Source organism: Setaria italica, chromosome IV (assembly GCF_000263155.2).
Source record: "Setaria italica strain Yugu1 chromosome IV, Setaria_italica_v2.0, whole genome shotgun sequence".
Taxonomy (NCBI): domain Eukaryota; kingdom Viridiplantae; phylum Streptophyta; class Magnoliopsida; order Poales; family Poaceae; genus Setaria; species Setaria italica.
In genome coordinates this window covers 3,635,441-3,775,107 of record NC_028453.1, presented here as the reverse complement: position 1 = coordinate 3,775,107, position 139,667 = coordinate 3,635,441, and the positions used below count along the sequence as shown (strand labels likewise).

The following is a 139,667-nucleotide window of genomic DNA, read 5'->3' as shown; positions in this document are numbered from 1 at the left end:
CACCTGATCAAGGGGTACAGTCGCATTGCCTGGAACAACCCCGTAGAACGGAGAGTTCGTCGAGGTGAGCATGTCAGTAATGTCGAGGCCCATCTTCCTCAATGTCTTGGCGAAGAGTACGTTGAGGTCGCTACCGCCATCAATGAGTACTTTGGTGAGTCTGGAGCCAGTGACTATTGGGTCTAGGACGAGAGGATACTGTTCTAGTTCTGATAAACTAGTCCAATGGTCCTTCCTAGAGAAGGTGATTGGCACCTCGAACCATTTAAGGAACGTAGGTGTTGCTAGTTCAATGGACATGATCTCTCGGAGGGCTAGCTTCTGGGACCGCTTAGTAGCAGTATCCGGTGTGCTGCCAAAGATGATGTTGATGGTGTTGGAAGGATTCTGAAATTTGCTGTTGTCACCATCATCTTCGTCTTCCTTGGCCTTGCTCTTGTCCTTGTTTCCAGAAGGCTCCGGTAGGTCTTTCATGACTCTGTGTAGACTGTAGCAATTCATCGCAGAATGCTTATGGTACGGGTGTCATGGGCACTGCTTCTTCAGGAGCTCGCTTAACGCAGTCCTTTCTTGATTCCTACCGCCTTTCTTGGATGGCTGTGACATTGCCGTGACAGTATTGTCTGGCTTTCTCTTGTGATTTTGACCTCCTGAGTAGTTATTACGGTTGTCATTATTGAGGCGATCGTTACGGTTCTTATCATTGCGCTGGCCATTACTCTGATTGTTGTTGTTCTGACCCTTGTTGTGACTAGACTCAAACCTCTCGATCTCCTTATCTTCTACATCCGCCCACACCTGTATCATGATCTTAAGAGATTTGATATCTTTGGGGCGTCTCCTACCAAAATCTTGGAACATCCGACGGTCATAGAGATCGTTCTGGAAACAATCTATGGCGTCGCGCTCCGTGATGTCCACGATTGTGGCCTTCTTGTTGAAGAAACGACGTAGGTCACTGCGCAGGGTCTCGCCTTGTTGTTGTTTGACTTGAGAAAAGTCGATCTTGTTGCTAGGATGCTGCATTACCCCTGCGAAGTTGTTGGTAAATGCCACCTTGAGGTCCTTCCACGTGTCGATGGAGTTCTTATCTAATGACTCAAGCAACGTGAGTGGTGCTGCCTCCATGCAGATGGGGAAGTGGATGACCTTGGTGTCGTCGTTCCCTCCTGTTGCTTATACTGGCAGTGAGTAGCACCACAGCCATTGGACTGGGTCCTGCTTGCCATCGTACTTGGTGATACCTGGAGGTTTGAATTTCTCGGGTAGGACTGTCCTCCTTGCTTGTTTTGAGAAGGTGGGGAACCCGTCGGAATCCTCTCCTAGGTACTCGACTTCTTGCTCGCGCTCCCGGTGGCGTTTGTCAATGATTGTATGGGCGTCGCGGCCGGTGTTGATTAGGTGACGTAGATCCTTTTCAAGCTCTGGGTCGGGCTCACGGTGGCCACAACCTCCCGAGGGTCCCGCCTGACTACCCTCCGCTCCATCTTGGCTTGATCTAGTGCCTCCAATTTAACTTGTTTGGATTGAGTCCGCCTATGGCTACTGCCATGCTGGGATAGTGTGGAACTGAATGTATCGGGTTTTGCTGATCGAGTTGTTCGTACGCACGCTCCGCCAGTTCAGCCAGTTGCCTAGTGTACTTGTCCTGTGGCATTGCCCGGGTAATAAGATCAATGGACACGATAGTGGCAAGAGGAGTACGATGTTGATGTGATTGAACTGCTTCAAACACGTGGTTCAAGTTCATGATTGGTAGATTTGCTGCAAGGCGACAACGGCGCTCTGCTCTTGCAGCATTTCTGGCGTGCCGTCGAGTTCTTTGAGCTTCAATTTCTTCTCCGACAATGTTGGCCGTGAGCTCATCCTACGAGACATCATCCAGGTGACGTTCATGTCGCGGATTTCTCTCTAGTTGCTCTTCCTCTTCGCCTTCTTGTGCAGCAATGAGAGCGAAGAGTTCTCTTTCCGGAGAATAGCTTCCCAAACTTGACGTGATGACCTCTGTGGAGCTATCTTCTTTGTAGATGGGCGACAGAGGAGTTCCCTCCTGGTACGGGAGGGTATTGAGGTAGGCAATAAGGCGTGAGTTGTCATTCTTGGCAAGAGGAGGTGGCTTCATGTTGGGTCAGTAGACGAATCTACCTTGTGGAGTTGATGTGATTACCAGGCCTAGTTGTGGACCTGATAAAGGGGTCTCCTCACTCGGATCCGAGTAGTAATCGGGGTCCTCGATCATATCCGTGTTGGATTGTGATCTGGATAGCGTAGCTTGGTAAATAACACCCGTGTTTTGGAGTCCGAACTGTAATCGATTTGGGTCGTAGTCTAATTCGCATAATGGTTTAAGCGCCAGCTCGTGAGAACCAGTCTGTCTAGTGGGAAGAGTCAAGTTATACTCGGACTCATCTCCCCAGCCTCTGACTAGGTTAGAAATTGAAAATTCACCAAATTTCTCAACGAGATCTTCCAGAGCTTGACGCTGGAGCTTCATGGCGTGCTGCTTCTTCTCTGGGACCGGCGTAATGTGGCGGTAAAAATTTCCAGCGGCATCTACGACGCAAACTCAGGAGCCAAAGATGAACGTCGTGCCTACTTTGAATGTGAAGGTTGGCTTAATGATGATTTGGGCCATCGAGTTCGCCAGTGGATTTTTAGCGAGATCCTCTACCTAGCGCGCCAGCTGTCGGTGTTTAGACCCGGCAACCTACCGAGGGGGGTGCCAAGGTAGTGTTTAGTACGAGGGGCTCGCTGAGATCAGGAACTCAAAGGTGAACTCAATCACACTATTTAGACAGGTTCGAGCCGCTAGATTGCGTAATACCCTACATCCTATGTGTTGGTTGTATTGAATTGCTTTGGAGGAGGTCACTACCTCACCTTATATTGCCGGGGCAGGGTTACAGATCGGTTGTTTATAAGAATACTAGTCGGATCCGAATAGACAAGTCCTACTCTAATTGCTACAAGTAGTTTCCTAATCCTCGACTAGTTCCTGTCTTGCCACGTAGACCACGCCATCCTGCACCGTAGTCTCTATGCCTGACACGTCTCGGTGTCCAGCCCTATATCTAGGACTGTCCAAACCTTCTGGTGGGCCCATAGATGTATGTACAACAGGACGCAAGGTTTAGACAGGTTCGGACCTCTGGAGAGTAATACCCTATGACCTGTGTTCTGGTGGATTGTATTGCTGATCGCAGGTGCGAAGGGTTAACGTGTGTTCGGGGGACGCCCTTGGCTGCCTTATATAGGCTGATGACCTAGGGTTACAATCGGATAGGATCTAATCCTTAGTGTTCCATGGAAAGCAATGTGAGTCGGTTTACAACAAGTATCTCGTGATATCTGGGCAGAATCCGTTCGCCCGACCTGCAACCTTGTGCTCCACATATCTTCATACCTTAGCCCGCATGGCGTGGTCGGACGGGCCTACTTGTCAGGGCTGACCACTATCCTGGTCGGTGGGGACCCGTGGGTACCCTTATCCCTTAAGGGTGATGACGAGTTGATGACCATGGTAAATAACCGTGGGCTGGCCATAAAAAATCATAGCTCAATAGCATAATACGAGAATAACAAACACAATCAGAAGGAAAAAGAGAAGAGTAGTAGCTGGTAGTGCTAAGAAGGAATTTCAATCTGAAAAGCAATGTAGAGTGGTCAACTTGGAGAGTGCGGCGATAACCACCGTATAGGGTTCGGGGCATGATAATAATGACAACTCGGTTATACAACCATGCTAATGCCACAACGCGATCCCGTCTTCGTCGCTAGGTCATGACCTAACATCATAGCTGGCGTCGAGGCATGACGATCACCACCGATGATGATGATAAGCAGCGAGATGGTGATGTCCTGCTGTTTAACATTTTGATTAGTGGATGCATGGGAGCTGAAAATTTAGGAGAGTAGAACGACGATGCATGTGGTCAAGGAGTGACGATGTGATCTAAACAAAGCAACGTGAAGATGATGTTTGACATGCTCGCCCATCAATATCAACCTTCATGTAATGTTCGAAGAGATGGAACCACAAGCACCATCTCGGATGTGTCCTCGATGACTGCATTGTAGTGGGCACAACTTCTTGGGAGTAGAAGCAGGAGAGAAGGGGTGAATACAAAAGGAGTTTTCGGGTTGTACCTTATGTTTGCAACAATGAATTTGTTGACTCCGGCGGTCAGTTCGTTTCGAGGGAAATGTGCAACATCCATAAGACAAGGAGATCATGCATGCATGGCTGTAGCGAACGGAGATTGCATAACAAACAAAAGAATGGAGATTTAGATATGATTAAAACTAAAGAGGATGCATTGAACCATTTACGTAGAGCTTAATTTCAAAAATCTAAGGATGATGTATCACTAACTAAAACTCTTAAACAAAAATGCACATCGACAATCAAAATTAAAAATAATATACCTATTATATATATTTTTACTTTCAAGCAAAACAAGAATATATTTGTATATAAGATATTTCTTTTTTTTTCTAGAATTCATGATAAGAAAAATATCAAAGAAACATTCACAAAACTTTGGATAATGCCATTAGGACAAAACAACTACATGACTAAATAAAAATATTAACATACATTTATCTGAAATAAAAAATATAAATAAAAAACTAGCTACCCGTGCTATTAACACGGGCCATATTGCTAGTTAACACGTGCAATAAGGGTCTATTTAGCCACAATTTCTGGCCACAATAAAAAAGCTGCTAACTTAGTCAAACCTGACCATCCTTGGTCATGGCAGAGTGTTGTGAGGTTGGACTTCAAACCAAATACTCACTCCATTCTCTTTTAATAGTCCTATTCCATCTTGGCACAATGACAAGAAAAGATAATCCTGCTTATCATCCATTAACCATGTCATTAGTTATTCCTCGTAAACAAGCGATTTATTACAATTCAGACTTCTTGATAACCTCGTAGCCAATCTTGCGTGGAGGAACGAAGTTTCGCGCATCAAGCCCGAGGCAACTATTAAATTGATGGATAGTTGACAATCAAAAGATAACTTTTCGTAAAGATCCACCAACACGGAGTCCGCAATGGAATCTTACTATTTGTAGAAATACTAGAACTTTTTTTTACCTCTAAACCTCTCACCAGCAATTAAATAGCAAATATATACTTGTTCTGCTGTTCATATGCCTCCCACCGTGCGTATCTTCGTTCCTCCACGCGCGTAACATGACGTCCAAACTTTTTGCCGGCCGTTGCAGCTGCATGATATCTGAGGCAATGAGCTCCGATTTGAATTCACGGCTGAACTTTTCAAAAGGAATACAGATCGAGCAATGCAAATTAATAACGCAAGATTTCGATCACAGTTCACCCACTCATGCATATCTCTCCCACAGGGTTGCGCGGGCGGGTACGAAGATATCGAGATCGACCGGCCAGCCGGTCTCTGCAAAGCCCGTGCCGTACACCCATCGAACGAACAATCTATCGCCAATGCAGCAAGCAAGGGCGCGCGTTGTTGGTTGGTACGTGACACCTTTTTCCTTCCTGGGCCGGGGCGTTGATGAAAAGCCTGCCGGAAAGCCTCTTACAGTCTTGCACTATGCTACTGATGACCAGTAGTTAGCTTTGGGTTTAATGCATCTGCGCCGTGGATGATGAGTTGATGACTGGTGAGCGGGAAAGAGAGAATCTTAACAAGGGCACGGAACAAGAGCTAAAGGTTGGGGATAAAGCTAGGATGTCCTGTACGTTCCAATCAGTCTCTACACCTTTCAGTTCCAGTCAAAAAGGTCGATCAAATATTGTTGCCAGCGTGTAGCGTACAGTGTGGTTAGATCAGAATTCAGAACAGCATTGTATTTCACTTTAGGCAGAGTATGTACTAATGAGAGAGAGAGAGAGAGAGAGAGAGAGAGAGAGAGAGTACTACGTATATATACGCGCCTTCGACCGCTCGTCCGGGAAGGGTTAACACGAGGGTTGACTTATATGTTGAGCGATCTCAGACGTCAGACGTACGCGTCGCACCATTTGTGTTACGTTCTTATAGACCCAACGCGTTTGCACCGTGTACACACACACCCAGTGGCACCGTGGATCGTAGTCTCGTAGAGGACGCGACGCGTACGAGATCCTGAGGTACAGCGTGCGGCTACGCTTAACAGCTGCTGGCACGATACGACGATCACGATACTCAGGCCCCTACTTCGATGCACTACAGTGTGCCATCGATCTGTATACTACGTATCCCGCGCCCGGGGATATACGTACTACGACAGGGCCTGTACGTACTCTCTGCACTGATGCGCTCATCATTTGCAAGGGGGGCCCGGAGAGAGAGAGAGGTAGAGGAAGAGACTTTAACTCGGGGGCCCAGTGCTGTCAGGCGGCGGGCCTGCGATAAGAAGTGTACACTACGCTTGCAGGTCGCATTCATTGGCGTACACGCGCTCCCACTGCTGACGCCCACCCTCGTAGCAGGCGCGTACATTACATGCAATGCCATGCAATGCCATGTATCGCGGGCGGGGGTCGATCGTCATGGACGACAGATAGATACTCCCATTCCATTCGGATCGCGCATTCAGTACGCACGCCCCGTGCGTACGTGCCTGGGTGATGCGCGCGCGTATCCGATCGACGGGCCCCGGCCCGGCCCCCGACGACGTCCACGCAGTGACGCACATGCGCGCGCACGCATGAGCCCACTAGCCGGAGAGGGCTCCTCACGTGCGCGCGTACGCGTATATATGTACGTGTACTGAGGAAATATGTATAGGAGAGCTGGATACTCGCACGTACGCACGCACGCCCGTTCGAAACTGACACGGTAGTGCGCTAGCTATAGCTGTGGTTATTGCAATAACAGTAGGCAGAGAGTACAGTAGTAAGTTTATTATTGATGCCGCACATACTAATGATCTTTTTTTTTTTGCATTGCTGATTGCAATAAAAAGCTGGGCAGACAATATACAGCAATAATGCGATACAGCCGTCGGCGTACGTCTACACTAATCAAGCATACTGCACGCAGCGCATCCATAGCTTATTACTATATCTCTATTTGTATAGTAAACTGGTAGGGTAATAATACATTGTTAAGGGAAATATACGACATTGTTGCTACTGTAGTATCTCTTAACAACGACCTAACAACCCACGCGTGCACGTACCTGGCGATCGAGAGGGAGAGCGGAGCCCTAGGACGACGCACGTCGTCTCCGTACGTACGTGCACGCGCGAGAGGGTCTCTCCGAGTTTTTATTGGCGAGCAAGCGGCAACATCTCACATCATCGACGCGTACAGCGTACTACGTGCAAGTAATTCATAGCGGCCTGGCCTGCCCGCGTCGAGAGAGAGATACGCATGGATCCATCATCCGTCTCGGCCGGTCGGATCCCCAACAGTGAGTTCGCCAGGCCGTACGCGTGCGCGCCCCCGGCCCGCGCGCGTGCGACATCGACACCCGGTGCCCCCGGTGGTGGTCTGGTGGATCCGGCGATCGATCGTGACGGATGCGCGCTGTGCGCTGCTGCCGTACCAAGATCCAGGAGCGGCGGAGCGGATCCCCGGCCGGCAAGTACGCCGCCGTCGGCCACTGTTGGAGGATGGCTGGCTTCGCTTCGATCGATCCCGTCGTTGTTATATCATTACGGCCTGTTCAGGATCGGAGCAGCTTGCTTTAATTTCCCCTTCACGAGATTGGACCTAATCCCTGTTCTAGCTATCTTTCCCGGTTTTTATTTGAAAGCCCGAAGATCACCTTGATATGATTGATCGATCGGCATGGTGGCCCGTTGCCCCTAGGTGTGGGGCTTCTTCCACAGTTGCACTATACCCAGCTCCAAGGCTCCAGGAACAATGCGGGCCGGGATGCCGATAATCAAAGCTGTTACAGACAAAATCCACTTATTCTGTACCCCACGCTTTCTTGCTCCGAAGAATGAGCTAGATTAGGATACACTCTCTTTTTTAAAAAAAAGTGGATTAGGATATAAATACATTCTCATCTCACGTTCTGTTCCATATGTCCACTCTGTAAACTTTAGCCAGTTTAGAACTTTAGAAGCATATTTTCAGCTGGCTAAACTTTAACCATGGGTATTTAGATCCACTAGCTAAATGCTAGTTGTTACTATACTACCCTTCCTCCTATCTTATCTTCTCCCTATCCTCCTATTCTCCTCCCAAAAGAATCTGCTTGGCCTCCGTTGACCTTGCAGCACACCGGCGGGGGACGGCTGCTGGAGGGCGAGGGCGCCCCCCCACGTAGGAGCGGCGGCGGAGGCATTCCTAAGCTTCTCTCGAAATCCGTGCGGTGCGTCGCTATCTCGGAACCAGTCTTGAGGTTGGCAGTGGGCGCAGGCTGCTGCGGGGCGCCAACGGTGGAGGGAGCGTGCTTCACGATGCTCAAGCATGTACTCCCTCCGTCTCAAAAAACATGTCATCTTATGATTCAAAATTTATCCCACAAAACATGTCATCATACTTAATTTGGCACGTGTGCATGCGCATGTGGGTATGAAACAGTCAAATTAGCGCCAAATATGGCTAATAAATAGGAGCAATTGAGGTCATTTTACCTCCTTATTAATGTATCCTAAAATATTTAAAATGACTTGTTTTTTAGGACGGAGGGAGTAAGCAGCATGAGGAGGATTGAATCCGTGGATGGATTGCCGCAGGAGATCCCACGATGCAGGCTCCATCAACATCTCCCTCTCCGCCGCCGCGGCCGTCCTACCTAGCGTCGGGGATCCCCCCACACGCCAGTCCTGCACCACCGAGCCGCGCCACCGGCAAGCTCCACCTCCGGCCGCGTGGTGGCCGGCGTGTGGGCGAGCCATGATCCGGGGAGGGGCAGCCCGCGGGGTAGGGCCCTGGGGAAAGGGAGGGGATAGGCTGGCTGGTAAAGATTCTATTGTGAATGAATGAGGAGTATTTTGATTTTCGTTGGGGTGACAACCAGCTAAAGCAATTGAAATTTAGGGTGACAAGGGATCCAAACAGGATCTGTACCTAGTCTTCACAAAATACTAGACACATTTTTGCTCAGCCAAACGTGGTTGACGTACGCATATCCCCAACGTTATGCCACTTGCGTATAAGTACTACACTACTGTAGGAGATTAAATACGTAGAAGAAGCACAAGCAACATGGAGGCCCTACTGGAGATGCAAAGAATCCAAATCCAGGCAGCCCTACGCACCCGTCCTCGCGATTCCTCTTCCCCCAAACGTCGTCCGATCGCACGCGTATCGCCCCCATTAACTCCGCTAATGCCCCCCCATGGGATCCGTTTCATAAATGAGAGAGAGTAGGGGGCCGGGCCGGGGCCCGGCCGGGGAGCAATCTACGGCGGGCCACGATTAATTCCCCGGCGCGCCTACGATCCCCCGGCCGCCATGAATTCCGCTGCCGAGCTGAGCGAGCTTCGAATCAAATCAAGAACTAACTAATCAAGCTACTGTTTCGTGATTCGTCGTGAGCCATGGCGGCCGGCCGGGCGCCATGATAGCGGCGGCGACGGCGAGTTGCCGAGGGCGCGGCTGGCACAAGGCAGGCTGCCGCATGCAGGCCGGCCGGGTTCGTCAAGGCTCCCATCGAGATCGCCATTATTCGACCTGGCAGTAATGGGATCGTCGGGCCATTAGTAGCCGATCTCGAGATGAAATGGCGCCATTAACTCCGTGGAAAAGCTTTTCTACCCGGCCGCGCCGGGGGCCCCGGGGACCAGGCGCAGCGGCTGCTAGTCTGCTGCCGCCATGGGCAACATGACGGGGGGGCTCGCCCTGATCCTTGGACGCGCGGGTTAAGGCGACGGGCAGGCATCTCAGTTAATAATGATGAGGTTCAAGACGGTGTTTTTTGTACGGGTGCATGGATCGATCGGGACAGACACGGATCGTCGGAGATGCTGCCGACTTTGATTGCGGCCGGGCCGGGCGGCCGGCGCCTTGCGTATGATTTTCAAGTCGTCGTAGGAGCGAGGGAATTTTTGAACCCTGATCCAGTTTTAGAATGTTCCTGGTGTAGAACTAAATGGATCTTTTTTTAGGCTTTTGCAAAGAAAAGGTACACTGTAACGAATAATAAAACTACAATAGTTTTATTAGATTTTTTTAGGAAAATTTATGTATACACAAAACTGTTGTAAAAAAATTTTAGTTGAAGCAAACTATAAATAAAGTATACAACTCCAGTACTAATACTTCGACCATTCCATGTCGCCAAAAAGATGATGAACCATCATTGCCGATCCCAGATGTTCATTGTTGACTTGTCAGGAAAGTTATATCATACCATGATCAATTGTTGCATTGGTCGGAACACATCGCGGACTTCATTGCACTGTACAGTTTGTATGACAGCATGAGAGCACTGCCGTAAACTAGGAGTACACGTTTCAGAATTTTTTTTTTAAAGAACTTGCACTTTAATTTGAATAACGTTTTGGTATTACTCCACAGACACTACACTTTTGGTCATTGGCTACGCTAACCATTCAATGAACATTATTCTAGACTTCAAAATGACGCGAAATAATTCTCCTTGTGTCCCGGCTACGCACGACACGTCCAAACTTATCTGATAACTGTGAATATTTAAATAAGATAAGGGAGTCGATGAAGACAACCTAATCAGATCTAAGCCGTTTGATAACTTGAGTAACGTCGAAAACAAACAGAATATTGGACAAAACTTAGAAAGTTCTACATGCAATCTAAGATAACTCGATAATTAGCCACACAACAATATCACAATATGAGACTTAACTCAAAAAGTACTTGATAGAGGTCGTAATGATCGGGTGATGGTACTTACAAGCTCGCCCGAGATCGAAGCCAATGCAGCTTTGCGCGCTAGAAGGAACTCGCTGAATCTACTCTATTCCTACTCCTAGGGTTTTGGCGGCATGCGCCAAAAGGTTGTATTGATTGATTGATTCAAAGATATCTGTTACAATGGCTAGGGGTACATATTTATACCCTAAACTAATGACTCTTAGTTAGCTACGATAATGACTCATACAAAACTTGCCTAACAATAAATATTTAAACAAAAGGAAATATTAAGATACATGGACTAATTCCCTTACGTAGAATCCCTCTCGATGAAGCTTCTGTCCTGTATCGTCATCAGGTTCTTGTTTCCCTTTCCTTTCATACGTGAGCTATTAACACACAACCTTGCTTCCTCCGTATGAACCTGAACGTGCAGCACTTAGACTCTTTGGGAATTTCACAGGCTCGATATGTGTGTTTCCTTTCCTTTTAAGAAAAGAATATTTGTTTCCTTATTCCAAGCTTTACGAGATTTTATCAGCCAAAATCTGATATCAACACTACCATCATTGTCATCCCAGATGTTCATTACTGACTGATAAGGAAGTTATCATGCCATGATCAATTTTCTGGCCTGAAGCCTGAACACATCGCGGGCTTCATTTGTACTGTACTGCAGTTGTATGACCACTACAAACTAGGAGCACGCGTTTAAGCAAAAATTCTAGAGAACTTGCACTTTTAATTTGAATAATGTTTTTTTTTGTAGTACTCCACAAAACTACTCTACTTCTGATCATTGATTGACCACACTAAAGCAATCAATGAACATTATTCCAGTACGTAGACTTCAAAATGACGCGAATTTCTCCTTTGCATTGTGTGTCCCGGCTACGCACGACACGCCTAAACTTATCTCCAAGACTACATGGGGTGGTACAAAAATGTATAGATGTATGTCTCATCGCTCACGCGTTTTTTGTATGTCACCGTTCACCATCACTCCATCAGGACATACGTGCGTCATGTACACCAATTCAAATCGATCCCGGCCGATGGAGAGATCCTAGCTAGCTAGCGTGCGCATCAAAGGAGCCACCCGTGCCGTGCCGTGCCGCGCACTAGAATAGTTCTCGAGCTAGCCGCGTGCCCGTGTCCGTGCGTGCGCGACTACTCGCCAACAGCTTGCAGGTTCAAAAAAATAAAAAATAAAAAATAAAAAGAGCTTTCGGTACACGCGGGTGGAGCGCGTACGTACCAGCTGCGGCGCTATTACACCGTGCCGATCCGCTACCTGCAGCCCGGCTATGCTCATCAATCGATCATCTCTGCCAGGCCAGTCGTAGCAACGTAACTCGCCGGATTTTATTTGCCAGATCGGCGTAAGGCTGTGCCAAGATATGCTCATCTGCCGAGCCGTGTGTGTGTAGTATGTACACGCGCACGCGCCAGGGGCAGTCACGTCCTGATCCGGGATCGAACATTCATCTCTCACTGCACCTGCGCTATGCATGGGAGAGTCGGAGTAATGCCATCGCCCGAACGATCGAGGACGTAATCGCAAGCTTTTATCATACCTGATCTGCCATCTACTGCTTTTGATGATGCAGGGATTTGTACGGACACAGATGTGGCAAATTTTCATTTCCTTTTTTTTAAGAATTAATCTTCCATTTTCTTAATCTTCTGCTTATATTAGTATACGTTTGTGCTAGACGCTTTGCCGATTTTCTCACCATACATATCACATATGTGTTGGAAATAATTGGCAATTCAGGATCGTGACTGCATACATCCGAACCCCCATCGGATTAAGTGTAGTTGATTTTTTTTTTATAAATTGCGAAAATGTTTTTTTTTGAAAATAAGCATGCAAAAATGTTCCTTCGACATCTTTTTAATTTTCTTGGCTTTGCATGCATCAGAAGAACTCGCTTCGTCCCTCGTCCCCGTGATAAAGGCAAGAACAGCCAAAGCCTCGTCCCAACTGCCATTGGAACCTTGTGGAGCGCGGGCCCCACGAGCCCCCACCTCCTGGCCCCTGCCCCTCCCATCCTTGGCTCGTTGCATCCTTCCCATCACCACCACCACCAGGGCAGTGAGCAGCTGCCGTCGCCACGCCGTTCTGACCTCTATAAATCAGCCGCCCAGACATTCCTCGCCATCCCCATCCATCCCTCCGCCCTGCTTCCTCCTCCTACCCCCGCGAACCAACCGTCCTCAACCTTTGCCGCCGCCGCGCTTGTTGCTTCCCGTGCTGCGCCTGCGTGTGCGCGGCTTGCGTTGCGTGCGTTCTTGGCCACCTGGACGGTCGCTGTCGGCTGTCGTCCTCCCCACTCTGCTTTTGTTGCTGTCGTCGTTGTCGTCGTCGCTGCCTTTTGGCCTTCTCCCTTTTGCTTTCCCACCTCCTGCGGCCTGCGCTCTCGGCAGCAATCATGGAGGCGCTGTGGCCTCGTTCCTGATCTCTCTCTCCCTCTTCCTCCGCTCCCTTCCCCGGTCGACAAATCAACCTGCACTTTTCTTTTCTTTAGCAGTTTCAGGTGTAGTTTTGGCACTAGCTGTGGCTGGCTTTTGGGCTCTCGCTTTTCTCCTCTGCACCAGCCTCCTCGCGGTCGCGTCCCAGCACTCAGCTTGCTTGGGGGCGCTTTCACTTTCTTTCTTGGCGCGCCTCAGAATCAGGTGCTCTTGGTGTGTGCGGGTTGGGGAGACTTCGCCCTTCTTGTTCTTGGCTGCCATTAGCCTCTCGCGATTCGCTTCAATTTCGCCCAACCACGCGTCGGGTTCTCTCGCTTGGGACTGAGTCGATTGGGACGTTTTGGGGCCGGAAATTTTCGTTGCTACTGCACAGAGATTTGCTTCCTGTTTTGGGTTCGCGCGAATCCGGGATGCTTTTGGGCGCTGCGAGGATGGAGGAGAAGAAGGGGCTGATGATGGGGAGGGAGAGGGATCGGTTCCCCGTCGGCATGCGGGTGCTCGCGGTCGACGACGACCCCGTGTGCCTCAAGGTGCTCGAGACCCTCCTGCGGCGCTGCCACTACCACGGTGAGCGCTGGCTCCATCCACATTGCCTACTGTTATATCATTATCTTCAGCTAATCCTGCTCTCACTTACCATCTGTCAGTTTGTAGATATATAACACAAAAATGGTACAATCCTGCACGTTCAGCACACTGTTTTTGCTGCTACTTGCAATTTATCATGCACTATCACTTAAATGTTCTGTAGCAGCAATAGTTACCACTTACCCCATGCAGAGTAAATTTCTGCCTTCCATTATCTGACATGTCTGTCGCAGCCATACCGCTGATGAGATTCATTATCTTACTGATTACACCATTGTTAACTGATAAGAGTATCCTTTGCTTCTTTAACAGTGACAACAACCAACCAGGCCATTACTGCGCTGAAGCTGCTACGGGAGAACAGGGACATGTTTGATCTGGTTATCAGTGACGTACACATGCCCGACATGGATGGATTCAAGCTCCTTGAGCTTGTAGGGCTTGAAATGGACCTCCCTGTCATCAGTAAGTTTCAAACCTTCCTATTTTTAGCAAATAGTTCTTGGTAGTAAGAGGTGCTCTTTGAGTAATGGCACTGCCGCTACATTTTAAATGTGAATGTTTAACCAACTGCATTTCTGTGCAGTGTTATCAGTGAATGGAGAAACGAAATCCGTGATGAAGGGGATTACTCACGGAGCTTGTGACTATCTCCTAAAACCTGTTCGTATCGAGGAGCTTAGGAACATATGGCAGCATGTTGTCAGGAGGAAGTTCAGTAAGCGCGAGCGCAGTAATCTTGAAATCTACAAAGATTTCAATAAGCCACCAAGTGCAGATTCATGCCATGGGCACAGTCAGATTGTTGGTGGTGCTTCTGACCAAAGTGGGAGGATCTGCAAGAAGAGGAAGGAAATGCATAGCGACGAGGAAGATGACGGAGAGGAGAATGATTTGCAAGAAGGTGATGAACCCTCAGCTGCTAAGAAGCCAAGAGTTGTTTGGTCAGTTGAACTGCATCGAAAATTTGTTGCGGCTGTCAACCAGCTTGGAATTGATAGTAAGAATTCCCAACCTCCCTTTGCTTTATGTTATTGTCCTTACATATTGCAGCAACTCATTTATGTTGTGTCCTTTGTTTTGCTGTTGATGCAGAAGCTGTACCAAAAAGAATTCTTGAGCTTATGAATGTGGAGAAGCTCACCAGGGAAAACGTCGCGAGTCATCTACAGGTATGGCATGTACTCCTGGCATCAATTGTTTTATTGACTCCTCTGCCTTTTTTTGAGCTGAGATGCATATGAACCAAAACCCTGATGGAAGGTGGGTCACCATGGGTCGAATCATAAGTATTTGTTATTAAAAAAATAATCTTATACTTATCAATGAAACTAAGTGTGCTGACTATAGCTTTGTGTTCCGGCTGGTGCTGAAGTGTCATGAAAGATACTGATTTACCATAACATTAACATTTATGTCTTAAGGTAGGGTGTTCAGTTGGTTTGGAACAGTGTACATTAATTGATGCAAATCAGTGTTATTTAATTCCTCTGTAAACCTGTGTACGTAGAGATATTTCATAAAGTTGTGTACACACTACTATTACATTTCCAAATTGGTCGTACACATACTAGAAAGTACGGCTAGCTCATTTGCATAGGTTTCCCATTTTACACCCTCAATCAACCATTTAGTAAAACATTTGGACTAACTTGGAAAGCAGTTCACTTGCAATTGTACATCTCAATCATATACAAATTATGACTTCACTGATTACATACTTACATCCATGTCTAATCAGTTAGTGCCGTGTGATATGCAGAAATACAGGCTCTACCTCAAACGGTTAAGTGCTGTGGCATCACAGCAAGCTAGCATTGTTGCTGCTTTTGGAGGCAGAGACCCTTCTTTTCTTCACATGGGAGCATTCGAAGGGATTCAGAGTTATCAGCCTTTTGTGCCTTCTGCTGCTCTCTCATCTTTCAACCCACATGGCTTGCTAACTGGAGCCAGTGCAGCAACATTTGGGGTTCAAGAGCTTGCTCCTGCCATGACAGTTCAAACTGCTACCAACAATGGCATAATAAGTCACTGTGGTAGTGATGGGAGCAAATTCCAGTATGTCGGCTTGCAAGAAAACCAACACGCAAATCTGGCACAAGGATCGACCACATCACTTGGGCTGCCCCAACTTGAACAGAAGTGGATCCACCAAGAAAATAATGATTTGTCTACTGTCTTTTCTGGGAGCGCACTGGCTAACAGTCTGTCCGGTGCACTTCAGAGAGTTACAAGCAGTTCATTGCCACCGCAAGAACTTTTGGAGTGCACACAAGCCAAACTTAGCATCCAGACATCGATGCCAATGCCATCTATGAATTCAGAACTGGTTGAAAGGACTATTGGAATTTCATGTAATTTGCAGGATTCAAGTGTATCCCACCAGGGTGCCCTTCCAATAAACGAGGGATTTTCTGCTGACAAGTTACAGTTGCATGATCCATTCGATGGCACTAGTGGAACAAAATTTTCAGTAACCATGCCTGTTTGTCCTTCTGGTAGCCTTACAGCAACCAACAATACCAAGAGTGGTGCCAGTTCCTCTTGTGGCACAGTGCTGCTTGCTCCTGATACTGGGAGACATTCAAACTACATGCAGTTCGGAGGTGCATCGAACTCTAGACGTGAAATGGATGGAATGAAACAAGATCATCTACAGAACCAAGGATTGAGCATTGGAGGTTTCAGTCATGATTTTGGTGCCTGTATGACTCAGCAGACAAATGCTAGTATGTTACCTCTTACACCAGAAGTGAAGATTCACTCATTAACATCAGAGGATAAACTGAAGCAGAAGAATGTTTGTGATTTTGGGATTCCAAAGCTACATGGTGGTGTTAGCTCTACTAGCTGCAATTTTGATGGTCTTCTCAGTTCCATGATCAAAGCGGTAACGACTTTAGTTGTCATAGTTCTTATTTCCTGATTTTAGAAAATTCCCACAGCTTTTCTGCTTGAATATATATTTTCTATCATATGTTTCTGTATGGATATTTTGGCTAGTAGATTCAATGCTTTTCTGTAGTCTTTACTATTAATTTTGCAAGTTACAATTCCTTCCCTAACTGGAGCATACCTATCTGGCCCACAATGAGCACTTGAAATGTTGTACTCTTGTGAAAAAACTTTTGTAGGGCCAAACTGACCATAAAACAATATACACAATCCTTCAAATATGATTTACTGAAGCTTTAATTCTAATGCAGGAGAAGGATGATTTCTCATTCACGGATAATGACCTGGGGTGCGACTTCTTTCCACTTGGTGCCTGCATATGAGGGTTCTTAATACCCCTCTTGAAGATCAGTCCTCTACTGATGCGAGAAGGTTGTACAGTACATTATTTAGTAGCATTAGCCAGTTATGCTGCCTGATGCGTTAGTATGTCTAGTACTGTGCACACTAGATGATATACTAGGGATACAAGTAGCGAAGGATAATGGCTTGTAATCTGCACTTTCACCTTTTCGATGAGAAATGGAAGTGGTTATGGTTAGGTAAAAGGAGCAAATGTACTGCTCCAAATTCATTTTCATCATCTTACATTTTACTTAATTCATTTCCGTATGACATTGCGCAGATGACATTATAAGTTTATAACCTGATGTCTAGTACGCTGAAGCGTGTAAAACTGAAACTCAGTAAACCGAATATGATATACTTCTGGAAAATCAGAATGACATAAATATATTAGAAGTAAAATCCAGAAACACCTAAATTTTACGATAGAAGTTCCAAAAAATGAAAAAATAGAGTCTGCTAATGACATCATTGTTTATCTGCTAAAAGATACATGTTGCTGATGAACCCTAGCGTACCAAGACACTACAACCTCTAGCAATGACCAGATGGATGCTTGAACTGTGATCATCACCATCCTAGTCACCAAAATCACCGATTTCTTGAGCTCTTCATGCGACGCGGAAATGCATATTCCATCAATTCTCACGTTTGCAAACACGGCAAACAGCTTCCACTATCCTCTTCCGTTCTATTGGCTTTGTCAGGTGCAGATCCATCCCGGCATCGATAGCCTTCTGCAGATCCTCCTCCATCTCATGAGCAGTCAAAGCGATGATTGGCGTGTGAATCTTGTAGCGGTGTTCTTCCTCTCGGATGAGCTTTGTCGCTTCATAGCCATCCATATTGGGCATCTACGTTAAAAAAAAGGAAATATTAGCTATGTCAGACAGTCATCAGTTAGAGTTTCGTGTGTGCAGAGGCATAGTAACAAGTTTTGGTTGAACAAACCTGGCAATCCATGAAGATGACATTGTATGGCAAGGGCATTGCACCCTCTTCTGAAACACTGGCTTGCTCAAGAGCTTCTTTGAACAAGTTCACAGCCACGGCTCCATCTTGAGCTACTCTTACAGTTGCCCCCAGTTGGCTCAGCATTTTCCTTTGGATTGTTTGCAGCACCAAAGTGTCTTCAACCAGCAATACTTGCATCCCAGCCATGGGCTTCTCATCTTCAGGTTTCTGTTCCTGAGCCAAGGATGCAGTCTCAGTTGATGCCGCAGCTTCCTGTGGACCATGAAGAACAATCTCCGGCAAATCTTGCTGCTGACTGGTGCCAGCAATCTCAGGACCAACTTGAGAAGAATGTGCTGTTGCATCTGAATCTTGGAGGTCTCTCAGGGTCATGAGAAGCGTGAACAACCGAGACCCGTGCACGGGCTTTCGCAGGACGAGATCGCAGCCCAGCTCCTTGAACCTCCACAGGTCATCAGAAGGGGTCCTGATATCGTCCAGCAGAACAACTTTGCATGGAGCCTGGTGCTTGATCCTGACAAGTTTCTCCATTTCCAGGAAAACGTCCTCCGATTCACCACAGGAAACATCGATAACAACAAGGATGCCAGAAGGATTGCCCCCATGGCTGCCTCTCCTGGGGCCAGTGCTGTTCCTCAGCGCCGGCAGGACATGGCTGACCATCTCCTTGGAGCTGAAGCACCGGTCGTCCCCCTCATCGGTGGTAGGCGACGCCGATGCCCTTGCAGCAGGTGTCGTGCCATTGTGCAGCACATTCTCCATCGTCGAGGCGATGAACTCGGGGTGCAGGACAAGCCAAACTTTCACCCCGATGCTCTCCATCCATGTCTGCAGGATCCTCATGGTCTCACCACCGTGGACGTAGAGAATGCAATGAAATCCCTTGAAGCTGCTGGCCTCTTGGAACACCGAGGCTCTGAAATTGGAGCGGCTCAGCGGGTCCGACGGTGTTGATGTTCCTTCTTCTATGTCTTGGGGTTCTTGCCTCCCGCTCATCTTCAGAAGCACGTTGAACGCGAAGCATGTTCCTCTCTCACCGGGCTGTTTTTCCTTGATGCTGATCTCTCCTCCCATCAGACGAACCTGCGATCGACATGCGTCAGCTAAAGCGAAATCTTACAAAGAAAATGAACAAGAGTTACATATATGTATATGTTTAAAAACAAAATCTTACAAAGAATCTTTAACATATAAAACAGGAACTTACAAAGGATTGCACGATCCCGAGCCCCAAGCCGGTGCCGCCTTGCCCATTATTCACCTGGACATAGTTCTCAAACACAGACATCCTCTTCTCCCTGGGGATCCCTACGCCGGTATCAACCACCTCAAAGTAAAACTCAACCAAGTCATCAGGGTCATTCTCCACGTGATCCTGGTCGTCAGGATCCTCCCTTGCTCTGAACAAGAATCCGAAGAAGCCGCTGCCGACGCAGCACGTCGGGCACCCAAACCTCGAGGGAGGACTGGCGCTGCTCCCGGCGATCGGGCGGTTCGCCCATGCCCGGAGGACGACGTGCCCCTCGTCGGTGAACTTGAGGGCGTTGCCGAGCAGGTTGTCCAGGATCTGCTTGAGGCGCTTGCAGTCGCCGGTGACGGCCGCGCATCGCAGGACCGAGAAGTCGCAGGGGTCCCAGACCACCTCGAGCCCTCGCCGGACGCCCATCACGCTGGCCAGGTCCACAGACTCCTGCAGGACGTCGGCCATGCTGAACTCGGCTTCCTGCAGCTGCATCTTCCCCGACTCCACCTTGCTTGTGTCCAGAATCGAGTTCAGTATATCTGCAAAAATCAAATTCAAGAATTCTAGAAATAATGTCGTGAAATATAAAATTTGTAGACGATGATATGAACATGTTTGATGCGAATTGAGACGAGATAGAAGGAAGACTGACCGAAGAGCTTCTTGGTGCAGACGGCCATCTGGTCGAGGTTATCCATGATGCCGGGGAGCGCGTGGGCCTCCGGGCGGGACATCTCGACGAGGCCGGCGATGGCGGAGAGCGCGGAGCGGATGTCGTGGCTGGCGCTGGCGAAGGCGTTGCTCTTGTTCATGCTCTTGCGCTCCGCCTGCCGCAGCGCCTCCTTCTGCCGGACCAGGTCGGCGTTCAGCGACGCCTCCCGCGCCGCCGCGCGCCGCAGCGCGCGCACCGCGAGGACGCACGACGCCGCGGCCACAGCCACCGCGGCGCACACGAAGACGGCCACGGGGATGCACATCGACCGGAGCATGTCGTCCTCGGTCGGCCCGCGGAGCACCAGTCGGAACCCCTGCAGGTGCACGGCGTTAGGAGGAAAGCATGCGTAGAACATGTTAGCTCAGCCCAAAACCTGTCTTGGTTTCCTTTTTTGTGAATGGAAAAACACTAACATGAACGTGGTAATACTACGTACACGCGTATCGTATCAGCATTTAGGAAAGGAAAATACTCGATCCATGCAATTAAGGATCAAGTAATATCTGATGATTTGCAGGAAAGATTTCTGTGATACTTGCCACGTCCTTACGTTACCATAAAAAGGAGCATGCTGCATATACGTGTAGACTGTAGACTAGTAATACGTGCACACGTACCAGTTGTACTCCGGAGACGTTGAAGTTCGTGCACGCGACTTTGTACTTGTTGTACAACCCGTGTCCGACGGCGACGAGCTTGCCGAGCTTGGGCGCGTCGATGGTGGCGGCGGCGCACCTCGCCTTGGAGAACGCGCGCATCTTCTGTTCCTTGGTGTCGCCGTATCGGGGCTGCCGGCCGAGCAGAAGGGGCTTGTAGTCGGTGGCAGTCGCCGGCGCGTCGCTGACCGCGTAGTACACGTCGAGGTCCTCCTGGTGGCCGACGCGGTCGGCGGCGGCGTCGAGGAGGCCGTCGACGGCGACGGCGGCCGAGACGACGCCGGCGTCGCCGGCCGGGGCCGAGAAGAAGAGCATCCGGACGCCCGGGCGTGCCCACCCGGCGCCGACCGACGCGCGCGAGGCGTTCTCGCTGCCGAGTAGGGCCCACGTCGAGCTGGGCAGGCGGAGCCCCGCCGCGGCGGCGGCGGGCCTCCCGACCAGGCCGCCGGTCGCCGGATCCACGGGCTGGGTGCTCCACTTCCACCCGTTCTGCGCGTCCGTGAACAGCGCCCTCGCCCGGCCGCCCTCGCCGCGGTAGTAGGCGAACGCGGCGCCGTCGGCGCCGGCGTACGACACCTGCGCGAGCAGCGGCTGCATGGCGAAGGCCATGAACATCTTGGACCTCACCTGGCAGTTTCAACACAGGTCAGCCACAAAGCACGTGTCTTTGGTTACTTAACTTGTGTGTAGGATCGACACGGAATCGCGACGGAAATGGAAACGCAGAAGTGTACTTGTTCAGAGATAATGGAAGCTGATGAGTCGTTGTTGCTCGTCGGGTCCTGCTGCATGGCGGCGCCGGCGATGGCGACGGCGGCGCGGTTGGCTGCCAGGAGGGGCTGCATGCTGCCGGCGATGTGGGTGAACGCCACACCCATGGCGCTTACCTCGGTTCTGTTCATGACACGTGTCACGTCCCACGAGGAGACGTAAAACACCATAAGAAAGATCAACGCGACGCCTCCGACGGCAGCCTGCACGCAGATGTGTGAACGTAACGTATATGCTAGTGAGACACATGGGTGCGATAATAAATACTGAACATTTTTTATTAAATGTTACGATCATTTGAAACTTAACCTATACATACTTTTTTATAAAAAAATATTAATTTTTAATTCGATTTCACGTTTCTTTCCAAAAAAAAGAGACCTCGATTCGAGGCCTGTTACTGTGCGCAAGTGCAAGTTAATTTTAAATAAACACTACTCCACACGAAACACACACGAAGACACAATAAAAGAAGTCCGATGACCATTCCTTACCATGGGCAAAAGCACACGGAAGTATTGGAGAAAACACCTGCTTCTTCCTCTAACCTTTCCTACCCTCGCCATGGCCACTCGCAAGCTTTTCTTACCGCAACAGTCTCAAAGTCAAAGGCAAGAAAGCAGGCACGAGGATGGGAAGCGGTTGACTTGTGAGTGACCAGTGTCGGGTCTCCTCCTTTTATAGGCGCCCGGCCAGGAAACCAGGAGAGAACAGAGAATCCCTGCACGGTTTTCTTCAACGCGCCGCCTCCGGTTTCGATCCAAACCCACACGCGGTTTTTGACCCGACGTGCAACGGCGTATAAAAACGATACTGTACACGATCCGCCGTTAATTATACCATACACAACAACGATCCGCGTTTAGATATCGGCCAGAATCCACGAGTCAGCTATCGTCTGATCCTTTCATTATAACCGTCGAGATTCCACACGTGCTGATGACACGTGGCGCATTTAGCACGGGCCTTGCATCCGTGAGCGTCGGATATCCTATTTTGATTTCTTAAAACCTGTGTAGATCTGCACGATTTCGTCGATACTTTCCTTCAATTTATATGGAAGACCGGTTATTATTATTATTTTTAAGGTAAAAAATAGAATGCCTACAACACACGCGCACGACCACTCGCACCGCACGTTCACACATGCGGTGACTTTACACAGACCATGTAAAGATTAGACGGCTCTATACCGCGAGAAATGCACGGTACGACTGAATACGTATTTATGTGTGTACCCCATAGCTACGCATGCAAAATAAGCCTACTAACACTCGTGAGGCTCGAGAGTCGAACTTTCGAGCGGTTGCTTGCACAATCGCAATCCAACCATTATGCTCCTCGCACGGACTTAGTATTACACCCAAATAACTTGGATTTGAACTTAGAAACTTTATGTTTAAATTGCTATGGTGCACGATTGAGTAGCCATATTATATCTTCGCTAATTATTGAGATGCAAATAAACTAGCCTAAGCAAATAAAGCCCACCTTGGCCCGATGGCCCGTCAAGGCTAAGCCCAGCCCGTGGCTCTAATATGCTCAGGCTTGATGCTGATTTTGCCGGCACGAAATAAAAATGGGCGAGCTCAACCGATCTGATTATTTATTTTTAATTATTTTTACACGTAAAACTAGTGGCCGGCCGGGCCCGAAATAAAAATGGGCGGGCTGAGCCCGGCGCAATTATTTATTACAATTATTTTTACACGTAAAAATAGTGGCCGGCCCAACCCGAGCCTGGCCCAATAACAGCCCAAAAACTCCGGCAAGTTGCCTCTTGTGGGCGTGATTTTTTGGCCCGAAACAATCCAGGATTTTCCTCGGCATGGTTCGAGGTCGAGCCCTGCCCGGCACAACTTTTACCCAGGTCTAAAATAAACTATAAGTTGCTTTATACACGCCATCCCAATATTTTTTGGCAGCTTTAGCGAATGGTCAGTGATAAATATTGTCTTTCAAATCATTGCGTGGGTTAAGCTGTCCGACAATCCATAAGTAGCGTACGGTGTATTGACGTACATGCAAATTTGTGTAATGGTTGCAACGGTGAACACAATTTGATATCGATGTACTCTATTTGATCAACTCGGAAGTTAAGATATTATCGTACGTGTTTTCAGTTGAAATGCTAAAAGTACAAAATTGATTACTCGGTCCACGTAAAGAAGTTATTATGAACGTGCGCGTTATTAAATGATAAAGATGTCTGAAGAGTTAGGGTACGTTTGGTTCCCTTTGTTTATTTTTAACAAGTGTCACATCAAATGTTTAGATACTAATTAGGAGTATTAAACGTAGGCTATTTACAAAATCCATTACATAAGTGGAGGCTAAACGGCGAGATGAACCTATTAAGCCTAATTAATCCATCATTAGCAAATGTTTACTGTAGCAACACATTATCAAATCATGGACTAATTAGGTTTAATAAATTCGTCTCGCCGTTTAGCCTCCGCTTATGTAATGGATTTTGTAAATAGTCTACGTTTAATACTCCTAATTAGTATCTAAACATTCGATGTGACGGGTGCTTAAAAATAAGCAACCGAACCAAACCCGGCCTTAAACTACTTCGACTGTTTTGTACTAGATGAGAAGGATTGCTTCACAGGGCGCCACGTGGGGTTGCTACAAAAGTGGCTACCAACATCGTACTTTTCTTTCTTTTTTTTATCTTTTCTCTGATTTTGTACTTTTCGACGCCTTAGTAGCTCGCACTGTAACCTGTCATTCTCAGTATAAAAAATTTTTATGTGAACTTTTTGATCGTGGTCTAAGAAAGCTGCAACGTGAAGGATATCCTAAACACCGGAATTAAACAAGCCTTGAGCTTTAGCAAAGAAGGAGACATCCATGGCACATCGAAAAGAAAGATACCTTCGGCGTGCAAGTGCTACTATGGCACACAGCGGCACTGTCACGAACCTGGAGAGGATCAAGGTGTAGAAGAAGGGAAGAATTCCAGAGAGGGAGAGGGAATTTTCAAGGACGACCACGAGGATGATCTATCACAAGTCACAGCGCGTACGTCCCAGGCGTAGATCAAGAAGAACGCAACTGCAATCACTGTAAAAGGATACTGTGCACGATCCGCGATTAAATGCGCTATATACACACGATCCGCGTTTAGATATCAGCCAAAATTCATGAGTCAACTACTGATATCGTAACATTCTTTTATTATCCATGTGATATCGTAACATTCTTTTATTATCCATGTGTTGATCGAAACGTGACGTGTTTCGCTTAAAAAATATCAGATACGCTATATTTGATTTGTTGCATCTTTATAGATTTACGCGATCTCTTCCGATTTTGTAGATTCACGTACACAATCCACATGCACCGCCACTCGCTCCACATGCACGGGTGGACATGCACAAGTGTGCACACCTAGGCTATACACTCTCGGTACGTGAAAAATCGTGTGGTACCACTAAATGCGCATGCGTGTGTAAACCCACAACCACAACTAGCAAAGCACATATAGGACAAGTCTCCATGCACTCGGAGGGCTCAGGTGGCTGCTTGCACAACCGCAAGTAAACCATTACGCTACACGCACGGCTCGATATTACTCCAAATAACTTTGCATTTGAACTTAGAAATTTATGTTCAAACACGGATGCCATGATTATATATTCGCTAATTATCAAGATGCAATTTTTTGTTTAGAGTAAAGGGTCTGACCCGCTTTATTTCAAGAAACAAAGCGTACCACCATTCTACACGGTGTCGCCAGGGTTGGTGCCATCGTCACGTCTCTGCAGCCCCACTAGGACTGAACCCCACGATACCCTCTCGAACTTGAGGCTTGACGAGACGTAGAACTGATCCACGGGATCCTTGGTGGACCAGTCCTCTCTGTTCCAGTAGACTGATGCATTGTGCCATCTCCTCGTGTGTGTTCAGCTTTAGCAGCACGCACCATCTTCTCAGCATCTTGGCGATCGAGCACAGGATTTGCTCCCCTCCTCGCTGCGCCCTCCCTGAAAACACATGTTACGTTATTGCGCAATTTCCATAAGGACCATAATGTTGGAGCACAGGTACAGTTCAAAACTGTATTCCTATTGTTGCTAATCCACCACTTGCCAACTGACTCAAAGTCAGCTCCCAGTTGTTTCACAAAAATTTCTGAGATCACTGCTCATACAAAGGTGGCAACGCAGCATTCAAAAAATAAGTGATTAACAAATTCATCCTCTTTGCAAAATAAGCAAGATTTATCATCCAGGTCTCTCCTCTTACTAAGGTTATCTCGAGTTAGAATTTTATTATTATATAGTAGGCACACTCAAACCCCAGACCGCTAGTATAGAATGGGAGTGACACCTCTAAAGTTTAAAATAGAGTAGAGAGATTCATAAGTTATTGTGCCCAGCCCGCGGCTCTAAGGGTGCGTTTGGCTCCGAGGATGAGATGGGATGGGACGGGTCGATCCCATTTTTAGGGATGTTTGCTCCCCCGACGGGCGGCGGCGTGAGCTCCGACGGCCACGCGATGACGGTGACGCGGAGGAGGCCTCCATGGCTGGTGGGGTGAGCTCCGGGCACGGCAGCCAGCCTCCATGGACGACATGGACGACGCGGCAAGCTCCTACCCCCAACAGCCACGAGTGTGAGCGGCCAGCTGGCCAAGCAGCTCCATGAAGAAGATATGGATGGCAAAGAAAAAGAAAAATGTGCATAGGATGACATGTGAGGTCCACACAAAACTGTAGTTAACGGTGTCAACAATATCATCCATACCACCACCTCAACCCTATCCAACCAAACAGAAGACAGGACCATCCCATCCCACTTAAACCAAACGTTAAACGGGATCATCCCATCCCATAAAATTGGAACGGGATCATCCCATCCTACTTTGTCTCCGAACCAAACGCATGCTAATAGGGCGATCCACGATTAAATGGATATTGTGTACGATCCATGATTAAATGCACTATATACACACGATCCGCATTTAGATATCAGCCAAAATTCGTGAGTCAACTACTGATATCTCGTCGGTTCTTTTATTAGGGCTTGTTTGGAATGGAGGATTGGAAAATACAGGAAAGGGAAAAAAATACAGGAATATGAATGAGATGTGGTGGCAAAACAGAGGAATAGAAACACATAGGAATTTTGGATGAGTTGGTGTTTGGAACGTGGGAATAGAAACGGATAGGAAAACTTGGAAGTGAGCAATTTAAGATGAGTTGGTGTTTAGAAGGAACATGATTTTTGTTGTCATTTTCAAGTGGTAGTAATTACTAATAAGTAGGCTCACTTAGTCACTACACAAGAAATTTCCTATCCTAAGTCAGTAAGTCACTAACATCTGGACCCATTCAGCCAGCTACCCCACACATTAGTGATAGGCTTGGTACTGCGATCTTATCCCTTTCACGATGCATCCTCTCTTTTGACCCTTGGTCTTATCTCTTCTGCAAGCACCGAACTCCATGGCCTCTCGCTCATGCCACACGCAGGGTCGCAGGGGAAGCCGTTGCATCCAGGTCTCGACAACCAATTGCAGGCCTTCGACGTCTTTCGCATCGGGAAGGTCCGCACGGCCGCACCCCTCTCGACTCTCGAGTAGGCACTTGGTCGGAGAAGGCGAGAAGAGGCATGCTTGATGGTGAGGTGTTCCTGCAGCTGTGCAAATCTCGCTTCGACGCCGGCGGCTAAGTGGCTGAAATCTAATTACTTCTAGTTTCCCTCGTCTCTGCATTCTTTTGCGCGCTCTTTTTCTCTCGCACACACGCGTGCGCCTCCATCTTCCATGAAAACTTTGAGTCGGAGCGGATGTTTTGGTTCCTGCGTCTTGTGAAGAAAGCAAAGCCTTTCCAGAGGAAAGGCGAGGTCCATTCCTCCGTTCCAAACAACACGTGATATCAGCAAAACATAGGAAATGGATTCCTCCGAAATTCCTTCAATCCAGACAGGGCCTTAACCGTCGAGATTCCTCACGTGCTGATCGACACGTCACACGTGGTGCATTTCACTTCAAAAAATATAGGATGAATTTGATTTATTGCATCTTCGTAGATCTACGCGATTTCTTCGATTCTGTAAATTCTTACGAGCACAAACACGACGTCCGCAATCCACACACACCACCACTCGCACCAAATGCACGCACGCGGACACACACTTGTGCGTGCCTTGTACACACGTCTAGGCTCTGCACTCTCAGCACGCGAGAAACACGTGGTAGCACTAAATGTGTATGTGTGTGCGAATCCACAACCACAACTAGCAAGGTGTATATAGAACAAATCTACATGCGCTCGTAGGGCTCCGGAGTCAAACTGCCGAGTGTCTACTTGCACAACTGCAAGTCAACCACTACGCTATGTGCACGGACTCGATATTACTCCCAAATAACTTTGGATTTGAACTTCAAAAATTTATGGATGCCAAGATTATATATTCGCTAATTATCAAGTTATTGTATACGTGCAATCCTAATAACGTTTTGGTGGTTTAATTGAACACCGAGTGATAAGTATTGTCTTTCAAATCATAGCATGGATTAGACATGAGCAAATGAAGCTCGGCCCAGCCTAAGCCCGTCGGGTTAAGCCTAGCTCGTGGCTCTAATAGGGCTAGGCATGGCACTGATTTTGCCAGCCCAAAATGAAATGGGGCGGCCTTAGGCCAGCCGATTGTTTATTTCAAGCCCGAGCCTAGCCCGATAATGGCCCAAAAATTCCGGTCCGATGCCTCTCGTGGGCAGGCGTGGGCCTGATTTTTCACCCGGAAACAAATTGGGCTTTTCCTTGGCCCGACGTTTTGCTCAGGTCTAGCGTGGATTAAGTGTTGTCCGACTAATGTTTGCTTATGCTGCCAAATTGCCGTCCAAGTTCAATATGGAAATTCTTTCAGAGGACTTAAAAAATCTGTTAGGCAGACGGATTCGCATCTCGTCCACGGAGGGTGAGTCAGGGCCTAAGATCAGGCCGAATTTCGGCGTAGTCGATGGACTGTCCCTACAAACAATTCGCGCTAAAATTGATTATTGCAACTTTCCACGTCGATCCTTTTTTATTACATCTTGTTCCGTGCAAATTTGTGTAACGGTTGCGACGGTGAAAGCACTTTGGCATTAATGTACTCTATTGTGGATGGAATTGAACAACTTGGAATTTGAGATATTATTGTACGTGTTTTCACATGAAATGCTAAAAGTACGGAACTCATTACTCGGTACATTGTTAAACTACTTCCATGGTTTTGTATTTTGTAGATGAGAAGGATTGCTCCACTGGACACCACGTGGGGTTTGTCATCAGTTCCCACAAACGTGACCACCAAACGTCGTACTTTTCTTTTTTTACTTTTTCTTTGATTTTGTACTCTTCGGGGCTTTAGTAGCTTGCGTTGTAACGTGTCATTTTCAGTATAAAGATTTTTATGTGAACTTTATATAGGGTCTCAGGAAAGTTGCAAGGTGAAGCACATAGATCCTGAACGCCAGAATTAAACAAGCCTTGAGGTTTAGCAAAGAAAGAAATGCACCCATGGCACGTGTAAAAAGAAAGAGACCTTCAGCGTGCAAGTGCTACCATGGCACACAGCGGCACTGTCACGAACCTGGAGAGGATCAAGGTGTAGAAGAAGATAAGAATTCCAGGGAGGGGAGAGGGAATTTTCAGGGACGACCACGAGGATGATCCATCACAAGTCGCAACGCGTACGTCCGAGGAGCACAAGAATAAGAAGAACGCGACTACGTACAATCACCGCAAAACGAAACGGAAGACGGTCACTCTTCTTTACGCCTTCCGGTCCAAACAGTCGACGACGCGTCACGGCCTGTGCGCGCGTCCGCGGCAACCAGCAACGACGTGCCGCCTGTACGCCCGCGCGACGCCCACGGGCAACGACCACGCCTCGGTGCGCATAGCCACCAGGCCGCACGGGGCAACGTGCCAGGGTGCGGTGCACGCGTTCCGGCGGCAGGGGGTGCGGTTCGGGGGCCAAGCGTGTTGGCCGTGGCCCATGCTGACGAGCATACGGAAAGCGATTTTGCCTCGACGTGCAACTGCAACGGTAAATGGAAAAAGGATACTATATGCACGATCTGCCATTAAATGTACTATATACAAGATCCGCGTTTAGATATCAGCCAAAATATGCAAATCAACTACTGATATTGTCGATTCTTTTATTGATTCCTCACGTGCTGATGACACGTGGCGCTTTTAGCATAAAAAATTCGGAAACGCTATATTTGATTTTTTTTCCATCGTCCAAGATCCACGCGATTTATTGATTACACCAAAAAATATTTTCATTATTGTTTTCTTACAAGCATAAACACGACATACACAATCCATACACACCACCGCTCGCACCACATGCTTGCGCGCGCAAGCGCGTGCCTACCTTTTACAAACACGCATGCACTATACCCACAACCACAACTAACAAAGCACATCTAGAACAAATCTAGATTCACCTGTAATGCTCGGGAGTCGAACTCCCAAGTGGCGCCTACTTGCACAACCGCAAGTCAACCACTACACTATTTGCATTTGAATCTAGAAATTTTCTATTCAAAGGTCAAACACGGATGCTATTATTATATATTCACTAATTATCAAGATGCAAATGATTCAAAAGTAGTTATTGTATACTGTGAAATTTTGATAACTTTTTGGTGGTTTTATTGAACACCGATGATAAATATTGTCTTTCAAATCATAGGGAGGATTAAACCTGGGCAAATGAAGATCGGCCGGCCCACCCTGAGCCCATCAGATTAAGCACGACCCTGTGGCACTAATAGAGCCGGCCATGGCGCCGATTTTGTTGGCCCGAAATAAAAATGGGTGGCCTCTGGCCTGATTATTTATTTTTTTATTTTTACACGTAAAAATAGTGGGTGGTGCGGCCGAAGCCCAAGCCCAGCCCGACAATGTGCAGAAAATTCTAGCCTAATGCCTCTCGTGGGCGGGCGTAGGCGTGCTCTTCAAGCATATAAATTGGGCTTTTCCTTGGCCCAGCACAAAAGCTTTGCTCAACTCTAGTGTGGATTAAGTTGTCCGACTATCCATAAGTAACGTACACCATATTAATGTGCGTTCAAATTTGTGTAACGGTTGCAACTGTGAAAGCACTTTGATATTAATGTACACTATTGTAGATGGAATTGATCAACTCAAAATCCGGATATTATTAGAGATGGCAATGGGTACCCAAAACCAGAGTACCTGATGGGTTTTACGGAGGTGGGTATGGAAAGCTAACTCTACCCATGGGTATGCTAATGGGTAAAATCACACACCCATCGGGTAAGCGGGTGCGGGTACGTACTACCCATACCTGTATACCCGTGGGCTGTGGGTAAAATATACCTGACCATAATATGTGATAAACTCATAAACTTGAAAGTTGTTAGTGAAGGATGACTTAGTATTCGTAATGAACTAATAATTTCATGATCTATTAGACTATTAATTAGTTAAAAATTATCAATTGTCTTTTTTATTTGCTTAAATTTGTCGATGTGTGCTTTTTATCATGTGTTATGTTCATGATTATAGTAGTTTATAGCGGGTATACTAACGGGTATGGGTTACCTGACGGGTACAAATACCCGCACGGGTGCAGGCATGGGCAAGAACATGTACCTGCATGCGGGTATGGTAATTTTAGCGAGTAAAGCAAGAGTTGGTGGGTACAGGTATAGAATGGGACCTGTTGCCATCTCTAGATATTATCGTACCTGTTTTCATACTTGGTCTACATAAGAAGTTATCGTGAGCGTGTGCATTTTTTAAAAGATGCTTGGAAAGTTAAACTACGTCCCTTGTTTTGTAGATGAGAAGGATTGCTCCACTGGGCGCCACGTGGGGTTCCGACAAACGTGACCACCAACCGTCGTACTTTGTTTTTTTGTCTTTTTCTTCAATTTGTACTCATCGAGGCTTTACTAGCTTGCATTGTAACATGCCATTTTTAGCATAAAGAATTTTTGTGTGAACTGAGAAGGTGGTTGCTACCATGAATGGCTGATTTGATCTTGTAATTAGTGTGGCCAGAGCCCGAGCAGCCGCCTAGGATCGTCGGAACCTGAGATTGGGGGTGTTTGGATCCTTACTATGGATTAAAGTTATATCACATCGAATATTCGGATGCTAATTAAGAGGACTAAATATGAACTAATTATAAAACTAATTACACAGATGAAGGCTAATTTGTGAGATGAATTTATGAAACCTAATTAATTCATCATTAGCACATGTTTACTGTAGCATTACATTATCAAATCATGGATTAATTCGGCTTAATAGATTCATCTCGCAAATTAGTCTCCATTTATGCAATTGATTTTATAATTAATCTATGTTTAATACTCCTAATTAATATCTAAACGTTCGACAGGAACTAAAAACCAAACGGGACGTTAGGAAAGAAAGAAAGAATCCTTTTGGCTCGAAAGTGCTACCGTAGCACAAAGCAGCACTGTTACGAGCCTGGAGAGGATCAAGGTGTAGAAGAAGAGAAGAATTCCAGAGAGGGAGATGGAATTTTCGGGGACGATCTATCACAACGCGTCCTAACCTCCTAGGCGCACAAGAAGAACGCACCTAGCCGCAATCACCGCCAAACGAAACAGAAGACGCCCTCTCCTCCATACGCCAGCGCCGAGGGGCGACGGGTTCGGTTTCATCTTCCAATCCAAACAGTCGACGACGAGAGTTGGTTACGCGCGGGACTGTGGCCGTGGCAACCAGCAATAGCCTGGGACGCGCCGGCTACGGGACTGTGCCGCCGGCTCGATCGGTCTGTACGCGCGCGCGACGCCCCCGGGACGCGATGTCTGGGACAGTGGACGCGACCACGGCTCGGTGCGCAACTGCGCATGGCCGCCAGGCCGCACGGGGCAACGTGCCAGGGTATGGTGCTCTCGTTCCGGCAAGCAGGGGTGCTGTTCAGGGCCCAAGCTGGCCTGCTGACGAGCGCACGAAACGGCGCACACTTGTTTCCTAACCTTCACGCGTGGGTATGCATGGCTGGTTTTACATTACTTTTAGAGATGAAGATGCTACAAAATCATTAATCACTGTGGACCGGAGAGTACTCAACTGCATCTGCATATCGCGCCTCAGGTCCACCACAAATAATTTCAAGTAATTGGTTGGGTCTGAAAGATAGATTTGAGTGCCACTAAAGTGCAACTTCTTAGGTTGGTTGACCTTGCAGAATCATCTCTGGACCTCAAACAGATTGGCGCCACGTGGTTGACGATTTCGAGGTGAGGTTATCCACTTCATAGTATCCATCCCCATAAGAAGGATAGGTGTACCAAAAAGATGCTAACAGTGAGATTCGCCCTAACAGTTAGGGTCATAGCGAGACGATACACGAATGGTGCACATATTGTCGTTTTAAATTATTGCAATGATTATGTTATCCACCTATGCATATTAGTGAAATCAACTACACTATAACAGATATACGAGAAAAATTCCTCCTCTACCACTAGAAATTTGTAACGTTGTCTCGTATGCCATCTAAATTCTTCATTTTTCTTATCTGCCTGTCCCTTCCCTGCTGATATTGCCGTTACATCCGTCAAAACTTGACGCCTCGCGATGTCAAATTTTCACTTTAATGGCATTTCTGATTCTACCCCTCCATTGACCGATGAGAGGCGGAGAGACCACTAAATCGCCATCTGCAAGTGAGAGAGACGGAGAGATCACAGAGGAGCGGAGCGGAGACGGCTTGAACACGCTGGAGGCATCACGATCGCATGGGCGCTCGCGTGGCGCCTGTTCCGGGCCTGCGCTGGTGGACCTCAAATTCGAGCGCCAGTAGAAACAGAGCACCGGTGCACGAATTTGGCCGCAGCCCGCAGCGGACTTCGGAATCGAGAGCCGGCCGATAAACTTGGCGCCGAATCTGCGACGGCTGTCTGGCACGGACGCAAATTCACCGAAGAAACACACGACGCTGGCATGGACTTGGCGAGCAGAGTCTTGTACACCATCCAAGCGACGGTTCCCTTTCTTTCGGTTGTCATCTCGCCTCTCGCGTCCGCAGAAGAACGCGCGGGCCGTTGTCTGAGGTGCCATGAACGATGGCTCGGTTGACATTTGAACATGGCTCTTATTGATTTTGGACACTGGCATTGAAACTGAAAGTTTCTGAATTCAATCCAGGCAATTCCTGACAATCCGGTATCTGTTTCTAAATTCTGATATCGAACAGGTTCCGTAACTCCGTTTTTCCTTGTATAAATTAAATAATGAATACACCTCTGCTGATCATACGGTCCAACGGAACATGTCTTCTAGCCCTCAAACAAGTCTGATAGCCGCTGCTCCAGCTCCTCCGCGGTGCGCCCGACGGCCATCTCAACCTCCGGGTGGTCCTCCAGGTACCGGCGATACGCCGGTACGACGCTCGCCGACACAGTCTTCCGGAGTATGCCTCGGAGCACGGGGTTGGGCACCTTCCAGCACCTCTGAGCGTAGCAGGCGTTCTCCAGCGCCGTGTAGAACGCGCTCAGCCGGTTGGTCGTCCGGCGCCGGAGTGGCTTCGCGCCACCCGCGGCGTCGTCCAACCGCGACACGACGGGCGCCCAGGACGTGGCCATGTAGCCCTTGATGTAGCCTTCCATGCGCTCCTCGCGGGCGCGGATCCATCCCGGCGGCAGGAACAGCTTGAGATCGGAGCGCACGGCGCGGCGGAGGATGGCGAACGTGTTGTTGAGCATGAAAACCTGCCGCAGCCCCGGGAACGCGAGCGCCGCGGACTTCTCCTCGAGCACGGTTTCCAGGCACGAGATCAGGTCCGTCACCAGGCCGAAGCCGCCCTCGCCGGCGCCGGGCGCGAGAGGCGGCGCACCTTCGAAGTCGCCGTCGTCGTCGTCACTGCTGCCGAGGACGAAGCAGAGGGAGATGCGGTTGCGGAGCATGCATCGGAAGTATCCCATCCAGAATCCGACGCACGGGTGCACCTCGCCGCCCTGCGGCATCCGCCACGGGTAGTGCGAGCGGATGAACGTCCTGAGGTCGCGGCCGCAGTTCCGGGCCGCGTCCACCAGGGCGGCGAGCGTGTCCTCGGCGGCAGCCAAGACTGGGTGGGAGGGGCCCCAGGAGAACATCCTCCCCAGGACGGGGAACGCCTCGGAGACCGGGACGTACACGTCGAGCGCCGCGAGAAGCTTCGACGGTGAGCTCCCGAGCGCCGCGACGGCGGCGGCCAGTTTCAGCATCGCGCCGGCGCTTGCCGCCGCGAGCTCCCCAAGAGCCTCCACCTGCTTTACCGTGAGCTCCCGGTGCCGGAGGCGGAAGACGCGCTCCATGGTGCTCAGCGCCTGCGCCCACGCCCTGACCCTTCTCCCAACTTCCCGCCGTGGGAGGCTCTCGCCGCCCCTGCCAGAGTCCATGTCCAGCACCCAGCCGACGTCGAAACCGGCGAGCCAGCGAGACAAGGCGTCGGCGCGCGCACCGGCCCCGGCTGGAGTGGAGAAGGCGGGGAGGAGGGTGAGCATGCGTTGCTGGTGCCTGTCGATGTCGTCGAGCACGGTGGCGGAAGACTCCGAGACCGAGAGGAGGCTGGTGCGGTCGACCCCGTCGCGGACGGCGTAGGAGGTGGAGGAAGGTGAAGCAGATCCGCTCGGGTACGGGTCGGGGCAGAACTCGTCGGCGTTGTTGCTGCTGGAGCCGTCGCTCTCCGAGGAGCCGGAGCGGTAGGAGGCCGGGCTGCTGCCACCGCTGCTGCTGTTGTCGAAGCCACCGTCGTCGGCGCCGAACTGGGCATCCTCGATGGTGACGCGCAGGTACATCGCGGCGATGTCTCTCGCCGGCCCTCGGCCTGGAAGAACCGTGAGGTTAGCTCCCGCCGACGAGCTCGCATGCAGATGCAGTAACACGCGCTCAATCGCCGCAAAGGGAGTAGGACTAGGAGCTCAATCGCTCGAGTGATCCTTAGCTTTTTCCCGATGAAGAAACTTCGGAGGCGCCGTTCGTCGCGGTCGCTTGGCTTTTCTGCTGCGGCGCTCGCCGCGAGTAGGCGCAAGCGTGGTCGGGCCATTGACTGGTGCACGCGCTCGCCGCGAGTCGTATTCTTCCTCTGGTTCCACGCGGGTTCTGTCTGGATTGCCACCGAGAGCACTTCCACGAGCTCATCAAGAATGCGATTGGAGTAATGGAATAATCTGGACTAGTCAATCCAAGCCAACACACCGATTCCAAGGAGATGGTAATAGTAGCATATGTCAAATCATACAGACTTTTGCCGTTCATCATAGATTCCACCAAAAGAGTCCAAGAACTCGAATCTCCAAGACATTCAGTAACAGATTTGCTACTAATGTTTCTCATCAATCATCGTACTCCCTCCGAATGAAGATTCTGTACTCCAAAGTGTTGACATAGGAGGTATCCTGATCGTCCAGGTTAGCCCCGAGATCTGTGCGCCTGGACTACTGCTGGGTTTACGTCCCGTCGATACGTACGACCTGTCCCGTTCAATACAGTACTTTCTGTACCGATAAATATTCCATACGGCATCGTTGCTTCAAATCAAGACCGGGGTCCTGCGCGCCTAACCCACGTCGTCCGAATTCGCGGCCGTCCGATTACGTCGATCTGGCCGTCCATAAGCGGGCTGATATGCGTTTCAAAAAAGCTCACCAATTTTCCGTTAATTGATTCCAGTGAGGCTACTTATGAACAGTAAATAAGTTCGTTTTACTTGCGAAACACCCTCTAAATTCTAAAATATTTCAACATCAAAAAGAGAAAATTCTGAAATCATATCAATTTTGTAGAAAACCGCCCGCCCGTCGATTTTGTGAAACCCCCCAGCACCCGCCTCCTCCGACCAACCCCACCCCGCTGCTTCCTCCCATTCCTCCCCTCGTCTTCTCTCGTCTCCTCCTCCTCCCTGCCATCAGCTTCCGGTGCCGCGCCACACGTGCTGCCACTTCCCCCTCCTCCCTTCCTCTCTGTCCTCCTGCCCGGCGCTAGATCCCCTCGTCGCCGCTGCACCAGGGAGCGTCCCTCGCTGCCCATCACATACCGCCAGCAGGCCTCGCACCCTAACCCTAGCCTTTGGGGGAAGGGAAGCAGGCAGACAACGGATGTAGAGGCGACGCGAGACTTCGGTGGGGAGGAGTGCGACGGCAGGCATGAGGGATGAGCATGAACGCGCCGCGTAGATGCTGGCAGGATCGTCGAGCGTGGGGCGGAGGCACGGTCGGACACGAGGCATGGGTGATGCGGCTGCTGTGTGGGGCAGGGTGGGGCGTAGATGCGGGCAGTAGGGTGGAGAGGGCCGACAGCCCGGCCAGGCAGGAGCTGGCTGCGCGGGAGGAGGGTGGCGTCCCGCCCCGAGCCTCGCTCGCGAGCTCGTAGTAGTCGGTCGCTTCCTGCACCCGCCAGCCAACCCGCGCCGCCGCCGATGAAAGCCACCACCCACCAGGCGCAGGCTGTTCCCGACGACTCCTAGGAAGCGTGGTCAGCTTGTCTCGGCTGCGGCCCCGCCACCGGCACCCTGAGCAGTGGGGCGGGGTGGCGGCAACAGCCATGGTGGAGCAGTGGTGTCCGACCTTGGATGCCGCCAGCTTTGCTTTCTGTGAGTGAAGAGAGAAGAAGTGTGTGGCCGCAGATCCCCCACACCCCCGCCGTCGCAGTACAGGGATGGATGGACAACGCTTGCTGCAGAAGCTGCTCCACCCCGACCCTTCTTCCTTGGCAGCTCCCCAACACTACGGACGACGGCGCCGCCTGATCACCGTGGGAGTAAAATGTACTTTTCGACTCCCTCCTTTAAAGTTCAAAGGCACCTTTGGAATTTGGAACGTAAGATTTAAATATTTTAATTTTTAACTGATTGTTAGTTAATGTGTCGTACATTGTACCATGCATATTTGAAACTATTGGATTTGTATTATTCCAAAACATTTTCATGTGATGTCGATTTGAAAACACTTATTTGGTTGTCTAATTGTCACGTATGCGGTGACATTATTACGTTAATGACTTAGAGACACAACTTGTAATAGCAGCAGACTAATATGCATAAGCTGGATTCTTATAAAAAAGGAAAAAAAATCCAAACTTACCGTCCCTCCACCCAAGTTTAACCTGTGTGCGAAAAAATCTACTAGGAAATTTTGGTTCAATTTTCTTACAAAAGATAACCTTAGAGATACAAAATAGTACGAAAAATAAAGATGAAAAATCCGTGATGCACTTTTTTAACATAAGTTATGATGGCCGTTATCACCTCATAAATTTTAAGTTGAAACTCCATTCAAACTTAGTAGAGAAATAAAAACAAAAACTTATTAAATGGTATACTGGACCAACTAAAATGGTTAGGGGAGTACCTCGAATCAAAATTATGTTGAAGAGTTTGAACTCAAGGCAGTAATTGAGATTTTTTAAAAAAAAGAAAAACTAGCGCACGGAGGCAATTCATGGAAGAAACACTGCCGGGCGTGGACTTGCGGACGAGTCTTCTTCTTCTTTTTTAGAGCGGCACACAAAATATGCATAATCAATAGAAGAAAAAATATGAGAATATATCTCTGGAAGGCCATAACCAGGTAAAAAAAAGAGAAACTACGTAAAAGAGCAACTAAGCCAATCCTGACGGGTTGGATTGGGTCATCAACATACGCCAAACTCGAACTCGCCATAGAGAACACGGTTAGTCGAGAGGGGGTGGTGACACCACCAGAACACTCCACAACACCAGTGCTCGTGTACCAACAGCAACACCGTCACCTGGGCACAAAGCTGACAGAGGATAACCCATCGTCACCGCCAGCACCATCATTACCGACGATGTCCCACGTGCGAGCCAGCCACTGCTATGCAGGGTTAGCCACCGTGGTCTGTTGCAAGCCGTGTAGCTGTCGAGCCATCGAATCCGCTTGCATCTTCGAACGAAGTTGTCCTACACCAGACTAACACTTGCCAAGTGTTGACGGCTATTAGCACGCCAATTTGTGAACCGCAAGCGCACGGATCAGTTGTAGCTCTTCCCTCAGAGTACTCTCCCAAGGTTTATCAATCCGTGGAACTTATAGCACAAGATCTATTTTAACTTGCATTGTTAGTATGGACTTAGTGTTGATTGGTGATTCAGATCTAATCTACTAAATATGTACAGACAGATAACAAATAGAGCAAAGGTAACCAATCTAGAGCAACCTAGACTATACATATGTTGTAATTTTGAGCATGGATAGCAAAGCAACACAGATATGATCTTAGTAAAAGCATGTTTAAATCTACACCTCCGGTCTGGATCCCGAAATTTCTTATCTTACACAAGAAAGATCCCATCACGATCCCCCCTATCAGCATAGGTAGATTAAAAGCACGATCGAAAGAACATGTTATACTCATCAGTAGATCAGGCATGCAAATTCGGTCACCACGACCACAAGAACATCCTAAGCAATCTATCATCGATTAATAAATTGAAAAGTAAGCAACCCCGATAAAGCATAAAACCATCAAAGGAGATATCTAGATCGCTAAGAATATGAACACAGCAATTACTTCACCATGAATGATTGTACATCACAAGATCACTATCGGGATCCTACCTTGATCTTGATGACTCCTAGCTCCAGAACTCCAGCGTGATCTTTCTCGCAGGGTGATCACGTCGGCAGAGGTTCGCCTACGCTATCCCCTGACAACTGCACGGCCCTCGGCTCTCCGAAGTGGTATTCCTCAAGCTCCTTCTGCTTCTCTGCTGCTTCACGTCGAGTACGTCGTTCTGAATGATGGGGTTCGGTGGATTTTGGAGGTATTTATAGTCCAGAGGACGCATGGCAAAAATTGGAAGGCGAGGAGGCGAAGGAAACCCCCAGGCTGATCGGCCTGGGCCTTCCTTTTGGCCCCTCGCGTCCTATTTCGTCTCCAAGTCTCCCTCGATGCTCAGGAGTCTTTTTTTCACTTGCATGTGGGCCTGGCAGGTCGGTTGCTTTGGGATGAGATTGATCTTCAATGACTTTCCAAATCTCCGCTTGATCTTCTCTAATTCCTCTTTGATCCCGAAGTGATCCTTACCATATCTTCGCAAACTTAGCCTTTAAGTCATCTTGGAGGCCAAAGATGGGCTCCATAGGGCGCTAGAGGACCCTAGGCCGATTGGCCTAGGTTCCTCTAGGCCGATCAGCCTAAGCCCTTCCTGAGCCCGTTGGCCTTCGTCTTCGTCTGGTTCGTTGCTTGTTCAGTGCTTTATCCAAAAATATGCTTTTAGGTCCAATTTCCTGCAAAAACAGAATATCCTCCAAAATATGTTGCATATGTATATTAGGTGTGATTAATGGTTTAGGTATTAAATTCATGTCATTATTAAAGATAAACAGGGGTAAAAGTGTGTCAATAACGAGCGTCAACTATCCCCCCATGCCTAAACCTTGCTCGTCCTCGAGTAAGTCTTCAATAGAAATCAGCGTTGCCTTTCAGTGTTCAATCCTGCACTTGATCACACACAAGAAAACATAATTCTCTCATAGGATTTTTCAATTAATACTCAAGTTGTAACAAATCTTCTCTAGTATGGAGGGTAGATATCATTTAAGCATATTCCACAGTAAATTAATTCTTTTGCTCTCAATCCTAAACAAACTTCAGAAGATTTTCAATAAAACTTTTTCAAAAAGAAACTGAACCGAGATCAACAATTTAAACTTCATTGCAATTGCTCATCAATTCTCTCAAACCTATGCTAGAACTTCTTCAACTTGTCATCACTTATAAAATAGGTAAGGCTTTATCTGGATCTTTGGGAAGATTAGTCCTAGCAAAAATATTATAATCAGGATATTATCAAAGCAAGAAAGACTTTTGATGGATCTTACTAAGATTGTCAAAAGGACATGGAAAATAATTGCTTATGGAAAGGGAGAGAATGAACACACACATTAGATGGTGGACATATGCAAGGGCAAAGAGTGATCACGAGACACAAATGAAGTTCTCTTAATCGGATTGCAGATGGTTGGAAAATGAGTATGGAATAATCCTTAATCTTGAAAGCACTTGGGATCTTTATGAAGCTCAAAGAACTGAGGAGTACTTTATTTCTCTTTTTCTTTTTCTCATTTATTTTTTCTTTGTCTTTCTTTCATTTTCCTTTTTCTTTCTTTCTTTTTCCAAAGTTTTTTATTTTTGCTCCTTAGAACTTTTTGCAACATATTACTTACTCAGCAGTAGTCAAAGATAATGAGATGACTCTCCTCTCATGCTTAGACGATGCTCATCCTCAAGCATGAAAAGGAAGAAAGATAAACTGCTGATGTAAGTATCAAAATCTTCGATCTTTTGGAAAAAATTATTTTATTCCTCTGGAGGGACTTCCACGTCATATTTCAGAGGCAATAGAGGGAGGAACACAGGGCATCTGGCAGCCATCAGAGGATCACCTCCAGGCAGGTGTCTTTAGCGAAGCAAATCTGCTGACCACCTCCTACCACGTGCAACCTCATGCCAATTTTGTGGTCACAACTAGCGCACAGCTCCTCCCTACCGTCGCCCTCACACCAAGCAGAAGTCTTGCCCTCTAAACACCGCTCCAACATCCACTTCTTGCTGCCATCTGCCACCGTGGACATCTGCACCTCAAGTCGTCAACTAGGCCTCCACCCACTCCACCACAAGGCCCAAATCCACCATGGCCGGAGCTTAGCACCGACACGTCGCTGCTATGCGTGACCGATCGCCACCAAACAAACAGGGAAGCTATCAGCACGCTGTCGACCGCCGTTGGAACTTCAAAGATGATGCCTTCAAGAAGGACATGATGCTAGATGTGCCGTTGTTGCCCGCCCAAGAGAACTTAGGCAAGGTTTTCACCTAGAGTTTCTAGGATCGAAGGGAGGAGAGCGCCTTCACAACGTCCCCAACAGAAAATTGCGGCACCCAAGATGTCATCGTTGCCGGCCCGACACACAAAGTAGGGCTTTCGCCCGACACCTCCCACTGGCAGCCACCACAAACTTCCCCGTTCATCATGGCCACACTAACACAATCGCCTTCCTGCAACCGCCCCCATCACCAACCAGCCGCCTTAGCGCGCAACCAAGCCACCACCGCATCCTCCCTCGTGTGCAGGCATCGCCGCATAACTACCTCCCTATGCTGCTCGCCGATGTGGTACGGTCTCCTCCTCGCCCCGTGCACCACCAATATCGCATGGCCTCCCTTCTCGGGCACCCCGCTGGTGTCGCACGAATAAAGCCTTCTTCGTCGCCTCCGCGCTGCCGCACCACCCGCGTACCACATGAGCCCGACCATTGTCGCTCCACATGCGTAGCCGCCTCGTAGCACGCCATGGACACCATGTGGCCTCCTCCCAGCACTCAACACGCACGGCCGTTGCCAAGCCGCATCCTCGCTATTGTGTCGTCACCCGTAGCCGCCCTCCCATGGAATCTACACAAGCGCAGATCTGCTTGCGACGGTCGACCTCCGAAGAGAGGTGGCCCGATGCCGCTAGCCATGCCTCCATGGCACCATTGTCGCGCACTTGCATAAGCCGGCGCCAGCTAAACCACCATGGCGCCACTGTCGAGGCCCACGCAAACCACCCCTAACCATGCCACCACGACACCACCAAGACTGTGCAGATCTGCGCCCGTGCCACCTCGTGGAAGGCTAGACCTTGCCACATAGTAGGGGCAGTGCGCCATCGCCGCCGCCGAACCTTGTGCTGCCGACGCCGAACCTTGTGCCACGCAGCAGCCTCTTGGCCTCCTTCCCACCGCTGGACGCGTTCGCATGCCGGAACGGGGCGGGAATTGCAGATCTAGGCACGGGAGCGCTGAATCCGCTCACGGCGGGGTCGGATTCACGCCGTCCCGAGCTCGACGAGCCGCCCAGCCATGTCCTCTTCGCGCCGTCCAGCACCGACGTGTGAGGGTAGCTCCGCCCGAGGAGCCCTACCGTCAGCTTCCTCGTCAGGCCGCCGAGCTTCGAGTTGCCTGCTCGGGCGACGGCGAGGCGGAGGAGGAAGAGGGTGGGGCTTGGATGCGGCGGCGCAAGGGAGCCCCCGGTCGCCTTGCAGGAGCGAGGGGGGATCTTAACATTACTCACTTTGTCTTGAAATATAAGGTCACCGCCTGTTATCCTACCCCATTCCCTTTTGGTCATCAGCCATTCTCGGCTCCTCTCCCACCGTCGCCGGTCACCGCGTGATTGCTAACTTGGTGGGGTTGCTATAGTCGCTAGTGCGCCAAGCCAGCCGCCCGTTTTCTTCTGGTGGCAGCGAACGAAAACACAGTAAAAGTGTGTCTGTGTGTGATCTGTGATGTACAGACACTCTGCGAGCAAGCAACGACACACGCGTACATCAGGGTCAGGGCACCTGTGCGTCAGCTTCTGGATGGGCTACTTTCGCTGCATGATGAGCAACCACATCTCTATCTACTCTTCGTCCTCAGCAATGAAGACGGCGAGGAGTCGCCGCTCACGCCATGCGCTGAGGGTGGACTAGGCTTGCTGGTGGACCTGATGTCGTGCGTATGTGTCTGGTCACCTGGAAGCCGGCCGTGCTTGAAGATAAATCCTCCGGGATCGCGTTCCCATGACTCTGGCAGGTGTTCATGCTCAACATGTTCGCCGTTGTCCGCTGCGCTGTGTTCTGACCTCAAGCTGTGTTCCTAACAAAGGAGTGGTTCCGCGTCCGTGAAAAGCACGTGGAATGCTACATCAAGGGCTACATGGCCACGTCCTGGGCGCCTGTCATGTCGTGGTAGACAACGCGGGTGGCATGGAGCCGTCTGCCGTGCTCGGGCGCTGGACCAGCCGGCTGAGCACATTCTACACGACGCAGGAGAACGCCTATAGCACCTAGAGGTGCTGGAAGGTGCCAAATCCTGTGCTCCGTGGCATACTCTGGAAAACTGTGTTGGTGAATGAACATCGTGCTGGGTGCCGGCGTATCGCTGGTACTTGGAGAACCATTCGGATATTGAAGTGGGCGTCTGGCGAGCCGCGAAGGAGCTGGAGCAGCAACTGTTTGGCTTGTTTGAAGGCTAGAAGACGTGTTCCATTTTAGTATAGGATCAACAGAGTTGTATCCATTCACTGAGGAAATGGAGTTACCAAACTTTGTTTGATACTTGCTGTGTCAGAAAATAGAACTCAGAAAACAGAGACTAGATTGTGCAGGGTTGGCTTGTTTTTCTGTGAGTTGAGTTTAAAAACTTTCAGTGTCCAAACTCCAAACTCGATATGAGCCATGGTTCATCCTTTGTTGCGCATACTAACAGGCGCAGAAATACTTGTCTTGGTCGGATGCATAATCTCTTCTCTTTCTTCAAGAAAGGAAGAAGATCCGTTCTCATGATGGCCTGCATCGGCTGGTCTTCCCTCCCCGCCGAGCTTCTGAAAAAGGACGCTGGCCGGCTATCCTCCGATGCCAACCACCTCCACATCCACCAGGTCTGCACCCACTGGCGAGCTTCCACCTCTCCTCTCACCGCGTTCTGCCCATGGGTCCTCGCCGGCTCCGAGTGGTGGTGCAAATTTGTACCGATCTGGGACTACTCCCTCCGCCTCCCGCGCCGCGGCGCGCGAAGGTTGGACGTCGGCGATCCTCCGGCGGGCCTACCCGTTCTGCTACGGCGCATCCCTTGGCTGGCTCGCCCTGATGGATGACCAGAGGTCCCCGACACGACTCGTGCTGTGGGAGCCACTCTCCAACACCGAAATCTTCCTCCTGTGCTTGAGCTTCCTTAGCCGGGTCTTCCTCTCACTGCTGGAGAAATCGCTTCTAGTACCCCTCTAGTACCGGTTGTGCAACCGGTACTAGAGGGAGTCCTTTAGTACCAGTTGAAATAATCGGTACAAAAGGGTATCCTTTAGTACGGTTGGGGATACCAACCGGTACTAAAGAGCCTGCCACACCGATTTGTTTTTTCTTTCTTTTCTTATTTTCTATTTCTTTATTCTATATTCATATTTCGTATTTGTTTCCTTTACGTATACTAGTTCTAATATGCTAATATATATAAAGCTCTATTTATCATTAATATAACATTTGAAATACTATTATATAGATACAAATTGTGCATACACATATATGAATAATATTACACATATATATAGACATATTGTACATACACATATCATTTCTACTATTCTGAACCCGACTCCTGACGGTGCACTAGATTTGATCCATCATTATGAAACTCCCCCGCAGGATTTGTGACCTCGTCCAGAAAAAATCCACTTAGTTGTTCTTATATTGCCCTGAAAATTTCCGCCTTGAGGAGTTTATCCTTCCTACACATCATCTGTGTCATTGGCAAAGATTATTAGTTTTTGAAGTATAAGCAAATGAATTGAAATATTTAATATAATTTTTCTAAGTATATATACATGAATTGGTTTTTGAAGTATAAGCATATGAATTGAAATACTTAATCTAATGTTTCTAAGTATATGCACATGAATTGGTTTTTGAAGTATAAGCATATGAATTGAAATACTTAATCTAATTTTTCTAAGTATATACACATGAATTGGTTTTTGAAGTATAAACATATGAATTGATTTTTGAAGTATATACACATGAACTAATTTATTGTTGAGAATTTTGTATACGTACGGTTAATTGGTGGTCGGTGATACGGGTTGGATGCATAAAGGCGTGGATGCAGTCATAAACGTAGTATTTGCATAAATTAGTACCCTCCGGCTATCTCAAACACTATATATATGAAAAAAAATTATGAAATATTTTTTGTGTTAAAGGAAGTATCACGAGATGTGAAAATTCAACACATACCGGGAATTCTATCTTCCAAATAAGTTTCTCCTTCAATTGACCTGTGTGAGTTTGCCGGAATCGAGCCCAGCTCTTGTTCATAGCATCTATGATGTCAGCGTATTCTTCTTTCTTTTCCTCAAAGAGTCGAAGATATACACGACTCTCATATCGGGCACAATAACAAGGAGTATCCAATGGAAATTGTACAGCCAAATTAAAGCTAGTTAGTCTTATGTTAAACTGTTAGTTCGGAAAAGAAAGAGATGGGAAACACGCTCACTTGAAGTTGTACGGTAGTAATATGTACTTCTTGTAATATTGCTTGTCGAGGAACTTAAATACATTCTTCAAGGTCCAATTTAGTTTATCCCTTAGATTTGCCTAGTGTATAACTTGGGGGTCCATGAAGCCTATGTCATAGTATCCGTTCCTGCAATAAGTTTGAATCTCCATCCTGCATGATACAAAATCGAATAGGAGTTAAGACATCGCAAACTGACTAGAGCGAGGATTTTGAAGTTAGAGGAATATATTAAAGACTTATAGGATCCAACAACTGATCAGTGACTTGTCTAATGCATCTTGATTGAATAGGAAGTACAGTTCCTCCAGCGGCACATTTATGATGTCATCCCCACGGAAATAATGTTCATCACCGATCCGAACTTTGATCACAGCCAAACCCTGTGTTGTAGCCTCCATGTACCATTTGTGCAACTTGTACATCTTCATTGGGAGACGTTTCACCAACTGCAGCCACACAAGCGGTTTACCATACTCATATTTCCATTTTGCAGGGACAGGGTGCGTTGGGATGTCATCCTCCCCTCGAAGTTGAGCTGCGGTCAGATTTGTATCTTTAGCGAATTCAAAGAGGTTCTTGTCAAACTCAGAAAGCACCACAAGCAGGGCAACCAATTGGTTGGATTGGGTTCCGAGTTGAGGAATAGTTGGCCCACTTTTCTTCCTTTTCTTAGCTGCCTGCTTTGTTATCTGTCTATCGTAATCAGATAGCGGTGGTTTCTCTAGCTATTTCCTTTGCTCTACCTCTCTGGTTCTTATGAAAGACCGAAGTTTACGCTTATCAAGTGGTGGCTCCTGATTCTGTTTCTGCCTCCATGCTTCTTTTTGAGCCTCCCTTCATACTTCTTTCTCAGCATCCACTGCTTTCTTCAGTTCCTCATCTATCATATCATATGGTAATTTCTTAGCTGGTTGCTTCTTCTTCCGCTTCTTCTCCTTCTTCTTAGGAGGTGGAGGTGGAACTGAACGCTTCTTCATAGGAGGTGGAGGTGGACTCATACTTGGATCCCTTTCTGGTACTAGACTCATGCTAGGATCCCTGTCTGGTAGTAGAGAGGGTGCCCTGGCAGATGGTATAGGTGATCTTACCCTTGAGCCTTGAAGAGATGATCCAGAGGTTGGGGGATTCGGCTGCGTAATCCTTATGTAGTACTTGGGCCACATAATCCAACCATGGATAGCTTCTCCTAGATTCTTTTCCCCGTCACCTCCAGGGATCTCCAGTTCCAGGTCATCCCAACCGTTGGCCACTCGGTCCAGCCCAACTTTGGCGTAACTGCGAGTTGGAATCTCCATGCCATGTAGCTTTTGTCCTTGCGTCGGTTGCTCAGCCACACGATAAGCCACCACGATGAGCTTATTTTTCACGGGAGTAACAAGCTCACAAGGGGTTATCCCAGTGATGTCATCCACGGGGTGGTGTTCCTCAAGTAACTTAGAGGATCCTCCAGTTGGGGCTTCCGTGGAAGCGACACTGCTTCGACACTGAGTCGGGCTTACGTCGACATGTGGCCTTGATGCTGCAGTAGTTGTTTGTTCACTGGCTTGTTTGCTCAGAGATAGCACCACACACTGGTCGATTATTTCCTCCATTCTTGCCTCTGATGCTGCTACTTGTTCTTGCAGCTCTCGCAACTGTCGTGCTTGGTCGGCCTTACTTCTTTGGCGACTTCTATATGATTCAATGTGCTCACGAAAGGCAAACTTCCACGTAATGACTCCTTTGCCTCGGCATCGTCCAGGTGTTCGGCATTTCCAAGTGCCATTGTCAGCTCGTCCCTCTCTCGATCAGGCACGAAGGACCATCGGCCGTTTTCTTTACTAAGTCATCAAGTCTCGTAGCCGCTTCTCTTATTTCATTGCCGAACACAATTGATCCATCTTCGGGATTGAGCCTGCCGTCATGAGCATAAAACCAATTTTTTGCTCGCTCAGGCCATTTGAGAGTATATGGTACTATTCCCCTGGTAATTAGGTCATCTTCCATCCTTTGCCATTTCATGACCCCCGACTTGTAACCTCCTGTCCCAAGACGATGGAAGTATTACTTTTTGTGGGCATTATCGGTGTTGGTCTGAGTTGCTGACTGGCTTTTTTCCGACTGCTTGAACTGTACAAAGGAATCCCGGTGAATATACACAAGTATAAGCATATGAATTGAAATACTTAATCTAATTTTTCTAAGTATATACACATAAATTGGTTTTTGAAGTATAAGCATATGAATTGAAATACTTAATCTAATTTTTCTAAGTATATACACATGAAGTGCCTTTTCAAAAGTATAAACATATGAATTGATTTTTGAAGTACATACACATGAACTAACTTATTGTTGAGAATTTTCTCCATTGTACCTTATTCTAAAAATTACAAATTACTCTAGCTCTAAAGCATAAAATTTAGTATACTATCCATGTATCAAGGGAGGATGAAGTTTCTAACCTTTAGAACACTTGAATGAGTGAAATCCCCAAGAAATGGTCACAAATCCAGCAGCACCTCCCCTATGGCACCATGGATAGGGTGAAGCTCGAGCTGTAGTTAATTATTTTTCAATTTCTGCAATATATGAATTAGTTGGAAATTATAATAAAAATGTTGAATTAGCTAAAGAATATAGAAAAATTCTTGAATTAGGGAGAAATGAACATTGTTTCCTACAATTTAATAACCTAATTGCTGAAATAACCGATACGAGTACCATTAAACCCAAATGTTACTGAAAGTTTATATAAAAATACACAAATTATCTCTATGTACCACAATTTATCTCGCTCACATTTGCCATAATTTATTTACCTCATATTTGAAAAGTACTAACTATGAAATTATTCCTCTAACCTCATATCAATTTCTTTGATTAGTACGAATATAGCATCCAAAAATTTGTAGCTTATTCTACAAATCACAAATATGAGCTCTAAATAACACATTCATATAAATGAAAATTTTCCCCATTGTACCTTATTCTAAAAATCACAAATTACTCTAACTCTAAAGCATAAAACTTAGTATACTAACCATGTATCAAGGGAGGATAAAGTTTCAAACCTTTAGAACACTTGAATGAGTGAAATCCCCAAGAAATGGTCACAAATCCGGCAAAACCTCCCCCTATTTCGCCATGGATAGGGTGAAACTCGAGCTGGAGGAAATGGCTCGGACTGGCGGAAGAAAGAGGGTACTTATAGAAGGAAAATTAGTACCAGTTAGGGACAACAACCGGTAGTAAAAGGGTGCCCATCAGTACCAGTTGGTGCCCCAACCCGATACTAAAGGGGGATGCCACATTAGTACCAGGTTGGGGCAGCAACCGGTACTAATGAATACCGCTTTAGTACTGGTTGTTGCCACCAACCGGTACTAGAGGGGGGCGCTCCAGGGATTATCCGTTAGACCCAGTACCGAGTCTAAAGTTGACCGGTATAAGGCTCGGGACGAGAGGTCTTTTTTTAGTAGTGTCTCCGGCGACCCGCTCACGTCGCCGTCGAACTGGATCGCCATTGTTACCAGCTCAAGGGTTTGATGGGGCAGACGGCGGTCGTCTGGCGCCTTGGAGACGCCGGTTGGACCAATGTACGAGTACGGCACGTACGAGATCGGAGCCATGACATTCTTCCATGGAGGGAAAGCGTACTACATCGACTGCGAGAAGAACATCATCATCTGTGACCTCGACACCGCCGCAACTGATGATGATGATGATCTTCCTCCGAAGTGCACTCGGATCTTCCATGTTCAGTCCGTCGTGAACAGGCTCTGCAAGTGTGACAAGCTTCACCCAGTGCACAGTGTCCATCTGGTTGCCTGCGACGGCGACCTGTTGCTTGTGGTGCTGCGCACGCGGAGCCACGGTCACCCGTCGTGGGCGGAAGTCTACAAGCCGGAGTGGGCGTCTGAGCCTTACCAGCGCGTTGAGCTCCGGGAGAGGGTGATGGACCTTGGCGACTACTCCCTGTTCTTGGGCAAACGTGGACACACGTTTGCTCTCTCTGCAAAGGAGTTCCCGGCGATCAAACGGAACTGCATCTACTACGCGGATAAACCTTATTACCAGAAAAGGTATTGGACATCTCTGTTCCATCTGGAATCTGATGTTTTGGAAGATATTCCTTACCCGGAGGAGCTCAAGCAAGGCGAAGCCGACTGGACACCGTACGCCTGGTTTTGTCCTAGGGTACCCTTCCTCAAGCAGCAGAGCTTGAAGCTTTTGTCTTTTGCGAGTAAGCTGTCTGATACTTGCATCTCATGGGCTTGCTCAAATTTCTTCATGAAATTCTTGTCGTAGCTTTTGAATTTATAATGCAGGTAGTGCCTTTAATTTATACTAGCAAATATGCCTGTGTGTTGCAACGGAGAGGAAAAAAATACAAACACGCCTCTGTAACTCAATAAATAGTTAAACACAACTCAAAGCTCTGACAATAATTTAATAATTTAATTTATGATTGTCAATTATTTATGGTAGATGTAGATGTGAAATTCTTAGCTTTTGCCGCAAAGAGGATTGGAGCATGTGTGCCTAATGAACTGCACGACCAAATGAACCCGATTCTAGTCCTAATCAACTGTCACTTTTTTCATAATTAACCCTCAAACCCCCACCTAATACATCTAATCGGTTTTTTTAACCTGGACAACTACGGTATAGTGTAGTATCTGAACGTACATACAAACCCACACTACACTCACACACACTCCACACACATCCTATGCGCACGCTAGACCTACAAACTATATACGCAATGTTCTTCCGAATATTGACGCAATGTTCTTCCGAATATTGACGAAGTTGCACAGTATTTCGTAGGTGACGGATACGTCACAATTATTATTGTGGCTCCACGCATACATTCAGGACCTGCATAATTAAATTGGATCCTTTTCTTTTTTTTTCTTTACCCGTAGTGAATTTTGTGGGTTCAGCGCTAACTCAAATTCTAGCCCATGCTGACCTGGCAGCCCTTAAAAAATAAAAGGACCAAAGAAAAAAAGCACAGCAGGCTACTATTTCCCTTCAGCCCAGCAACCCAAGAACAAATTTGTCCTCCTAGAGCAATCACCAGGCAGCCGCAAAACACATCTCTATTCTCACTCACAAACCTTATCTTATCCTCCCCAAGCAAATCGGAAGGCAACCGCATGTGCCTTTCTCTAGGCCGACGACGAGCTCTCGACGGCCAGGCTGTAGATCTTCACTGGCAAGCGCGCATCTTGGTGGTGTCGACGACCCACTCGGCGGCCTGGTGGAGGCGGCACTCGGGCTCTCTCTCAGGCTGCCCGATGGGCATCAGGGGAGGCAATAAGCTCATTGAACATGGAGTTCTAGCCTCCATCGAGTAGGTGGCCGTCCATTGAGCAGGTGGCCATCCATTGAGCAGGTGGCCGACGCACCTCCGCAACGGACAGCTGGACGGGGGCGAGCCTTGCTTACCCAACAGTTCGTGGTGGCGGATGATGCGGCTAGGTAGGGGGCGCGGGGGTCGAGCCCTGCTTACCTAGCAACGTGCGGCGGCAGATGATGCGGCGCATGGGCTCTCCAGTGGCAGACACGGAGGCGCAGGCGAGCACGCCGAGGCATGTGGCACAGGCAGCGGCGGCAACAAGGATGAGGTGGCAGCGGTGGCAGATGATGTGGTGCGCGAGCTCTCCAGCGATGGACGCGGAGGCAAAGGCGAGCACGCCGAGGTGTGTGGCGCAGGCGGCACCGTAGGCAAGGCCGAGGTGGCAGGCCATTAGTGTTCTCCTTGCCCAAGAGCATTGCCGTGGGCAGCTGCTGCAACAAGCGCAAGCGCCGGATGACCTCGTGGACTGTGGGTTGATTAAAAAAGTTGAGGACTTTTTTGCAAAACGACCACAACGGTTGGAAAAAATTACCGCACTTTAATATTATATATATATATATATATATATATATATATATATATATATATAATGTAGGAAGTTTCATATGAAATTCCTTTAGTTAGTTATCACCAGTTTACCGACTAGTGCTCCGGCGCTAGCTAGTAATTAAAAACCTAAAAGAGTTCCTGACATATAATCTCAGTAGCCAAAATAGACTGAATTCCTAACTCTCCCAGCAAATAGCCCACAGGCCGCTACCATATGCAAATGTTTATGATGGAGCATCTAAATCCTAGCCTAGATCCAGAATTGCTCAAAAGAGTTAGGCCTATAGGTAGCTCCAATTACCATAGCTAAACTCCACACATATTGCCAACGAACTGCTGAAGAAAAGGTGAGAAACGTTTTCATCATCGGGGCAGAAGCTACATTTATTGTTCCTTGCTAATTTCTTTTAGTAAGATTGTACTTCATTACAAAATACTCCCTTCATTCCAAATTGTAGATCGTTTTGATTTTTCTAGATTCATAGATATTATTATGCATCTACACATACACTATATCTTGATTCATAATAATATCTATGCACGAAATTTTGATTCCAAAACGACCTATATTTTTGAACGAAGAGAGTATCCTCTGCACGAAATGGAGTATTTTCATGGATTTTTTTTTTATAACTGTGAAAGATAGTCTTGACAAATGTACCTAGAAGCGACTATTGGCGATCGGGAGATTGACCGGGCTCACAGTTACCCCTAGGAACTAAGACACAAGGCAGATCGCAAATCAAACACATGTTAAGGTGGACGTGTCTAGACGTCGCGGAAGGCTACAGAAATGCAACCTGTCGCCTTCTAATAGTGCATGGATGCATGTCGGATGGGGACAAGGTGACTGCTATTGGAACGTAGTGCATGCATTCATGTCAGACTGTTTTGCGACTTTTTTCTAAACGTAGTGCTAGCTTTCACGTTGAAAAATAAGGTAATCAGTGCATACATGCAATAGGACGGAAATGGTGACATCATCCGCATGCAAAGAATTTTCAAAACAAAAAATCTATAGATCTTAATCGTATATCCAAATTAAATTTTGATTGCACCAATGGATTGCTTACAACAATATCTTCAAAATAAGACCCAACTTATTAATTATGTTTCGAAGATAATTAAAAAATATATTTTTTAAAATACAAAATAATTAATTTCGACTCCTGGAAACAAATAATTGAATGTTACAAACAAAAGGTTATTTTCTGCGAACAAATAATTAAACATGACAAACAAAATAATAATACGCTCAGAAAAAAAGTTGAAATCATGAACAATTTGTTATACGGTACAAATAATAGAAACTTCATATCATGCACAAATACGTACACATTGTTGAACAAATTATATGTACTCAAAGAATAAAATAGTTATACACATCGAACAAATTATACAAACCTATAGAAAAAAATATACAATCATAGAATAAATTATACAAATTAAAGAGACAAAAAATATTTATAAATTTGAAATAAATTATATTAACTTATAAAAAAAAATAGTTGTATGCACGGAAAAATTATTACACAAACTCACAAAACAAGTGACCATAGAACAAATTATATTTATATACTTATTGATATAAAAAATTATACAAACTTATGGAACAAAATAATCATACGCATCGAACAAATTATACAAACTCAAAAAAATGCATACCCTTAAGATAAATTATATAAATTTAGAGAACAAATATACTTATACTTGAAATAAATTATATGAAATCATCGAAAAAATAATTATATCCATGGATCAAAATATACGAACTCACATAATAAATATATGTATATCTAGAACAAAATATACATGAAACAAATAAATTATATGCATCGAACAAATTATACAAACTTACTAAACAAATACATGCAGACGTAAAAACAAATGATACAAAGTTAAAGAAGATAAAAGAAAAAGGAAAAATAAAGCAAAACGAGAAGGAAATAAAAGAAAAGGAAAAGAAAAAAAATGTACAAAAATAAAAAAGAGTAATCATCAACTGTACATACCGTAAGAGGGTTAGCGGGAGGAAAAATGAAATAATAAAAAAATAAAATAGGTATTAAATTAAAGAACGGGTTTAGCTTTCTTTGAGAATTTCTGTATATGGGAGAATACCTTTTAATTTTACTTTAATTTAAAAAGTAGAAGAAGTAAAGAAATAGAAAAGAAGAAATAAACGCACAGAAGATAAATGGGACCAACAAGCCTAGACAAGAAAAAGAAATAATAATATAATAAAATAAATACTAAGTGTAGAGAAATAGAACAAAAAGAAAATATAAATTAGAATACCAAAGAGAAGAAAAACAAAGCTTTGGGTCACAACAATGGTTGTAGAAAAAATTGTTTAAATAGATCCGGATTTCATAGCACTCACAATTCATGTAGTGGTGCAATGGTAGTGCACCATCTTAGTAAGTAAGTAGGTCTTGAGTTCAAATCTGTCCTCTTGCATCTTAAAAGAACAAAATCAGCGATCTGAAGACGTGGAAAAAAAAACAGAACAAAATCAGCGATCCAAAGACGTGGAAAAAAAAGAAAACAGCTCTCAGAAAGAGAGCTTGCAAGGTCTTCACCTTGATAAAGAGTCATCTCTCAGAAAGACAGGCATCTCTCCTTGATAAAGAGTCATCTCTCAGAAAGACAGGCATCTCTCCTTGATATCTCTCAGAAAGAGAGCTTGCAAGGCCAACAGCTTGCAAGTGGCCTACTTTCTTATGGTTACCACTGCAAGGTGCAAGTTAACGCCTCCGATTTCCCAAAACTTTACCTCAAATAACTCCCACAATACTTACCACTACGACTCCCACAATACTTACCACTACGAGGTGCAAGTTAATGCCTCTGGTTTACCAAAGCTTTACCTCAAACGACTCCCACAATACTCACCATCGATCCTACTCAACATTACGCAATTGTTCAGCATTTTCCCTCCTACTTACTGTCACCACGCGAAGGTAATCACACCGACTTCCTACGCACTACTAAGATGTATCCGCAAGACACAGATTAATCACCATGATTAGATCTATTCCTACTAAGAACATATGCTAGCTAGACATATGAGAATAAACATACATCTTCGATATCATTTAGCCTTTTTTAGATGGATGAGAAATTTGGAATGTTGTAAAAGTTAGGCTTCCCTAGAATGGCATCACGAAATGGATTTCACTACTTTGACATTATGAAACTGAGGACACACGCTAGAATGCCTTTTCATCCGTTCCTAAATCCAAGTGCTTCAACTCTCAAAATGCAAACCCAAGTGCATCAACTCTCAAAATGCAATTTCAAGTTTTCCAACTCGTCCAGAAGTGTTGTCCGAGTCCTTAAACTATCAAAATGCATTTTAAGATCCCAGATGTCATGACTAGTCTAAACAATGGGAACCTGGAGGACGAGGAATGATTTGTTGTTGTGCTTGATCTTGTCCCTTTTTTGTTGTTATGTCGTTCCAATGCTTTGTACTCCTTCAGCTTTGGTGCAGACCTAGGCCGCCGTACTCCCCAATCAAGCGTCAAGCAATGCATGCATGATCGATGGCATAAGGTGGTTGACAAGGCAAGACCAAGAAGGATAGCGATAGGTGACAAGTTTTGAGGTTTAGAAATATATTTTTAGAGTTTATCGACTGCAGGACACCCGAAGACAAGTTTAGAGATCTAAATATGCACTTTGAGAATTTAGGGATGACACATTGAGACAAGTTTAGGGACATGAAAATGCATTTTGAGGTGAAGGCCTCTAGCCTTGTGGTTAGAGCATCTGAGTAGCATTTAGCAGGCCTGGGTTCGAGTCCCTGTGGGAGCGAATTAAATAGGTTTGGAATAAAAAAAATAAAAATAGGTGGGGCTTCCCCTATTAACTTTGGTAGAAAAATGCATTTTGAGGGTTTAGGTACCGAATGATACCTTGAGAAAAGTCCAGAAACCATGAGAAATTTCTTAAGAGGCATCCGAGCATGTATCCCCCATTTCAAAATGGCAAAAGAGCGAAACCCATTTTCCGATGGCATTTTGGCGAAGCCCAACTTTAATAATGGTAAATTCCAAATTTCTCGATATGTTATAAATGGGATATAGTAAAGCCGCCAACGCTCACATACACGCATGTACACTCGTCCCTATGAACATACGCACGCAACCCTACCTCTATGAGCACCTCCGAAAGACTGAGCCGGTAAATCCTCGAGATTGACAAAGTCACCACTGGCGCCTCGATGTCGACGGGCACGTCGCCTACCACTAAAAGAATAGCGCCGGTTAAATCCTAGATAAATCCAAGAAAATACGAGCACAAGTGCCGAGTCGAGGACTCGAATCCTGGTGGGCAGGTTCCACCACAAGAACCCTTACCAACTGAGCTACCCTTAGTTCGCAAAGCTGTCTACATTAACTAAATACATCCCAGACATATTTTAAATGTAGACTTTTGCTAATTATTTATCACCAGATTCTTTCAAAAAAAATCTTTCTGAATTTTGGTCCCTAGGATTATTATACTGCAACTTTATTTTCAACCACGTACTGACGTACGTACGGGTCGGATGATATCCACGCCAAATCTTGTACAGGTAGAACTAGCTGAAAATTGGTATAACACGTTGTGTGTGTATGTGCCGGCTACAAAATGTCCACATGGTCTTATCCATAGGCCGGAGTACGTACAAGTGATGAAAGTCTTCGATGGCCATACAATTCCTCAGCCGATAAGGTTGAATTTGCATATGCTCTAGGTTCGCCAGCAGATGACCATTATCGAGCGCGCGCCTATATATAAGTAGCACGCATGGATGGTTGACACTTGACAGAAGGGCCGAGTAATTGAGCGTACAGCCCCTACACCAGCAGTCCAGCAGAGCTACCGAAATGGCCTCGAAGCCATCCGCTACTTCCCTGCTCCTCCTCGGCACGGCTCTCCTGGCCGCGACGGTTTGCGCCCTGGCCCAGACGCCGCCGGAGACGGAGACGACGACGGAGAATAATCCAGACATCAAGAGGTGCATTAGTGCAGCATCCGATTTCCTCTCAGGTATCCCGCTGGCCCCTGGGACCATACAGGCCGCAGTCCGTGGACTGAAGCCGGTAGAGGTCGCCCAGTGCGTCTGCCTTGTCGTCGCAGGCTCCATCGGTATCGTAGACGACACCCCCGAGGGCGTTGCGGTGGTGTTCGAGGCGTTCGTCAGAACGTTCAACCTGGCCGTTCCCAAAGGCTTCGTTTGCGACCCGGTAAACGTGTTATTGTATACGCAAATATTGCTGGTGGTGCAGATGCATGCACACACAACATAACCTCGGCTTAAATAAAAAATCACTAGCTCCATCCACCCTAAATTATTAGTGGTTTTAGCTTTTCTATGTTCATAAATTTTGATATATACATCGTATGGACCGACTGTTTAGCCCAGCTCAATATTATACGTACTGCATATGATGAATAAGTGGCTGCTTACGGGCGGATCCAACCAAGAGCTAAGGAGCTGAAACCTTCTTCTCCTCCTCCTCCTTCTTCCCCTCCTTGATTCGTCATTATCTGTCGTGTGGATACTACTGATCCGCGTCCGAGTCGTTTTCTTTTCATTGTACGATGACATGGCTAATTAGTTCATCATTCACCTTCTCATGGTATCTAGTATGATCCACGGAACGAAAAAGTAACCCACCTAGCTAGATTCACGCATGCAACATAATTTCAAACTGAGGAACCAACATAATTTGAATTAATATCGTCCGTTTAAAAATAATTAAAATATTAAATCCAATTTCATCATTATGTTTCTTACCATAAGATCTTTAAAATAAGGACACACTTAAATATGTTGAATACCATTTTTTTGGAAGAGCATTGTTTTATAAAGCTGGAATTTTTAATGAGTGGGACAATGTTCTAGTCTTACGAGAAAATTATTCCAAGTTTAGCAAAAGAAAATATTGTTCTAACTTTGCAAGATAATTGTTCCATATTAGAAAAAATATCTAGCTTCATGAGAATAAATTTTTAAACTTCATGACAAAAAATATCGAATATTTAAAAAAAATAAATGTATTCATGTTTGAAATTATTTTGTTGCCTTAATTTTAGGCAACATAAAAGGTTCAAATGGATAAAAAAATCAGATGTAAATCTTATGAGAAAAATAAATTTAGTATTTCAAAATGAATGAGAGGACGAGCTGACGCCGTCCGAGCGATGTATAGTATTCCCGCTTTTGTTGGCTGCCGCCTTGCCGGTCGAAATGCTGCCTTTTCTCGGCAGACCAAAGAAACTGAAGGCAGTCTCTTTTTCTGAAAAACAGGGTGGTCACTCTGTTTCGCTGTACTGTACTCCTTTCCTTTGTCCAGACGATTTCAGCTCCTACCATTGTCTTCTAACCTTCAAACAAATCAGACAACTGCTCCTCCAGCTCCTCCGCGGTGTGTCCGGGGGCTGCTTCAACCTCCGGGTGATCATCCAAATACCGGCGGTACGCCGGCACGACGTACTCCGACACGGTGTTCCGGAGGACGCCCCGGAGCGCCGGGTTGGGCACGTTCCAGCACCTCTGCGCGCTGCACGCGTTCTCAAACGCCGTGTAGAAAGCGATCAACGGTCTCCGCCGCCGGGCGGGCTGCTTAGTACGGCCGCCGCCGCTGTCCAGCCGCGACACAACGGGCACCCAGGACGCGTCCATGTAGCCCCTGATGAGGCCCTCGATGCGCTCCTCGCGGACACGGAGCCAGTCGGAAGGCAGGAAGTGCCGGAGGTCGGAGCCCGCGGCGCGGCGCACGACGGCGTGCGTGTTGTTGAGCATGAACACCTGGCGCAGCCCCGGGGACGCGAGCGCCGCGGCCTTCTCCTCGAGCGCGGCTTCCAGGCACGAGACCAGCTCCGCGACCAGCCTGTGGATTCCCTCAGCCCCCGGCGCCAGGGGCGTCGCCGGCGACTCGCCGTCGTCGCCGCCGAGGACGAGGTGGAGGGAGACGCGGCGGCGCAGCATGCAGCGGAGGTATCCCATCCAGAACCCCACGCACGGGTGCACCTCGCCGCCCTGCGGCATCTGCCACGTGCAGTGGGAGCGCACGAACGCCCCGAGGTCGCGCCCGCCGCGCCGCGCCGTCTCCACCAGGCCCGCGAGCGCGGCCCCGGCGGCCGCCGGGACGGGGTGGAAGGGGCCCCAGGAGAAGAGCACCGCGAGCACGGGGTACGTCTCCGAGAGCGGGGCGTACAGGTCGAGCGCCGCGAGCAGCGTCGACGGGGAGCTCCCGAGGACGGCCACGGCGCCGGCCAGTCCCAGCATCGCGCCGCTGCTCGCGGCCGCGAGCTCCCCCAGAGCGGCCGCCTGCGCGGGCTCGAGCTCCCGGTGCCGCAGTCGGCGGAACAGGCGCTCCATGGTGCCCAGCGCCTGCGCCCACGCGCTGACCCTACTCCCGAGTTCCCGGCGCGGGAGGGCGCCGCCGCCTCTGCCGGACGCGCCCATGTCCAGAACCCAGGCGATGTCGAGCCCGGAGAGCCAGTGAGACAGCGCGTCGGCTTGCGAAGCGGCGTCGGCGGGAGAGGCGAAGGCCGGGAGGAGGAGGAGGAGCGTGCGCTGCTGGTGGGTGTGGACGTCGTCGAGGACGCGTGGCGACGACACGAAGAATTGGCGGACACAGTCGCGGTCGAAGTCGAACTCGTCGCGAGCAGAAGAGGAGAGAGGGGAGGCGTGGCGCGGGAACTCACTGGTTATGAGGTCGGGTGGATAGAACTCGTCGGCACTGCTGGAGCCGTCGCTCTCGGAGGCGCCAGGCGAGGCTGGGCTGCTACCGCCGCCGCTGCTGTTGTCGTAGCCGCCGCCGCCGCCGGACTCCAACCGGGCCTCGGCAATGATAGTCTTGATGCGCGCGTACATGGCGCACGGCGGCACGGAAGATGTGGCCATGTGGGCAGCTAGTAGCTAGCTCCGGCGAGGGGTCGGCACGAACGCGGAGAGAAGGCAGAGCGCGCACTCGCTTGAGTCTTGACCAATATCGGCATGTTGACGACGGGAATTCTACTCTCTACTCGCTATACTCAAGGGTGTTTGGATACCCTGCTAAGCAGTTTAGCATCTGCCATATCAGATGTTTGAATGCTAATTAGGAGTATTAAATGTAGGCTAAGTACAAAACTAATTGCACAAATAGAGTCTAATTCATGAGATGAATCTATTAAGTCTAATTAGTCCATGATTTGACAATGTGTTGCTACAGTAACCATTTGCTAATGATGGATTAATTAGACTTAATAAATTCGTCTTGCGAATTAGCACAAGGGTTCTACAATTAGTTTTATAATTAACTCATGTTTAGTCCTTCTAATTAGCATCCGAATATCCGATGTGACACTACTAAAGTTTAGCAGCTAACATCTAAACGCTCACGCGGCAACGAGCGCACGTGTTTTTATTCCACTGCACGGCTGGTCGGCTGCACCCTGCTTCCCATAGCAGCATGATTCCGCAAGAAAAAAAATCCACAAGCACTTTGGAGGGAGATCTTTCTTTCTAGAATTGGAGGGAATATGTTTCTTTTCGAAACAAGGGAACACGTGTGTTATGGTCTTATGGGCAAGTATTTTTTTCATTTTAGAAAAAAAGGTCGAATGCTTTCTTGTATAATTGCAAATTGGAATTATGATGATGTGAAGGAGAGAAAGGGAGACGCGAAAACCTAAAATGGGATGGTTGGTTTATAAAGTAACCATATCATACGTGTTGGGATTAGAAATCCCGAATAGATAAGAGGGAGAGAAAGAGAGAAACCAAATAAACAAGTGAGCAAGTGAACAAATGGTCAAGAGTCCCCTCCTCCAAGCTCTTAGGCTCTATTTACAGGGAGGAGGAGGTGGCTGTTTATATTAATTCCATTAGTAGGGGTCGAATATTACAGATAGATTCCTGAACTTTACAAAGAGATCATTGTATGTTACAACTAAGTCCTTAACCATCACAAATAAGCCCTTAGACCCCATTCTAGGCCTCTTTTATACAAAGGGGGTTCTTAGGCTTAGTCCACTTAAGACGTACCCCAACAATACGCTAAAACTTAGAAATATGAGACAAATCTCCCATATTGCATGAGTTTTTACCCTGCAACTCATAATATTTATTTTACTATGCACAAATTAAGAAAATTATGTAACTAATATGAGACAACTTGAAAACATATTACGGGTTTCTATTAAGTTGTCTCAAAATTACGTGACATGGAGACCATCTAGTAGACTACAGTAATGTACGTACATGTCCTTAATCCAAAGATGTATAAACACGTCATTGCATACACTAGTTTAGCGAAGGTGGCATATCGTGGACCAAATAAGATTCATAGACAATCGCCTGTTTGTTCTTATCTCGGTCACGGCCGTAGCCATTGATGGGCATTTTTTTCTTAAAGATCCAACAACAGCAATATGAAGAAGAAGGAAGCAGAAACATGCGCCAGTGGTAGTACAATACAATCCAAACTTTTGCTCGGCATGGAATACCGAGCAAGATGAATTACTCGCAACCGAGGGAGCAACAAGAAAAAACAAAAGAAAAGGAAACTACATCCCTATTACTCATCGCCTTCTCCAGTCAATGAGACAGCAGCTTTCTTAAGAGAAGCACTGTACACGCGAGACAGGGGCCGCCGCAGCTACATTTGGAGGAGGTAGCTGGAAAATAAAAGTCATTCTACGAATGTTAACTTGTTAAGATAGATTAAAAAAGTAAAATGATCTTAATTACTCTTATTTATTAGCCATATTTAACACTAATTGACTACTGCATGTCCACGTCCACACATACCAAATTAAGTGTGATGGCTTATTTTTTAGACAAATTTCGAATCACATAATGACTTGTTTTTTAGACGGAGGGGAGTACACCTTAATAGTCTCATCTCCAGTTGGTTTGACAGGGACCTCAGGATAGAGCATTTCTATTTGCGGGGCTAAGCGGTGTTGGCACTGAGGATGGGCTTACCGCCAATCGTTTACTATGCCATTGTGCCATTGACGGGCATTCAACTCACAAGCGGCATGAGCTCCCGATGAAGGCGACACGCACCCGCTCCCTCGTGCTCTTTTACCTGCCCACAAGTTGATGCTCGCTTCCTTGCACGACTCACGAGTGGCTTCCTCTCCTGTTGTCTTGCCATTCTGCTCGCTGCAGTGAAAATGTGAGATACTATCTGCCGCCGGGGCACTTGCGCAGAAGCAGGGCGCGTGGACTTGAGCAAGTCTTCGACGCTTACCCGAACCGAGGTTTCAGTTAACAATTTGTTATTTTAACTTTAGCACGATCGTAATGCATCTAGAAACCATACATCTAGCACTGACAAAAAAAAGAAGGCTTCCGCGTTTGCTACTTGGTGAACAACCTCTGCAGGTGCAACAGGCTTCACCCTGTGCGTGGTGTCCATCTGGTTGCCTGCAGCGGCGAGCTTTTGCTCGTGGTGTTGCGCTGGGGCAGCCACCCGTCGCTGGCTGAAGTCTACAAGCCGGAGTGGACGCCGAACCAGAGCATGTAGCTCCGCGAGAGGGTGATGGACCTTGGTGACTACTCGCTGTTTGTGGGCCAAGGAAACACATTTGCCCTCTCTGCAAAAGAGTTTCCCATGATCAAGAGCAACTGTGTCTACTACGTGGATAGACCTCGGGAGAAACAGTACTGGGTATCTGTGTTCCATTTGGAATCTGGTGCTTTGGAAGAAATTCCGTACCAATGGAGCTCACGGAAGATGCAACCAACTGGACACCGCGTGCCTGGTTCTGTCCTAGATCACCCTTGCTCATGCAGCAGTGAGCTCAAAGCATGTCTTTGCGAGTAAGTTGTTCGTCAGATTCATTTAGAGGCTCATTTAGAGTGTGAGAATTTCCAAATTCCTTCATGTGCTAGTTGTTTAGAATTATCATGCTTTATGTTGGAGAAAACTGCCAAGGTCTTGTGTGACAACAGATTCCTGAATGATATATTTTTGCTGTATCAATATAATAGTTGTGCAGTTTTTCTCCTTATGAAACTAATAAAGCCAAATGATATGATGTGGTTTCCGTGGGTTCCCTGTGCTCCCAAGCTCTGAATGTCCCTGGTAGGCTTGTTCTCCATGTATCTTCGGTAAAGTTGCTCTGTAGTTTAGATACTGCTTCCTCGTCAGGCTTTAAAATAGGCATTCTCCGCCATTACATGTGCGGATAGTTGGTAACTGTTTGAAGAAATTAAACATGCCAATACGATCACGTTCTGCAATCGATCATCTGCTGGCATGACATTGTGAGCAGAGTTCCTTCTGGCAGGCGGCACATTTGATAACACGGCACGTTATATTATATCTGAATTCTCGTGTAACTTTGTTTTGGTCTGAGACGAGTGTTTGCTAGCATGGAGCAGGGTCCATGCCTTGGCCACATTGTCATATTTTGTGATAGTTCTGTTTCCAACGTTGTTGAGTTTTGATCTTTTTAGAGCACTCTCACATGTGTCGTACTGCGTAGGAGAAAGACCGTTTAATGATTACATCAAAGGAATGGCATCGAACTCAAGGTTTCGATTTTAGAACTTCTCTACAGGTTTCGAATTTAGATCTTCTCTACAGAACAGAAACCGCATACAAATCATATTGGATTCACGCAGTCACGCTGCATGTTTGTTTGTTTGGACATGTATTGTTTCCTCTATTGTTGAAAATGTATGAGAGAATTTGTTTTTTTCCGAAACGAACCAGACAGGAGAGCTGCCTGTCTGTTGATTATATTAAAAAGGAGGAGTTCTAGACTGGAAAGATACAAGAAAGAGAAAAGAAGAGAAAACCAGAACAAACTTGCCCGGTTGGATTGGGACATCAACGGGTAACCAGATAACTCAAAACTGCCACACCCGACCGGTTGGATTGGGACAGCAACACGGCCTCATCACTTCACTCGCCACGGTAGCACCCACCAACATCCACGCTCGTGTATTCACTGAAACCTCCGGACGTGATCCTGCGCGTACGAGAGAATTTGTGCTTGCTAAGCTTTCTGCGTAAGGCTGGTGCTTCGCACCTGATCTAACAAAGGGGAAATCACGCTTGAAACTACAATTACATGTGGCACACCTCCGCAGTACCTTCACACGAATTCTACTCATTACCTGTTCTGTCGCTAATTTGCTACCGTCTTCTTAACAGGATTCATCCTCGGCGGATATCCCATCCCCACGCATCCATTAACCATGATATCCCATCCCGACGCATCCATTAACCATGAGCAGCATGTGAAGCTGCGACGGGATTGGCGGCAACCCAACACGGGATTTCCGCGCAATGAGCCTCATGTTCGGCCGGTCTCCATCTCCACCTGGATGCACCAGCACGTGACCTTGCAGAGGGCTGCTTAGAACTCCTTACAAAAACTTAAGGGCCAGTTTGGTAGGGCTCTGGCTCCTCCAGCTCTGACTCCTTTAATGGAGCGACTTCTCTGGAGTTAATAGAGCCGTTTTCGAAGGTGTTTGGCAAAACGGCTTCTCCTATATTATTAGCTATGGATATAAGAGGTCAAATGTCCTATATGCCCTTGGATATATATTTTTTTAATAGATGAATTGAATGTTTAATAATAGTTTATAATTTAAGTCCATTTGAATTAAAAAATTAAAAAAATAAATGAAAGGGATTCTCTCTCCTTTTCTTTTTTTTCCTTTTTTTCCTTCACCTTTTCTTTTTTTCCCTTCCCCTTTTCTTTTTCCTCCGTGTTCCCATCACCTCTAGCTTCCGCCGCTTTCTCCCTCACACGTCGCCCGGCCCCCGTCGCCACCCGGCCCTCGGGTTCCCGGCGCTGCTCCGCCTCAGCTCGCCGCCAACACTGAGCTCCACCGTCATCCCCGTCGCCGCGCTGCCTCGAGTCGCGACCCGGCCCTCGGGTCCCCCGTCGCCGTGCCGGCCAGCTCCCCGTCGCCTGGCTTGCCTGCGGGCCCTCCTCGAGGGCAAGCGTGGGAAACGGCCGAGGAGGAGCCGCGGGAGCCGGTTTTTTTTGGCTCCGCCTCCCCGAAAGGGCTCCAGAGAGCGCAATTCGCGGGGCTCTGCCGCCGGAGCCAGAGCCGTTTTGCTACGCGCGCGTCCTTTGGCAGGGCTTCGGGAGAAGCCGCTCGAGGAGCCGCTCCCGGAGCCCTACCAAACGAGCCCCTAATGTATGTTGAAACAGACACACAGGGACATGTGGCATGAATGGAGTACAATTTTTTAGAACTGAATGAATCCATAACAGTTTTATGTGGCCTCTGTTCTGCACTACGACATAACCGAACAGAGGCCGAAAGTCGTGAGATTTCACATGGCTCCCGGTCCATGCTGGTGAAAACAGATCTCTGAGCCACCTTTGCCTTCTACGTTTGTCAACAGACTCCTGCCACATTTGCCAAATGGAAGTTACATGGAAATTCAAATGTTCCATATTGATACTGGGGGGGAGTGAGACTAGCTTTGCCATACAGTTAATACAAACAGTTTTTAGTTTATGCTATAACTGCCATATTGAATCTACTATCTACTTTGTTCGGTATAACTGTCAAACCTAAAGCAACAGAAGGGCCATGTTCTCTACTCCCAGAATGTAGGAAATTAACAGTGGATATTAAGTGTGCCAAAAAATATGCAGATTCTGATGAGTATCAGAACTGAAGGAATTTCATAGGGAGCTTAATGCATTCTAAAGACTATTATGAAATTCCCACATTCTAAACAAGCCCTAAACAAACAGCTTATTCATGAAGACGACCTTCAAGACTGCTTAAGGAAGGGTTTTCTAGGACGAAACCAGGCATATGGCGTCCGGTTGGTTCTGCCTTCCTTGAGCTTCTCCATGTACGGAATTTCTTCCACAACATCAGATTCCAAATGGAACACAGATACCCAATATGGTTTGTTGCAAGCTATACCCGCATAGTAGATGCAATTCCTCTTGATCACAGGAAACTCCTTTGCAGAGAGGGCAAAGGTGTCGCCTCTGCCCACAAACAGTGAGTGGTCACCAAGGTCTCTCACCCTCTCATGGAGCTCCAAGCGCTGGTTAGGCGTCCAAACTGGTTTGTAGGCTTCAGCTGGCGACGGATGGCTTCCCCAGTAGTACAACACCACAAGCAGCAGCTCGCCATTGCACACGGCCAGGTGGACCCCACACACGGGGTGAAGCCTGGGACACCTGCAGAGCTTGTTCACTACGGAGCAAGCGAAGAAGATTGGAGCGCACCTGGGAGAAGGATCAGATCCGGTGTTGAGATCGCAGATAACAATGTTCTGCTGGATATCGATGTAGTATGCTTTCCCTCCATGGAACGCGACGGTGTCGATCTCGCATGTGCCTCGCTCGTTCATCATGGTCCAGGTGGCATCTCCAGGGCGCCAGAAGAGAGTCTTCCGCCCTATTTCTCCTTTTATCTGAGCAGCGATAGCAATCCAGTCCGACGATGTGAGTGGATCATCGGAGATGAAGATTCGGGTGAGGGGACTCAAACACTGGAGGGAGATCTCGGTGCTGGAGAGGGGCTCCCAGAGCACGAGCCGCGTTGGGGATTGGCCATCGTCCACCAGGGCCAGCCAACCCCGGGACGCGCCGCAGCAGTAGGGGAGGCCTGCCGGTGGAGCACCGAGTTCCAATCTCCGTCCGTCGCCACGAGGGAGGCGGAGGGAGTACTCGCCGATTGGTTCCAATCGGGTCCGACCCACGCGGCCGGTAACGACCCATGGGCGCAACGCGGCTGGGGGAGAGGTGGAGCTCACCAGTGGGTGCAGACCTGGTGGATGTGGAGGTGGTCGGCGTCGGAGGAAAGCCGGCCGGAGACCTCTTTGAGGAGATCGGCGGGGAGGGAGGACCAGCCGGCGCCGGCCATCAACGGGTGAGGGGTAAAGCCGTAAGGGTTATACCCCTTTTCTTTTTTCTTCTTCTTTTAATTACTCACCCTTTTCTAAACTATAAATTATTTCGCGGTAATGCTTAGGTCAGGAGGTCGGATGCCCCAACCAAAAATTGGACACCACAACCTAGAGATCATGTTGCGGTGGAAAGTTTTGACACTAATTTTGTTGCGATAGACACGTGATGATGTTACAGTAGGGGAGACCCTTCAACCTTAAGGACGGATGTTGTCGTGAGATTTCTTTTGTATACTTTTGTTGCAATAGGTGTAGTGTGATGTTGCAATGGATTTCAATTAATATGTGATATTGAGGTGGTTATTTTCAGGATGTTAGACATGTGATAAGAAGTTTCAACAACTATTTTGAAATGTTGCAAAAAAAATATTTTAGATGTTTCTATTTTTTCATGTTGCATCTTCATAGTCTAATTAAATAATTCTATTTATTTTACTGATATTTTTTAATAATTTTTGTCGATGATTAAAAAAATAACTTCTAACGATCGTACGATAAAAGTACTCGTTATTTTGACTTAACGCACTATGTATATTCTCCATAGCGGCAGGTACTACAGTGAAAGCTTAAAATATTCAAAACGATGAATATTCATTATAAGAACATATCAGACGAATTTTAAATAATTTGAAACTTTCCACAAATGTAAATGCATCCATGTTCTATGCATGCGCAAACTCTCAAGTTTTAATTCTTTTCCATAAAAAGATGCAAAAAAGACATATATTTAGATGTGTGAAATTGTCTCTTTTGTATCTTTTCAAAATTATTAAATTTGGACTTAAGGTTTTACGTGTTTATAGAACACGGATGCATCTACATATCTTCGTATTTTTAAATCTTTTTAAAACTGTTTGATATGCTCTGAACAAATTTATCATTTTAAATTTTTTTTTCAAACGAGATGAACCTACAGTGGAGTTTGATACTGGTTACCATAAAAATTGCTTTTACTTTCTTGAGGGGCTATAATTCAAAATTCGTACCAATAACAACATGCCTCCGTCGAACTAACCAAGTAAACATCCCAATGGCTTTGATTTAACGAAGAGTCTAAACCACTTCTAGTTTACTAGAAAAGGTCCTGAATACTGCTCGCCCAACAGGGAGACAAGGCGTCACACTCACACCGCGTCAGCGCACGCACCTCCGGCGGCTAAGCGGAACGCCGGGGAGAGAGACGCAGGCGAGGAGCATGAGCTGCTCGTGCTTGTACATCGATACATCATCGGGGTCTCGGGGACGCAGGGAACTACTAGGAACTAGATCTTTGATACTGAACGATACTGACAAGCTCTAGGATAGTCGGGCAGCACTCTGCATCCGACAGTTAACCCTGTTTGTCTGCAAGTGATAAGGATTTGCTAAAAATTGCTTGCAAAAGCCAAATATATGTTGAAATAGGCAAACAAAAGAAATGTGTCGTGCATCCCAGTACAGTTTCAAAACTGAATGAATCCCATATGGCTTTACGTGGCCTCCGTTCTGCGCTACGACGGAACGGAACAGAGACTGAAAGTTGCGAGTTTTGATCACATGGCTCCCGTCCCATGCTGGTGGGCAACAGATCTCTGAACCACCTTGCCTTCTACATTTATCAACACCGACTCCTGCCACATTTGCCAAGTGGAAGTTACATCGAGATTCAAATGTTTCGTATTGATATTGGCGGCAACTGTTAGCATAGAACCATAAACTCACCATCTCTAGGGGTGTAACCCTGTGCAAGAAGAAACCATCTACCGTTGTATGGTCACCACCAGGTCTGGGATGTCCAATGTGCAACATTGAATTGTCACGGTGGAAGTATCCACAAAACCCACCCGTGCTAATGTATGCGTCCTGTATCATATAGAGAGTGTTAAGTTATAGCAATCATTGATTTGAAAAAATAGAACTCCCATCAACAAAGAGAACCAAATTTACCACTTCATATTTTGCAAAAATACGCTGAAATGGTTCGTAGAATTTCATTATTTCTGGTGCTTCTGCCTCATTGCAAACAACTAATGGATCATATCCAACAACTACTTTCCTGTCTTAACAAAAAGAATGTGAGATGTTATGATTACAAACAATAGCTCAACACACTGAAATATTTATTTCTCCGGTGATCTTACAAAGACATGCTTAATGAACAGGGGTAACTGGTAGTAAACACTTACCAATTACCACTGGTGAGCGCCAGTGATCGCTCCAACCATTTAGTTTGTTCCCTATACGAAGTGCTTATTTTTCCATCATGTAGAGGTTCCTTGTAAAATGAATGGCAAATCAGAGTCTAAGAATCCATAAAATTTAGCATATCTAACATGCTGTACTGCTGATGATCACACAGGCTGATGCCAAAACTCAAAGTTGCTCAAGATGTAATACCTGCAGAACCCCAGTGTCCAGAGCAATGACATCTAGAACCTGATCGTGTGACATACTCACTTTCTTCAAAAAGTTACCAAGTATCCGCCCATGTGATGACGTGGTGGAATACCTGAAGGAAAGCAATGTGTCCGGTCTCATAATCGTACACTATAGAGCTGAATTTATTAAAAGTGGCTGTAAATGTAGGGGCAACTAGCTTACCAGGGGATATTCAGAGCTTGGAAGTACATGGAACCCTGAAAGGGAAAAAGGAAACAACAACTTAATGTTTCGTTCAATTACAAAAAAAATCCTTTACTGGCATATTGGCAGTGGATGATGAAATACATTAGACATAACTCCAATCTCATTACTCATTAGCGCAAGTTAGTTACTTACATTTTGCCAAAGTGGGTCATTCTCTCTAGATTGAGCAATATCCAGCACAAACTTGACCTCATAAACCTTTGCAACAGCCTCCATCTTTATAAAAAAAAGGATAGAAAATCTAGATCAGATATGCATACTTCTGTGCAATTTCTCCAGCGAACAGAATCAGCATAATTGTCAATCAATGTAACCACAGACAACAAAACAGTTCTGAGGGACATGAAGTACATAGAAGTTTCACGCCGATTAATTCGACATCAACAGCAAAATATGCCAGAGCGGGGGAGTGGCAAAGCAGACTGAACCACTCACCAACTTCACTTAATTATATGAACAAACAAACACCACGCTGTGGCATTAACCAGTCCATAAAGTGATGTAAGAATAGAATACAACACCACAATTCAGAAAAGACATGGTCAGTCAGGAAGCACATTGGCACATGTGCCTCATCAAAAGAGGAGCATGCTGCATGTGCCGTCATCCCAGGTACGTCCAATGCCAAGACTCTATAGAGTAATAGCAGTCTTAGATCTGCAAATGTGCAAGTCATCATCACCCATTGCGTGAATCAGTTCGAAAGCATCGCCCGGTTAGGAGCACGAGAGCATGCTCACATAAACGCGCAAGGAAATAAATACAGGAAATCAACGATGACATCTTTCACTCTGAATGACTTCCATTGGTCCAACAAACCACGACTCAACAACATTTCCTAATGTCTCAAACTTGAATTACCATACTCACGGGCACATCAGATGGGCGATCTAATCGGCAGTGATCCAATTTATCGTGTTAAAAAAATGCAGCGCTAAACGAAGGAATGCAGTGTTTCGAACTTTAGATTACCGTACTCACGCGATTTACTCGGTAGTGATCCAATTTACCGTGAAAACAAATTGCAGCGCTAAACGAAGGAATGCAATGCGGCAATGCCAATTCGCCACAAGGCGGAAGATATCCTGCACGAGCACGAAGAACACAGCGAGCCGAAACAGACGGCAGGGTCATCGGATCGTGGAGAGGGAGTAAGAATCGCGCGCACCTGCCTCAGCAGCCTGGCCTGGTCGGCGGTCGCCCGCGCGCCGCCGGCGACGCTGAGGAAGGCGACGCCGCCTCCGCCGCGCGCGCCCTGCCCCAGCGCGTCCACCCCGCCCCCTTCTCCGCCCCGCGGGAAGAGCTGCGGCTCGCCGATGCTGAAGGCCGCGTAGAGCGCGAGGCACAGCGCGGCCTGCACGGCCACCGTGCGGCGCCACGGCAGCTGGCGCCCGCGGTTCCCCACCGCTTCTCCTTCCATTGCTGTGGCGCCGACCTGCGGCCAACGGGCCAAGGCTCGCGCGCGCGCGCTCTGGTGGTGCGGTGCTTTGCCCTCCTCACCTACCGCAAGTCGACGGAGACTACTGCGGTGGATACCATGGTCGAGGACGGGACGATCAAACCAACGAAGTATTACCAATGATGATATTACAGATGTCCAGGCAGCGGGTCCAGGCAGCCCGCGGCTGTTAGCCCGGCATGGAGCCTTTTTCCCCGAACCTAGCCCGGCCCAGCACGAAGTTCTTCGGGCTCATGCTAGTCCAGCCCGATAGCTCGTGCCAGGTGTGGGCCGCCACCTGGCATGATAGGCGGCCGGCCCGACCCGATTTACAGAGGCCACCTCGAGATGGTCCGCTAACTCCTTCAAAGTTTACACTCACCTCTTCAATCTTATCCAGCTATGCTCATCCAGTCTCAAAATTCCACCCACAGGAACGCCTCCCCGGTTCCCCTGCCATCCTCCCAAGTCCGGACCTCCCTTCCCCTCCAACCCTCCGCCTCCCCTCCATCCTCCCCTTCCTCTCTGACCTCCATCTCCCCGCCTCCCCTACGGCCTCCGGCGGCCACCTCCCCTCCAAGCTCCAGGATCCGCCTCCCCTACGGCATCCCTTCGACAACGGCAAGCTTGGTGGCTGCCATGGCGAGGGGCGAGCGGGCGACGCCGACGCGCAGGGAGTAGGCTGGGGCCACCGCTTCACCTCTCCTCCCCTCCACGGTGGCCCCCCCCCCCTCCCTTTCGCCACCGGCGTCGCTCCACCTCCCCTCCCCTCCGTCGCCCCCCCCTCCTCCTCCCTTCCGCCACCGGCGTCGCTCCACCTCTCCTCCCCTCCGCCGCCGACGTCGCTACCCCCTCCTCTCCTCCACTACCCGCTCTGCTCCCCTCCCACTACCACCCCACTGAGCCGTCGCCTCCCTCTCCCGCCGGCACCGCTACCCCCTCCTCTCCTCCACTGCTGGCTCCGCTCCCCTCCTACTCCCACTCCACCAAGCCGCCACCTCCCTCCCCTAGCGGAGGCGAGCTGCGAGCCTAGAGATTGGCCAAAAGGCGTTAGCGGAGCCACCTCCCGGTGGCCGGCGCGGTGGCGCACTCCCTTCCATCTGTGACGATGAGCAAGCAAGCGGTGGCAACTGGCGAGTACCTGGTGGAGGCGATGGTGGCAGCGCGCAAAAGCAGGCAAAGCGGCAGCACGAATAGGCAGCTTGTCCAGCAGGAGGAGACGGTGGCGGCACAAATAGGCAGCTTGCCCAGCAGCAGGAGACGGCAACCGCAGTGGCACACAAGAGCAGGCCATGACGGCCTGCCATGCGTCGATGAGCAAGCAAGCGGTGGCAACTAGCAAGTACCTGGTGGAGGCAACGGTGGCAGCGCGCAGAAGCAGGCAAGCGACGGCATAGCCAGCTTGTCCAGCAGGAGGAGACGACGGCAGCACAAATAGGCAGCCTGCCCAGCAGGAGGAGACGGCGACCGCAGTGGCACACAAGAGCAGGCCATGAGGGCCCACCATGCCTCGTGATGATCCGAAGCCGGCCGTGCTTTACGGGCTAGCCCAGCACAAATGGGCCCGTGGGCCTGGGCCTGGGCCGTTTATGCAGCCCGTGGGCTGGCACGGCCTGGTAGAGGACGTCCAAGGCCTCGGCCTCATCTGACGAATCGCACATTCGCATAGGCGTCCGCTCGAGCGCGCGTTCGGGCGCCTGAAAGACTTGGCCACACGTTCTCTTGGGACCCCGTCCACCGATCGAGACATGCAGGCATACATCCTGAGTTCCTGACTAGAGCATGGCATCACGAAATGACAGAAATGGCTTGTGTAAAAAGTGAAAAACATACAACGAAGGCAAACGAAACCGGGTAACTTAGCACTATCAGAACGGTTCGCCGGCACGCATTAGCAGTAAAGGTTTGCGATGATGTCTCATGTCTGGGGTTGCTTTACTTGATGTTACAATATATGGTAGATTCTGACCACCAGTCAAAGTAAATTAACGGGATTCCCTTTCCTATCACTCTGGCATCAGCCGTCGATTTCCATCGCCTCTGTCTTGGCAGCCGGAGGTTCACCATTCGCTGCCGCAGGGCCTGAATCTTGCGGGGGCGCAGCAGCTTCTTTGGAGTTGGCATCTACTGCTTCCTCTTTGATGGCACTGGCGGTACCGTTCTGTTGGGGTTGCAGGGCCTGAACAACACCCTCGCACAAAGTTTCAAACTGATGAAGGCTACTGGCCAAACTAGAAGACGCCGACTTGGCACCGAAGAACGAATTGAGCGCAGAAGCACCGCTGTCTTCAAGCACGCCACACATCTGCAGGGCATACACAGAGAGGGGTTAAACTGAGGAAATGAAACCATGTGTTCACTCATGACTAATGTAAACTCTGCTCCGTTACACACCTTATTGTAAAGATGGGGAACTTCTGATGGACCACCTGTGCCATCAGGAGCTACTTCATTGGTAGCTGGAAACGAGGATCCCAGTTATCACCACAAACAATGGGCAAATCTCAAAGTACATAGGACAACAGCCATGCATGGCACATGAATAAAATGACGAGTGGCAGCACAAGAGGATGTTATCTGTCACTTTCTGCATAGATGAAGGGAAGGAACATGTAGGGAATCAGAGGCTACTTACGAATTGGCTCAAGATTTTGCAATTCTTGCAATTCCACCAACAATTCATTGATATCTCGAACAGCTGGAGCATGACCTGCTGGAACACCTTGTTCAGCAATATCATCAGGAACAGGAGTATTTGACTTTATCTGCCAAGAAAACACAAGTATGCCTTAACAAATGCCCCACGACAAAGATACTACAAGAACAGCTAGTGTGTGCTCCCAGGAGAGTTTGGGTGCATGTCTGTTGAGGGAAAAAAGCCTGGCACCATACCACAGCATATTCCAGATCCAAGCATCTCTCCAGGATATGGTATCTCTTTCTCAAGAACTCAACTATCTTTCTCTGGATCTCCTTGAAATGGGCACCTGCTGAGTTCACCTGGGCTTCCTGTGCGCCTTCCAGATTTCCCTGGAAAAAGAATTGAAAAATATAAGAGACACAATGAGTCAGTCACTTAAAAATTAGGAAGAAAAGACAGTGAGCACATACTAACATTTTCCACATTTAACTGAGGACCCATTATTTCATTAATGGAAGGGAGATTCAGCTCTCGTCGTGCAGCCTCAAAAAGCCCATTATCTCTGTCATCTGATATATACTGCCACCTTGCATATCCATGCCTAATGAAGGGAAAACCAATCAATTAGCAATTGGGTAAAGAATGAACTAGCCATGAGGGAAAAAACATGCAAAGTGATCTTATAATATACAAAAGCAATTAAAGGTGTTCAACGCGCAGATCAAATATTTGTAGTTTAGTCCTTAAAACACTGCAGCTTCCATTAAGCATTCTAAAAGAACAGCTTTCATTAAGTTATCTACATAATTACAATTGTAAAAATCTCTAGATGGAGTCATAATAAAATTGAAGTTAGATATCAATTGTGGAGCTCATCTGGGTCGTACCTGATACTTCAGTTTGCTTACTTCCATTCAAGTTAAGCTGAATTGTTTTAATTAAACAAGTATTCCCCGACACAATATCTCAAAAAGCACTAGGGACTAGGCGGCACCTAGGCACCACCTGGAAGCGTGTGAGAGGATGCCTGTTAGGGGAACCCTAACTTGACCAAGAAGCATGATACAGACCCAACCAAAAGATTAAAAATACAGCCTGCTGTACAACTGATAACCCACAGGTCTGCAAGTGACCCAAACCCCTCTGCCATGTCAATGCAAGGCCGCAACTGCTGGCACTGAAGAAAAGTATAAACATTGACCTTTTAAGCTATTCTAGCCACAAAATTTAGGTAGTTACATGAAGGGATGATTTTGTAAAGCTTATTGTAACAAAGTGAAATGTCAACAGATACATACTTTAGTATCCCTTTTAGTAACAGTAAATCATGTTCTGCTTTCCATATTCTTCCACCAGATAAGCCTTGGAACTCACAAAGCAAGTAATTAGGAAAGAGGTTTGTAATTTTTCCTTGTCCCATGGCAGCCACCTGGAACCACAGCGAGGACTATCAAAGGTTGTCTCATTGATGACACAAACTGATCAAAGTACTGTTAGCAATGAAATTCTATAAGGTCCAAAGATCTATGAAATTGTACAAATAATATGCTTCCAAATTATGATAGAGAACATCCTGACTTCAAAAGAACAAAAGTTCAAATACAGAAGTTCAATTAAGGTAAAATACAGAAGTTCAGTTCAGCATTGGTTGCACTTTACATGCAAAAGTATACAGCACCTTACAATCACGTTTCTATTAAGCAACATCACCTTGGGTGCTCATAAGATTCTTTTATGTTTTAAGTCATGGTAAGATGCCAATACCAACTGAAAGCCACACGTACCTTCTCCTCGATAAGGGATATATTTGCTATTCTGACCAACACATCATCAACACGAATCCCTTCCTTTGGAACACCATCTGCATCCATTCATATGGACGGTAAGAAACTAAGAATGTAGCTGGAGTAGAAGTGATAGTAGCCAGAACTAAGCTAAATTTACCTGAAAAATAGTCTGAATCATTAATGTCCTCAACAAGATGGGCCATGACAAGTTCAGCATATCTGCAAGAACATTTATAGAATAAGTAAATAAACTGTAGGAAAGATATTGCAAGAATTCAGTTTTCAGACTAAAAAAGGATTGCCTTAGTGCTTGTAAAAATTGGCTGATCTAGTGTTTCACCTGGAAAGCCATTTAGTAATAACATAAGAGGTCTCAACTTTAGGCACTATACAAACCTACCCTATACATAACTGGGTGTAGACAATTAGGTGCATGCTCAACCATAGAGTATTCTTGTGGGTTCTACAAGGAAAAAAGTAATGCTAGAGCCATATGAGAGGGACAGCATCCTGGCACCTGTTCGGTGTTCATATGAGTTACTTCAGCTTCAAGCTTACTCGAATTTCAACTAAGTAAGCTTATTAATTGTCAACCTATCATTGGCTGACAGTTTTCTCAGTACCGCGATAATTGCTAGGAAATGCACAGTAAGCAGACCACTATGTCACACAATCATGCTCCAGCTGAGGTTAAGCTACTAGCACTTCAGAGATAGTCTGGATTTGGTGACTGTTGGCTTAATTTGCTACTAGCAGACATAGTCTGGCTTTGGTGACAATTGGCTTAATTGGTGTCCTTTGGTGATATGATATCGCATCTGTTCTCATAGACAAGGGTGCTAGCTATCCAGATTTGCAATATAACTGATAAAACATGATCCCGCCCAAGCATACTGGTGTGTATGTGCTGATAAAACATGATCCTCTCACTATCTGACCGTCGTCTCAATATGTGCACCTGCTTACTCTTGACTACCAATAGTCCACGGTCATCTCAATATGTGTAATCTTACAAGTCAGAAGTTTGTGTTCAAGAAAAAGAAGTTAGAACTTCCGGTTACTGATTTCTTCACCAAGGCACAAACTCAAGTTCATTATCTATATGCCTAGGAGCTAATGAATAAAGTGTAAAACGCTGTAGATAATGTCTACTCAAGTTACAAAACTATGCCTTATCCTCACTATTTGGTGTTCAACTCAAAATATTTGGGATCACATAATATGGAGAGCACGTTTCAAATACCTCTGAATTTCCTCAACACTTTTTCCTTTCAGACGAGGAAGATACTCTTTCCAGTCATAGTTCTGAAAACCGTATCTGCAATATTGTGTGGGATAAATTGCTGATCACAAAAGATGAGATGGTACACATTCATTATGGTCTCATAGTACAACTAGAGAATACCAAGCATACAACAGGGCTCTAAGCACAAATATTTTAGATGCTTAAAAACTGGATAAGAAATAACTACTTTGTGACAGACACAGAATGATAGAAACGAATGATAAAAATGTCCATTAAGCAACCATTTTCAAAAAAAGAACCCTGTGAGAGAGAAAAATATCCATGGGCAAGAGATACAGATAAAAGGAAATTTAAGTGTGCTACTGTGCTTGCTCTATCAATCTATGTAAATAACAAGCCGACATCTGCACATAAACTATAAGTTCATGATATTCGCTCACCCACAAGACAGGCTCCAGGGGCATATCAGTAACTATTAACTAACCTATTGAGTGTCTGTAGGAACATTGCTCGTTGAGCAGTGTTGAATCCAAGAACTCTCAAGGTACGTCCTTCTCCCTCCATCAATGGAATCAAATCAACATTACCTAATGAAAGATGTATTGCCATAGTGTTTAAAATAAATAGTATATTTTTTGAAGCAAGTATAGAATAAATAAATTCATTGTGTAGCAATGACACAGTGACAGTGTACTCATCAATAACTGTCATACGTGATTTTCTTTTAGAATATTGGCCCCTCCTTCCAGAAACATTTCCTTGCAAACTTGTGTCATTATCTGACACATCCTCCTCAAACGAGTAATCCTCATCTTCAGAGCTTAAGTCATGGATGTCATCCTCATCAGCAGCAGCCATCTATAACACAGAGAAGAAAGAGCTGATCAGTCTTTTCCATTAATGAAAATGCATATACTCACTCTAACGTTCAATCAAATTAAAAGTACCTTGGCAAACAGAACGTAACAGTACATTCATAGATCTCATGATTGATTAGAAGGTAATAAACTAATGATACTGTGCAGTTACAGCAAGAAAGATCCAACACGCCATGGCTATATTTTGCCTTTTGTCATGCAAAACTAAATTTAAAGCATTACCTTGGCAAATAGAAGATAAAGTACATTGAGACTAGACCCCACACCTAAGTTATGAGGTAATGCACTAATGGTACTATCCCATTAAACCAAGAAAAATAAAAAACAGAATGGCCTTGTATTTTCGCCTTATTTTCATGCAAAATTACTGCAGCTCCATTCAGAAAGCGTTAAAATTAACAGAGATCATCAAACTTTAGTCATGATAATTTATAAGTGTTCCCGATCCCATAAGGGTGGGGGGGGGGGGGGGGGAGGATCATTACATTCTACAATCACAGTATAATGCTTCTGCCACTAAACCATACAGGGTCTTTTCTTAAAGCATGCTGTATCTTTTTCTTGGTCCTCTCAATGGAAGGAAATACAAAAGATGTGCTTAGACAAAAGAACCTCCGTGTTGATTCTGATTTCTGTGTTGTGCAGGAAAAAAATCTGAGGATTATGATGTGATTTAATTAAAAGCAACTACGACATGATGGTGCTCATTGGGATCTCTGTACAAATTATACAAAGATTGAAAGCTGCAAGAGGGGCTTGCCGTCAACCCATGGTGCCCAAGAAGCTGTTTACTTTGGGGTGCTGGCACATTTGGTTGCGTAGAAATATTAGAGTTATGGATGTGGGCCAGGCCAACCAAGTCCAGTTTGGGTGGCACACATGAGTAGCACAGTAGCAGCCATACTAAGGGCCACAGAATGCAACAAGAAAGCAGCATGCATGCGTATCTTCATGTTCAGATTATATGGCTTTGATACATATATTATCAATAGATGATCAGTCGCACCAATCATCATAGTCAGGCGTATAAGCAAAGTGCTCTCGTCTCTTTGCGGCAATGAACTCCTAATATTTAATTGCAATTACAAATTTTCTGCATGGTGTTTAAAAGTTTTTTCCGTGAATACTGTAAGTTCTTAGCAAATTTCAATCCCTCTAGCTAAAATTGCATCTTCTTCCAACCTCAAACCAAAGAATGCAGATCAGAAAATAAAGGAAAAGGAAAAAAGGACTGGGTTAATAATGATAAAGCTTAGAGGTGACACCTGTTTGCGGCTTCTTTTCCCTTTTCCCATAGCGGTATGTTCTTCAACTTTCTGTACATCGTATTTATCCTTCAATAGTTCATCCCAATAGTTTGCTCTTGCGGAGTTTGCAGCTTCAGCTGCAGCCTTTCTGCGTGCCTCCTCTTTTTCCGCCTGAGCCTTTGCCTCGTCAATGTATTCAAAGTTCGCGACCTGGCATGGAGTAATACATGAAATGAGAAATGTGGTGCTTGCTAGAACATGCCAAATAATCGGAATGCAAGTGGAAAGAACGAGTTGTCATACTCATACCAAGTTGTATTATCTGGCATTTTTAGCATACCATGTTTCGCATGGAAGAATATTAGAATAAGCATGCTAGTGAATGAAACAAAGAACGATCACAGAAGCATTGCTTATTTGAGAGTGCTTTTCCCAGAGTTGCGCAAATGTATATCATGGAAAGGCTCGTAAAATGGTAAAACTAACAAGCTAATTCAAATGTGAATGCATGCAATGCACATGCAAGAATATCTCATTCATCAACAAAAATCTAACACATAGGTTAATCCTATCAAATATCAGTAGTGGTTTGTTAAACAATAGAAAAATGCATTAAGGTGAAATATACCAATAACATTGACTCAGACCTCACTAGCTCACAGACAAACATAAATAGAGATGATGTGCACTAAACTTCATCCAATATCATGTGCACATAAGCATGAAAAAGAACAAGCAAGGCAAACCACAGTGAATATCAAAAGAGTTTAATAAAGAAGAAGTTCCTCAAGCATTATGCTTGTAATGAAAGAAGACCACAGTACCTTGAATCCTTTTAAGAATTCGTCATCTTCATCATCTTCCACAGATTCTTCATCATCAACTTGCTTACGATCTAACAACCTGTGAGGCCAGTGCAGAAATATAAAAGAAAAAAATCATCTAACATAGAGCATTAAAGTTTTAAGTCATAACAAAGGAGCTAAAAGTTGGGGGCAGAAAAACTGTGTTTCATATACAGTGAAATAGAGAATACATAAGAAAATGAAATTAAACAAACAAAATTGATGGTTCTTCTCCAGTTGTTCTTGTGTATATGATTGATTTAGAGTATAAACTGCCCCTTTACTGCAATGATTACGAATATTCTAGGTTTCCAAACATAATCAAAATAATTGCCAAGCTCCAGGACATTTTTGTAAATCATTTTGTGAATTTGAGAATAATTTAAATAACTTCACATCACAAAAGGTGTTGCATGAAATATCTTCCCAAGGTGAAGAAAATTACTTCTCAATTGCAGCATCATCATAATGAATTTGGCGAGACTCATCATTCTCATCGTCAAAAAGCTCCTTTGATCCATAGCGTATAATATCATCTAGCTCCTCCTAAAAAAGGTCAGGATGCATATTTATTATTTAGTACTAAAAATCAATATAATGGAGGTTCACAAGCGGAGCAGAATAGCACATCGGGCTAACTTGTTCTGTTTATACATGCCAATTACATGTTCTAGAAGTTGATAATTGTTAAAAGTTTGAAGAAAAAAATACTTAAGACGGGAGTTAGAGTTAGACCGGCAACTAGCCAAGGTTCAGGAAATTTATGAGAAAAAGATCCTGAAACCCTGGGCGCCATATTCATGGCATCTTTTTATATTTTGTTGTCAGGGGCAATTCAATTTAAAGAGACCAACAAACCTTGTTTCGGTAAGAACAAACAAAAAGTACCCAGCTGACCAGCTAAGGGCGAATTTGGAACACCTTAACCTACGCCATCAGATCACGCAACCTAAAATTATCTGAGCTACCGCACCTACAAAGGTTATGAATATGAAACAAACAACTGGAGCTATTAAATTAGCATCAGCCACAAAGAATTAAGCAACCTCTCATATTGTACCACAGCTACAAACCAGGTCCGAATCATAAATGCATAGCACCATTAGAGGAACTAAACTTATCTACCTCAATCATGCTACCAGACCCACAAAATCTCATAACAATCATAAACTTCTATTGACATCAAGAGAAACTACAACTAAATTTACAGAGACTTAATTACTCACCAACTCTGGCAACATGTGGAAGGTTTAAAACCTTGTAAAATGTAGCGCAAAGAAAGGGACATGATAGTAACAGATGCTGAATTTGGGTTCATGCCATGCCAGTAACAATTACTCAGTTTTGATGCCATAAACAAGAATTCACATGGGTCATGCCACAAAAGATCGATCAAAGTTGATGGTTTGCAAAATTCCTACTAACCATTAAAATGCAGTCACCACAATTACCTGATTGACATTATTAGCTTTTGTGAGTCGACCAACAACTAAGTGCTCCAATATCATCTTTTTCTTTGTAAGCTGCATCATTCTCTCCTCAATTGTGCCTCGGCTAACAAGCCTGTATATCATCACCTGAAAAGAAAAACAGATGAAAGGATTATATATAAGAAATCTTTTTCCAAACACGCAGGAGAGCTACGTATAATTTCATTAAGAAGAATAATAAAAGTACAAAGGGCAGGGCAAAGCCTACCACAGACACCCCATATACACACCCCATCTACTAGAGACTAGCACAGACTCGCCACAGAATAGAAACGGGCAACCAACACACTCCCAAGGACAAGGCTAGTTATCCATAGAAAGCGCTGCAAGAGCAGCTCACTCAGTGATACTGCTCCAGCTGAACACCAAAGGGCGCACTCATAAAATATAAGAAACACCATGAAAGTAATTGAAAAAACTGCATTTGAATTCAAATAAAACTGCAAGGAAACATACCTTGCTAGTCTGTCCCAAGCGATGAGCTCGTGCCATAGCTTGCAAATCCGCATGTGGGTTCCAATCACTGCACATGCATAGGTGACAAGTTAAAATAAGCTCATTGTATTAATGGTTTTTTGTCTAAACAAAGAGATTGTTTTACCTATCATAGATAATTACAGTATCTGCAGTCGCCAAATTTATTCCCAGACCACCAGCTCTGGTAGATAGAAGAAAGCAAAAACGAGTCGAAGTCGGAGCATTGAAGCGATCTATTCGTATCTGCCTTTCAGCACCACCTATCTTGCCATCAATACGCTCATAGCTCCATTTCTGAAACATGTATCGTTCATAGCACAGTGAATAAGATCCATTAGCCTGCAAAGCTAACACTAGTCAAAGTGGGATGATAGTTAAGTACCCTGTAACTCAAATAATCCTCCAGTAAGTCCAACATGTGTTGGAACTGTGAATAAATTAGAACTCTATGGCCCTGCTCTTTTAGTTTCACCATCATCTTGTCCAGCAGCTGCATCTTACCTGACGAATCTAAAAGCCTCCTACAAATTCAAAAAAAAACAAGGAAACAAGATAATGGTAACAACTGATAAAATAAGTATGGAGTACAAATACCAATCAATAGATTTACTCAAGCTTGAAAGATGACTAAACCCAAGTCAGTTAATCAGTTAAACATCGAAACAAATTCCAATGATATTACTCAGAAATGTATTAGGAGATAAATGGCATCATATAGGCATTCTATCAGATGGATCTACACTTGAACAAAAATGTGCACTATATTAACAATATGTTTATCCCAGCCAAATCTCAAGAAAAACAACTGGAAACAAACTCGCTTGCATTTCCCATTGACAAATTTTCTAGAGCAAATTCAATGAGAAGACACAGAGAGAGAGGCAATGGAAAACTCCAATACGGCAAGGTGTCTTCAGAGTCAAGCAAGTTTAAAAGGTTAGTGATACCAAGTACCCCTACACATACACTGGCAGTTCCCAGTTATCATACTTCATAATACACCAGCAAGAAAAGTATGTGAAAGAACAGGAGCTAGCCAAATGAGCACATTAATAAGGATAAGGATATAATGGAAACCAACATGAAACTACACGGGCCAAACAAATAGCAGCTACAGCAAAGATAAACTAAATAAACATAGAGAAATAAATAGAATATAGTTAATAAACAAGAAGCTTGTGCACCTTAAACCTTCTTCTGGATTGGCAGGTTCAGAATCAGGTTCATCCGTCATGAATCCATGGCAACAGAGTTTGCGCAGCTCCATTACAACATTTATTAGGGATATCTGCAACAAGACAATAAAGAATTGTAAATCCGGTAAAGGCAGATACAGTCAATTAAATGAAAATCAAAGCAAGCTATTACTTGTCCACCATTACGACGGGCTAACACTTCATAATTCTTGGTGAGAATTGCCTTATAGTACTCCTTTTGTTTGCTCGTCAGTTCAACTCGTAAGATCAACTCCTTTTTTGGAGGAAGTTCTTTCATAACATCTTTCTTGAATCCTATTTGTACCAGAGAAAACAAGGTTGCAAATGAGTAAGGTGATAGGTACTATTTAGATTGCAGCAAAGTAAACCAATAGATGGAAGTTTAACTACAGTATTCATGGACAATAATACGAGTTTCCCAAGCAATAAGTTTGAAATCCTTTGAACAGGGGCAGCCAATTAAACAATCATTGAATTGAAGTAGATTCGCACTTCGAAGAAGATGTGGCTTCAGCATTCCATGAAGCTTCTCAATTTGCTTGTCTTGGTTTATATCCTTGAACTCCTCTTGGAGCTCAGTTATACTCCCAAACTGCAGAGTACAGACATAAGCATGTCACATCAGGCTACAAGTAATTTCAGGAGAAAAGGTGTTCCAGTCCTATCAAACATTTAATGTGGCATGGGCTGAGGAGAGGGGAATGCTGCACAAGAGGACCAAGTTCGCGCAATGCATTGTGCGTACATGACATGTTATGCATCACAATGTCTGCTTTACCAAGCAGAAATGGTTTGGGGACCAATAAACTTAGTGGTCCAATCAAAATAGTGCCAGTAAGAATTAATGAAAGTGGTACATAGTCAAGCTTGAACCTTATCTAATCCCATTTTGCCTGTGAATGCCAAAAAATGGCTTTCACAAGTACTCCAGTAATACATATACATTCGTGAAAATCAATTCCAGCAGAGACTTCAATTTGTGGGAGTTATATTACACAAGGCTACTTAATGATATTTAGTTATTTACCCAGCCATCTGACAGTTAAAAATGTAGGCAAGCAATTATCATAACAGTAGCTCCCTCTGACAATCCATTAGAACAGGCAATCATGATGTGGTTTACACAGACAACCATTGCCATCCTAGGCCCTAGTTAAGCAATTCAATAATATGATAACCTATCAGAATATACTAAATTGCCTGTAAACAACAACATTGCAATTGAAACATTACTTAAAAGTTTAAAAGATCACAGAGGCCGCAGAAGGAAGGTCACCACTAACAAACTACAGAGTGCCATAAACTAAATAAAATTAAGACATTTAACATCCAAGAAGCAGGAAATCTTACACTTTCACCCTCAAGGAAGTGCATAAGCATGAAAAGCTCATCAAGATTATTCTGAAAAGAAGAAAACCAGAACATCAAGTTAAACAATTACAACAAAATGGCCAGGATCAACAGACAAGAGTACAAACAGAAGAAACTCCATATGCCCAAAAAATTCAAGATGAAAATGAACAAATGAATTGAATTGCTAACAAGTGGGAGCTGAAATAAATGATGTAACCTAGTATTGGATCAACCGATCAAGGCTCATGCCAAACTGCTGTCTAACTCAAAATACTTCATTTGCAGTGCACAGACATGTGATATATCACTAGCATCCCAAATTGCACATGTGCAGAAAAGTAACGCTTCTTATTTCACATAAGCATTTCATTGTGGATTCAATAATCATACACTATTTAGATTGCTGTGTCCTTATATGTCTCACAAGGCAGATAGTTAAAAATGTTACTTGAACGCTCCCCATTCTGGAATCAGCAAGTAAAAACACAAATTTAGCTACCAACAAATTGCCAACAAGGAGAGCTAAAAGGTACAATACACTGTTGAATTTCTAAAGAAAAAGTAGGAATACTTCAAAAAGAGACAGGAAGGTATAGGCAAACTTTAAAATGTATAATTTCCAGTATAGCTTAGGTATGATAATGTACATGAAAATAGTTACCTGAACTGGGGTTCCTGTTAATAGCACACGATGTACGGTGTTATATTCTTTAAGTTGACCAAACAACTTGGAATCTTTGTTTTTCAACCGATGCCCCTCATCCACAACCTGACACAATATACAGATTGGAAATAAGTTAACTAAACCCTAAAACATGCTATGTATGGACACAGCTGGACAAAAGTTCTGCTAGAGAAATGATACTGAGAGAGGATGTGCAAAAATAGAAGTACCAAGCATTCCCATTCTATGTTTTTTAGAACAGCTGAGTCCATGTTGATCATCTCATAAGATGTCAACAAGACATCAAATTTTATCCTCAAATGCTTCTTTTCTTCATTAGATGGAGATGATTTCTTTTTCTTAAGCTTCTTTGCTTTCTCTTTTGGGTAGTAAAACTCATACTTCTTAATAATTTCCCGAGATGCAGCAGCTCCAAAATACATTACCTGTCCAAAACAAGGGAAAAAATGTACTGAGGATATAAATCTGTCTGAATTACAAACAACATGAATCTCAAATCAGTTCAATCTACATACAACATTCATTTGAGGTGCCCAAGTTGCAAATTCACGCTCCCAATTTCGCAGGGTTGAAAGGGGGGCAACAACCAGATGCGGACCAAACTTGTCTTCAAACAGGGAAGCCAGAAAAGCAATACTCTGTATTGTTTTCCCTGCGATTTTGATCATTTACTTAACATCCCAAAACAGCATTTGAACAATAAAAACTTTGTTCTCACAATAAAGCATCTCTTACCAAGACCCATCTCATCACCAAGGATTACACGCTTGTTATGATGCCACGAATAGCGTAAGAAGTTTAACCCTTCAAGCTGATAGGGATGTAGCGTGCCTTCAATAACCATCAAAAAATATTAGCATTCATGGAAAAAAACAGATCCATAAGATTTACAGTCAACTGAAAATTAAATATCCAGGAATAGTTTGTTAATTAATAGCACCATCCTGTTTATACATAACACATACCACCAGAAAGAAATTGAGGGCTCTCCTTGAAATGGCGTGGATCACGAGAGACAGCCTTTCCCTTGTCACCATATTTCTTGCGCCTGGACTGGATCTCATTAAAGCGTTCGATCTGAGGTTGGAACGCCGAGATGTCAGACTCACTTTCCCAAGTACATTCCTCATATGTAAGTTCCTTCCATTTCACATAGTACTCCTGCTCGCCTGTGGAGCTTTTTCTGTTCGTAAAACAATGTCGAAAATCTCAATACCAGACAACTTCTGCTAGATGGAAATTAATGGATACATGTAAGGGAAGATGGTTAGTGGGCATCTAAACGGACAAGACCATCACCACATGGAAAAATAGCACTAAGCTAAAGTGGAAGTTATGATGTATATTGTATCATGAGTAATTAGGTACAATCACTAAATTTCAGAGTATCACACGAGTTTCATGATTGACTGGTTCACCGAACCAGAAGGTGATAGCAGCCATATAAATGGAGTGTGCATTGACAACAACAACATGCATGACCAGTTACCTGACACTCTACATGCATATGCTATTCAGTAATTCACCAAAGAAAAGCTGGAGTGCCAGGATATGAAGTCACTAGCAACATAAGTCATTACGTATATTAAAGAAATCATATCTGTGTTTTTAGTACAAACAATCCATCATACAAGGTAAAATAGTTAAGACCCATGTATGTAATTTGTTTGTTGTTAAATTATCTGCATACCTGCTAGAAAGGATCCTGTCAACAGTTGTCCACTCCGGTCTAATTGCAATAAATTCATCATCAGATTTCTCCACGGAATCCATTTGCTTACGGAAGTTATTCAACCTAGTTTTCAATCGAGGGTGTATCTTGGCAGCTTCCAAATATTCTTTTTCTGAAACCCTGGTTTTAAAAGAGAGACGATAATTAATAGTTTAAGAGTACAGAGAAAAACAATTCTGCAGTGAGCAAGTAACTACCAAGAGCAGTGAATGTGTGATAATCCTTTCCACTTTATAAGATAGTGCCTGATCTTCTTTGATTCAGGCTCTGAGGAACTGGTATCTTCACGAGAGGCATCCCGCATTTCGCAATCTAGAATCTTCTCCATCTCTGTCAACGGACTTACCTGAAGACAGCAAACAAGGTGAATTGTTACACACTTACACCAACACTCCAACAGTATCATACACAAGTTGAAAGAGAGGTGTATGCTGAAGGCAAAGACATACGCATTCCGGGCAGCTCCATTTATCAGATGTAATGTTTAAGCAAGGAACCAAGCATTTTCTGTGAAATGCATACGTGCATGTTGAACAAGGGACAAGATTATCACTTTTTCCGCATCGCTGGCAAGCCTCTTCTTTCTGCCATATAAAATAAGGATGAACCAACTAAAAACTACATGTGTATGTAGACTGAAAAGAAACAATATAAAAAATACAAAATCACATGAACTAGAGGGGTAATTCAAGATAGTGCATCATAAACATTTAGAGCTCCAGTATACAGACACAACAAGGTTCAGTTTTTGAACAACATATCTCAGATTTCAAAATAATAAGACTGTTGCCTTACTGTTCTGTATTTGATGTAAAATGACAATAAAGTAATAGCAAACATGTCCTCTCTTATGATGATTTCGTGGACAGTCCTTACTGAAGCTTGAGCTTATGGAACACCAAGACCGCATATTGTACAGAAAACTACTAAACACCCCTCACAACATGGAAGAATGTAGTATTTATCCAGTTACACCAAGACAGTTAAGCAACATGTGTCAACTCTGAACTTCCATTTGAGTTTGAATTCAGGTAGCACAGTACCAACCAGATGCGTCAAAAATTAGACCACAGATCCATAAGTCCTCTACAGAATCCACAAATTTCAAAAAGTTAACTTACGCTGAGCCAGAGGCGAAGGTAAGGTTTTATTACACCTAGGGCTGAATTCAAGTGTCTAAGGCTTCTACAATTGTTTGAACTCATCTCCAAATTTAACAAAGTTTTATAGATCTTTTAGAGCTACAACTGGCTACAGCCTTATTTGCCATAGGTGCAGCTCCACCACTGTGTAGACCTAATCTTGTCACACTATCCAACTTGTAGCATGGCATAGCTAAACTCTGCCAAAAAAAAGCCAGAGAGAGGAAGCCCAATTTCACCATTCAACCCCCAGAAGGCATCAAGCAACCATGCCATCCAAGCAAATAATCCTTGAAACATTCCAGCATCAGCCAGGCTACCTCAATTCCCTACTCCACGTGGAATTGCAGAAGTGATCCCTCCCTCTTTGCAATAGTTAGCCATCTAGCAACCTAATCACAAATCTCCGACGAGAAATCCTAGCAATAACAACCCTAATTCCCCCAAAAAAATAGCTACCAGACCACCTCAGCAAAATTCGCAGCAAAAACACAGAGAAGCAACCCCGGGCGACCATACCGCATCCTCGCGCTCGATCCGCTCGGCAGGCGCTTCGTTTTGCCGATCTTTCCCCTTCCCGGCCCCGCCGCGCGGCGGGAGGTCGTCGTCGGACTCGTCAAGCGTGTACAGCGGCCGCCTCTCCGACCGCACGCGCAGCCGCTCCACGAGACTGCTCATCGTGGCGCTGCCTCCTCAGCTCGACACGCGACGGGATCAAAACCCAGCAGGCGAGAAAGCAGCGCAACTCCCTCTCTGCCTCCGCCAAGCTCTCGCTCCACCCCTAGCGCCGCCGCCTCCGAGTGGGCTAGGGTTTGGTGGGTTTGGGGAGCGGCGATGAGTGGAGGGGGGTTATTTCTACCGCCGCGGAGGGGTGAGGTGCCGTGTGGGGAAAGTGCGGCGAGAATGGAAGGTAGTAGCGACGAGGTGACGCTCGGCGTGAGCTGTGGGCGGAGGAGGCGCGAGGGCGGCGAGGGGGTCTCTCTCTCTCTCTCCTCTGCACGAGAGAGGAGAGGGGGAGGGTGGCAGTGGTAACGGCCACTGCCCAGGAAGAGCAGGGACTAGGCCGGATTTGCGATCTGAACCTTCTACTATACTAAAATTTCTGGACTTGTTAGATAATTAAATCCAGCATCGACTAGGCAAGACACACGTGTGTCGTGGACTTGTTTGGAAAAAAAACTTTGTTGTAATTTTAAAGTTTTCTGGTGTGCTTTGTCATCATTGATGCCATGCCCGTATTTATTTCTGTAGCTAGATTAATATATCTTTTGGATTGGATATATTTATTGTTGACAAGATTTGAATTGCAGAGCATATCTCAAATGTTACAGATTCAGATCTGATTTAAAATTGTAGATCTGTATGTCAATAACATGCTAATATTTATACAGAACTTTAAAACTAAAGTATCAACTCACCTAGTAAATAGTTTCTTGAAACAGAGTAACAACTAATCCACCTCTCCACTTCCGTCAACACTACTCCCTCTTCGCCTCCACCAAGCTCTCGCTTCACCTCTAGGGTCACCGCCTCCAAGCTCTACCTCATTCAAGCGCTATCGTTCTCTTCCTCCGCCAAGCTCTCACTCCACCTCTAGAGCCGCCGCCTCCAAGTGACCTCTCTACCTCTATCAAGCGTTGCTCCCTCTCTGCCTCCACCAAGCTCTCACTCCACCTCTAGGATCGCCGTCTCCAAGTGGCCTGGGGTTTGGTGGGTTCGGGGAGTGGTGAGGAGCGAAGGGGGGCTATTTATGTCGTCGCGGGTGTGAGATGTCGTGTGGGACAAGATGACGCTCCGCATGAGCTGTGGGCGGAGGAGGCGGGAGGGCTGCACAAGATATGAGATGGAAAGCCCAATAGAGGTATTAATAACGAACACTACTTAAAAGAACAAGAACTAGGCTGGCTTTGGGCGTGATTGCAGCCCTATGTGGCCTGCGGGGTGCAACCTTGGCATGCTTGGTTGGTTGGACCAACCTTTGAATCTGGTCCACGCGGTGCAAAAGGCATCAAGCCTCTCCCGGTTAGGCTCGCCACCAGATGCATAAGATTGTGCATTTTCGCATGAACAGACTCGAGCGGTATGCAGTCAAGTGCGTGGCAAGCGTGTAGTAAGGCAAAAAGCGGATTGGCTCAGCACTAGACGGGCAACCAAACAAGATCTCTGAGCGGCCTGCGTGGATGGAAACGTGAACCAAACAAAAGGTTGTTGCATTGGCAAGCCATGCCAGCAAGGGACAACATCTCTTGTGCAAGCAAAGTTGTGGTGACAAAAACCAATCACAAGTGTGCGATGATGTTTCATTTATGTAATTTCCCTTCATGAGTTTAATTGTTGCGAGATTAATCTCTTCTTTTTCTTGATGTATTCAGTGTTTGCAAAGATTTGATCCCATAATGCATCTCAAAAATCAGAAAATATTTGTTAACTAAAGAAATCATATATTTCCCCTACTTTACCTTGAGCATAACCATCTCTAGGGTATTGAGAAAAGTGAACCCCTTCCCCTGTAAACTAGCATAAAGAAGATGAGAGGAGAGGGAGGGATGTTTGGATCCACTAACATGTGGGACCCACATATTAGAAGAGAAAGACATAAAAGGAAAAAAGTGGATATATTTGTCTTCAAAGGGATTCCTCGGGAAAAGTGGATTCTCAATCCGATGAACACGCTCTTACAACTTCCTATTTAACTATGGCTAAAAGTCATGAGAGCGACAAATCGATATGAAAAGAAACAGTAGGCGAACATTTCCTAAGAAACGAACCGAAGTTCCAAAATCGTATAGTACACAGTAACATATTTTCCATATAAAAGTGAGAACATCACAGTAAAAACTTGGACAACATAATAGTTTTAACATATCATCTTGGCAGCATTGCGATATAAATTCAACTAGATTGAATTATTAAAGAGCAAAAGTAGCCACACGGAGAAGCTAGGTAGACATCCATTCCCCAAGCATCTTGAGTGTAGAGCAGCAACCTAGTCCTTCTAACTATCGTTGAAGTCATAATCAGATTGACCTTAAAAAGCAAAAGTCCCCCCATAGCGAAGAGATCATCCACATCTCGGAACATGTGGTGTTTCTCCCTTTGTACAAGGGAATTCCTTGCTCTAAAGACAAATCATGGTAGAATAGTTGTAACAAATAATCAACACTTGCTTGATAGGATTGTACAAAAACACCCGTAAAAGAAGGCATCCCATAAGTCAAGGCAAACTGGCTACAATATCCCAACCACCAAAGCATAAGCTGAAGAACGTCTGAATTGGATGATCTCGCCAATAACATATGCAACAAACATGCTCCACGACATTTAATGATGTATATAGTAAAACTAAAATTTTAACTACGAATATGCATTCTAGTATTAAAATATAGAGATATACAAGACTCACCTTTTTCCCCGATGGTTTCCTTTTATAAATCGCCAACAGTTCTAGTATATTTGATTTACTAACTCTAAAAGGTCTTTTACGGTACACAATACTATCTTATACTACTGTTCGAAAAGGACTTGTATGTAAGGATTCGATGGTTAAGATTAATTGTATACTACTAAACTATTAAGCTATATGGGAGTATGCTTGAGTAGTATGGATAGTATAGGAATATGATTGGAAATATGTAAAATAGCATTCTTGAAATATATCACATCTTTCTTAATTAACCTTATCTTCTTTCACTCCTTGTCTTTTCATTTCCAATCGCTCGCATGCGCACTGGGGAGATGGCGGCGGGTGCCTCCGCGGTGGGTGGGCGGCGACGATGGGCCTGTTCGCTTCAGCTTATAAGCCGGCTGAAAAGCCGAAACGGCTGATTTGTTGTGAGAGGAAAATATTGTTTGGTGGCTGATAAGCCGGCTGAATAAGCTGAAGCGAAGAGGCCCGATGGCCTCATCCACGCAAGCGCAAGATCCATCCGGGCCGCCGGAGACTTCACGCCCCATCTTCATCCTGCATCGGCGCCGGCGCCGGTGACAATCGACGTCGGCGACGGCCACGACTCCTCGTGCCGTCTTCATCCCGCATCGGCGCCGGCGGCGGGCCCACCCTATCTCCCTACCGAATCGGCGCCGCCCTCGATTTCAAAGTTTGTTGGTCATTCTTTTTTTCGAACTGTCTTGATTTTTTTCGCATTGCCTGAAAACAGATCATGCCGCTGTGGAGGCATTACTTCCAGAACACACAGGGTCTCGTCTTCGTTGTGGATAGCAACGATAGGGATCGTGTTGTTGAAGCCAGGGATGAGCTCCACCGAATGCTGAATGAGGTAAATACCTGTGCTATTGAGAATATTTTCACTGGTATGTGGTTGTGTGCTCACATCTGTTGTTATGTTACAAGTACTTCAAAATATATCGTTATGTTACTGATTGCAGGATGAATTACGTGATGCTGTGTTGCTTGTGTTTGCTAACAAGCAAGATCTTCCGAATGCTATGAACGCTGCTGAGATTATTGATAAGCTTGGACTTCACTCACTTCGCCAGCATCACTGGTAACACATACTATCATCACATATTCCTCCCCATAAGTCATCAAAGTGTGATGTAGCCATAGTGTTGTATTTCTGTACTTCTGCTTGGTAATATATGTAGTTGTGTACTGTTTTGTTGGTACAGCAGAGGACTCATCGACTTTTTAATCTTGTTGATAGGTACATTCAAAGTGCTACAACTGGTGAGGGATTGTATGAAGGCCTAGACTGGCTGTCCAGCAACATTGCCAGCAAGGTATGCCAATTTATGTTTTTCGCTTCTCGCAAAACATTCAAAATAGTGACTGCAAACAATTGCGTTACTCATCTTTCCTGTTTGATGACCTTGCAGTCCTAAATTTTCGAGAGGTTTGGACCATCTAGGAGCCTTTGGATGATGATATTGCTGGATATTTAGGGTTGGGTTGCTATTCCCGTATGTAAGGTGTATGCCCTGAGCTCAATAGTTATTGAGCTTTGGTTAAGATTTTGCAGTTAAATTGTTTTGTGTAATTTGGATCCTTGAGATGTTTCCGAACCAAACAGCTAAAGAGAGTTCCGTTGAGTTAATTGGTTGGGGGAATGCGTGCTGGTATGCAGTATCACATTGCTGTTGTGAGATTCTTTCATGCTCCATAGGTTGAACACCATCCGAATGGTTGCATTATTTGTGTTCTTCGCATTTGTTCCGCCGGTCTAAAAAATGAACGGCATAGAGAGCTTAAGCTATAGACTCGTATCTTTAACCCAGGTACGTGAAGTAAACAAGCAGCTTTGTTATGCTAACTAACGTATCTTTCACCTAGGTCCGTGAAGCGAACAAGCAGCTTTGCTATGCTAACTAACATAATTATGGTATTGACCTTCCTGTTTAAGATTTCTTACTGTGAGCTAAAACATGCTATCGTGCGCTGGCTTGGTTCGATCCGTAGCGGCAAAGATAAACATGCCATCGTGCCCTGACTCAGCTCGATCTAACAAACATTCAGGTTCATTGAAATGAACATAGATAGCTCAGTGAACACGTTTGAAAATATCACCAGTTAGGGGCCCAGCCAATCCAAAAGTAATACCGTAGATGCGTCAATCTTGCAAGCCAACGTGCCATTTTACATCCATCACTCATCGCAAGAATAATACTGTCTTAAGCCTTCTTATCACCCTACTGAGGTCCTATTTGTTTGGGCTTTCAGCTAGCTTCTCGTCCCAGAAGTCGAAATCCCAAACAAACGGCAAGCTTTCAAGTTTAGCTTTTCGTGGGCCAAAAGCTATGGCTTTCCATGATACAATGGAAAGCTCGAAAGGAGAGAAAAACAAGCTTCTGCAAGCTTTCAGCGTTCTGCAAGATGGAATATCATTTACCTCAGAAAGATGCATTGCTACAAAATATGCTAGGAAAGGTACATTATAAGAAGGCTTTACTTAGTAAATAAAACATAAATGAGCTTTAATAACAAATACACCTCTATAGGTATTCAGTGAATATAGCAGTAGGCTTGCTGAAGCCTCTGATAGTCAAAATGCCAGAATGATAATAATGGATAATTTTCAGACAGGGTAACAACTAGACTTCTAAGATCCAATCAAATTTACCAGTTTATCTCTTGAAGGCCTTTCAGAAAACCTCCCACCAGCATACCTTCTCTCCACGTAAGCAGCTTTTATGAATTCCCTAAGATTGCCAATGTTGCTGCAACAATAGGTTTTAGTTGGACATTTGTCTGGTATGTATATGTATTACCAAAACAGATAACAGTTACTGAATTCTTCTTTACCTGCTATCAGGTAGCCTGCCGCGCTCTCCTCACCCGATAGGCGATGAGCTGCAACGATTATGAGGCTGCTGCTACACAAACAATTGCCAGACAAACAGAGCTGAACCACTTCCCCAATACAGCCGTCAAGGCACGATAAAAAGGAAGTTTTACAAAACAAAATCGAAGATGATTCCAGGATTTCCAGCTCCAAGTGCAAAGAAACATCATTTCACTCGTCAAATGCGAGTTAACTTATGCTGAAATTCGTCCTTTAGCGAGTTAACTGAATGGCACAACACAAAGGAAAGCAGCAGCTAGAAAAACAGGCATACGCTACTACTGCACTGGAAGCAAAAGCATTGCTTCAGCCTTCAGCAGGGGGATCATGTTAACACACCAACCAAGCTACAGTACAAGTTATAGAAGCTGTGCCCCCCCCCCCCCCCCCAAATGATGAAGGCTCGCTCGGTGGGTTCCAATCGCTTCAGTACAGGTCCTTGTTCACATCGTTGAAGTACGGGTGCTCCAGGGCCGCCTTTGCACAGACCCGCTTCGTCGGCTCGTACTCCAGCATTTTCTGCAGCAGTTACAAGATTCACGATCAAGTTAGTATGCAATCCTCACAATGTAATGCCTCTTCTTTTCAGTCACCCTTACAATCTGCTCTCAAAGGATAACACGTTTGCGGCCATTTCATGATTCAGTACTGACCCCGAGCAGATCGTAGCCGTCGGCATCGAGACCGGGGACAAGGGTGGAGAGCTTCGTGGGCTTCCACTGCGGGTACTCATGCCAGTTGGGGAGCTTGCCAACGCCTGGCCACACCTGCTCATTGGGGGTGCCAAGCAGCCTGGCATCCCAAAAAACGAGATGAATCATCGTCAGTATTCAGACACCCACTTAGGATTTCAGCAAGCGGACAACTGGGGGATATATTACTTGAAGATGTGCAGGAGCTGCTGCAACTCCGAGTCCCCGGGGAAGAGTGGGTTGTTAGTGACCAGCTCGGCTGCAATTTACAGCCAGATTAGAATATGCATGTGTCGTTGTGAATTCTGAAACAAAAAGTTCGCGTTAACAAAGGATCACTGGGTTCATCAAAATCATACCGAATATGCAGCCCACGGACCACATATCAACCGGCGTGGAGTAGTGCGTGGCGCCAAGAAGAACCTCGGGCGCCCTGTACCACAGCGTCAGGATCTGCGGAAACAACAATTCAGGCTCCGCCGTGAATCGGATCCAAAGAGCAGGGATCAAGCGGAAACAGCCATGCGGGCTGATGGAGACCAGCAGGGATTCCGGATTCAGACCTCGTGGGTGTACTTTTTGAGAGGGGCGATGACTGCGCGGCTGAGGCCGAGGTCAGCGATCTTGAGCGCCATGGTCTTGCGGTCCATGAGTAGGTTGTGCGGCTTCAGGTCGCGATGCAGCACCCCGCGGCCGTGGACGAAGGTCACACCCTTGCAGAGCTGGTACATGAGGATCTGCGAACGCGCAACATCACCATTCATCAGAACAGCCATGGCTAACACATTCACACAAACACCTCCCGTCCCGTGAACGAAGAGGCAAGGAATTACCTTGACAGTGAGCGCGGGGATCTTCTCGTGGTTGGCGCGGTGGCTGCGGATGAACTTCTTGAGGTCGGTGTCCATGTACTCGAAGACGAGGTAGAGGATGGTCTGGCCCTCCTTGTTGACGCCCTGCTTGAGGTCGAGGAGGCGCACCACGTGCGGGTCCTGCGACAGCATCCGCAGCAGTGAGACCTCCCGCAGCGCGGTGGGGGGCACGCCCTCGTCGTCCTCCGGGAGCCGGGTCTTCTTCAGCGCCACGATCCGGCCCGTCGCCTTCTCCCGGGCCTTGTACACCTTCCCGTACGTGCCCTCGCCCACCTTCTCCAGCTTCTCGTACAGGTCCATGGCGCGCAGCCCGCCGCCCGTGGTCGTCGACGGCGCCGCCGCCGCCGCCGGCTTCGGCTGGTGCTGGAGCGTCGCCATCGCCCGGATCCGGTCCTCGCTCGCGGTGGGTTTGGGGATGGGCGTGGGGGGATGGCGGTGGTGGGTGGGTCTGGAGCTGTGGGGGTGCGTGGATTTAGGGTTTGGAATTGGGGGAGAATTTGTACGCGGGAGGGAGCGGGGGGGAAGGAGAGAGCCGTTTGAGATGTCGCCGCCGAGTAGGCGCTCCAACGGCTCCCTTGAGATGTCGTTCGACGGGAACCCACCTGTGGGCTTGTGGCCAGCAGAGGAGAAAAGGCGGCCAGGCGCAGGCGCACACGGGGGACCGCGGGCGAGAGCGCGACTGGTCAAGTGCGGCCCGAGGCACACGATCTTGATCGGACGGTAGAAATACGCACTCGCAGCAATGTTGTTTCAGTGAGCACAAGAGCTGAAACAGTATGGGCGTGTTCCAGAGAACTCCATTCGCTAGAGAAATGTTCGTAACTCCGGACACTAGCTGATACTCTTTGCAGGAATTGCTGTGTGCAAACTGCAAAGGCAACAAAACTACTGAGATTACATTCCACCAGTTGAACCAGATAGGAGTTGGCATGTGTCCAGAATCCAAATCGAGCGTACCGTGAGACGATTCACAGTTGCATTCAGCACTCGCATATTGGAGGCTGGAGCCATAGGTTACTGATTCCTAGCGATCGCCCTGTGTCCACAAAACACCGCGAATTAAACAGAATAACAGACACAATGGCTACGAATGCAAAACTGAACATCGCAAGGTCAACAATGGCCATGATTCAGCAGAGTCCATGCAGTTGCAATCTTGTTGTACCGAACATGGTGACACGGCAGGCTGCTGTTGTCTGCACCTTACAGCCGCTTCAGGAGGAGAGTTTTCTTGCTCGGTTGCTCCATCCGCTTAGCCTAACCAAAAAGAGTTCATTGGACGCTAGGACTTTCAAACGCCGTGTTGGCCGCTGCTGCAGGTCGGGCAAGGACGTGAACTGCTCCGGTCGTTGTAGCGGCTTGCACACTCGTCCAGAAACTGCCTGAAAGTACAGGAAACGCACGAAAAACCGCACATCCACATGAACCGTCCCCACAACTTAGGTCCCCTTTGGATCACCGACGGATTATAAGAATCTAGGTAGTATATTGTAATAATCTACCCTATTTGGATCTCTAGATTATAATCCGGATATTAGGTTGGTTGTAAAAACGAAATGTCTATAATGCCCTTGCCTCCTCTTTTTCTTAAAGAGGCAAAGATTTGGAGCGGGGTAAACTTGTAATTTCTCATCCTAAATCCCCCATGAGCTAAGGAAGTGGGGATTGTGGATTAACATTACATCTTAGACTTCTTCTGCGTACCCTCCAATCTATACATATTAGGGAGAGATTGGTAAAGAAGTTAGTTTATTTTCCATCTCAATCTATGTGTATCAAGATTGATTTATCCAAACAACACCTTAAGTATTAATCTCAATTATTGGTGGTGGTAGTATTCCTCTCAATGGTATGCCCAGGGACTCGTTGATGTAGTTCAAGAAGACTCCACCGTCCTCAATAAAATCCGGGAAGTCAAGAAGCTCCGGCATCTGATTGATGTAGTCGATTAAACTTTCGAATTCGTCATCTGCACTCGTCTTACCCAGCATAGCATATCATCATCATCAACCTAAGTCGCCAAGATTGTTGGCAAGAATCTTGTGGCCATTCAGGTCCGCCCGTGCACGTTGACGGCTGTTAGCACGTCAGTTTGAACTACAAGCGCACGGATCAATTATAGTTTTTTCCTTAGAGTGTTTCCCCAAGGTTTATCAATTCATGGAAATAAGGTCACATGATCTATACTAAGTAAGCATAAGGAAATATGATTTGATTTGCAAAGTGATTGTGAATAGGCATAGATAGATATGGATAGATAAGAAGCATGAGCAGGTAAAATAAGAGTTAAATCATCTAGAACAAAGCCTAAACTATGCATATGTATTATATTCAGCATATTATCAAAATAGAAAAAAATTCTATTGGGTTCCTACTATGTTTTTCTAGCAACGTCGAACTTGCAATTCAGGTTCCTACTATGGCTCCACGAGTTGCTCTGTTTCATGCCAGCCAAAGATTTGTTTAAGCTGGGTCTCGTCAGCCTCACCCCAGCAATGCTATGCCGCGCCCAATGAGAAAACATGAAACGGGATCTATCAACTGCAACGTTGTTCGGTGAATTGCTTCCCTCCACAGAAGAGCAAGGAATTGAATAGTTAGAGGGTTAATCCTAGGCAAAACCGAACAGGTTTTAAGAGATTGCCGGTTTCGATGTGGACATGTGGTAGTGCTTATCTGCTTGACTTCCAGCTACAGCAGATGATTCCACTGCTGGCACCGAGGAAACAGCAGGCAGGCTAGAGAGGGAGTATGCTCATCAGCGCCAGCAGGAACTAGGTCCCTTCAAATATAAGGTTTGTACCGTGCAGCCTCACACGCTGCCATTGAACTGGAGCCTCATGCTACACGCATAACTAGTCAAAAACTGGTATTTTGGCTCACTCGGAAAGTGAATACATAGAAAGAGTTTAACCCATAACCATCCCCCAGCGCCCCACCCCAGTTGGAGCCAAAAAAAAATTCCGATTTCAATTCTTCCAACTCCAGATCCAACGCATTGTCAACAACTTTAACATTGCATCAGATTTCAGGAGCAGGAGCTCCGTCCAAACTTCAAATCCAGCGTATTGTCAACACCACCTAAAGTTTAGATATTTGGAATATGAATCCCTCATGTTTCAGTAGGATGATCTCAGTCCAATCACCACCAGAATAAATTTTTTTTTGTACAAGCCCAAGCAGGAGTTGGAGTATTAAATATTTTGTGCGGTAAGTAAAGAATTCCTGAAATAAAGTGCAAACTTATAACACATGGGCCTCCGAGTTTCAATTGGAGCTTAGGATTTCGAAAAAACACATTGACCGTTGCAGCAACTTGAGCAACCACATGAACCACTTTGTCCGTTGCAGAAACTTGTACCATCCTCCTCTTCAAAGAAGGCCCCAACAATCCAACAAGAGCCAGTCAAACCCCACAACCACACCTGATTCCTTATAAATCTATCGAAATCAGCAGTTTTCCTGCAAAAGAAAAAATATATGTGATCAAATGAATAGACCTTCAAAAGTCAGCTTGCATATTCCTAGGTTGCTAGTTTATAATGACACTTCTTTTCATAATTGCAGAAAATAATTACAGTTTCTCCAATAAAAGGCATCCATTTTCAAAGGAACTATATGAAACGGAAAAAAACCTATCAAATTCATTTTGCATACAGCTACATCTCCATATAATTTGAGTTTTCAAAAGATTTTGCCAGACACATTAACTTTTCGCTCTATGCAAGACATGTTTTTAATTCCTTTTGGCATCATGTCAATTTACATCTGTTACTAATGTTTATGATAAAAAATGACAACCAGGAATAATGGCTACCCAGTGTACAGTAGATGTACATGATTTTATTTTTCCCTTCCTAAATACTAGCTGACAAAAAGAAGGATGACCCTGCTCTCGGCAAGTTCGACGCCGCCGTGGACAGGATTGAAATGCTCCATGATAAAGGTGGTTCCTTTCCGGCGCTTATTCTCTTCCTTTTCATTTCCCTCGTTGCTTTGCTTCCTTCTTAAGCGCATTGAGATTTTAGTGATAATCATGTAGTACAGGTTTAATTGTTTCAAGTTTGGTTGAGTGCTTGGCATCTCTGAATGCCTCACTTTGTATTAATTCGATGCCGAGAACTATGCATTGAAAATGCTCCCTTTTTTGTCCCCCAACAATACTTCAAAAAAGGCAATTTTTTAATCTATCTATTTTAACTCGACATTTCTGACGAAACTGCACCGGTATACCTCAATGTTTTGATCTCCTCAATCTTCGTTTTTTCTTCTTCTTTCTATTTCCAACTCGATATTTCTAAGGAGGTTGCTCAATGTCCTGATCTGCTTCCTGATCAATTGTCAGTGCAAAGGAAATTGGAGCAGCTTGCAGATGGTGAGGCGTTGCTGGACCTTGCTGATGTTCTGGTGTCATCTACCAAGGCAGAAAATAGTGGTGGACCGACCCCATCTGAATTTGTCACAGCTCTGCTCAGGAAATTTGGTGTTACAGACACACCGCTTGACAGTTCTAATGAATCGTTTTCCTGGTCGAGTCTTGGTGGTGCGGTATCAGCATTGTTTATGACAGCTACCGGGTGCCAAACCATGTAATCCCCGTTCCCTTGCGCAAAATATTTGTTGCACTGATTGATTTCTTCACAATCTGCAGTTTCATAAATCTGAAATGTTTGTGTAATTCTCCTGTTTTGCGGCAGGAACGGCCCTATGGATCTTGCAATCAAGGAACGTAGGTGTGTTGTTAGAAAACAATCTGAGAGCTTAGGCAGTAGACCTGCAGAGGTGAGATCATCCATTGCTCTTCTTACCAAGTCATGGAGATCAGTAACCTGTAAGAGTTTGTTAGAGATGAAATCAGGGAAAATTCAGCTGCACCCTTGCAAGAGTACCCTTCACAGTTTACATATAGCATCTTAATTTTTGTGTGCCATAACAAATCAGTCGAGGCACCACCTAAAATATGCCTCCTTAATCAATAATCAGAGTGTCTACATATTTCTGAATTTACAAGGCTTATAAATGATTTGTGCCAATGTTTTAATCAAATTCCTCAATTCTTCATTAAATGTTGCATTCACTTGCGGTGTGCAACCGGCGGTGGCAGTAGCCCTTTTACGACGCGGCGTGCGGGAAAAAAAGGGAGGCGGCGGTGGCGGCGCTCGAGCGGCGTGCGGTGTGCAGCCGGCGGTGACAGCAGCCCTTTTACGGCGCGGTGTGTGGGAAAAAATGGGAGGCGGCGTGCGGCGTGCGGGAAAAAAACATCCCAATAATATATTTTGTGCTAATTACAATTTTACTCATACCAAAAACACCCTATACTCTATACTATCATCTAGTAGTATTGTGCACTATAAAAGAGCCCAACTCTAAAACTGTGGGGGATGAAGTTGTGAGGGATTATATTGTTGGCAATTCATCAAAACTGCAGGGAATGAAGTGAAATTGTACTACAAACACTGTTGGCCACTTACTAACTTGCTAAACACTGTTGGCCACTTTAAAAACTGTTGGGAATAATATCAACTCTTGTAGTGGATGGTAGATCTTGTATGAAAAATATGTTCAAATCATTATGACTTTATATGTCTTGTTAACACATGCTAAAAATAAGAATAAGTTAATTTTTTGCCGGTTAGAAAATTAGTCTGTCTAATTTTGATCAGCTTAGATATCGTTAAAATTTAGCACCTCAACTATCAAGCACATTTGATTTTAACCCTAGAGACCATATAAAGCAGTTTAGCGTTGACGCGGCATCAATAATTTATGATCTTGTTTGACAGAGCTTTGGATCTATAAAATTTTTGGATCAGAAGTATTACATCTGGAACTGCATGTACGACAGAAGGATTTAGATGAATCATTTTGTTACAGAGTTTAGGCTTGCACAAATGACGGATGTGGACATCATGAGCAAATGACAATATGCTGGTCCGCTTAGTAAAATATGATAGACATATTGCACATGCGACACTGAAATAGAGCGCAATGCACTACATACATTAGTCCATTCTCAATGCAAGTTTTACGAGGGTTTCAAACTCATTAAATGACATGCCACATAGGTAAAAATGGTGACATAGCATAAAATTTATGAAGAAAGAAAGAGGAGTTAGGTTTCATGGAGATGAACGGTTACCTAGACTTTGAAACTATGATGAAACCCCATTAAAAATAATTTGTTTCATCTCCATAACTCTTCTTGATCCTATGTGGCCATGGTTAGTGTGCCACTACTTGATTTATGTACAATTATAGGTGGTTATATATTCATATGGCATATTTAATCTCAACACCATACATCAATTAAATACTATGAGTAGCTTATGAAATCGTGATATGAAACTGTGCATTGTAAGGGGTTGTTTCAATCATCAGCTTAAATCTTTGAAAATGATGTAGCATTATTGGAAACGGTGTGATGAAACTTTCACTTCCACCTCACTGAATCATAAGGGCACGTACAACGCCCGCCTTTTTGCCATATGGGAGATGCCATTTTTGCAAAAAAATCCCTTGACTCAACCGAGAGACGGGCGCGCCGTCTCTTCGCGAAGGGACGACGGGGGCTCGTGCTCCCAAGCTATATCACCCGCTCCAACACCGTTGTACGCCGTAGGGACGACGGGGCCCGTGCTCCCAAACCATATTTGATCATCTTGATTCATGAGTCTATACAAGAATTAATTAGCTTGCAGATAGCTTAATAGACAACCCATTGTATAAGTTGTTTGTATTGCTATCTAGATAGCTTAATAGACAACCCATTGTATAAGTTGTTTGTATTGCTATCTCTATGTGACATGACTAGTGCTTGCAAACGGCAGTCATCTAAACTGTTGAACGTGCTCTAAGCAAACGACAGTACGCTGATTGTGTGTCCGCTTGTACCGTGAAGCAATAATAATATGATAGGTGCAATTTTCAAACAGGAAACATCAAGGCACAGAAGGCAGAAGCATGCCTTCCTTATGCCAGGCGTTCTTTGCTGTCTCAAAGTCAAGCAAAATTCTGCATCATGGAATAACGCATCTCTCAGCCATTTCTTGTCTGATAGAGTCAATAACCAACATAGTGATGATCAGTTAAACACTCATAAGGCTGTTTTTTCAAATATATTTAACACCCAGAAATAAAATGTATCTTAGAAATTCGCTGGTAGTTTCAATTCATCAAATGGATGGACACATCACACAAGCATAACGAAGATCATGCCTGAAACTATTTTTTACGATTGCAAGTAAAAAAAAAGTCAGCAGAATATAGTAAAACAGAATACTCAAAGATGTACCAACTTCAACTTCAATTAAACTACACGGTTTTAACAAAGATTTGATCATGCCATGATACCTTTGGCAGGAGTTAATGTGTGAGTACATTTTAAAACTGGAATTGTCCTAACCAGTGCATTCAATGGTATACAAGAGCTGCAATTCACAAACCTGCAACTGAACCCTGCACCTCACGACACCTTAATATTGATTTACTGCTCTGCAGTGTTAATTGGGCATTTGTAAAGGAGAACGAGGAAAACTGACTTTGCATTGCAACATTCATGTCCACACCGACACTAATTGTTTGCTATTTCCATGGATTGTATTCTTTGTAGATGATGTATGAGAATCAAAATAAGTACACCGTGAATATTACATATGAACTGTTTGATTTAACTGTATGCAGAGGTTACAACCATGATTGCTCCTGTGCAAGCATTTGTTCTAGAACCCCTTACCACTGTATTCAAGAAGGTTGCTACACAAGATTAACTGCTGCATATTTCACGCATCATTCATTTGAATATAGTGCCTGCCCTATCATAGCTCTGCATCACCAATCGGACATAAATAACAACGGCAACTAAAACAAACCATGAAATTTGTGGGCGAGCCATGATATGAAGCAAATCGGTACAAAAGGTCACACCTCCATGCATACTCTCCCAGCAAGAAATCAATTCCTTCCCAGCGGAAGCGACCGGCATGAATATGTCTCCTTGAAATATGACTTCCTGGAGGATGTGAAAATCAACGCATAAACTTCCTTATTGGCATGGGCTGGCACATGGTCCATGGCCTTGAAACTCGGTACAAAAGGTCACACCTCCATGCATACTCTCCCAGCAAGAAATCAATTCCTTCCCAGCGGAAGCGACCGGCATGAATATGTCTCCTTGAAATCTGACTTCCTGGAGGATGTGAAAATCGACGCATACACTTCCTTATTGGCATGGGCTGGCGCATGGTCCGCGGCCTTGAAACGCTTTGCCGTGGCAGCCTCCCCCTTCTTACCATTCTCCAACTTCTCAGCCCCTGCCGCCGTCAGAGCAGCAGCAGCAGCATGCTTAGTGCCGCTCAGGCCATTGCCCACCTTCTTGTCCTTCTTCTCCTTCACCTTCCCCCTCTCCTCCTCCATCCTCTTCCTCAGCACGGCCACCTCCTCCTCGGTCCCGTTGATGGGCATCTTGTCCGCCTCCTCAAACTCCTTGTGGCAGACCAAGCACGCGGACGTCTTCACCTCCTTGAGCGCCTTCACGCTGAGCACGTGGCCGCACCCGCGGAGCGCCAGGAACTGGTACTTCCCGTTGAACTCCAGCCCCGTGACGGGGCACTCGAACCGGACCTCCTCCCCGGCTGCGTCCGCGTCCGGCCTCGGGTGCAGGTGGATGGGGATCATGTCTCGGAGCCCCCGGATGTGGGACAGCGCCTTGGGCAGTCGCTTGTGGAGCAGCGCCTCGACGAGCGCCTCCTTGTTGTAGAGGTTCCCGAGGCGGTCGGCAACGGCGGGCGCGGCGAGGGGCTCCCCGGAGAGAGCGCAGCAGGTGAAGCGCGACAGGCGGGCCTCGTTGGGGTCCGCCTTGTCAGGCTTCTTGGCGAGGTACATGGAGAGGTAGCAGTCGCGGGACTCGGCGCCCGTGGCGCCCCCATCCCCACCCCCGCCGCGGAGCGCGCGGAGGCGGAGATGGACGGAGGCGGAGGGCGGGAGCGCGGCGACGCGGGAGGAGGGGGCGAGGGGGCGGCCGCCGGAGGTGAGGTAGTAGGAGGAGGAGGGGAGCGGGAGGGCGCCGAGGAGGTCGGAGACCGGTAGGTGGGAGGGGACGGTGAGGTAGCGCGGGGGCAGGGAGAGGTCGTCGAGGCGGAGGACGACCGACCGGCGGCGCCGGCGGAGGGGGCTGCGATGCCGGCCATGGCGGGCTAGGGTTAGGGTTCCGGCGAGGCTGTGTAGCTGGATCGGGAGCGGAGGGGAAGGGGAGGTCGGACGGAGACGAGAGGAGAGGGGAAATCGCAGGAAGAATTCGAGACGGTCTGGAAAAGCTGATGCGTGCGTACTCGCTGAGTCGGGGGTGAAACCGACGTTGTTGCTGGGCCTACTGGGCCGTTGTTGCTGAGGGACTTTGCTGTTCGTTGGGCCGGATTTTCAAGAAGCCGTGCGGTTCTGGCGGGATTTTGGGCCGTTCCATGGCGAAATGAGCGGCCCAAAAGGAGAAGAAATCAGATACCACGACACGATCTCGGAGATCCGATTCCCGTATGTTGCAGGCGACCGTGCAGCGAACAGCAAGATTCTCGACCAAACAGCTGCAAAGCGAAGTAGCCATTCACTGTGGTCAATTCAGGCTAATCCTTGCCTAGCATACTATTTCCTAAGCCTAACATCAGAGTTGACACACCTCACAATTTTTTTAAGCACGGTCGAGTCACGAGAGGCCACCTGCACATCAACCATCGCCAACGTGCGTGCACGTACCTCGCGCTCGCCCGTGTTCATTCTTCAATCTCCAGCATTTTGTCTCGATCCAACAATCACGACGACGTGCGCGCGATCGAACCGGAGGGATCGGAGGAACCATCACACGCGCAGTAGTAGCCTGCACATCATCGCTCGAGATCGTCATCGTCCAGGCCCGCAATCTCAGTCATTGAACACAGCACATCTCTAGAAGGGGAATGAAAGATATATACGGCGTTGCTCGCCAATCGCAGCGTTGTGCACATGGTACGGGGATCACTGTTGTTGCACGAAACGTGGAATAAAATATACTGGCCTTTGCACGAAGCAAAAGGTAAGCGAAAATTGGTTCAATAGCATTGAAATTATCTAAAATTACTATTCTGTTACATTTTGTGTACCTGGAACTCATTTTCGTCTATTTCACACGAATATAAATAGACTTGAAATGGCATTTCTACCCTTCTCTTGTCCACAGCTCCCGGTCGCAGATCCAACAGACGCCGCTGCCTCACCTCCTCTCGGAATTTTTTTTACGATTTTGCAGGAATAAATAGTTGAATAAAATATTTGAAAAAAATGAACGTATGCTGCCGGACCAAACGGCGGTAGGTACTTATCACCGGTTGAAATGGCGGTAAGTCCCTTACTGCCCCCCATCCAGCGGGCCACCCACGGGTTCGAATGGCGGCAGGTTCGAGGAAGCTTCGCCGTTTCATCCGGTGTAAGGGTGCCCCGCCAGTTCAAACGGCGGAAGGCATCCCTTACTGCCGGATGAGCCGGCAAGGTCGCCCATTATATAACAGCACGCCGCGCGCCCCCAGACCAGACCGAGCGCCCCAGGCGGAGACAAAGCGAGCGAGCTAGAAAGGGAGGGAGGGAGGGAGAGGAGAGGAGAGGAGAGGAGAGGAGGAAAGGGAGAGAGGGGAGGGGAAAGAGGGAGGGAGGAAGGGATCGAGGAGGAGGGAGGGGAAGGGGAAGGAGGAGGGAGCAGTTCTTCTATCGTCGCTTCATTTTAGGTATTTTTTTAAATCTCGTAGTTTAGGTAATGTAGATAGTGTAATGGATAGATGTAGTAGTGCATAGATCTAGTAGTTAGTTTAGTGGATCTGAGACTTAGAAAAATCTAGCGGATTTTAGATATAGGAAAATGTAGCTTAGTTAGTATAGTGGATTTAGCTTAGGTATTTAGTTCACAGTAAATTTAGTCTGTTGTTTTATGTAGATTAAATTTAGTTGAATATCATTTGCATTGCTAGGGTTTTTAGGTATTGACAATGTAGTTTTTATAGGAGTAGTTGGAATTATTAGATTTAGTGAGAACCTTTGTGCTCGTCGCGTATATTATTCTGGGTAGATGCCTATGATAAATTTAGTTCGTAAGGTTGGTTTACTCTTGAATAGTTGTTAGTATGCATGATAGAATTAAATGATTCCACTGTTTATTGAACTGAAGGTGTCGTTCTAGTTAACTGATTTTAAGTTTTTGAGAGTAATTTGGACTGCTCGTTTCGTGTATGTTGGCAGGCATGTCGTATAGTTTATATTTCCAAGTGTTCTATGGTCCGGGGAGGTTAGATATGATCTAGAAGGGGTAGATTTGAGTGGATTTCCGTATTTCTGCAAGTATTTACTAAGAGCAAGAGAGAGGACTTGGGGGGCATATGCAGGTGGCTTTGTAAAGATTTCGGTGATAATAGAGATGAAGTTGATGTGTCCGTGAGGGCTGTAGTGAAGAGACAGCCTGACATAAACTTTTGGGAGCTGCTCCCGCTTGAAGAAACCCCGAACTTCCGAGCTTATGTAAAGGGTTGCACGAGGCAGGGTTTACCGATCATATGGTATGTTCAACTGTTCATGAAAGGTAGGTCTAGCAGTCAGATGGAAGCAGAAGTGGGAGGTGCTGAAGTTGAAGCGGAGGAAGATGTGGAGAGTACTGAGGGGGCAAACAAAGAACTTGATAATGATGGGGTAGAAGGGGGAGATGCAGAGGATGATGTTGCAGCTCGTGAGCTAAATGGGGATTTGATGAGGGGGAAGAAATTGCTGAGTTAGTTGAGCAGGTGGAGAGAGAAGGAGAGGAGGCTAATGGTGCCGTGGATGATGACTCGTCCGATGAGGAAGATGCTTACCCTGTCCCGCGGAACTGGTCAAATTATGACCATTCCGCCCTAGAGGTCAGTGTACGGGAAAATGTCCCTTGGGAGTACAGGGAGAATGAGGTATGCGTGGGTGCTTTGTACCCTAGTGCGGATGAGGTGAAGGCAGCTTTGCAGCGTCAGTTCAGAGTGGAGAAGAGCAACCTGGTGGTGTATGATGTCCGCTGTGTGAGAAATGATTGCCCATTGAGGGTGCACGCATACAAGAGAAAGTGGAAAGATTATTGGGAGGTGACTAGAGTGGTTGAGCACCAATGTTTGCTGGATGAATTGGAAGGAACACACCACAACCTCACCGCTGATTTTGTTGCTCAATACATGTATCCTCAGATAGTGCAGAATCCTAGCTTCGAGCCCAAGTCTATTGTTTGTGCCGTAGAGGAGAAATTCAAGTATAAGATTAGCTACAGCAAAGCTTACCGAGCGAAGCAGAAGACATTGAAGATGAAGTGGGGTACGTTCGAAGCATCATATGACAACCTCCCCGTCTAGTTGCACACCATATGCCAGAGGAACCCATGAACTTTCTACGACGTGAAAGCGTATCCATGTGCTTAGTTTCCAGGCAAACAGGTCATGGGACGGTCATTCCTAGCCTTGGATCCTTGCATTGAGGCATTCCAGCGATGTTGACCAGTCATTTGCATTGATGGCACATTTCTGACCGGAAGGTATAAAGGAACAATATTGACAGCTATTGGCTCCGACGGCAACAATCAGGTGTTGCCGCTTGCGATTGCATTTGTGGATAAGGAGTCTAGAGAAAGCTAGTATTAGTTTCTGAAGAGGGTGAAGAACATGATTGTGAAGGATGTGGAGGGAGTTTGTGTCATTTATGATCGGCACAAAGACATTCTACAAGCAATCAAAGACCTATAGAATGGAAGTCAGGAGTGTTTCTAGGTGGTGATATGGCCAGACTTGAAGAGTAGGTGGTGTATGAGACATATGGGTGCAAACTTCCATAGGCAATTCAAGAACAAGACCCTTATGAAATTGTTCAAGCGGCTATGCAGCCAGAATCAAGAGAGGAAATTCAACCTTCTGTGGAAGAAACTTGATGACCTTACAAAGAAACAATGTGAAGAGCTAGCGAAGAGGCCGGTGAACAGTGAGGCAGACCACCTTGTATCTCTGGAGGACGTGGGACTCAATGGTTTGACTGTCAGGCGAAGACGGGGAAGGTCCATCAAGACCTTCTCATAGTGGATTGAGCATGAGCCGAAGGAAAGTGGGCATTACTCTTTGATGAGCCGAAGGGACAGACGTATCCGGAATGACATGGATCAATCAGAAGCAGGTCTTGATGTCCGCCTCTGCTCCAAGTGCTATGAAGCCGGTCACACTTACAAGAGCTGCCCTGCAACAATGTATGGAAGTACGAGTACCCAAGCTGGTCGATCAAGCAGTGATAGAAATGCTACAGTGCGTGGTCGAGGTCGTCATGCACGTAGCAACAATGACGGGTTTCTGTGATTCATGTGCTATATGTTTGTCAATTCGTTACGATACATGTTTGTGTACTCGTAATTCAGGCGAACATTCCGAAATGTAATGTAACATGTAACCTAAGTTCTGGTACTGTGACCATGTAAAATTTGCATATCGTGGACTATTTAATTTGCAATATCTCATTTGCAGTTTGTTTTATTTCATTTTCATTTTGAAGTCATTATTATTTTGGGGGCGTACTTATATTTTTCATGTTGTAGGTATGGCGCAGCAAGTTCCAGAGGAGTACTAGACCCCTGAGTTGCTCGACCCTATCTTGGACGGCCTTCATAGGTCGTTCATGTCAGCCGTACGGGGTTCGAGGCTGAGCATGTTTCAGGCACGTAACCTTCTTTCGACGATGCCGATCGACGCACGCTTGGATTCCGAGGTATGTCTTACTTAGTTAAACTTATGTGTTAAGTTCTAACATTACGTTGTTTGAATTAATTAATTTTATGCATGGTACAAGTTACACATTGTGGACCTTCTTCCTATACCCAGGTTTGGTTGAGGGGGACATGGTCGATGGTACTGCGTGGCCCGGGAAGAAGTCTACACGGTTCCAGTTCGACGTGTCACTGCTAGCAGCTCTGCTGGACCGGTGGCGGCCGGAGACGCACACCTTCCACCTCCCAGTGGGTGAGATGGCCCCCACACTTGAGGACGTCTCTTTGCTACTTGGCCTTCCTTGTGCCGGGCGTGCCATTGCCGCGGTGGACGTCCCACCTACCTGGCGTGATGAGCTCTTAGGCCGGTTTGCCAATGTTCAGCGCAAAGATGGTTCCCCGCCGTACCAGACCTTCAGCTCGACACACGGGCCCACGAAGGCATAGCTCTTACAGTTCAGTGTGAGTACTTAGTTACCTACATGTCCAAATAGTTTTGTCTAACTTTTGTTAATTTTTCAACTAATTGTATTTTGTTGTGCAGGCCGACTACATGAGAGACGACGCCATAATACCAGGAGCTGCCTTTCGACCACAACGATGTCGACAGACCCACGATGGGATCGTTGTGGTGCTTGAGGAAGGTACAATGCTTCATCTATAATTATTCGATTCATATCATCTAAACACTTGTCTATCATATCACTCTGATGTTGGCTAAACACATTGAATTCATGATCAAATATGTCCTTTATTTGTTGTAGGCATCGTGGGTTGGGGTGTAGACGAAGAAGACGTACCCAGACTTCATCGGTCAGTTCGACGCTCTTGTCGATACCGACGTGAGGTGGACAACCTACACCATAGATGAGGTGCACGCTCGTGCCCCGCATGGGCTCTCTTCGCTGTGTCATCGAGACATGGAGTATTGGAGGACGACGAGGCCACTGGTGTAGACATCCACGTCGAGGACTACGCGGTTCACCGTGTCATGAGGCAGTTCGGCTTGTACCAGCAGTCCCCACTTCCTGTTACGTCAGCAGTCCCGGCCGCCGTTCACAGGTACACCCCACCCTTTCATTCTCTTTCCAATAAAGTTTTTTTTCGTTTATCTAACCCGCTGCACAATGGTTATGTTAGGGCTAGCCGTCAGGGTAGTGGTGGTGGTGGGCCTGGGGTCCAGTGGGCTTCGAGGATGGTTCATTGGGTCGAGATGTGGATGACCGCTTTAGACAAGGTGGTGTAGAAGGAATGTGCACACGATGACGATGCTTTCGCAGCGTACCTTCGGTGGTTCTTGCCGAGGATGAGGACACGGGTCACATTCGTTCCGAGTTAACCATCAATAGAGACCGCCCCTATCACACAGACGTACCTGCGCTCGAGGGACGTCAACTTCGACGTCGTGGTAAGCTTCTGCATCATATTTGTTACTCAACTTGAACCAAACGGTGTGGCTAACTTCAACCCTTTCTTCTTCCCAAAAGTACAATGTTTTTGCAGAGGTAGCCACTGAGCTGATGTACGACATCGACCACTTCCAGCACCTGACTAATCATCAGCACGAGACGCTGTACAGGCAGGCCTTGGGCGCCTGCAATAGGTTTCTGAGGGCCATCAACTGCCGTGGTGGTCGCGGGGACTTCGTGCTTCCACCACAGGCTACCTATCCCCGTTCGTTCTCTCCACCTCCTACCCACCAGGCCGGTATGTCCTCTCAGCCACCCGTTCATCCGCCGTACCCCGGCCCCTGTACTGCACCACAGCCACATGCACTAGCGGCTGGGCCGTCCTGGGCCGCAACAGCACCACCACCATTTTGGCATGCTGCCGCCGGCCCGTCCACTATTTCGCAGTACGTGACCCCGACAGGTACGTGAATGTTATTTTGTCGTACACCATTGATGAAATATTTGCAATTCACCTTACTAAATAATAATTCCTTAACACAGCCCCGCTGATGGGCGGAGCTTACAGTGGAGCGATGCCCTCTTCAGCTGCACCAGGCACAGAGCTACGCCACTACAGTGCGTAATGAATACAATTTTTGTATTCCATTTTAAATACGCAACGAAACTAACAATACCATTTCCTTAGTTGCATAATAGGGTTCACAGATTGAGGGGGGCTTCGGAGGACTCCGTCGAGGAGGAGGGACAGAGATGGACGATATTTTCAAACCCGAGCCTAACGTGATTGGTGCCTTGCAGTTGCATGACGCCCCGGAGGATCCTACATAGGGCGCGACCTAGGACCTCGCAACACCACCTGCGGCCGCAGCAGGATGTCCGCCTCGCGACGTTGCCCCACGGGAGCCCTTAACGTATGACCAGCAGCAAACTAGAGCAGCGCAGCAGGCAGCGAGGCTTGGTCGTGGTCGCGGTGAGCCTCGTTTCAAGCGAGGACGTATTTAGTGCGTAGGACCTATTTTATATTTTGTACGCCGGTGCAGGCTATCATGTGTACGATTATATAGCGTACGATGTATGGTCATCCGCAGACTAATCTATCTAGGCCGAGAGTTAAATTATTTTCAATTATTTCGTGCAATCACTCTACCTCTCTCAAAAATATTATAAAAAATTAAAGGAATAATATTCAAAATAGAGGTAGAGCCTCAAATTACGAAGTTACGTATTGCAATTTAACTACATAATTAAAATAATTGATAAAAATGAAGAAAAAATAATTAATAAAAGTCAACAAAATTAAGGAAGAGTTCTTGTAGCCGTTTCAACCGGCTAGCCAACATGGGTGGGAGGACCCTTACCGGCGGTAAGGGCCATTCCACCGTTTCAGCCAACGAGATAGGTCCGCACGTGGCAGCCGGCACCCATCCGCCGTTTCAACCGAAGAAAGGAGCCTACGCCGTTTGGTCCGGCCGGTATACATCCATTTTTGCAAATTTTTTATTCAACCATTTATTTCTGCAAAATCGTAAAAAAAATATATATATAAAAATAAAAAAATTTCCTCCTCTCGCGCGATTCATGGGCGCCGCGGACCTACCTGGCCCACATGCGACGCGGCCCATCTCCGGCTCTCTCCACCAGTGACGCCGACCTCCCCGTGAGCTACCTGCCGGGCGTGCTGCCCTCTATGGAGCGAGCACACGCCGCTAGGACGAGCGAAGGCGGAGCCTGCGCGAGGTGCGGGGCAGCGCGGAAGCTGCGGCGCGGCCGCTGGAGCCGCAATCCGTCGCCGTATTAGGGGCCATATGTGCTACCCTGGGGACGCACTCCGGCACTCGAGCCGCACGGCGCCGCCGCATGGGGCCGTCGCTCGCTTCGCGCGTTTCTGCTGGCAGCTCTGGATGAGTAGGTGAACCATCGGGAAGATAGCATGTTGTGCGGCACTGCGGCTGCAATAGCTTCCGAGCTTGTCCACTTCCTTCCCTCTGTTTCTTTGTTACTCAAATAATGGAGATTGAATGCTAGACTGTTCGTGGATATTGTTTTTCTTCCCTTTCTCAGTAGAAGAAAAAAGCAGTTGCACTTCTTCGTTGATATTGCTTCTCTTCCCTTCTTCGAGGAATCATGACTCTATCCAGTGAACATTAATTGATAGGTTAGGGGTATTTTTGTCCTAGTTAACAACGTTTGTGCAAAATTTAACAGGGTGCTAATTTCAGTTCACAATTGCATCTTTCAACGGTATTTTACGGTGGCATGTTCTTTCAGTAATAATTTATAGAAATCATCATCTTTCAGTACTATAGAACCAATTTTCCCAAGGGTCCAAGGGCGGCAATGGAGGAGGAAATGGCAAAGGAAAGATGTATTGGAGAAGAAAAACGAAGGTACGATGTCATGACAGGATGCTACTACGTCACAGGATTCTAGTTACACCCTTTCTTTGATACATTATACAGCTGTCGCTCGGTAAGGCTCTCCTCCTACTGATCACTGCTTACCGCCGCCGGAGGCGCCCAGTTCCTTGACGGACCGGGAGTCGTCGCCTCCTCCGGCGCTGCTAGCGGACGCCGGCGACGTCGCTGCGGCGGCGGCGCCGTTGTTGACGTCGTGCAGCTGGCCGCCAGGAGCAGCAGGGTTGCTGTTGGCGGCGGCGTGGCGGAGCACTGGCGGCGGGCGGGAGAGGAGCGACGCGGACGAGGTGGCGGAGGAGATGGCGGACGCCAGGGAGATGGGCATCAGGCACAGGCCCTTGCCCTGCAGGTACTGCATGGCCGTGCCCATGTCCTCCTCCATCATCTTCGCCACCTGATTCTCTGCCACCCGCAGCCCACCGCCGCCGCCACCGTTCTCGCCGCTGCCGCTGCCATTGCCATTGCCCTTGGTGGCAGCGCCAGCGCTGCCTTTCGCACCGCCGCCGCCGTTGCTGTTGCCCTGCACAAACCGGTAGTAACACGATGCTTCTCAGAATTGATCGAAACACTGCAGGCAACTGATCTCTGATCTGCTAGCAATAGCATCGAATGTTCAGTTACCTCCGAGGACATGCTTGCAACCAGGGGCGCCATGCCGGCCGCGCCTCCCAGCCGGCTCATGCTCAGAACCTGCAATAACATGTGAAGTCGTCAGCACTGGCACTCCGCCTAGCCGGGATCAAAGCTCAAAGGCAGCTGATGAGCTATCGCTTGCCAGCAGTGTTCAGAAGTAGCAGCATCTCACCTTGACTTGGAGCTGCAGGAACTTCACGTAGTCGATGATCTCGTCCAGCATCGACGCCTTGTCCGTCTGCAAAAAACGACAAACCCACGCCGCCATTTCAGTGTCGAGTGTCGACGCCCACACATTGCTCCCCATTTCTTCATGCTAAATGAGTTGCCACTCTTAAGTCTTAACAGACTGATCCATCGACATGCCGCCATTGATGATTAATTCGATCACCACTTCCGAAATTCAGTGAAAATTTCAGCAAAACAAGGCATGGAATTGGAGTGCGCCCCCCATGCCCATTTACTCCGCTCCAAATATAGTAGCTGGCGCAAGACTATTCTCACAGTTCATTCAAAGTTTCAGGCATTGCAGTCTTGCAGACTACTCCGTAGCTTGCAGTACCAAGTATCCAGCACATCACATCACATGAGCATGAGCTCGACAGGACAGGAGCAGGGCGCCAGCGCGCTACCCTCACCTACCTGCCGGCCCCGTCTCCGCCCCTACTAGCCTATACCTATCGCTGCCACTCGCGTAAACGGGCAAGCACCCCCGTCGCACGCGTGCGTGGGTCCGGAAAGATTCCAGCTTTTTCGCCGGAGAGAGAAACGACGGGATCGAGGGCGCGAAGCGGCAAAGCAGAAACGACGGCGACGTTGAAGACGCCAGAAAGGAGAAAAGGGGTAGAGAAGGGAGATAAGGGATTGCCGACCTTGTTGGCGTTCGGGACCAGCTCCTGCAGCGATTTCATCCGCTCCGCGATCCGCTCCCTCCGAAGCTGCGAGAAATGGATCGCGACAAGTTCAGAAATTCTGTAGTATGTTGGAAGAAGTGTAGGAAATTTACTGATGGTTTGTGAACATTGACTGGTTAGTTACATGATTAATAACGACATGAAATTCTACTATATCTTCTTCCAACAAGATAAACAATGATGTTCAAGGATTTTTAATTGCAGCGAATATAGAGGTTGATGCTTGATTTGCAATGTTCTGGCACGTCCTCGCAGGAGCTTGTTGATTTCTTCTAAAGAAAAGAATAATTCAGAGAATGGAAAAGGGTGGTGGGCTGAGAGTGGCGAGATGTGGCATACACGTTCGGCTATGCTGTGGGGGTCGGTGGCCTGCCCTCGCCTCGCCCGCTGCCGCACCTGCCGCGGCGGTGCCGCACCGCCGCCGGCCGACGAAGCTGCGCCGCCAGCGGGTGGTGTCGCGCCGCCGCTCGCCGCCGGTCCTCCCAGGCTCTGGGGCGACATTGATCCTCCCTACGACAGAGACGATAGCATGGATACATGAAATTAAAGAAGCAGGGTTCTTTGCATATATATACTAGCTGGTGAGAGTTGAGTCGGTGACCTTACCTGGCCAAATTGTGGCTGCACGGAGGCCGCGCCGTGCATCCCGAACCCGTTGAACAGCGAGTGGTCACCTCCCTGCTGGACGCGCGCGGGCAGGCGGAATCCATGGCAACGAGACGCGCAAAAGGTTTAGGAAAGATCGAGCCGAGGAGGAAGGAAGCGTAATTGTGAGTCCAAGACGCGACACTTACGGCGGAGTTAGGCGACTTGAAGCCGCCCTCCATCTCCTCCGGCGCCGGCGCCGACCGGTCCGTGAACAGCGGCAGCGGGGAGAACCCGCCGCTCTCCTTGGCCCCGCCGCCCGCCAGGCCGCCGCCATGGCGGTGCAGGTCGCTGAGCTGCAGCATGACCGGGGAGGAGGAGGAGGACTTGACGTCCCCGCCGCCGATCTGGTGCTGCCGGAGGCGGGACGCGAGCAGCGCCGACTCGTCGCCGAAGGCGGCCTGCACGGCGGCGTCCTCGGCGCCCGCGGCGAGCTCCCAGGGCGACTTGTTTCCGCCGGCGCCCAGGTCGGCCCACGCGGAGGGCAGCGTGGAGAGCATCTGGTCGAAGAAGTCGTCGGCCTGCTGCGGCCCGCCCTCGCCGCCGGCTATCTCGCGGCCGCTCGGCTGCATGATTGAAGCCGCTCTGTGTGGTCTAGGTAACGGAGGTGAGTAAAGGATCTTCGGAATGCAGGGTGAAGAGGAGGGAGCTAGGGAGCAACTCGTGGCTCGCGCGGTTTTATAACAGCGTCTGCAAATTTCAGTTTTTTTAAAAAAACAAAAGTAAGCTTAGTTCGTGCAACACCTTGGCGTTCAGATTTTTTTTTGTTATTAGGAGAAGCATAACTTAACTGACATGCAGCCATGAAGTATAACTTGTGTGAGTCCAAGACAATATTCAAATATCGGAAGCAAGATCGAGCGAGTTGGTTGTGTGGGGCAATCTTGGCACACCTTCGTTCTCTTCGCAACCAACTTGATAATCCCTGCTATTTTTTTTAAATAGCTTACGTCCCTTTGGAACACAGAAATTTCACAAAAAACTTTGCACGAATTGGCTAAATTCCCTCCAAAATTCGGGCAAAAAATGGCATTTCAAAGTGGGCCTTTACAAAAATCAGGTATTGCGGGGCCGTTTTGGAAGGCGTCTCCCGAAACGGTAAATGTTCCGCATGACCTCTATACTCACGTTTAAGGCCAAAGCTGAAACGGTGATTGTTCTTGAACAGCTTCACACTCTCCCAGTTCAGGCTGCAGTTCACGACTGCACACGTGCAACAACATACGCATTGGAGTCTGGAGAAGGCAAGAAGTTATGCTCAGCTCCGTGCGCGCGTGCGAGAGTAAACCCCAAATGACAAAATGGCATCCGATGGCAGATCGACTGACAGCTAAATGCAGTTATCAGTAGGGCAAAAGTATTCAGAGAGAGGATCAGACTAAGAAAATACCCAGGAAGAACAGAGTCATTAAGCACCGGGATTATTCTGACGCCCCCACTACGAGTCATGTCTGATGTTCTTTCAACTAAAATAAATAGCACAAGTGCGGGTTCAATCTGGTAAAGTGATAAGATTATTTACTGTCAGCTTACTATAATAAGGAGGATCCTATGAGCCTTTGCAGTTTGCACAGCAAAATGCTCTCAGATCCTTCAGTAAAGTGAAGAAAAGGTCTAGCTGATTGAGAAGACCCTGCAACTTGTAGAAGGTTAAAATAAAGATCAAGATCATAAGTGTTGAAAAAAAATTGAGATCAGTACCAGCTTTGTCTACAGGTTCTCACAGGTATAATATTATTACTTTATAGTATTAGTTTCTACACATCTAACAACCAAGATGACATCATCAGCACAAGCTAGATATTTGTATAGACAGTATTAGAGATAGTCACTACAATGCATATTAACTAATTTATCTCTTACCACTGATCCCTATACATTGAATGGCACAATTTGTCAATTCCTACACACTTCTCCAAAACGTGAGCCAATCTTTTAACTCACCGCAATTTTAAGTTGTACCCAAGCTGACCTTTTATGCAAGAGACTACTCAACCCGCCTCTCCACTGCAGATCATAAAAAATCATAATAGCAAAAGTATACACAAAACTAAGATGTAGTAAAAAAGAACGTAAAGGTAGCATGATGGAGATGAATTAGTTGAGGGGATACTTAGCAAGTACGATTATTGAATATCAGATAATCCGTTGACAAGGGGCTAATAAGAGCGCACGATGGCACAGTTTTATTCTCTCCTCCCTTGTCTAGAAAAAGAAGCATGCACGGGGGTGGCGCGAAGTCAGCAGGGAGCATTAACTGCTGACACATTCCTCTTGCAGAGCTGAAGATCCGAGGGGAATGGACGGATCAGTTGGAGAAGGAGCAGTAGCAGTTTTAGGTCAGTCAATCCCCGCATTAACTGCACTAATCAAATCTGGTTGCAACATTAATGGCCCCTGGATTAGTTTAATCCGCCCTGTACCCGGACTCCCCAGCAGGCATGGATGGAGATGATAGAGGAGATTAATGTCCTGTCGTTCATACCATAATGTATTGGAGAGAAATTCCATCCGGGGATGTCCATGTTTCTATTGAATGCTGCTTACAGCGCTGATGCGAAGGCTATGCTTAGGAGAAAGCGTATTGGCACAAGAAAGAGGGCACAGATAAGAGAAGAAATCAGCACTTTCGGGGAAGGAAAGTGTAGTACACAAAGAACATGAAGACAGGAACCATAACACTTTCTAAAAGAACATGAATGATTTCAGTGCAAACATTCTATGAGAAAAACAGGAAGCTGAATACTTAAATTGCTGCAATTATGAATTAGCAAGGATGGCAAAAAAGTTTTAAGATTACAATAGGTCAAAATCAAGCAAAAAGATAGGAATATCATTGTTGTAAGTCATAACTTATGCATTTTACTACCAGTAGATATCAAAGGAAAAGGATGGCAGTTTATTTATTTCTCCATGAAGGTACATAAAGGTTGCCTACACTTTTGGTCCTACAGTTGATGTTTATCTCAACATGGATTGATTGATCCAATCTCTGAGAAGATGACAAAAGAAAATGCCCAAGCATCTCCTGGCTTTTTGCCTATGTACTAAGGCAAATGCATAGTAGTTTGATACTGTACACTTTTTTTTCTCTCTCCAAGAACAGGCATGGTAGTAGTTTGATGCACAAAATGAATAAATTCTCATAATTTATCAACATAGCACATGATGCCAGATACATTGATTGCCAAACCCAACTACAAGATGCAACTCAACAGCTGGAAAAACCACAAAGACATTCAAAGTAATGCTTACCAATACATTAGTTACAATGTCTCACAAAAATCCAATCTATATGAATTGTGGTTCTGACACTTTCAGTTTCCTTGTTTAATGAAGCTTGGAAGTTTGGAGCACCTCATACTGCTATTATGCAGATAAATCCAGATACAGAAACAAGGCTGTGTTAATTTGCATCAGAAACTTTTCGAGTTAGCAATCTCCATAATGGCAAGGGAGGTTTTACTGCATCAAAGTGTGCTCCATATCATTTATCCATCTCCCAGATAATGCCACCATCCTCTGAATGCAGCAACAAACAAGAGTATGAATGTGAGCAATCCATGCTATCAGTGGCACACACAAAATTCGCAAGAAAATCAATTGCTCCTGCTATGAAATCCAGGAATATACCTTTGATCTTTTTGTTTATCCACACTTCAAGCAGCATCCCTGCACCAACCCCAGCAGCACACACAGCACCATAGATGGCCAGTGCAGAAGGCCAGGACCGCCGAGGCAGAAAATAACAGTCAGGGACTTGCCTGATTTTCTTCGGGAGACGTTTCTTAACAATCGGTTGGCTAGACTCAGTAGCCACTGAGCCGCCCACAGTCTTCCAATCCACATTCTTCAGGATATCTTTCGAGTCTTCAGCGGCCATACTGAAACTGTATATGTATAAATGCTAGTCAGAATTCCACGGGTAGCACATGTTCACATAATAGCAATATATTGCATTCTTCATGATATCTTTCGAGTTTTCAGTGCCATTCGAAACTGTATAAATGTAATCAGAATTTGACGAACAGCACATGTAAGACATTCACACAATAGCAATCTATTCAATTCTTCAGGATCTGCCTCTCTGCAAATTTTCAACATACTCTGACTAGCATATCCCGAAACACAAACTTATGGAATGGCAGATACTCACAATTCCCCATATATGCAACTACTCGCTTACACCCTAAGGTTTATGAAGAAATCTTACAAAGTTACATGGTTGATTGGTGCAGGTACAGTGGCAACCAGAGCTTATCAATTAAAGCCACCAAACCCAATACCTAAAGTCATCAAGACATAACATAACCTTCAAAATGAGCACAGCAAAAAAAAGGACCAAAGGAGGAGGGATAACAAGAGCTCAAATGACATATTACAGAATCAGCTTAAGGCTCCATATTTCATTCCTAATTACTAATATCAGCCTGTGGCTACTGCAATCCGCACCGCACCTGATCTACTCGCGCGGCACGGGCTTACAAAACCGACTCCAGAGCAGAACCCAACTAGTTTTGCTAACCAGATTTTAGACAATCAGAGGAACGGAACTTGCAATCCAAACGGCCTGCTAAAGCTCCAGGGCAATCGACGGGCAAGCGCTTAGCAGCGGAACTAATGGCGAGTAAGCGAAGAGAGGGTATGGGAACAGATCCGGAATTACCGCGTGGAGCGGGGCTCCGGGGCCGGAGGGCAATCGAGGCGGCGGCGCCGGCGGCGTGGACGCTGGACGGCTGGAGGACGGGGACGACGGGGGCCGGGCAGGCGGAGGCGGAGAAGCCCTTCTTGGGCATGTGGGCTGTGGCCTAGTAGTATGGGGACGAAATACTCGCTGTTCCGGTCCACGCCGCCGACCACATCATCGTCGATCCACTCCGGCACGTCGCTTTTGTCTTTCTTTGGGCCGGCCCACCAACGTTCAGCTAGCCAGCAAAGCTTTATGGGGCTTTTTTTATGGTATAGTGTTAGTTTTATTTTTCAGTATATTTTCGTTTGGCATATTTTTTTCGTTTAGCATATTTTTATTTTTAATTTACTTTTTATTTTTTATATGTGTTTCTTATTTTTTTTCCTTTTTATTCTTGTTTTAGGTACCTATAATATTTTTTAAGAGTAAGTACGTTGCCACACCTTAGTAGTTTCATAAATCATCTCATGCAGTGCCACTTATAATTTTTTTCGGATGTAGGAGAGAATGAGAAAAGAGAAAGAGATTGTTGTTTCGCGAAACAATTTCATTTCATGGACCGGCCCGTAGATGATGTCGATTGAAGTTATACGACACCAGAAACTGCATGCATACAGGTACATCCTGATTCATTCCTTTTTTATTTTTTCTCTTGCTTATTTTTCCTTCACTTATTCTTTCATGTTGTGATTGATTTTTATTTTTAAAAAACAAAATAATAAATACTGCTCTATTGTAACATATTTTAAATGGTTATTCATGTAATATTATATTGTTTTTTGACCGAAATCAGCAGGGGAAGTCCTATATCATGAAAGAAGAACCTACAAGAAGAGAAATTCAGGATTGTGTCCTTGCCTAAGGTAACAGTTGTATCTCAAACATGAATTTTATAAGTAGTAGTTTTAGCAAGCATAAAATGCAACCTGACTGGTGGGGAACTGAGATGTCACTGAATTAAAACCATTGTTTTAGAAATCCAATTGGATTTTACTTAACCGATTGCTCTTTCGGCAGAACCTTGTTCTCAGGTTAGAATACCAAGCAATTGCGCTGAACGTCAATTTGTGTAAATCAGGGAACAATTGCCTTTGAGAAAAGCATCGACATGTTAGATTGGAAGGTAAAGTGTTTTGATGCTGCCAGAAAGAACTAAAATTGTCTTTTGGGCATATTTTGGTTTTCCCCCTAGGTGTTACCCATCGTGATTAGGCATCCTATCGAGAGTAGCTTGTCTTCATACTTGCATTCAAGTTTGCCTATATCTGTAGTTGCTGTGGGTATGAAATGATCATCTTAGATAATCCTTTTGTGTTAGTACTTAATACCCATCCTTTTGTACATGTATGCCCATTTGCTTTTTTTTTATTGAATCACAGTTTTTTATTAATTTGCAGGTCTTCCACAAACATATTACTGTTTGTTCTCTAAGAGATGACACAATGCCTAAACGCTTACTGAATATTTTCTATTTGTGTTAGTGCTTTTACTAATTCGGGTTCTTGCGCCCTGTGGATGCGGAATCTGGCTGACAGGTAAATATATATACGTAGCTTGCCGCGCGTTAGATCGGATATGGCCTAGCATACAATGACTCAGGATTTATACTGGTTCGGGCAACGGGCCCTACGTCCAGTCGTGGGTCGGTCGGTCGATTGTATTCCTGAGCCCAGGTGCTCAAAGTTTACGGTGGGGGTACAAACAAGTGAGGAATAGAGAAGGGGTGTTTGAGGCCCGATCGTGCTCTGGTCCGAGTAGAGGAGAGCGACGGGGGCTCGAACGTGCGCTAAGTGTTGGAGAGAGTGCTCGAGTGCGCATGAGCGTCGGAGTGTCTCGAGAGAGCCAGAGAGTCTCTCATAGAGAGAGAGAGAGAGTGCCCCCTTTATAGTTCAAGGGGACGGCTTACAAGTCAGAGAGAGAAGGTGCACATGTGCTGCCTAATCGTGTCAGCGCCCACGTCATCGGGTACGGGGTGGCCATCGCCCTCCATCCCTATTCATCTCGTCCGGTCGCTCCGTCGTGATGGGTAGGTAGCATAGTGTCCACTAACATGGCAGGGTGGTGCTGTGCGTTGCATGCGCAGGGCGTGGTGAGGTACAGTCCTCGGTATGGCGGTTGACCTGAGCGTCTTCCCTTATCCGCTCCACCTGCTCTCCGGGCCCATACCGAGCGGGCATCCCCGATCGGTCGTCCCGGTTGGTCCCGACCGTGTTGGTCGGGAGGGAGCGATATGCGCCGATCCAATCAGAGGCACATCCCTGGTTGGGGGAACTTGGTCGGAGCCGGATTGTGGCCCTAGCCCCGACTAGGCCTCTTGGTCGGGGCGTCGACCAGGCCTCCTAGTCGAGGGTGTTGGTCGATGGCCGGATCGTGGTCACAGCCTGGCGTTGCGTATCTGGGCTAGCCCAGGCGCCCATTGTCACTGCGCCGCCTGTTGGGCCGGGCGATGTGAAAAGGTGGGCCCATTGGGGACCCCGGGTCTATAGACCCGTCACGCCCTCAGACATGTTTATAGCCACATGTTATTGTCACAATAGAGAATTAGGAATGTCAACGATCATCTGTGCACCTGCAATGCATGAGTGGAATCAAATTTATTTTGCAAATTTGTTTTCATTGGTCCTGCTTGCTACAGCTGAACATTAGCGTACCTGTTAGTAATATATTATTATTTGTTGTGCTGTCAATGCCACCAAAATACATAGTATAGGGCTGATGCAGCTTGACATCCTGAGTTAATTTTAAGGAGTTTTTACAGCGTCAATGTGTCCCTGTACCATTTTCTTTATCGGAATTCTTATAGGACATCACTTATGCAATATGGAAATATAAAATGTTATATATCGGGTTGGCTTCCATGCTTTGGTATGAATGCGGTACAACATTTTACCATAAAATTCAGCTCTGCAATGCCCTGGAAGTGCAGGCCTGTTACTTTTATTTGTTCTGCACTCCTAACTAGACATGACCAAATATTTGCTTAGCCGTATTATTAAGAAGCCTTAGAAACAGCTACTACCATAGATCTTTGTGGAGAAAACATTAAAATGAAGTTATGCCCTAGAAGTGCAGGCCTGTTACTTTTATTTGTTCTGCACTCCTAACTAGACCTGACCAATTATTTGCTTAGCCGTATTATTAAGAAGCCTTAGAAACAGTGTGCAGGTGATGCTACTACCATAGATCTTTGTGGAGAAAACAATAAAATGAAGTTATTTAAGGTGTTAATGTGTTACCCTGGTTCTACTTTACTGATTGATGAATGGTGGTGTGTTTCAAGTTTAAGTGTCTAGCTTCCAAAGCCAGCCATCCTTAAAAGTGTGTTCCTTTGTTCATCTCACTATTGCCTATTCTATTATGAGCATTGCGATGACACATAGGTTGTCCTGTGAAATCTCCATTTCAGAAAAAAAGTATAGGATTTCAATAAACCACTGGCTCAGACCCATATCAGTAAATTGAGCTCTGATGGGTTGGAATAGGTTTCATCCAAATAATCGAAGTGGATTATTTGTGGATATAATACCAACATATTCACCATGAACTTCCGTGTACAGCAGCATTGCTTAAGGTGAAGGATTCAGATCTTACTCAGTATCTTTTTTTATTTATTATTGATGCCTTTTTTTTCACTCATGTGCTGTTTGCAGCATAAGAATAGTACTGTTGGCTAACTAATGGCGGAACGAAGGAAACTCTCAAGTAGTAGGTAGAAAATGTGCAAGTAAAGCGATTCACCATGTTACCTGTAAGATTTGTGAGATCTGTTAGACATCTAGGCATTTTACGGCATATTTTAATTCCGAATATTATTAAGTAAATCATGGTCATCGTGAGTGACACAAAGCATGTGCAAGTGTTTATGTTTAAAACACATTTGCACATAAACAGAATCAAAAGAAAGAACCAGAGGAGGTTTAGTATGTACCCAGGGGTGGGACTATTGCCGGAGGCAATGGGTGCGCCATTCCTAGAACTGGACGCATGCCCGAAACGTCGGTTCATGTTGTTCGATGTAGTGGATCAGAGTTGATGCAGTGATGAGTTGGTGCAGAGCAGTCCCTCGAACAGCCTCCAGGAAGTAGTAGGACGTAGTCGTTCGCAGTGAGCAGTCGCGCAGAAGATGCGCTCCCTAAAAATTTAATCATCTGCCTACTTGTGCAAGTGTCGCAGTAGGACAAAGTTTTGGAGGCCTGCTCTCGCAAGCTCTGTGTGTGCAGAGGCTCGCGATGGGAATGCCAAGATAGCAGCGGGCAATAGCAGAGAGAGAGAAGTTGGTCTCTTTGGGTAAATTAACCAGAGGATGAGCACCTCTCTTATAGACGTAGGAGAAAGGAGATTCAACGAACCTAGACACAGTCTTAGGTGATTGATAGCCATTAATCAGCCATTCAACAGTATCAGTTACTAGAAGTTAATGCCAGCCACTGTTATAATTGAGTCATGAAGTTATGAATCAATTCTCAGAAATGGAAAAACCAACCACCTCACTGCAACACATCACGTTCGGACACGTCGCGCTCGGCACGCCACGCCACGCCACGGCTCGGCGAGGCGAGCGAGCGCGCCGTGTGGCACCCTTTCTCTCTTCCTCAACTTCTCAATTAGTGCACACATGGTTCACCTATTTAAGTTGGTTAAGATACTCCTTAACTACCCATGTGGGATTAACCACTTTAACCACTTAGCATTAAACGTGGGTCTTGAGATTAAATGAATTAAATGGGCCTAGCCCAAATATTCCAACAATCCCCACCAAATTTCAAGGCACACGAGAAATGCTCTCATTTTCACTGCTGCTTTTATATACCATTTTTTCGATAGAGACTGTTAAGTTGAACATCCACCTAGAGGAGAGGCTACATTTATTCACAACTGTTCAATGGACTATGCCTTGAATTGACAATCTTGTGCAAACAAGTTATACCAAAACCCTTTTCTGGTACTAGGCTGCTTAAAAGCATCCCTGCGGTTTGGAGCGTATAAGTCATACTCCAAACCTTTCATGAGTATCTAGAGATCACCCAATTCTTATAGACTGTGACCAGCAGTCGAACTCATATAGATGCAATCCTTATAAGATGTTCTATAGGACAACATCTTTGCTTAAATAAGCCACTCAGATCACATTAAGGTAAAAGCCAACCTGCCTTACAGTTTGAAGAGAAATGCACTTGCGCACTTGCACAGGAATGAGCCTTATTCAAAGGTTCTCTTCCAACAGTCAACCAATGGCTTGTTTCACCATCCTAATTCACGGGATCTCTGATCACATAGTACATGTTACCATCAAAGCATGACTCACATACTAGGTCTCAAGCCCAATTCCCTAGATGCATTGTCTATCACATTTTGTGAAAGACCATTTATGAATTGATCTGTCAGGTTTTGAGCCATTTGGATATAATCTAAAGCTATCACTCTGGAGCTTCTCAATTTCCTGACATATTTCAATCGCCTCGTTACATGCCCAGATGACTTCATGTTGTTCACTTTGACAATCACCGTCTGATTATCACAGTTCATTAGGATAGCCAATATCGATTTTTAAATCACCAGTAAATTCATTAGGAGTTCAAGACACTCAGCCTCAACGGTGGTAGTATCTAATGTTGTAAGTTCTGTTTCCATAGTTGACCTCGTTAAGATGGTCTGCTTGCAAGACATCCAAGAAACAGTGCCACCTCTAAGCGTGAACACATATCCGCTCATGACTTTTATCTCATCAGCATCAGAAATCCAATTTGAATCACTATAACCCTCTAGTACCCTTGGGTGACCAGTATAGTGAATCCCGTAGTCCGCAGTGCCTTTTAGATAGCGCATCACTCTCTCTAGGGCATGCCAATGATCATCTCCTGGATTTGAAACAAACTGGCTTAGTTTGGCCATAGCAAACGAGATATCAGGCCTTGTAGCACTAGCCAAGTACATAAGCAAACCAATAATTTGAGAGTATCTCAGCTAATCTCTCATTATCCTTTCATTTTTCCTTAAAATTACACTAGCATCATAAGGTGTTGAAACAGGTTTATAGTCCCTATAACCAAAGCGACTTAAAACCTTTTCCACATAATGGGATTGCAAGAGTGTAACCCCACCATCACCTTTTCTTACTAGTTTTATATTTAGGATAACATCAGCCTCTCCCAAAATCTTTCATCTCAAAGTTTTGAGAAAAAAAATTCTTGACTTCCTTAATCACATTAAGGCTTGTCCCAAAAATCAGTATGTCATCAACATATAAGCACAATATCACTCCTTCACCCCGCCAAAATGATAGTACACACACTTGTCGGCTTCGTTCACAACAAATTCAGCAGACGTAAGAGTTTTATCAAACTTTTCATACCACTGCTTCGGTGCTGTCTTGAGGCCATACAAAGATTTTAACAACTTACACACCATTTCTTCTTGAGCTTTTACTACAAACTCATCTGGTTGATTCATATAGATCTCCTCCTCCAACTCTCCATTTAGGAAAGCTATCTTAACATACATTTGATGAACGAGAAGACCATAAGAGGTTGCTAGGGAAAGTAACACTCGAATTGTGGTCAATCGAGCAACATGTAAATAAGTGTCAAAGAAATCTTCTCCTTCTTTCTGAGTATAACCCTTAGCCACAAGTCTCGCCTTGCACTTTTCAATAGTACCATCAGGCCTATGCTTTTTCTTAAACACCCACTTGCATCCTACAGGTTTACACCCGTAAGGATGATCAACAACCTCCCAAGTTCCATTAGACATAATAGAATTCATCTCACTTCTGACAGCTTCCTTCCAATAGTCAGCGTCTGGAGAGAAATATGCCTCTTCAATGGTTTTAGGAGTATCATCCACAAGGTACACAATGAAATTATCACCAAAAGACTTTGCAGTCCTCCGTCTCTTGCTCCTTTTAGGAACTTCAATGTCATCCTCCTCTGGATTCCTCACAAGCGTTTGTTCACTGTGTTCTATTACATCGGTTGGATCATCATTTGTAATAAATTCTTGACTAGCATTGCTAAAATCCTCTCGCATAGGAAAGATGTTTTCAAAGAATGTAGCATCTCTGGACTCCATAATTGTGCCAACATGCATGTCAGGCACTCCAGATTTTACTACTAAAAATCTATAACCAATACTGTGAATAGCATAACCAAGAAATACACAATTAAATGTTTTAGGTCCGAGCTTGCATTTCTTAGTGATTGGCACTTTCACTTTGGCCAAACACCCCCAAGTACGCAAATATGAAAGATTTAATCTTTTCTTCTCCCATTCCTCGAATGGAGTGACCTCTTTATTCTTTGTAGGAACACGATTCAGGACATGACATGCTGTCAATATAGCCTCTCCCCACCATTTCTTGGAAAGTCCCACTGTATCTAACATGGTGTTAACCAAATCAGTTAGAGTGCGGTTCTTTCTTTCGGCAGTCCTATTTGATTGAGGTGAATAGGGGGACGTCCTCTCATAAATTATGCCATGTTCCTCGCAAAACAAGGTGAACATATTTGAAAAATATTCTCCACCACGATTTGACCTTACACGTTTGATTTTCCTTTCAAGTTGGTTTTCTACTTCAGCTTTATAGATCTTAAAATAGTGTAAATCTTCATCTTTTGACGTCAACAAATAAATATAGCAATATCTAATGCAATCATCTATTAGGGTCATGAAATACTTTTTACTACCTTTTTCAACTCGCCATTCATCTTACATAAATCAGCATGAATTAGTTCAAGTGGTGCCAAATCTCTCGCCTCTATAGGCTTATGAGGCTTGTGAGGTTGTTTTGATTCCACACATACATGACACTTAGAACCTTTGACTAAGGTGAATTTTGAAATTATATTCAAATTTGCTAGCCGTGACATACAACCAAAATTAATATGACAGAGTCGTGAATGCCAAACATTAGAATCATCAACATTAACCACATTGTTCACAACTCTATTACATTCATCTGACAAAGATAAGCGGAACAAGCCTCCGCATTCATAACCTTTACCAACAAATGTCCCATATTTAGAAAGCACACATTTATTAGATTCAAAAACTAATTTAAAACCATCTCTACATAGTAGAGAGAGATTCTTCTTGATGGTGGGGACATGCTGCATGTTCTTCAATTGCACGTTCTTTTCCGAAGTAAGCTTCAGATCGACCATACCAACACCAAGAACACGCGCATGTGATCTATTCCCCATCAACAAGGAGCAAGTCCCCCCGACCTAATAAGATGAAAACAAGGAAACATCAGCACACACATGAATATTAGCCCCAGTATCAATCCACCACTCTGATGAATGACAAACCGAAAGAACTGTAGGTAATGAATTACCATACCCCGACGTTCGTGCAGTTTCGCCAATAACCATGTTTGTTGACTTTTTGTTGCCTTTCCACTTGCGGTTCTCACACTCATTGGCAAAATGACTAGCTTCACCGCAAACGTAGCAATTACCTTTGTTCTTCTTCTTCTTAAAAGTGGTTGTCTGCTTAGTCTTTGCATTGTTATCTTACTTGTTCTTCTTCTTCTTCTTACTGTGGAAGCCATTGGGATTGTTCTTCCGCACCAGATTGGCACTAGAAGACCCAACAACCCCTTTCCCGCGAGTGTCTTTCGCCCTCACCTTCTCTTCAACATCCAAAGATCCAATAAGATCAGTAACACTGAACTGTTGTCTCTTATGTTTGAGAGAAGTGGCAAAATCCCTCCAAGAAGGTGGCAGTTTATCAATGATGACTCCTGCCACAAACTTGTCGGGCAACACATACGGGAAATGTTCGAGTTCTTTCACCAGTGCCTGAATCTCATGGGCTCCACTACAGAATGATCATCAACCATCCTGAAGTCATAGAACTGTTCCATGATATACAGCTCACTCCCAGCGTCAGAGACCCCAAACTTTGCCTCAAGTGCATCCCACAGTTCCTTTGCAGGCGGCAACATGAGATAGACGTCCACTAGGTTCTCCGCAAGAACACTAATCATGGCGTCTCAAAAAAGGTTATCGGACACCAAGAAAGCTTGCTCCTCCTCTGGAGTAAACTGTTCTGGCTTCCGCTTTGCGACATGAATAATGTTCATAGCATTTAACCAAAGGATCATCCTATCACGCCACCGTTTGTAATTTGAGCCATCAAAAATATTTGGTTTAAGCACAGCAGCAAAACCAGTGACAAGTGACCGTAAGCCTATCACAAATATTAAGTTTTTGGATTGTTAGAAATCTAGGCATTTTACGGCATATTTTAATTTCGAATATTATTAACTAAATCATGGTCATTGTGAGTGACACAAAGCATGTGCAAGTGTTTATGTTTAAAACACATTTGAACATAAACAAAATCAAAAGAAAGAACCAGAGGAGGTTCAGTATGTACCCAGGGGTGTGACCATTGCCGGAGGCAATGGGTGCTCCGTTCCCAGAACTGGACGCATCAGACATTGTGCCTGAAACATCGGTTCGGGCTGTTCGATGTAGTCGATCAGAGTTGATGCAATGACGAGTTGGTGCAGAGCAGTCCCTCGAACGGCCTTCAGGAAGTAGTAGGACGTAGTCATTCGCAGTGAGTAGTCGCGCACAAGATGCGCTCCCCAAAAACTTAATCGCCTGCCTACTCGTTCAAGTGTCACAGCAGGATGAAGTTTCGGAGACCTGCTCTCGCAAGCTCTATGCGCGCAGAGGCTCGCGATGGGAATGCCAAGATAGTAGCGGGCAACAGCAAAAAGAGAGAGAAGTTGGTCTCTTCGGGTAAATTAACCAGAGGATGAGCATCTCTCTTATAGACGCAAGGATATTCAACAAACCTGGACACGATCTCAAGTGATTGATAGCCATTAATCAGCCATTCAATAGTGTCAGTAAGTTAACATCAGCCATCAAATGCGCCAGTTACTCAGGCTAATTGGCTGTTATAATTGAACCATGAAGTCACGAATCAATTCTCAGAAATGGCAAAACCAATCACCTCACCTCGTCCGGACACGTTGCGCTCGGCACGGCATGGCACGCCACGGCTCAGCGAGCTAGAGCGCGTGCACGTGGCACCCTTTCTCTCTTCCTCAATTTCTCAATTAGTGCACACATAGTCCACCTATTTAAGTTGGTTAAGATACTCCTTAACTACCTATGTGGGATTAACCGCTTTAACCACCTGGCATTAAACATGGACCTTGAGATTAAATGAATTAAATGGGCCTAGCCTAAATATTCCAACAAGATCCATGAAATGTAAATATTTCTTACTTATGCACCTAAAGTTATGCATCTTTTTAATATATTCCTATTGCCAAATAAACTTTATCTACCCTAATAGAATTAAAAAAAACTATGCGCGCGCATGGGCGCGCGCAAATTACTAGTTCTCGTTACAATATATGTCCGCCGGCCCACAGCGACTTGCACTGTAGCTTTAGCCCAACAGCTAACCAGCAGCAACAACATTGCTGTGGATTGCGCTACGGTGCGTTTGAATCCTACGTTGCTTGTACGTCAAAACGCATGGTGCATTGGTGCTCCACTCCAGTCGATCGGCAGGAGCAGGAGCCGTCTGCTGCGCCGCCCCTACTCTGAACATTTTTTGCGAAAATAACAAATATTAATTATTTACCCATACGCAAATTATTTTCCGGCTAAAGGAACAGTACAGGGCAACCCTTAATGGCTTCTCAGATGCAGCCTGGGAACTCCTGCTGTTTCTGGCGGAGTGCACCCCAATTTCATTCACTCAGCATTTCAGCATCAGTGGGGGCACTAATCCTGCTGTTTCTGAAGAAGGCTCAGCCACTCAGTTCAGTTGCTCAGGTTCCTAATTCTGCACACGCTCGCTCTGCTCTGGCGCCGAAACTGCAGCGGTAACAGCCGCTGCGCCTTCTATTCTACCCTCGTGTGCTGCTGCAGTTGTTATTTGTTCTTTTTTACCAGTGCCAGTTTCTGCTGCCCCTGCCCCCAGCCCAGGGATTAATGCCTCTGCGGTGTACTGCGGCGCAGGCCCTCTGCGAACTGCGGCGCAAGTAAATTCAGTCAGAGAGAGTGGCCGTTACTGTTGCTTGGGGGGCCCAAATGCTGTCTGGTCCCCCCGGCTGTATTTCCCTCCATGAATTTGGAACGAGGCAGAAACTGATATTGAACGCCAATGCTTCGATCGGTGCCGGAACCTTGTTTTTTCTCTTATCTTGTCTAGCTATTTTGCTTCTACTAGTAATAATATCATCTCCCTCTCCCAAAATCTGAAGCCGTTCCCGCGTTTTTCCAGTTCAAATTCAAGAGGCTCTCCAACCAGCCAGTACCACCACATTTTTTCCCATTCAAATTTTCATCCACACATGTTCGAACCTCGACACGAAATCACAATGATCAGCATTTATTTTTGGTACAGGAGCGATCGACACCGAAATGGCCTTCCAGCATAGGCACGGACCAAAGTACAACCTCTGCTCGGATTTCACAAAACATCTCATCTGAACCGGACACCAGCACGACACGTCAGTACACCACACCACACTCCCCCCTGCTGCTGCGCGCACGCACCGAAACTTCCGGTTCCAGAGCCAGTGCACGCACAGAAGAAGGCGGCAGGCGTCAGGACGCTGCCATTGCTGCGGGTGTGCAGAGCAGAGCCGCGTCGCCCCAGCTCGCCGCAGTTACACCGCGTCACCCGCGCAGCGTGACGAGACCCCAACCATCCTGACACCGCCCCCTAACTCTCCCGCAGCAGCAGGAGGCAGCTGGGCACGTGCGACCAAGCCGAGACCTTGGCGCGCGCGGGAAAGCGTTTCGCGCCACGTTCCCGCGCGGAAAGTCCTACCGGACGAAGCGGCGGGAGTCGTCGCGGCGGTGGGAGACGAGCTTGGCGGCGTCGCGCCACCAGACGACCTCGCGCTCCTTCTCGTGGAGCCGACGCTGGGCGGCGTCCAGCGCCGACTCCAGCTCCACGATCCGCTCCTGCTGCCGCTTCTGCAAGAGCTCGTGCAGCCGCCGCTCCAGCGCGCGCGCCGACACGCCGCCGTGCGGGGGGCTCGTCCCGTCCTCGTCGTACCCCTCATCCTCCTCCTCTTCATCTTCCTCCTCGTCGGCTTCCTCGTACTCGTCGGCCTCCTCGTCCTCCTCCTCGTCGTCAGCATTGCCGTCTACTACTTCGCCGTCGTCCTTCGCGGCGCTGCCGTCTTCGACGCGGATCCTTGACGAGCCACCGATGGCGTTGCTGGCCTTCGTCTTCACCTTCAACATTGGCAGCTGGCGGCAATGGCAGACACACATGATGAATTGATGATCGCCTTGGATCGTGGTACGTGCTACGTGTGCTTGTACGTCAGTACGTGGCGTACAGCTGATTCGTGAATCGTGACAGGTGTACTGTATTACCTCGAGCCCATGCATCGGCGCGATCCGCTTGTCGCCGCCGTGCGCTGCGCGGTCCGTGCCGCCGCCGGCGACGCGCTGCATGCGGCCCAGCTCGGCCTGGAGCTCCGCCTCCAGCTGGTCCATGACGACGGCGGTCGCGTTATCGCCGGCAGTCGTGCGGGAGCAGTTGGACGCCGCGTCGGCCTCGGCCGCCGCGGGAAAGGCGATCGGGTCCTTCACGGCGGTGGTGGTGGCGCTGCTGCTGCCGTTGGACTCCTGCGAGACGGCGGGGCCGCTCGTGTCCTCCTTCCACCGCGCCGCCTGCCTGATCTCCGACACCAGCGCCTCCATCTGCGCGCGCAGCTCCACCATCTTGTTCAGCTCCACGGCGCTCTTGGACAGCAGCAGCACCAGGCTCGCGCCCAGGCCCAGGTTCATGGACACCAGCTCCTCCTCAGGCTTCTTCCTCCCTGCACGACTCATCAAGGATTCAGCATCGATGCTGATTTCCTCTGAATTATCAGGTTTGATTAATTGATTATGCGTTGGCATGCCGCGCTGTACCTAATGAACTCCGTGGCGTCTCGAGGGGCATCTCCGGTGGCGGCGGCGGCGGCTCGACGACCTTGACACGGGGAGTCTCCCCCTGCTCGGAGCCTTCCTTCCGCTCCTCCCTCAGGCCGCCGCCGTGCCGCCGCGGCAGCCGCACCCGGCACCCGAACCCTCCTCCGCTGCCCCCGGCGTCACCGCCGCCGCCGCCGCGCAGAAGGATTCGCGACAGGAGCGACCGCGGCGATGGCTGGGCGTCCACCCCGCTAGCGGTCCGCGCCAGGTGCGCCCGGATGGACGCCGTCGCCGCCGCGGCTGAGTGATTCGCGGCCGCCATGCGCGGCGGCGGGGGCAGGGGCAGCGAGCCCCCCGCCTCCCCTACCCTTCCTCCCGCTCGACCTCTCACGCAATTCTCCATCGCCAGTGATAATTCAACCAAGCTACACCCGTAGGCGCGAAGACACACTAGCCGAGGAATTTGAATTCTTGGACACGCCTCGTGCTCCGGCGGCACGCCACATATTTATAGGAGAAGGCGACGAGGAGGAAGCAGCAGCAGCAGCAGCAGCTCTCATCTCACCAGTCACCACTGTTCCTCTTCGGGAAGGCGCTGCAACCTTCTTTCTTGGAGGGAACCTCTGCAAGTTTAAAAAAGCGGCATTAAATGCGGGTACTAATCGAAGACGATGAATGATCTTGGAAGCTTGCATGGCCGCGCTAATGGCGATGGTCCGGGGCAATTGGAGGGTGCAGGGAGGGGGAATTAACTGCGCGAGCGAGCAACCCATGTTGAGGCAGCTGCAGGTGCAGGGAAGAGAAGCTGCCGGTACCGGTAACTGCGGAATGGAACTGTGAAATTCTGAGTGTTACTGACGGACGAAACCGAGCAGAGCAGAGGGGGCGGCAGACGGCAGTGGCAGGCGAGGGAATTTCGCTCTGGAGACTTGGGAAGGGGGGGGGGGGGGGGGGGTGTTGGCGGGCGGGGCGGGGTTGGGGCGGTCGGGTCGGGTCCTCATGGCAGTGGCGCTGTGCTGCTGCTTCTGGCTGGGGGTCCTGCGAGCGGCATCCTGGCCTGAGTCACTCGATCCTGCATTCCTGCGTGTTCATTTCTGATCGGACAGGTCGACGTGCCCGGTTGTTTTTGAGAAATCGAAATTTTCACCCCCGTAGGGTTAAAGTTTTGAAATACGTTCAGGTGAACCAAGGTGATGTTATATTTTGCGTACTGTGCTCACAGCAGGAGACAAGAACACATGTCCTAGCTTTGGCAAAGATCTTTGCTCCCTTCGATTGCTTGCAAGCATGAGTTGTCCTAGAATGTTGCTGCACATATTCTTGATTGACGATAAATGAGGTGTTTCTTTCGAGGGATGATTTATTAGTGAAGGGTTATCCGATTCTAACTATAATCCTAGGAATATTGTTTAGTTTAAGAATACATTGGGTTGGTTCATAACCATCTTTGTTACAAGCACATGATTATTTTAACTAAAGCATGCCACCTCAAGGACGAAGATGGCCTCAGCATCATCGACATCGAGGTCCAGAACACGTGCCTCCTTCTCAAGACCGTCGACAAGCTGACGGCCGGGCATAGCAACCCCTGGACCAACTAGGTGCGGTAGTGGTACACCCCTGGGCGGAGGGCGTCGCTAACGTTCTCTTGGTCCATGTTCCAGGAGCTCATCCACACTTATCGAGCGGTCACCGGCGTCTTCCTGGGCAACTGGGCTCCACCTCATTCTGGTTCGACAATTGGTCGACCGCCAGCGTCCTCGCCACCGACCTTGCATGCACTGTTCTCACATTGCACCGACCCGGACATCACTGTGGCAGCGGCGTTCCGCTCTGGTGCGCTAGTGCTGCCTATGTAGGATCGCCTAAGCGCCGCAATGGATGATGAGCTTGCCGGCCTGTCCTCCCGGCTCACTGGGCTCCGCCTCGGAGGGGCGCCTGATGCCCACCACCTCCTCTGGGGGCCAGAACGTGCCTTCCGCTCCAGGGCAGTCTACCGCATGCTGAAGCAAACAGGCTATTCCATTCCTTCACCAACATCAATTGAGCAAACTTCACCCCCATCAAGGTGTGTGTGTTCTTCTGGATCCTGTGGCACGGCAACACAAGGACAAGAAGCTTTCTCCATCGCCACGGTGCGCTAGGAGTGGAATTCTGCCCCTTCTGCCCCACCACGCCGAAGGACGCTGCACATCTTTTCTTCGGCTATCCCCGTGTTCTAGGCGACCATCTGCCCTAGGGTGCCCCTGCCGCACAACCTGGAGACGCTCGTGGCAGGTGTGCCGCTGCCTCCGGGCACGCTCTGCAACACGGGCATCCTCCTCCTGCTCAGGGTCGTTTAGAAGAGTCGAAACCGCATGGTGTTTGATGAGTGCAACCAAGACCATGCGACGATGACGGCAGCTGTGGTTTCCCATTCACAGCTCTGGACCGTCCGCACTCCTCACCGGCTGAACTGCGCTCCACTTGACTCCTGGTGCTCTGCCATTGCTGTGTAATGTCACACTAGGGCAAACTTCTCCCTCCCCTGTTGTACCTCTCTATCGTGCTGTGCCAGCGATGTAAAACTCAACTGGGCTCTGCCCAAAAGATCAATTGAGTTCAGGTGGGCGATCTCCGCCCCCGTTGCCACCTAAAAAAATTATTTTAACTAAAAGAAACTATCCATCCTATTAAAATTTATAGGATGATCCGTGATGGACCACTCTATTGTGCATGAGTTTCCAATGGGCCAATGTTGCTTCCTCAGAAGAGACCCTAAAAGTTTTGTAGTCCCTTTGGTCACACTAGCTAAAAAGAGACGTTTTTGCTAATATTTTGGCTATAACATATCTATAAGATATAGCAAACTACTCATATGGAACTATTTTTCGAGACTAATCTACTCAAATCATTTTTCAGACATCCAAACCCGACACAAAGTTGAGTGACAATTTGTAAACAAAGTTTAGAACGGGTTTACCACTCGCAATCTAAAGTATCACTTATTTTGACTGGGTGAGGTATTGGTACATGGGTCGTGAAAATTGTTTTTAAAATAGATGATGCGTATATAGCTGAAGGCCTGAAGCAAAATTGTTTGTGTTTTTTGTTCTTCTTATCGTGGCCCGGTCGTTTTCCCGTGGACACATGAATCGATTTGCCGGAGTAAAAGCTTCAATCATGCATGGCCATACCGAAATTAACCACACACCATAGCGATTAGACGTACGTACTCTCGTACTAACACCCCGTGTTGATTACTGTACCATCATGCGAATTCAAATTGAAACCCGTCGAAGAATTAAATGGAAGCCACGGATCATTTTACTCCCAGGTTAAAATACTCTAGTAGTAGAACGGAGGCCATCGAGGCTTTGACCGTTTGAGTTCAAATTCGGTCGCCAGCAACAGTAGCCAATGCCCAGTCAGCTGTAACGGCAAATTAAACCAACTGGTGCGTACTAAACGATTAGGGCGATAAATACCTGTCGTCTGACTGACAACAGTTATAGCCGAGGGTAAAGCACGCACTGCAGGTCTGCAGCCCCAAAAGTTACGGCGCATATTTGCCTGTCACAGTAAACAGATGAGTGGCGCATTACGTACACTCCTCCGTAACACGGAGTATCATCACGTAAACTCTCGATCAGTCTTGACTGTATCACTAACAGGGGAAAAGCATTTGCTTTGGAAAGGGAGACCAGTTCACAGTACGTAGTTGCAGTTACATCTTTTTTTTCAATCGCATTACAGCATACGACATGCAACCACTACAACTCGTACTTTCCTAGGTCGCCTACGCTACAAGATGTGTGATCTTTCTTTCGAAGTGTTTTTTTTTTTGCGAAAGAGAGAGCTTAATTTATTGCTTAAGGGAGTTCATTACACACGAGAGTGTTAACACACTCAGGTGCAGAAGCGAGAGAAAATCAACACTGACCCGAGCAATGGCTAGATGAGCAGGTTCATGCGCAATTTTATTCTGCTCTCTTCTAATTTTGGCGAAATATAGACTTTGCAGTTGTCTGCTATCCTGCCGAATATCGAGGATGACATGTGCGATTAGAGAATTATACTAGAAATTATCGTGCGATTAGAGAATTTTAGACCATTGTTATATTATATACAGTAGCTATCCAATTATACTGTATTATTAAAAAACTGTCGGGAGAGATTAACACTTTTGAAATGCTAATGATGGGGCATGTACCGGGCGTGCAGTGCAGCGTGTACCGGGCGCCCCCAATTAACGATGCCTAATCAATCAATCCGCGCGCATGCAGAGCGTACGTACGCGGGAGAGGGTTCCATCCGTATGGCGCGACGTTCAAATTTCCCCCAGATGGATGGTGAATTGGGGTGACGCGTGATGGGCACCGGACTGGAGGACCCCCTGGCTGATGAATGCTCACTTCGTACTGCCGGCCGGCCAGCGCGGCGCCGCCGCCGTTGGCCACGCCACTCGCGCCGGCCGGCCTCCGATGATTGAAACTAGCTTGAAAGCCCTCTCCCCCCCTCGCTCGCTCCGGATCGAGATCATGTCGGCCGCCATGGCTCCACCTCCAACGTGGAGTGCGTGCGTGCGTGCGTGGCACAGAGCGCAGCAGCGACACCGCGCGCATCACGTGCATGCAATTCAATCGTGAGGAAAAGCCCCTAGAGTTTGGAATGAAGCTCTGGTTTTCTGACGACATTTTAATTTTCAATCTTGCATATCGCGTTGCTCCGATCCGGCAATCATACGGCAGTAGCCTGCTGGCCGACTGGCGCCGTCGTCGGATGGATCGGTGCATGATCACTCATGCTAGCTGATCATCATCACATTCACATCCATCTATGCGCGCAGCGTGAGCCCGTCGTCCCGAGTGTTTCACGACGCTCGCGGTATCTAGCTGTAGGATTGCCGTACACCCACGAAGCAGGAGACGAAGAACTAGCTGCCGTCACGGCAGGTGCGTAAAAATTCTGCCACCGCGCTAGCTACTAGCTGCTGTAGCTAGACTAGGAAGTAGTAGCTCTCTTGGGCCGGCCGTCGTCGCGCTCACGCCCAGCTGCCTGTTGGGCCGGCCGTCGTCGCGCTCGCGCCCAGCCGAGGAGAGATGAGCCCGGCCGGCCGGCCGGTCATAGGGAACGCGTGACTCATGAGGCCGGGCGCCACATTTACTCGTGCACGGGCACGGGGCGGTTTAATAATACGCCCCCCGCCCGGGCAAGGGGAGGGATACTTGTACTGTACATGCGCGTGCTATACGTATACTACTCCAGCTGCTTCATGATTATCGCAGCTGGCGAGCAATAAATCTGGGCGTTTTGCTTGGCCGGAGACCAGGGCGCGTGCGTGCATGCATGCTTGCGATTGCGAGCTCATCATCATCATCATCATCATGTCGAGCGTGAGCCTCTCTCCATCGAACGCGACCGCGGATCGATCCGGGCAGGATGCGAGCTGAGCTGCTGCCGATGGCGCCACGATTTCCAATTAGAACGGTCGGGTCGGGCTGTTTCCCGGAGGCGGAACACAGTTGTAGGAGCAGAACGTACGTGCACCGCATACATGTTCAGTGTACATAACAAGTACGTACGTGTGCTCGAGCAGCGTGTAACCATTAATACGTGCGAGGGCGGCGTCGAGGGGAAATGTGAAAACGTATGGTTTTTCGTGGATGGCGGGTCATTGGAATTGTAGTACATCAGTAGTGGACCTCAAGCGAGATTCAAGCAACAAAAGGCTGTTCTGTGTGCTACCTCGAAGGGTACGTGCACGTATATCTGCCGATTCACGTCGCAAGAATGATTGGGATCGAAGGAGATTAATTAAACTTGGGTCGTGTTCACAACAAGGCTCGTAATTCATATGATGCATTTCGTCACCATGAGTCTGGAAGCGCAGCCCAAAGGGACCTGTAGCTCCAAGTCTTCAGCCGAAACCGGCAAGGCTCAAGCTCGCGTCGCGTGTCCGGTTGAAATTTCTCAAAGCAGAAGACCTTTGCCGCGCGCGCGCGCGCGCCACGGTGGCGGTGGCGTCGCTGGCGCGACACGGAGGCCCAGACAAGATCGCGCATTCAACGCCGCGACCCGAGCCACCGTACCGGAGCTGAATCCTAGACGGATTCCCCCCTCCCTTCCCTTCCCCCACTCGAAGCCGCAGGGACCAATCCGTCCGTCCGTCCGTCACGCGACCACCGTATCACTATCCGTTGCCGCAATTACTCCCCGGTCGACAGCGACACAGCATCCAGCTTGTGAACTGCCGCGTACTCCCCCTCGCCATTAACGAGCCAGACCTAGCACAAGCAGCCTCCGGTCTGGACCCGCCAAGATCAACGGCAAATAAGATCGCAGGATCTCGGTCGTGCAGGCTCTAGCACAGGCAAATTTCGGCATCACAGCACTACCATATTTACATGCATATTGCAACAGGTATTTTCAGCATATAAAAATGGCATTGGAAAGCATTTGCATCATACTATAACTGATCATATTATTCGGTAAACAACAAACACAATAGGTATTGGGAAAAAGAACCATTGCCTCACTATGTTTGTTTTGCTACAGAACACGTTACTACAGCTGGCTGGGACACAGCGGTTCAAATGTCTGTCAAAATTGCTAAATTAAACAACATACATAGCCACGGGACCAACAATGAATGGTTTAACTTAATCTTCTTCACCAATGAATGGGGGCTACAACATGTAACAACAGCAGTCTGTGCGCCTCGGGGACGTCTCTCATATTCTCAGCCGTTCTGTCATGTTAGGCTTGTTCCAGGACTTGCCTTGGTAAGATTTTTGTTTCGACCTCCGCTGTGATATGTAGTCTGCCTCCTCCTGGAAGGGGTTCGGCCCACCGAAATCTTGCTTTGAGTTCCGGACTTTCTTCGTCTTCCCTCGGTCATACTCCTCGTCCCTGGAAAGATGATAGGCACAGTTAGCTACTTCCACTTGTTTCCTTCAACAGAAGACTACTACAAAATAGGGAACAAAAACCTGCACCATGGAAAAACATGACTAGTGATATACTGCGAATACCAAGTACAAACTAACCATTCATCTAAGACGTAACCAATGCTTTTGCGCTTTAAATATTGCTGCGCTGCAACCTTGGTATTTGGCATGTCTATGCCATCCCAGGACGGAACTGAAAAACAAACAAATAAGCAAATCACAGGTAAGAATTGATGGCTGGACAGTAGTTTCCATTTCATCTCTAGAACAGAATGTGCATCACAGAGAGAAAATGTGCTAACCAGTAGCTTCCATCAGGTCTGACGCCCAAATACTGACAGGCTGGGGC

General features: G+C 46.7%; 13 protein-coding genes and 1 long non-coding RNA gene across 16 annotated transcripts in view; 3 read left to right on the top strand and 11 right to left on the bottom strand.

The window, feature by feature from the left end:
• Positions 1–12,925: 12,925 nt before the first annotated feature.
• Positions 12,926–17,396, top strand: LOC101785369 (two-component response regulator ORR22). Its single transcript, XM_004964611.3, has 6 exons — positions 12,926–13,808; positions 14,142–14,294; positions 14,416–14,829; positions 14,925–15,001; positions 15,592–16,719; positions 17,036–17,396. Exons 1-6 carry the CDS (start codon positions 13,652–13,654, stop codon positions 17,105–17,107), a joined length of 2,001 nt encoding a protein of 666 aa, XP_004964668.1. The 5' UTR covers positions 12,926–13,651; the 3' UTR covers positions 17,108–17,396.
• A 371-nt stretch (positions 17,397–17,767) lies between these two features.
• LOC101786335 (probable histidine kinase 2) lies at positions 17,768–21,596 on the bottom strand. Its single transcript, XM_012845176.1, has 7 exons — positions 21,453–21,596; positions 21,056–21,345; positions 20,680–20,902; positions 20,000–20,375; positions 19,312–19,886; positions 18,081–19,187; positions 17,768–17,983 (listed from the first exon to the last, which is right to left on the bottom strand). The coding sequence occupies exons 1-7, from the start codon at positions 21,594–21,596 to the stop codon at positions 17,768–17,770; spliced, it is 2,931 nt and encodes a 976-aa protein (XP_012700630.1).
• An 11,373-nt stretch (positions 21,597–32,969) lies between these two features.
• Positions 32,970–35,580, bottom strand: LOC101785925 (exocyst complex component EXO70A1). Its single transcript, XM_004966619.3, has one exon. It carries the CDS (start codon positions 35,287–35,289, stop codon positions 33,790–33,792), a length of 1,500 nt encoding a protein of 499 aa, XP_004966676.1. The 5' UTR covers positions 35,290–35,580; the 3' UTR covers positions 32,970–33,789.
• A 21,445-nt stretch (positions 35,581–57,025) lies between these two features.
• Positions 57,026–59,602, bottom strand: LOC111256967 (exocyst complex component EXO70A1-like). Its single transcript, XM_022825749.1, has one exon. It carries the CDS (start codon positions 59,352–59,354, stop codon positions 57,825–57,827), a length of 1,530 nt encoding a protein of 509 aa, XP_022681484.1. The 5' UTR covers positions 59,355–59,602; the 3' UTR covers positions 57,026–57,824.
• A 5,591-nt stretch (positions 59,603–65,193) lies between these two features.
• Positions 65,194–66,302, bottom strand: LOC101784972. Its single transcript, XM_022825896.1, has 2 exons — positions 66,207–66,302; positions 65,194–65,850 (listed from the first exon to the last, which is right to left on the bottom strand). Exons 1-2 carry the CDS (start codon positions 66,300–66,302, stop codon positions 65,194–65,196), a joined length of 753 nt encoding a protein of 250 aa, XP_022681631.1.
• A 1,403-nt stretch (positions 66,303–67,705) lies between these two features.
• On the bottom strand, positions 67,706–70,547 carry LOC101784573. The gene is made up of 8 exons (XM_004964610.3): positions 70,139–70,547; positions 69,103–69,186; positions 68,926–68,960; positions 68,722–68,833; positions 68,511–68,599; positions 68,272–68,380; positions 68,047–68,187; positions 67,706–67,955 (listed from the first exon to the last, which is right to left on the bottom strand). The coding sequence occupies exons 1-8, from the start codon at positions 70,388–70,390 to the stop codon at positions 67,878–67,880; spliced, it is 900 nt and encodes a 299-aa protein (XP_004964667.1). The 5' UTR covers positions 70,391–70,547; the 3' UTR covers positions 67,706–67,877.
• Positions 70,548–72,217: 1,670 nt separating this feature from the next.
• LOC101784172 (CHD3-type chromatin-remodeling factor PICKLE) lies at positions 72,218–88,182 on the bottom strand. Its single transcript, XM_004964609.3, has 31 exons — positions 87,668–88,182; positions 86,456–86,590; positions 86,204–86,352; positions 85,965–86,126; positions 85,240–85,457; positions 85,010–85,105; positions 84,790–84,926; positions 84,484–84,699; positions 84,251–84,358; positions 83,587–83,637; positions 82,729–82,828; positions 82,388–82,530; positions 82,204–82,307; positions 81,402–81,540; positions 81,144–81,313; positions 80,999–81,065; positions 80,504–80,629; positions 79,498–79,598; positions 79,032–79,110; positions 78,226–78,417; positions 76,796–76,940; positions 76,567–76,669; positions 76,080–76,154; positions 74,994–75,055; positions 74,834–74,910; positions 74,348–74,478; positions 73,524–73,650; positions 73,301–73,438; positions 73,044–73,173; positions 72,803–72,867; positions 72,218–72,713 (listed from the first exon to the last, which is right to left on the bottom strand). Exons 1-31 carry the CDS (start codon positions 87,824–87,826, stop codon positions 72,426–72,428), a joined length of 3,993 nt encoding a protein of 1,330 aa, XP_004964666.1. The 5' UTR covers positions 87,827–88,182; the 3' UTR covers positions 72,218–72,425.
• A 752-nt stretch (positions 88,183–88,934) lies between these two features.
• On the top strand, positions 88,935–91,657 carry LOC101783758 (ADP-ribosylation factor 1-like). The gene is made up of 3 exons (XM_022825894.1): positions 88,935–89,009; positions 91,306–91,425; positions 91,535–91,657. The coding sequence occupies exons 1-3, from the start codon at positions 88,935–88,937 to the stop codon at positions 91,655–91,657; spliced, it is 318 nt and encodes a 105-aa protein (XP_022681629.1).
• Positions 91,658–91,822: 165 nt separating this feature from the next.
• LOC111257040 lies at positions 91,823–92,234 on the top strand. The gene is made up of 2 exons (XR_002677466.1): positions 91,823–91,888; positions 91,985–92,234. It is a non-coding gene; the product is annotated as an uncharacterized LOC111257040 (long non-coding RNA).
• Positions 92,235–92,691: 457 nt separating this feature from the next.
• LOC101783359 (cyclin-dependent kinase B2-1) lies at positions 92,692–95,586 on the bottom strand. Of its 2 annotated transcripts, XM_022825654.1 has the most exons (8): positions 94,973–95,586; positions 94,703–94,876; positions 94,499–94,592; positions 94,329–94,398; positions 94,101–94,239; positions 93,408–93,966; positions 93,226–93,322; positions 92,692–92,971 (listed from the first exon to the last, which is right to left on the bottom strand). In XM_022825654.1, exons 1-6 carry the CDS (start codon positions 95,387–95,389, stop codon positions 93,874–93,876), a joined length of 987 nt encoding a protein of 328 aa, XP_022681389.1. In that variant the 5' UTR covers positions 95,390–95,586; the 3' UTR covers positions 92,692–92,971; positions 93,226–93,322; positions 93,408–93,873. The 2 variants fall into 2 exon arrangements, with proteins under 2 accessions (XP_022681389.1, XP_004964664.1); XM_004964607.4 differs by having other exon boundaries at positions 92,692–93,322.
• Positions 95,587–102,582: 6,996 nt separating this feature from the next.
• On the bottom strand, positions 102,583–104,734 carry LOC101785115 (protein RTF2 homolog). The gene is made up of 3 exons (XM_022825893.1): positions 104,679–104,734; positions 103,112–104,180; positions 102,583–102,934 (listed from the first exon to the last, which is right to left on the bottom strand). The coding sequence occupies exons 1-2, from the start codon at positions 104,732–104,734 to the stop codon at positions 103,139–103,141; spliced, it is 1,098 nt and encodes a 365-aa protein (XP_022681628.1). The 3' UTR covers positions 102,583–102,934; positions 103,112–103,138.
• Positions 104,735–112,445: 7,711 nt separating this feature from the next.
• Positions 112,446–115,652, bottom strand: LOC101782950 (transcription factor bHLH82). Of its 2 annotated transcripts, none has more exons than XM_022825825.1 (7): positions 114,944–115,652; positions 114,756–114,830; positions 114,489–114,659; positions 114,108–114,173; positions 113,408–113,473; positions 113,224–113,292; positions 112,446–113,122 (listed from the first exon to the last, which is right to left on the bottom strand). In XM_022825825.1, the coding sequence occupies exons 1-7, from the start codon at positions 115,364–115,366 to the stop codon at positions 112,679–112,681; spliced, it is 1,314 nt and encodes a 437-aa protein (XP_022681560.1). In that variant the 5' UTR covers positions 115,367–115,652; the 3' UTR covers positions 112,446–112,678. The 2 variants fall into 2 exon arrangements, with proteins under 2 accessions (XP_022681560.1, XP_004964663.1); XM_004964606.2 differs by having other exon boundaries at positions 114,756–114,827; positions 114,944–115,651.
• Positions 115,653–130,820: 15,168 nt separating this feature from the next.
• LOC101784723 lies at positions 130,821–132,857 on the bottom strand. Its single transcript, XM_012845437.2, has 3 exons — positions 132,390–132,857; positions 131,847–132,295; positions 130,821–131,717 (listed from the first exon to the last, which is right to left on the bottom strand). The coding sequence occupies exons 1-3, from the start codon at positions 132,790–132,792 to the stop codon at positions 131,286–131,288; spliced, it is 1,284 nt and encodes a 427-aa protein (XP_012700891.2). The 5' UTR covers positions 132,793–132,857; the 3' UTR covers positions 130,821–131,285.
• Positions 132,858–138,805: 5,948 nt separating this feature from the next.
• The window catches only part of LOC101782133 (ubiquitin carboxyl-terminal hydrolase 23), a 6,100-nt gene continuing 5,238 nt past the window's right edge, over positions 138,806–139,667 (bottom strand). The window contains exons 9-11 of the mRNA XM_004964604.2: positions 139,621–139,667; positions 139,418–139,511; positions 138,806–139,280 (exon numbers count right to left, since the gene is read on the bottom strand). The exon at positions 139,621–139,667 is cut by the window's right edge and continues 548 nt beyond it. Of these exons, the coding sequence (XP_004964661.1) occupies positions 139,103–139,280; positions 139,418–139,511; positions 139,621–139,667 (319 nt within the window). The 3' untranslated portion in view covers positions 138,806–139,102. The remainder of the gene's footprint in view (positions 139,281–139,417; positions 139,512–139,620) is intronic.

What these genes read in the sequence shown, in the direction of transcription:
- LOC101784172 (XM_004964609.3), bottom strand. Translation starts at nt 87,826, where the DNA reads ATGAGCAGTCTCGTGGAGCGGCTGCGCGTGCGGTCGGAGAGGCGGCCG. An exon ending in ACATAGAATGGGAATGCTTG is followed by an intron (nt 84,359 to 84,483) that starts GTACTTCTATTT and finishes ATATTGTGTCAG; the next exon opens with GTTGTGGATGAGGGGCATCG. An exon ending in AGTGTTGAGGAAATTCAGAG is followed by an intron (nt 75,056 to 76,079) that starts GTATTTGAAACG and finishes ATGTTCTTGCAG; the next exon opens with ATATGCTGAACTTGTCATGG.
- LOC101785369 (XM_004964611.3), top strand. Translation starts at nt 13,652, where the DNA reads ATGCTTTTGGGCGCTGCGAGGATGGAGGAGAAGAAGGGGCTGATGATG. An exon ending in AATGGACCTCCCTGTCATCA is followed by an intron (nt 14,295 to 14,415) that starts GTAAGTTTCAAA and finishes ATTTCTGTGCAG; the next exon opens with TGTTATCAGTGAATGGAGAA. An exon ending in CAACCAGCTTGGAATTGATA is followed by an intron (nt 14,830 to 14,924) that starts GTAAGAATTCCC and finishes CTGTTGATGCAG; the next exon opens with AAGCTGTACCAAAAAGAATT.
- LOC101784723 (XM_012845437.2), bottom strand. Translation starts at nt 132,792, where the DNA reads ATGGAGAATTGCGTGAGAGGTCGAGCGGGAGGAAGGGTAGGGGAGGCG. An exon ending in GACGCCACGGAGTTCATTAG is followed by an intron (nt 132,296 to 132,389) that starts GTACAGCGCGGC and finishes TGAGTCGTGCAG; the next exon opens with GGAGGAAGAAGCCTGAGGAG. An exon ending in CGCCGATGCATGGGCTCGAG is followed by an intron (nt 131,718 to 131,846) that starts GTAATACAGTAC and finishes CATTGCCGCCAG; the next exon opens with CTGCCAATGTTGAAGGTGAA.
- LOC111256967 (XM_022825749.1), bottom strand. Translation starts at nt 59,354, where the DNA reads ATGGCCACATCTTCCGTGCCGCCGTGCGCCATGTACGCGCGCATCAAG.
- LOC101782950 (XM_022825825.1), bottom strand. Translation starts at nt 115,366, where the DNA reads ATGCAGCCGAGCGGCCGCGAGATAGCCGGCGGCGAGGGCGGGCCGCAG. An exon ending in TCAAGTCGCCTAACTCCGCC is followed by an intron (nt 114,831 to 114,943) that starts GTAAGTGTCGCG and finishes GCGCGCGTCCAG; the next exon opens with CAGGGAGGTGACCACTCGCT. An exon ending in TGGTCCCGAACGCCAACAAG is followed by an intron (nt 113,474 to 114,107) that starts GTCGGCAATCCC and finishes CGTTTTTTGCAG; the next exon opens with ACGGACAAGGCGTCGATGCT.
- LOC101785925 (XM_004966619.3), bottom strand. Translation starts at nt 35,289, where the DNA reads ATGTACCTGCGCGTCACCATCGAGGATGCCCAGTTCGGCGCCGACGAC.
- LOC101785115 (XM_022825893.1), bottom strand. Translation starts at nt 104,734, where the DNA reads ATGGTTGATGTGCAGGTGGCCTCTCGTGACTCGACCGTGCTTAAAAAA. An exon ending in GTGCTTAAAAAAATTGTGAG is followed by an intron (nt 104,181 to 104,678) that starts GTGTGTCAACTC and finishes CCGGCATCGCAG; the next exon opens with CCCCCTCCGCCGGCGCCGCC.
- LOC101784573 (XM_004964610.3), bottom strand. Translation starts at nt 70,390, where the DNA reads ATGGAAGGAGAAGCGGTGGGGAACCGCGGGCGCCAGCTGCCGTGGCGC. An exon ending in AGGCCAGGCTGCTGAGGCAG is followed by an intron (nt 69,187 to 70,138) that starts GTGCGCGCGATT and finishes TTTTTTATAAAG; the next exon opens with ATGGAGGCTGTTGCAAAGGT. An exon ending in TGGACACTGGGGTTCTGCAG is followed by an intron (nt 68,600 to 68,721) that starts GTATTACATCTT and finishes TCATTTTACAAG; the next exon opens with GAACCTCTACATGATGGAAA.
- LOC101784972 (XM_022825896.1), bottom strand. Translation starts at nt 66,302, where the DNA reads ATGGCCGGCGCCGGCTGGTCCTCCCTCCCCGCCGATCTCCTCAAAGAG. An exon ending in ACCACCTCCACATCCACCAG is followed by an intron (nt 65,851 to 66,206) that starts GTCTGCACCCAC and finishes ATCGCTGCTCAG; the next exon opens with ATAAAAGGAGAAATAGGGCG.
- LOC101783758 (XM_022825894.1), top strand. Translation starts at nt 88,935, where the DNA reads ATGACGCTCCGCATGAGCTGTGGGCGGAGGAGGCGGGAGGGCTGCACA. An exon ending in AGATGGAAAGCCCAATAGAG is followed by an intron (nt 89,010 to 91,305) that starts GTATTAATAACG and finishes GCCTGAAAACAG; the next exon opens with ATCATGCCGCTGTGGAGGCA. An exon ending in TCCACCGAATGCTGAATGAG is followed by an intron (nt 91,426 to 91,534) that starts GTAAATACCTGT and finishes TACTGATTGCAG; the next exon opens with GATGAATTACGTGATGCTGT.
- LOC101786335 (XM_012845176.1), bottom strand. Translation starts at nt 21,596, where the DNA reads ATGGGTGTGGCGTTCACCCACATCGCCGGCAGCATGCAGCCCCTCCTG. An exon ending in ACGTCTCCGGAGTACAACTG is followed by an intron (nt 20,376 to 20,679) that starts GTACGTGTGCAC and finishes GTGCACCTGCAG; the next exon opens with GGGTTCCGACTGGTGCTCCG. An exon ending in TCGGGATCGTGCAATCCTTT is followed by an intron (nt 19,188 to 19,311) that starts GTAAGTTCCTGT and finishes TGTCGATCGCAG; the next exon opens with GTTCGTCTGATGGGAGGAGA.
- LOC101783359 (XM_004964607.4), bottom strand. Translation starts at nt 95,389, where the DNA reads ATGGCGACGCTCCAGCACCAGCCGAAGCCGGCGGCGGCGGCGGCGCCG. An exon ending in TCAAAAAGTACACCCACGAG is followed by an intron (nt 94,593 to 94,702) that starts GTCTGAATCCGG and finishes TTGTTTCCGCAG; the next exon opens with ATCCTGACGCTGTGGTACAG. An exon ending in GTCCGTGGGCTGCATATTCG is followed by an intron (nt 94,399 to 94,498) that starts GTATGATTTTGA and finishes TGTAAATTGCAG; the next exon opens with CCGAGCTGGTCACTAACAAC.